This window comes from Citrus sinensis, chromosome 2 (assembly GCF_022201045.2).
Source record: "Citrus sinensis cultivar Valencia sweet orange chromosome 2, DVS_A1.0, whole genome shotgun sequence".
Taxonomy (NCBI): Eukaryota; Viridiplantae; Streptophyta; class Magnoliopsida; order Sapindales; family Rutaceae; genus Citrus; species Citrus sinensis.
In genome coordinates this window covers 7,212,911-7,354,366 of record NC_068557.1, presented here as the reverse complement: position 1 = coordinate 7,354,366, position 141,456 = coordinate 7,212,911, and the positions used below count along the sequence as shown (strand labels likewise).

Below are 141,456 nucleotides of genomic sequence, written 5' to 3'. Positions count from 1 at the left end.
AGACCAAAACCTTCAATAGAAGAACCTCTAAAACATGAGCTTAAGTCGTTGCCCTCTCATTTAAGGTATGCTTATTTAGATGATAACTTTAAGCTACCAATTATTATTTCTTCTCCCTTGACAGATCTTAAAGAGGAAAAGCTACTACGAGTTTTGAGGGATCACAAAACTGCTCTAGGATGGACTATTGCTGACATAAAAAGAATAAGCCCTTCAATCGGCATGCACAAGATTCTAATGGAGGAGAGTTATAAGCCCACAGTACAGCCACAAAAACGCCTAAATCTGAACATGAAAGAAGTGGTTAGGGCAGAGGTGCTTAAATTATTAGATGTTGGGATAATTTATCTAATATCTGATAGTTCATGGGTCAGTCCAGTGTAAGTGGTACCAAAGAAGGGAGGAATGACGGTCGTGAAGAATGACAACAATGAACTTATCCCAACAAGGACAGTCACAAGTTGGCGGGTATGCATGGATTATTGAAAACTTAATGCTGCTACTAAAAAAGACCATTTTCCACTGCCTTTTATTGATCAGATGTTGGAGAGACTTGCTGGCCATGCCTACTATTACTTTTTAGATAGATATTCAGGTTATAATCAAATCCCTATAGTACCAGAAGATCAAGAGAAAACTACCTTCACATATCCTTATGGTACATTTGCTTATAGAAGAATGTCATTCGGCTTATGCAATGCACTTGCTACCTTTCAGCGTTGCATGATGGCTATATTTTCTGATATAGTGGAGAGATTCATTGAGGTGTTTATGGATGATTTCTCAGTTTTTGGATCTTCATTTGATCATTGTCTAAACAATTTAGATCTAGTTTTGCAGCGATGTGAGGAGACAAACTTGGTTTTGAATTGGGAAAAATGTCACTTTATGGTGCAATAAGGCATTGTACTAGGTCATCGTATTTCAACTTAAGGAATTGAAGTTGATAGAGCGAAGATCGAAGTCATTGAGAAGTTACCACCACCGACTTCCGTGAAAGCAGTAAGAAGTTTTGTAGGGCATGTTGGATTTTATCGACGTTTTATTAAATATTTTTCAAAGATAATGAAACCCTTGTGCAATATTTTACTCAAGGATGTGCCTTTCAATTTTACCAATGAGTGTTTGTAGGCTTTTAATACTTTAAAAGAGAAACTGATTTCACCTCCAGTTATTATGACTCCATATTAGGATCTGCCGTTCGAGGTTATGTGTGATGCGAGTGACTATGCTATTGGAGCAATTTTGTGGCAGCAGTATAAAAACATGTTGCATGTTATTTACTATGCAAGTTGAACTCTGACAAACGCGCAATTGAATTATGCTACCGCTGAGAAAGAGTTTCTAGCCGTTGTGTTTGCACTTGAAAAATTCCGCTCATATTTGTTTTGCTTGAAGGTAATAGTTTACACTGATCATTCAGCTCTTAAGTATCTATTCACAAAGGCAAATACAAAACCAAGACTGATCCGTTGGGTGCTCTTACTACAAGAATTTGATTTAGAGATTCAGGATAAGAAGAGATCTGAAAATCTGGTGGCGGATCACTTATCTCAGTTACCGCAGGGAGAGCGAGAGGATAATGTAATGGTTTCAATCACCGAAGAATTTCCTGATGAAAAGCTTCTGGCCCTTCAAAGTTGCGACATACCATGGTATGTAGATTTTGTGAACTATTTGACGAGTGCCGTTGTTCCTTCTGATTTATCATATCAACAGAAGAAGAAATTCTTTTCAGATGTCAAGTATTATCTTTGGGAAATCCGTTCTTGTATAAGTACTGTTCAGACCAAATTATTCGACGATGTGTCCCGAAAGAAGAGATGAGAAGCATCCTACAACACTGCCATTCTCGTGAAGTTGGTGGACATTTTGGCACAACCAAAACTGTGGCAAAAGTGCTTCAATCAGGTTTTTATTGGCCCACTTTATTTAAAGATGCTTATGCTTTTGTTGCTGCTTGTGACCGGTGTTAGAGAACTGGTAACATTTCAAAGAAGAATGAAATGCCACTAACTAATATTCTTGAAGTAGAATTGTTTGATGTCTGGGGAATTGACTTTATAGGTCTGTTTCCATCTTCCTTCAGGAATAAATATATTCTGTTAGCTGTTGATTATGTTTCTAAGTGGGTTGAAGTAGTTGCTTTACTTTCTAATGATGCTCGGGTTGTTGTGAATTTTTTGAAGAAAAATATTTTCACACGGTTTGGCACTCCAAGGGCAATTATAAGTGATGGTGGCAAACATTTTTGCAATCGACAATTTGAAGCCCTTTTGAGCAAATATGGAGTCACACACAAAGTTGCCACTCCTTACCATCCACAAACTAGCGGCCAAGTTTAAGTCTCAAATCGAGAATTAAAGAGAATTTTGGAGAAAACAACAAACGCTTCACGGAAGGATTGGTCGATAAAACTAGACGATGCACTCTGCGCGTATCGAACAACTTTTAAAACACCTATTGGTATGTCTCCTTATCGTCTAATATTCGGAAAGGCATGCCATCTACCTGTTGAACTTGAGCATAGGGCATATTGGGCGATGAAGATTTTGAACTTTGGCATGCAAGCAGCAGGAGAAAAGAGATTGTTGCACCTTAATAAAACAAATGAATTTTGCAATGCAGTTTATGAGAATGCTCGAATCTATAAAGCCCGCACTAAACATTGGCATGACAAACATATACTCGGACGTGAATTTCAGGTTGGCCAAAATGTTTTATTATATAATTCCCGACTTCGACTTTTCCCAGGCAAGTTACGATCCTGTTGGTCTGGTCCCTTTACAATAACACAAGTCTTTCTTTCTGGCGTGGTAGAAGTTTCACATGATACAAATGCACATTCAAGGTTAATAGTCATCGATTGAAACCTTATCTGGATGATGCATTTGATAAGCACAAGATAGCTATTGAGCTGTCTAGTCTTGAATGACGACCAGAGACAGTCAAGCTAATGACTATAAATTAAGTGCTTCTTGGGAGGCAACCCAAGCTTTCTAAACTTTATTATTTTCATTTTTTTTCTTTTTTTTATGTTTATTTTCATTTTTATCTTTCCTTATTTTTATTTTCTTTTACTTATTTTGTTTTGTTTTAGGATTTTGCACAAGTTTGGGGGTCGATGAACATCAACTTTCCACATGCCTTTCAACGACTCAACTACAACTTTATATCTTCAAGTGCAAAACTGGGGGAGTTTCTCTTTTCCTTTTCTTTTTCTTTATATTGAGGACAATGTTTATTTCAAGTTTGGGGGTGGGAATATTTGCTTTCATTTTTTTTTTAAAAAGAGATTTTAATGCCTATGATGAGTTTATGATTGGAAATGAATATGGTTCTTAGAAACGTATGAATATTGTCTTAGTTTATACTTGATTCTTGTGTTAGTTTCGTCTTGATTGTGATTCTTTAAATATTTTGTGCACTTATATCGATTCTTTCATAATTTTGACTTGAGATTTGAGATTGATACAGCCTGAGTTGAGAATTTTAGATTGAGTAAATGACTGTTTGCCTCGATTCTACATTGCTTAAGTTTACCCATGCACCATAGTCAGAAATAGCTACCTATAACCCTTAAGAGTGAAGCTATCCTTGAGTAATTTGGGCCAATGTACCGCCAGTATGTAGAGGATAATCAACCATAAGAAAAAGATTGCCTTAAGGGGTAGAGTGAAAGCTCCTGACCATAAAAAAAAAAAAAAAAGCATGTGCTTAAAAAAATTGCAAATTTATGCCTGTGAAAAAAAAAGAAGAAGATCAAGATGATGGGGTTAGTTTGACCTACTCTATTTATTATTCAAGACAAGGGCTGTTGATATTAAAAATTTTGAGAAGAGCTTTGATTGAATTGATTCACAGACAACACAAGGATCCAGTATGAGATGAGGCTGACCATTGAATTAAAGTTAGAACTTTGCCAATATTTTTAATTTTCTTTGAGCTATATACTTTATGCAATCTTTGAGGCAATTTTTGATGATGTTTGTGGGTATCATCCCTGGAAACCCTCACGAGACTATAACTCGTCCACTAGGGCCGCCTAAAGGTTTAAAGGCTTGTTGCATAAACTAAATTCAATCGCGGTCACCTGCGAAAGTGGTTTAGTTAGAATTTTCTTTTCGTAGTTTTTATTTTAGTTTTTACTCGAGGACTACCAAATGTTCAGTTTGGGGGTATTTGATGTGCTCATAATTTATCTATTATTTTAATGCTTCCATAACTTAATTTTATGTTAAATTATATTTTATTATATTAATTTTTATCTTAATTTTTATATGTTGTCATTGTAGGAATGTTGGGAATATTCATGAGAGAGGAAGCTTAAAGAGGAAATAAATTAGGGTATAATAGAAATAATGTGGAAGCAAGAGGAAAAGAAATAAAAAGCCAAACCAAGGATGATTGAATTTAATCATCATGCATGCAACACGTGGGGGAAGCTTTGAATATTTGGTTGACAAATATGGCAAGCAAGTGGGGGAGCATTAAAGAATTAATTGGCAATTTGAATGATTCACGTGATGGGCTTTGGCTTCAATTCTTATTGGCTTAGGAATGAAACAAGTGCCTGGGCTTTTGTTTTTAATTCTTTTCATAAGAGGATTTTACAAGCCACAACATTATAAAAGGGAAAAGCCAAGCGGAAGCAAAAGAGACAAGAAGGCAGCCGCACAAATAGAGAAAAACCGAGGGCAAGAAAAGAACAAGAGAAGCCGCTGCAAATCTGGGAGCAACAATTTGGAGAAGTCAATTGCAGAGATTGGAGAGAGATAGCTTCTTGAGCTTTTCTTTCCCTCTTCTTTATTATCTTGCTTGAATGTTCCCAATTAAATTTATGGATTCCCTTTATATTCCCATTAACTAATTTATTTTACTAGGGCTACGATGTACCCTAACTATGAAGATTTAATTCCATAAATTTATGTTATTTTTAATTTATTATTCCATGGTTGAGTGTTCATTATTGTGCTTAATGCTTTTAAATATCTGGCCAATATTTGAATGATTTGAAGATACATAATGAGACTGAGAGGAGATTTATGTATTTTTTGCTCTATGTAATGGATGCCATGAATTGAACGAAAGACAGAGATGTGCCAACGTGATTCATACAGTTTTTCTAAGAATTTTCATAGAGGTTAATGAATCTTTGCATTTTTAAATTCACATAAAGATATAGTGGATTGATATGTAGAGATATTTTTCATATTACTCGAGAGAGGATATTGAATAAATTAGGGAAATTCACTGTCAACATGGGTAATAAAATTAATAACATAGATGGAGGATTAAATTGGATTGGTTATGGTGAAATCGAATGTCCTAGTGTCTTAATCTCTTGGTGATTTCTATTACTGCCTGCATCTTTATTTAATTTTTAGTTAATTTATTTTATTTTAATTTTTAATCTAAATTCGCTTATTCGATTGTTCAAATAAATTATGGTTAGAATAATTTCGGTAGCTAATAGGATATACAATTTCTGTGGGACGATACTCTACTCTTCATTATATTATTTGTGCCGACTAGTACACTTGCTAATTTACGCATCAAGAAACAAATTCATAGAAAGACTTATTAGTATCTTTCAATCTCACCACACCATCAAAATTTTCGTTTTGAACTTGCATAACAACAAGGGAGAGCAATTGAATGCCTGAGCTTTAGATACAAACTGATAAAAACAAAGAGAACATTAGATATGATAGAAAAAAAAAATCTTATTTATACCGTGCCTCAATCAATGGCAACTGATACGCTCGATAGCCAACATTAATTACAAAAAAAATATAATCCATTGGATTATTTTTTAGTGCGATCCAAAGCCTATTAATTTTTAAATAAAAAATTCACTAGTGATGCATGTGATGTAGCGTTATATTACAGGTGGAGTCCTTATTATGATTCATTAACATAATATTCAATTTACTAGGAATAATTTAACAATAAATTTAATAGAAGGGATCATAACTCTAATTTAAACTAGGGGGCATTTCAATTAAATTCAGAGAGCTAAAAACTTAAATTCTTTAACTTGTGATAACATTTTAAATTAGTATCAGTAAACGCAATAGAATTCAACATTTAAGACCCTAATTACATAAAATATTTTGTGGGTGCCATTTAATTCAATTGGTAAAATTTTTTGGTGTATATGCTCCACCTATATGAGTAAAAAGCAAATCGAATAAAATTATCATTAGGCTGTAATTGAAAAAAAAAAAAGAATACGTAACTAGAATTATCATTTACCCCTAAAAGATAAACCTTACAACTTTCTTATGCATCATTGACAATTTATTGAAAAAGTTAAAGGAAAAAAGAGCCATAAATTTTTAACAAGACACATCAAGATCCCCATTCATTATTTTCTACAATTAGTTTCCATAGAAAAACAGATGTTTCAATATTTTTGCTTTGTGTTAAATATAGAATTTCAAAGATACTGAATTGAGTTGACACATAATGTATCAATCAATGCCACGTGTTATAATTTAATTGACCAAACATTTTATTTGCAAAACATGTCACCTTTCATATTCTAATTATCTACTATTTTTCATCTTTTCCTCTACACTTTAAAGAAAAAAAAAAGTAATCCATTTTTACTAATATTTTTCTCCCGCTGCTCAACTAAAATTATAAATAAAATTCTTACCAATAAACTATATGCATCACATTCAATAGGAATGTTTTCAAATTCTCTTTATTGTCTTTTATATAAGAGACTTAGAGTATATCTAAAAGGAAAAATAATAGCTTAATGGACTAAAACTCTTCGTAGGCCTTAGTTGAGTCTGCCCATATTTAAGGATCTTATCTTTTTGTATTTATTTTTTATTTTTTACATTTGTGATTAATTTCATCCTCTGATTTTGCATACTTTTGATTGATCTATATTGTTTTAGACAGATTTTGGGGGTAGGAAAAGATAAACCTATCTAGAACAATGAATTTATATTTTTTTGAGGGAAACGAGGTATCTCTCTGGTTGTTGTGTGCGGTGTTTCTGAATTCGGAGGAGGTGAGAAGGGGAAAGGGAAGTGGCAACAATGGTGGAAGGTTTGAACTAAGAAGAATGACCTTTGAAACGAGCTGCACGCCTGCAAAACAGTGAAATAGAGGTTAGAGGTGAAGCCGGGGTACCCCGGTGTTCACACTCCGACGCTTAAGTTAGCAAACTTAAGTTTTTTAATGGTAAAGAGAGCTTGCCAGCCCTCTGTAAATCAAGGTTTAAGGTTGAAGAAAACTTATTTTTTTGGAGTGTGTGTGAATGAGAACATGATGTAGAATAAAACCTAAACACCTTTATATATGGAGTACCTCAGCTGCCACGTGGCGTATCCCTTTTGGCTATGGGTCTTTCACGTTTTTTTACCTTTTTATGATTTTTGGGCCGTTATGTGCATGTTTGGGAATCAAGAAGGCGTTCGCGGTGTATCTCATCCTTTGGAAACGTGACGCGTACTGGAGAGTGGTCCAGGGTACCTCTGTAGTGGTTGTCGGGTAGGCGGCTGAGGACCACTGTCCTTGGGACAATGTCCTTCACTTTTGGTAGGGGTGGCAAGCGGTTGTTCTCCCTTTTTCAGTACGACGTTTTGATATTTAATTCTAACAAAATCAAATATTATCCTTCAAGATATAGAGATATTTCCCATGGCGGAATTTTTCAAAGGGTTCTCCTGAATTGGATCTGTTGGGTACCTCCAGTTATATGAGGTACCTCGATCTATGCAGGGTACCTCGAATCATGTTGGGTACCTCTAATTATGCGGGGTACCTCGAATCATGTCGGGTACCTTAAATCATGCCTAGTACCTCGGATTGTACTGGAGTTATTCTGGTCGTCGACACGTAGCGTTTTGCCACCTTTCCTATTTTTTCCCTAAACAACATCCCCCTAGTTTCTTTTGGCGAAACGTACTGGAGGCAAAAGAGACATTATATAGGACGTATGAGCGATAAGTGGCAATGCAAGATTCAGCTTGGTGAGCGGTTGCACCGGGGGTACCTTGCTTAGTTTCTTCCACTGATTAGACTTTATGTACTTTCGAACTGAAAATCTTCATTTTGTCTTTTCCTTTTCCCAATTTTTTTTTTACTATAGGAATGAACAATTGTCTTCGTGTCTCTTTCCCGCTTCTCTTGGGAAGTGGCAGTCGTCTGACACACAATTTGAATTTAAAAAAAAAATTAGTCTCACACAAACATCCCTGACTTCCTTTTCTTTGTGCAGTGTGTTTGGTCAGGTTTAATTAAAAACCCCTTCCACTCCTTTTCTCTTATCATTTATTTTGAAAATCCCAAAAAATCTCACATAAAACCGATTGTTTTCAGTCACTTCTTCCTTCTAACTTTCGTCTTTTCTCATGACTTCATCAATATTGCTCACAGGTAAAAAGTCATTATTTTATCTTTACTTTTTGTTTTTTTTGCGCCCATTCGTCTCCCCTGGCTTATTCTTTTTTTTACTTCTCTTTTTTCTTTTTATTTTCTCATTTCCTTCCTCTTCCTGTGTTTTCTTTCTTTCTCATTTTCTTTTCTTTCTTCTTTTCCTTTTTTTTTTCTTTCTCTCCATCTTTTTCTTCTCCTTCTTCTTGCTCTCGGTCGGCATTTTTTCCGCGTGGTTTCCGGCGTGGGTTTCGGCGATTGCAACGATGGTTTTGGCTCTCGATCTGGTCGGTTCGAGGTGGTTTTCAAGGCTCACGGCGAGACCCTGATCCAGCGGTAGACGCAGTAACCCCCTTTCTTGTTTCTTCTTTTTCCTCTTGCTTTCTCTTTCTTCTTTCTCATTCTCTCTTTCTTTTTCTTCTCTCTTTCTTTTCTTTTTTTTTTGGCCGGCTTTCTCCTTAGCGATTTTCGGTGTCGGTTCTTGTTGGCTATGGTCGTGGCAGCTGACGTCGGATCTGGACCGTGGCCAACGACATTCTGGTCACCGTAATGCTTCCCCCCGTACTGTCTTCTTCGTTTTTCATTTTCTTTTTTTTTTATTTCGGCCAGCTTTCTCCTTAGCGATTTCCGGCGTCGGTTCTCGGTGGCTACAGCCGTGGTAGCTGGCGTCGGATCCAGACAGTGGCCAGCGGCATTCCAGTCACCGTGATGCTTCTCATCGTGCTGTCTTCTTCGTTTTTCATTTTTCATTTTTTTAAATACATATATTTATGCATGATTTTTGGTTTTCATATATGCATATTCTTACTTATTGCAGCTTTGTCACCCCGCGACCATAAGTTCTGATTCGTCAAGTTGATGAGTTACATGTATCATTTCTTGTTTTTCCTCCTTTGGTGCATTTACCGTGGCACTATTTTGCATACTCTGAGAAAAATCTTTGTTTATATATATATGTATATATATTTATTTATTTTGTGGTCGGTATTTGAAATTGATGGTTAATGTGTGGTGGGTGATGTATGATGTGGATATGTTGTTGGGGATTTGTGGCCTGGTGGTGTGTGGCAGGAAGTAAATAGGCAAGAAAAAGTCAGCAGCGAGAAGGCGTCGTTCGGTTGAGGTTAGTAGTGTTGACAGCCCTCATGTAGGACTTCCTTCCCACATTTCCATTAGTGAGGGTGATAGGTCCCCCCTAGTGCCTCTAGGAGTGGTAACTCATATTCTGAGCTCCCTCGCCCTAGGAGTGCTTCGTATCAGCCCGTGTTTTTCCAGTAAACGACCAACCCACCATTTTTGAAAAAAAGGGTGGGTCATCCAAGCCCAAGGTTCCAGCTCATTCCTTAGACCGGCCTCCCAAGTCTCATTCTACCACAATTTTAAAATCTGGTAACCTTTATTCACTAGGCACTAGAAGGGCTACTTTGGGGGACTTAGAACAGATTAGAACCAAATACAATATTCCTCTCTCCGTCCAGCTTAGGATACCCTATGTGGATGAGCGACCTGAGTGCCCTATATCTGACGAGATTGCTCTTCACATTGACCTCTTTTATCTTGGACTCCGCATGCCCCTCCAACCTTTCTATATGAGGATGTTTAGTTATTTGGGGGTGGCCCCTGGGCAACTATCCCAGTCGAGGCGAAGGACACTTACAAGCTTGCAGGTGTTATGGTTGGAGGTATTGAGGCGTGATATTTCTATTCAGGAATTGAAGGGCCTTTACCAACTCAAAAAGCCTAAGGGTCCCACTATTACTTACTTCGCTGCTTGGGGTGATCATGACAATCTCATTAGGGGGAACCCCGCCTTGAAGAAGGGTTACACAAAAGGGTGGTTTGTTGCTGAAGGTAAGTGAGGGGCAGAGACTCTAGGTGACAAGGGCAACCTTATGGAGGTTCTAAATTCCTTCAGTGTAGACTGTAAGTATCTCCCTTGTTTACTGTTCTTTATTATAATCCTTCACATAAATGTCTCGCTAATCTTGGGTTCTCCATGGTTTTGCAGGTGTGAGGTGGGCTAAAGGATCATGCCCGATTCAGGAGGTGGGGGAAGAGGTGAAGAAGTTTATGGAGAGGCTTCGAAGTGTACAAAGGGGTAGTGATGTGTTAAAGGAGAGCAAGTTGGGGAGAGCAGAGCTGATTAACCGAGGTTTTCCACCTGCTTCCGGTGGTAACTCATGTATGATTTGGGTGTTGGGGGTACCCTATTATTATCTATGGGACTGGGGTACCCCCTTATCACCGCGTTCTTTATTTGGCTTTCTTGTTTTTCGTTTCCCATTTTTTGCATTGTAGTATTTAGCGCTTGTCCGGCTAACATTACTTTTGCGAGTTGGGTGCAATTATGGAGTCAGCGGGCGATGCTTTTAACGCTTTCTTCCAAGTGGTAGTGGGTGGAGCTTTCGGATATCAGGATTCTGCGTTACTCCAGAAGAATACCTGGCCCCCTTCGAGCCCCTGGAGTGAAGGGAAAATCACAGGGTACCTCCCACATCGGATCGAATAGTACCCCTCGTTCTAAAAAGAGAAAATTTGGGTTGGTTTCCTCTTTCCCCGACGAATTGTGCGATGGTGACTTAGACCCGGCATCCAACGAGAAGGTTTCACACTTGGCGTGTTGTTTCTATTATTCTGCTGAAAAGTGTTACCCTCGAAGTTGCTGAGGAGACAGACAAGATGAGCTTGAGCGAACGCTACGGTCAAGCACTCAGGGCTACCCAAGAGGTATGCTTTACTGGGGTACCCCGGTGTACCCTTCATTCTTTACTTATTTATTCCTATTGTCATACACATATATATAACATGTCTTTAACAATCTACAGGCATCATTTCTCCTTAGCCACTGCCTTCCAGATCTCGACTCCCTCGTTGCTACCCAATTGGAGGTCGAAAAATTAAGGAGTGAGCTCCAAAGTCGACAGTCTCGCGATGACAAGCTTGCTCGAGAAGTCAAAACTTTGTAGGAACGCCTTACTGACCAATCTCAAGAGAAAGCTCGATTAGACAGGGTTTGCGATGAGTTGAGGGCCACAAACGATGATCTACTGTCCCGACAAAAGAAGATGGCGGATGAGGTATTCTCTCTTATTATAACAGAGGTATGGAGTGTGGATTCAGAATTGGAGGCACCCCGCATGGAGAAATATGTCAACAAGGCTACGATTCTGAAGACGATTGAAGAAAGGAAGAAGTATTCCCATGCACAGTCGGGTACCCTTTCTAGGTCACCTAGGGTACCGTGCGTGCTTCAGCCGTTACCTGCCTCAGATGCCCCTACTTCAGCTGCTCATATTTTAAGTACCTCAGAGTCTTCTGCTGACTGCCCTCTGGAGAAGGATGATGGGGACAATGCACCACCATCGGTGTAGCCATTTTATAATGCTGTTATTTTTCTGGATCTATCCATATTTTGCTATTTGGAAATTGTTTCTTTCTTTTTGGTTTCTTGAGTATTTTGTATTACTGAGATCTTTATTTTGTTATGATATTATTCTACCGAACCCTCTATATTTTGAGCTTGTAGTTTGCATCCTCATTATTCTGCAAATGAATACTGGGCCAAATTGTTATCTTGTAAATTTCTAGGGTACCTCTCATTATATGTGATGAATTTTTTTTTTAAATGGGGTACCTCAGGTACCTAACAAATATTCGACATCAGGCGCCTACTGGCTTATGCAGATTGATGTGCTTGGTGCATGTCCTTATCGAAAATTATGGCGGATCCTCCACAAATAGTTTATCAAATTTAAGAGCGCGCAATTGGTCCAACCAATTAATTTCTTGCTCTTTCGAAACTTTCTCCGAATTTTTAAATGGCCTACCCCCTACTTTGCTTAAGTAAGATCATACCTATGCAGAATCTCATGGCGCTAGGGTATGCCAGCTTTACTTCACCCTCGGGTCTTCTTTGACCCTCCCTCTCTATATTTAGGTAGCCTTGTCATGCTTCTGTAGGAAGGCTACCCCAAGGCTATTCATTCGCTTGCCAATCTTGGCTTTACATAGATCATCACAATCTAGGTATGTCAGGTACCCTGGCTGGTCCTGTAATAAGTTAGTCATAATTGACAAGCGTATGGCAAAAATTGCATATAACCATATGTGAGGGTATATTAATGGCGATAAACGATATAATCTGCATTTCATGATCGAAGTGGCGAAAAAATAAAGAACACACATCAATTTGTCGAGAAAGAAAATGCATTTATACATAACGAAAGCATTGATCAATACACGACTTAGCTTTGTTACCCTAAAGAGAACGGGAGACCGTAAGACCTCATATCCTTTTCATTTGGGAATTAAAGAAAGCTATTTAGTAAGTGAAAGCAGAAACATTAAAGAAAGCAGAAAACAGTAAAAGACTAAAGGTTAGGACACTGTCCTTTAGTAATATTTCCACAGCATTGTAGCATTCCAGGGGTGCCTCACGATTGTCCCATCCATGTGGAGTAGCCGATATGCAGCTGACCCAACGGGTTTATCGATGCGGTATGGTCCTCCCAATTTGCCCCGAAAGTGCCTTTGCAGGGTATCCTAGCGTTCTAAGTTACTCTCCTCAAGACTAACTCTCATTTCTTAAAGGATCGAGGGCGTACCCTTTTTTCATATAGACCCTAAATGCGCTACTGGTACAAGGCTGTCCTCAATTCCGCTCTAACCCTTTTTTCAGCCACCAAATCAAGATTTGAAGCAATCAAGGAGGTGGTCTCGGCCTCATTAAAGTATTCAACTCTGTGAGAGGGTACCCCAATTTCCGCTGGGATTACTGTGTCAACACCGAATGCGAGAGAGAAGGGGGTTTCTTCAGTAAAGGTGTTCTGAGTAGTCCGGTAGGCCTACAGCACCCCAGGCAGCTCGTTTACCCAAGCTCCATTTCTTTCTTCCAACATCTTCTTCAGGATACCTTTGATAATCTTGTTAATGGCTTCGACCTGCCCATTAGATTGGGGGTGGGCAGGTGTAGCAAACCGGTTGGCTATCCAAGCTCCGAGCAAAAACTTTAAAATTTTTCATTATCGAATTGCTTGCCGTTATCACTAACAATTGCATAAGGGATCCTAAATCTACAAATGAGGTTCTTCCAAATGAATTTCGTGGTTTTCCTTTCTGTGATGCTTGTTAGTGGCTCTATTTCCGGCCACTTTATGAAATAGTCTACCGCTACGATTGCATATTTTGCTTGCCCCTTCTTGGTAGGTAATGGGCCAATGAGGTCCACTCCCTATATAGCAAAGAGCCAAGGGGAAGATATAACTGTTAGCTTCTCTAGGGGTAGGTAGGGTACCCTGGCGAACCTTTGGCACTTGTCACAGCTTCGTACCATATTTTTAGCATCTTCCCGCATGGTAAGCTAGTAGTATCCCTGACGGAAAGCTTTTTGTGCCAGTGATTGTGCTCCATAGTGATTGCCGCAAATTCCCTCATATATCTCCCTCATGACATACTCGGCCTCGTCACTTTCCAAGCATTTAAGGTAAGGGAGAGTGAACCATCTTCTGTATAGGGTATCCTAGATCAGGCAATACCGCGCAGCTTTATATTTTAGTCTTCTTGCTTCACTTTTATCTAAGGGGAGGTCCCCGTCCTTGAGGTACCTTATGATAGGCTCCATCCAAGGTACCCCGTTGGACAGTGATCCTACTTCCAATGGCTCGAGGAGATCAATACTGGGGGCGGGTATGTGTTCTGTCGTAATGGGGCTAGCTGACTGAGCTACACCAAGGGATGCCATTTTTGCCAAATTGTCGGCTTTGCTGTTTTGCAATCGGGGTACCCTTTCCACCTTAACTTCACAAAATTGGGACATCAACTTTCTGGTTTTCCCGAGGTACCCCTTCATATTTTTCTCTTTCGCTTGATACTGTGCGGTAATTTGGCTTACCACTAACTGGGAGTCGCTCTTGATGTGTACTCTTTTTGTTCTCAAAGCCTTCGACATTCTCAACTCCGCTATGATGGCCTTGTATTCGGCTTCATTATTTGAAGCCTTGAATCAAAATTGCAAAACATAGCATATTTTCACCTTGTTCGAGTCGATTATAATTACTCCCGCACCACTTCCGTATGAATTAGAGGAATTATCTACATATATTTCCCAAACATATCCCCCTTCATCGGCGAATGGGGTATCTGATAGGTACCTCAGATCACCTTCACCATAGGAGTCATTGGCGAATTCCGCAATGAAATCAGCGATGACTTGAGCTTTGATCGTCGAACGAGGCTTGAAGTTGATGTCGAACTCGCTTAATTCGAAGGACCATCGGAGAAGCCTTCCGGACATATCTAACTTCTAGAGGATTTACCGGAGGGGAAGGTTGGCAACGACTGCAATGGTGTGAGCTTGAAAATATGGTCTAAGCTTCTTTACTGCGACAACCAGTGCCAAAACAATTTTATCAGAGGTGGGGTACCGCTTTTCGGCATCGACCATAGCCTTACTAGTGTAATAAATAGGCCGTTGTACCTCATTATCATCTTTTCGGAGTAACACAGAGCTGGTGACATGGTCGGATATAGCGAGATACAATAGAAACACCTCCCCCAACTCAGGTTTGGCAAGTAGTGGAGCATTGATGAGGCACCCCTTCAGTTCTTTGAAAGTTTCTTTGCAATCGGGGGTCCATTGGAGCTTTTTACCAGCTTTCAAGGCTTTGAAAAAGGGCTTACATTGGTCGATAGCCTTGGAGATGAAGCGACTCAGGGCAGCTACCCAGGCTGCCAAGCTTTGAACCTCCTTGATGGTGCGTGGCAACTTCATGTCAAAAATCGCGCGAATTTTATCGGGGTTGGCCTCGATCCCCCATTGTTGCACAATGAACCCAAGAAATTTACCCGAGGTAACCCCAAATGCACATTTTTTAGGGTTGAGCCATATCTTGTGTCTTCTCAAAATTGTAAAGGTATCTCTGAGTAGCCCTAGGTGTTCCCCCGCATGCACCGATTTGGTGATCATGTCGTCTATGTATACCTCCATTGTGTGCTCAATTTGTTCCCTAAAAATTTTATTCACCAGTCGCTGATAAGTAGCTCCAACATTTTTTAAACCAAACGGCATAACCTTATAATAGTATAACCCACAATTGGTGATGAAGGTCATTTTGTCTTGATCGGGTTCGTACATTGGGATTTGGTTGTAACCGGAGAAGGCGTCCATAAAACTAAGCATCTCATGTCCTGTTGTTGCATCAACCAGCTGGTCCACCCGGGGGAGCGAGAAGCTATCCTTGGGGCAGGACTTGTTCAAACCGGTGAAATCTACACACATACGGCACTTTCCATTTAATTTCTTGACTAGAACAATGTTGGATACCCAATCGGGGTACATTGCTTCCCGGATGAATCCCGTTACTAATAGATGGTCTACCTCTTGCTCAAGTGCGTCGTACCTATCTTGGTTGAATGTGCGACGCTTCTGTTTGACCGGTTTATGATGTAGGCTGACATTGAGTTTGTGATAGGAGAAGGAATATGAGATACCCGGTATATCTGAGTGGGACCAGGCAAATATATCATGGTGCTCGCGTAGAAAGTTGATGAGCCTCTCTCATTGTTCTTCCGAAAGATTGAAGCCTACTTTCACGATCTTTGTTGGGTCGGTGGCACAAATCGAGACAGAAACAATGTTTTCAACTGGGGTACCCCGTTTTTCATCTTTCAGTATTCACGAATCTAGAGGTGTCTCAAATTCGCATCTGGGCTCAACATGGTCCCCGTGGGGTACCCCTGAGTCATCCGGAGCAATTGTTTCTACACCCACTAGCGAGGTTCCCAATTGCTTTGGTGGGTTGGCTACCTGAGAAGCGTTTTTTAGCACCGTTCTCCTCTGTCTCGCAAGTGCTCGCTTCGAGGGATAAAGTGTGAGCTTGCTCCCACTGGGGTACCCCTTCATTGACAGATCGAAAGCTATTTAGTAAGTGACTTTGGAGGCCACGGAGTAACATCCACGAGCTGATTGCTGATCCCCTTTAATGGTGATAACTTATTGGGTGGCTTGAACTTTCATGGCGAGGTAGTGCATGGATACCACCGCTTTAGTTGCTACTAAGAACGACCTACCTAATATAATGTTGTAGGGGCTCGGGTGATCCACAATAAGAAAATCAATCATATAAACAACACGATGAGGTACCTTACTAAGTGTAACGAGTAGCGTAATGATGCCCTTTGGGATAACCATATCTCCAATAAACCCAATAAGAGGCGTAGCATATGGGGTGATATTTGGCGACTCAATCAATAGTTGATCCAAGGTGCTTTTGAAAATGATATCAACGGAGCTGCCGGTATCTACAAGAGTTCTTGGTACCTTACCAGTAACAACCTTCAACGTAATTACTAAGGAATCATCATGGGGGTACGAGATACCCTCAACATATTTTTTTACGAAAAAGATAGGTGGGGGATGGTGGAGTACTTGCGGTGTACCCCATCCATTAAAGTTGACTTCTCTGCCAATATTGGTGGCTAACGATAACGATCTACTATATAGTTTGATGGCCCTCCTGGAATGGCCAGCTAGAGTCGGTCCGCCCGTGATCATCCGGACATACACACATTTCTTATGTCCCGGGGGCACCTCTCGTTTAGGGCTGCCATCAATTACCTGCTTGCCCTTATCTTGCTTCATGGATTTCCGAGCCTCCCTCATGCCAGCAACAAATTCTTTGAGGTACCAACTAAGAATCAATGATTTAATTTCCTCACGGCTGTGCTGTGACCGAAGTTCTCGTGGAACTCACAATACTTTACGCTACGCTTCATGTTTCTGCTTCATTGGCTTGGGCGGATGGAGAAGTCCGCTATCCCGAATCTGGTAAAATATCTGCTCTGGGGAACGATTCAGCGGATGGTAAGACTCGTACCGAGGCCTCGTGGTGGCTCTCGTTGCTCTGGTGGTGGCGATTTTGGAGGTTGTGGCGATTTTGGAGGTTGGGGTACCCGTAAGATACCCTGAGTGTTAAACCCTCACCCCCGTAGAGGGCTCCTCGTTCGGGGTACCCTTGGTATTGGGGCTTCCGTTCTCTTGGGCTTCTCCTTATTCTTTGTGACCTCGGCCTTATCTTCTTAGTGCTTCAAATGGCATTTCTCATCCATCTCCACCTGCTGCAACGCCCGGGAACGGGCTTCCCCATATGAAAGTATGCGCTTCTTTTAAAAAGAATGTCATAGCTTGCCCAACAGTAATTTTTTCTCAAAATAGGTCAGTGTGTGTTGGTTTTCAAATGCTCATGTTCGCAACACCTCTTGGTGGAAACGACTCACATACTTTGCCAAAGGTTCGGCTTCCCCTTGCTTAATAAAGGCAAGTTTGGAAGATGCCCTATCTTGAGTAGAAGTTTAGGAAATCTCTTTAGTAAATTCAGATAACAATTAGTGTAGGGAAGATACGTTTCCTGCCTTTAAAGACCGAAACCATGACTTTACGGGGCCTGTGAGTGTGTGTGTAAACATCCTACACATGGCGTTCTCATCCACACCTTTGATAAGTATTTGGTCGCAGTATAGCTCAGCATGCTCCGAGGGATTAGTGGTACCCGAGTACTGGGGTATCTGAGGCATGGTGAACGCTTCGGGAAGAACTGTCGTCCGAATCACCATAGTGAACGGCGATTGGTAGGTCATTGGTGTTGGAGCACTTGTGATGTTTTACTTCTCGGAGAGGAGCTTCACTTGGGCTTTCAGGTTCTCTATTTTTTCCACAAGTTTGAGGGGTTACCTAAGGGGCACCTAATGATGTTGCCGCCATTTGAAAAGCCCTTTTGGCATTTAACTTTTCACGGAGATCCTCGTGGGCACGTTTTGCATGCCTCATACCCTGGCTGCTGCGGGAATTGCAAGAGGCGGTGGAACGTTCGTCTTGTGAGCCCACGGTTTGAAACTTAGAACGGGTACCCGATGGCCAATATTTTGGCTTGCTGGCCTTGAGTACCTCTTTTCTGACCATAGCTTGTTGGTTCGTTTAAGGTGGTGGAGCATCTAGCATCACTGGTGGAAGTGAACTTTCAGGTGCCCTAGATCCAACCGCCCTAAGTATTGCATGGGTAAGATCCTTGAAACGCTTGTGAGAGATATGTTCCTCATCTTGGCGAATACAAGTCGATTGCTTGATAGCCTTACCCTTGCTGAGACGAGCTAGCCTTCTTGCGGGATCACTACCTTCACCGCTGCTGTCATTTCTCATCCTTGTAGGATCCGCCATTAAACCTTTGGGAGGTACGTCGGGTGCCATATATTGGAGTATACACAACAACTAGTTTGATAACTGCAGTGGAGGCTTTTTGTGCGTCTCCCCATAGATGGCGCCAATTGTTTTAGAAAGATTTTGGGGTTATGAAAAGATAAACCTATCTAGAACAATAAATTTATATTTTTTGGGGGAAACGGGGTACCTCTCTGGTTGTTGTGTGCGGTGTTTCTAAATTCAGAGGAGGTGAAAAGGGGAAAGGGAAGTGGCAGCAATGGTGGAAGGTTTGAACCAAGAAAAATGACCTTCGAAATTAGCTTCAAGCCTGCAAAATAGTGAAATACAGGTTAGAGGTGAAGCCGGGGTACCCGGCGTTCACACTCCGACGCTCAAGTTAGCAAACTTAAGCTTTTTAATGATAAAGAGAGATTGTCAACCCTCTATAAATCAAGGTTTAAGGTTGAAGAAAACTTATTTTTGTGGAGTGTGAGTGAATGAGAACATGATGGAGAATAAAACCTAGACATCTTTATATATAAAGTACCTCAGCTGCCACGTGGCGTATCCCTTTTGGCTATGGACTATCCCTTTTTTGGCCTTTCACGTCTTTTTACCTTTTTATGATTTTTGGGCCGTTATGTGCATGCTTGGGAATCAAGAAGACGTTCGTGGCATATCTCATCCTTTGGAAACGTAGCGTGTGCTGGAGAGTGGTCCAAGGTACCTCTGCAGTGGCTGTCGGGTAGGCAGCTGAGGACCACTGTCTTTGGGACAATGTCCTTCACTTTTGGCAGGGGTGGCAGGCGGCTGTCCCTCCCTTTTCAGTATGACGTTTTGATATTTAATTCTAACAAAATCAAATATTATCCTTCAAGATATGGAGATATTTCCCATGACGGACTTTTTCAGATGGTTCTCGTGAATCGGATCTATCAGGTACCTCCAGTTATATGGGGTATTTCGATTTATGCGGGGTACCTCGAATCATGCTAGGTACCTCTAATTGTGGGGGTTACCTCGAATCATTCCGGGTACCACTAATTGTGCGGAGTACCTTAAATCATGTCTAGTACCTTGGATTGTACTGGAGTTATTTCGTTCGTCGACATGTGGCGTTTTGCTACCTTTCCTATTTTTTCCCCAAATATATATATATATAGAAAAATAAATTAAGATTTGGTGGCAGTGGTGAAATAAAATTAAAGGAAAATAAAAAGAAAACGAAGTAAATAAATTTCATTTTTTGTCAAAATTATTTTGATATAAAATATAGCTACTCCAAAAGTTATTGTGTAAATCAATTTTCCTGTGTTGAGCCACATTCACTAGATATTTAATAGGTGCATCATGGGGGTAGAAGAGGAAATTTAACATTTTTCATCCAAACAAGCTGTAAAATGTAACGTAAAAGATTTGAAGTGTCCTTTGTTGAAATTAAACTAAAAATTTTTGTGATAACTCTTTCAAACTACAGGGTGTAGCTATCCTTTTCGAGAGGCAAAACATCAAAAAAAATTCTTATTCTGGATTTTATAAATGTCTTATACATGAAAAAACACTTTAAATGCGGGCCAATCTTCCATAGAAAAAAATTTGGATTCATATGCTTATTTTTCAAAACTTTTGTGTCGCGTCTGCATTTACACAGTACAATACTATGATTTTATTACATATATCCTTTTATTCAGTATTTAGTTTCAGCACTAAATCTCTTTTAATTAAAATAAGATTTGTTTTTTCAAATTTATTTATCAGCTCAAGCCTCAATGGTCATTCCACTTGGGTGAGCACCTCGATTAAATTAACCGCAATATGAACTAGACCAATCAGCCAACACAAATCAAGCTTTATACACATGACAAGAGGAATTAATTATCCAATTAACTAGTTACAACAAGAGCAAGCGACGGGATAGATGACAAAAAGGAATTATTCCAAAGTACGTAACAGGATCATCGGTACTGGATCACTCACCGATTTGCCTCACTAAATCCTCTGAGGCCTTGGCTTAATTCTTCTCATCTTTTCGGCATCGTGTCTCTCGAACATCATCATCATCAGCCACCGTGGCTTTCCTGTTGAGAACGCAAGGTATCCCAACGACAATCCCCAAATGACTCCACATCCGTAACCCATGACAACAATTTTCCAATCAAACCAGGCCCAGCTGCTCGAAGTATCATCTTCTTCAGGCATTGGTGCTGGTGGTACCTCATAATTGCTACATTGTTGTGTCAGCGCAAATCCACATAACCCCAAGTTCCCAATAAAAGAATCATTCTGAAACGAATCGAACTGTTTCCCCTGAGGTATTGGTCCTACTAGCTGATTAAACGAAAGGTTCAATACTGAAAGAGCCGTCGGACTTGTCAACTCCACAGGAATCTCCCCTGCAAGCCAGTTCGATGAGAGGTCTAGTGATTCAAGCTGTGTCAAATTTCCCAACGACAATGGAATCTGACCTCTCAGGAATGTTGTGGGAAAGGTTGAGCAATTTGAGCGAGGAAAGTTTTCCAACTTCTTTTGGGATCATTCCTTCAAACCGGTTGTTCGACAAATCAATGGTTGTAAAAATATTTAGAACTCTCTCCATCTCAAGGTCAACTCCTTTATAGGTCAAAATCATGGAATAGTATTGATCGTAGCCAGCTGAATTCATATAATCAAGATCAATATCATCATTGTCTCCATGCATCATAGCTTTTAAACTTTGGAAATATCTTGCCGGCAGAAGGCCTGTGAATCCGTTGCGAGAGATATCAATTATTCTCAACTCAGGGAAAGGCCTTTTTATGCTGGGGACGTTGTTGTAAATGGGACCGTGGAAACTGTTTGATCGCAGGACAAGAACTTGTAACCGGGGAGGTGTTGCTGTCCAATATGGAAATGCATCGTTAATCTTGTTATTCCCCACATCTAAAACTTCCAAGTCGCCACAGTTTGCCAAAGATGGTGGTAATTTTCCCTCTAATTCATTGTCATTCAGGTTAAGGGCCACCAAGTCGTAGCACTTTGAAAATATTTGAGGAATGCTGCCGCGGAATTGGTTCTTCCGCAAATCCAACAAAGAGAGAGAATCAAAGTTTGCTAGACATTGTGGAATCATCCCGCTCAAGCTGTTATTGGACAAGTTAAGATATTCAATAGTGCTCAAATTGCAAATTGATGAAGGGAACTCTCCTGTCAATTTATTGTCTGAAACTGAAAGGAATCGTATGCGAGATGACAGAATGAATGGTAGCCTCTGGAGCAAGTTAGACTGAACGTCAAGATGCCGTAACTCCACAGATGAGATTCTCTCCACACTTGTCAGAAAATTGTGAGATAGATTCAGAAAATACAAATACGGCCACTGATCTAGTTGGAAGATCTGGCCAGTAAGTTTATTGTTAGAAAGGTCTAACTCCACCAAATTTTCTGAGGTTCTTAAGAAATCTGGAAACTGAGACACGTTACAAGAAGAGAATTTGAACACCTCAAGCTTGGATAAAGTAAAGTTTACAGTTCCGGGGGTTGTTAGTGACAGGAGATTGTTGTTTGAAAGATCAACATATTCAAGATTCTTGAGATTTGAAAACATGTCTGCTTTCACTGTGCCACTCAAGCTATTTGATGAAAAATCAAGTGAAGTGAGATCCGGAAGTTCGAATGTTAAATTTGGATTTGAACTAGACTGCTGGAACTGGCCAAAAGTACCGATGTATTTGTTGTCAAGAAAGGTCTAAATTTATTAAAGACGACAGATTGAACAACCAAGATGGAATTCTTCCATCTAGAAAATTACCTCCTAATTTCAGATGTGAAAGAGGGAGACAGCTTGCATGACAAGGAAGTTGACCCACGAATTGATTACGGGACAATTCTAGAAGAGAAAGTTGTGTCAAATTGAATGCTGATAATGGCAACTGACCAGTGAAATTTAAATGGGCAAGAGAGATTCTAGTTAGTTTGCTGAGGTTACCAAAAACATCCGGAAACTCCCCTGAAAACTGATTGTCCTCAAGATTTAACACAGTGAGCTGTTTAAGGTTAGATAGAGATGCTGGGACTTGGCCTGAGAAGAAGTTGGCTTCGAAAGCCAAGTAAGTGATTTCTGTGAGATTCCAAAATGAATTCGGAATCAAGCCGTCAAAGTAGCATGCAGAAAGATCAAGAAATTTCAAGTCCCTGAGATTGCCAATTGTGTCCGTTATTTTTCCTGAGAACTTTGTGACTGAGAGGTCCAAGATTCTAAGGGGACTGCTCCAGTTAGACTTGGGTAAATTGCCTGTAAGATGTCTATTGTCCGATAAAGTTAGTTGCCGGAGGAAAGGAAAGTGAAAAATATCAATAGGGAACTCGCCTTGGAGAAAACCACTACCAAGACTGAGAGATATCAAAGAAGCAGAAGACAGGTTCAACAATGAACTAGGGACAACTGAAAACATTTGCACATTGTCAAGAAGAAGATATCTCAACTCTGTTAGATTTTTCGCGAGATTATTAAAAGTGTGTTGCTCAAATTTCGTTCCAGGAATATCACCAGACAAATCAAGTGCAACCAGCTTTGACAGACGAGAAATTTGTGAAGGAACAATGCCAGAGAAATACGAAAAGGAAAGGTTAAGATGTGTTAGTTTTGTGAACTGACCAAAGTTGGATGAGATTTTGGTTCCGTTGAAATCATTGCAAGCAAGGTTGAGTTTCTGAAGATGATGGAGAAGGAAGAGAGTGCTGTTGGGATGAAGAGTGCCATGAACTGAGGTCAAGGCCAATTACATGGCCAGTCATCTCATCACAGGTTATGCCATCCCACGAACAACAATCACCATCTTTATTCCAGGACTTTGTCTTAGGGTAAGTAACAGCAGCATCGCAATGACTAGAAGCAGAAGCATCCATTGAAATTGTGTTCTTAAATTGGAGTAAGGCAAAGCTTTCCTCGGGAGAGCAGAGCTTCACCGATGACACAGAAAAAATAACTCGAAAATGCAATAACATGATGCAAAGTAGGCGATACCCCCACATATTTTTCTTTTTCAGGTAGGAGTTGCAAGCTAGATCACTGAGCGTTGACACCATTAGACGACCACCTTAGTCTGTAATTTATAATGATTCTGCACTTTAATCCAAACTCCCTTTTTTTTCATATATGTTATTTAATTCTTATGAATTGGTCTTTAAGTAAAAGACTATTTGCTAATTAATGGACGATATGAAAGAGTCATTGCTGTAAATTGCCGTCCGCACATCATCTCTCTGCTAATAGTTCTGATTGGAGAGACTTCTTTTTTTGGAGTTCGGCAATGGCAACAAAATTAACTACTTACGAGTGTGTATGAAATTGTGGTCACTGACAATTATGAGAGGAATCAAGTACTTGAAGTATTTACTAAGTAGCTTCAGTGCCTATAAAGTTTGGGTACTTTAATTTGTTTCAGAAAATGATTGACTTGTCTCTCGCCTTGCCGTCCACTCATGACAGCGCGAAAATTACCAATCACAGTATTATAAAAGCATTCTGAATCTCTGATAGATGGAAAATCAATTTTACAATTTTATTGGTTTATTCATTTGTTTGCTTTTTTGTTGAAGATATGTGGGAAAGTTATAAAGTTCAAGTAAGAGTCAATGGGAATATTGGATGACGGCAATTCCTACGGTCAACAAATGGGACACGTACTGTAAAATATCGCGAAAGCAACATTGTTTACTCAAAAGTTAAATGATGTAAATGCAGAGATTACTGATAATTAGTTGCCCTTGCCTTGTTGCTTCTCCTTCAAAAGTATGAAAAATTTACTTTAGCTTCAATTTTTTTTTAATTTTTAAACAAAATTTATTATGTTTAAATGATGTATCAATACATATGATTATTAATATTTAAGTAAACTAACATAATGTCTTTATTATACAATACTCATGTAAATTATCAAATCGTCAAATTTATATAATTTACCTGTAGGGTATTAAAAATTATTAGATTTCATTTAAAAATGTTACATAATAAATCATAAAATTAAATACTTAAACTATTAAATGTAAAAACATATATTTATTGGAGCAATTTGTTCATTTTATGTCATAAGGGTAAAAATATCAAATAAAACTTATGTCAAAACAACTTGAATAATAAAAAAAATTGGTCAATGAAATCTAAGTAAGAAAAAAATTATAAGAAAAATTTAATTGATTAATTATAAAAATTTTAAAATTAATTTATATTTATTAAAAATAACATGAACTTATATATATTTTTCAGGAATAGAGTGGGTTTACACCAATAGTTGGTGGAAATATCTCAACCCATATATATTTTATATAATTAATTTGATTGGAGCAAGTTTATTGAAGTTGATGTGTACATCACATTCAAACATATACAGATTACCTTAAATTAATTTAATTATATTATAACCTAAATTTTTATCTTCATTAATTTTGACGGAATATCTATTCTACCGCATTAATAAGTGGAAATAGATATCCAAACCCAATTATGTAATTGAGTGGGGAAAAAAAAAATTCAAACTTTACACTGAAGGCACAGGGGTTGCCACCGTCACCAAATATTTGGACCATGATGAGTGGACAAAAGTTGAACCTAATTTTGTATTGTACCGTATAGACAAAGAAAAGTAAAGAATGTCCTGGTTACATGGATATGGAAAGATTTTCTTCATTTTGAACAGTATGAATTATGTTAGGATTAGGTGAAGTTTAGACTTTGAAGTCTTTGACTACCACTTGTACTCCACAACACATACCGGCACATTTCTTCTAATCTTTCTACTTCCGTAGAGACCAATGACCAACACACTGGAGCGCAGTCTCAGATCTGAGTTCTGTACTTCAGAATGTCTGTGTTAGTTAACAAGATAACTGTCGAACTAGCATAAGTACCTGCTGCAGCCACGCCGAAGCTGAGTCTTTAGGCTGTCTTTGTGCTCATCTGCTACAAATCTCAATACCCATTAGCTTAAAGTTTGCATTTTTGACCTTCATTACTTGGATGCTAGCCATGGATCCTTACTTTTGGAGTTCATGTAGAAATGACAATGGTGTTGAGATTTTGACCGATGAGTTTGTCGTGAATAATGGCTTTCAAGGGCAATCAAGAAACGGGTCATCTTCGCATTCATCATTGGTTTTGGATAGTGAAAGGGGAGAGCTTGTGGAGGCTAATGTGAAACTGCAGAGGAAAGGGGTCTCAGAGGACAGAAGTGTTGCGGCTTTGAAGAATCATATTGAGGCTGAGAGGAACCGAAGAAAGAGGATTAATGGGCATCTTGATACTCTCAGGAGCTTAATACCCGGTGCTACGAAGGTAATGATGGTTGTTTGATTAGTTTCATACGAGTTTAAATTGGTCTGGTGATGTTAGTTTCTTGAAATTTTGGGATTAGGCTTTGTGATAATTGGTGTTTGGTGGTCTTTTAAAAGATTGGTGTGGTTGGTTTACTATTTTTGTGTTAATGAAGAAACATGGGTGATTGACTTGTGGTGGTATTCACTCCAGTTACCATTTTTCGGTGTTCTAGCATACAAGATCCTCTGTGATTATTTAGCTTGAGGTTAATAGAAATTGGCATGGGTTTCTCAGTTAGTTGCTGTAATTAGCTCTTTTTGAGAGTTCAAATAATTTGAGTGCTAAGAGTGGTACGATAAAAAGATCATGATCCATAACTGGACTTGTTTAAGTTGAAAGTGCTAGGTTGCAATATGCTCTCCGATTCACTATTTCTTAGTGTGGTGAGTGTTTGCCGTTGTGGATACTTACAAGCACGGTACTGGCATTATGCTGATGTTACCATATGTGTTGGACTTTGAATTTCTGGAGGCTGTAACTGAGATTGAGATTGAGTTGCATGTTATTGTCATTTAAGCCACTGGATATTGCAGATTTCCAACTATTTTATGTCAATAGATATTGGTCAGGTGAAATTGACTATTTGTACTCTCAGATGGACAAAGCAACATTGCTGACTGAAGTTATTAGTCAGTTAAAAGAGCTGGACAAGAATGCCACGGAAGCTACTGAAGGATTTCTCATACCAACAGACATTGATGAAGTAAAAGTTGAACAGCAGGAAGATGGATTGGATGGAGCTCCTTATTCAATTAAGGCATCCCTGTGTTGCAATTATAAACCAGGACTGCTGTCTGATTTAAGAAGAGTACTCGAAGCCCTCCATCTGTCAATCGTCAAGGCAGAGATTGCAACATTGGAAGGCAGGATGAAAAATATTTTTGTGATGGCCAGCTGTAAAGAACTGAACTTTGAAAATACAGAAGTATGCCAGTCTCTTGTGAGCTCTGTTCACCAGGCTATAAGGTCTGTCCTTGATAAATTTTCGGCTACAGAGGAGTTTCTTCTAGGAGCCAGACTTTCCAATAAGAGACGACGGGTTTCTTTGTTTGATTCATCCTTGTCATCTTCATCAGATTATCTCTGGTGAGCATATGATTTCTTGCTGGATGTATATATTTTATTGTCCACAAGCAATTGGGAGACGGTGGTGGTACAGTGACTGATTGCATGTATTTCTGTTGCTGTATAAACTCCAGGGATTACGTGCACAATTATCTTGTGCCTGCATCATAGATTTCTGAATATGATGTATTTCGAAATATGAATCAACAGACATTATACCAAGTAAAGCTTTCTCATTGATATAACTTGTATCAGATGTGTATCTCACTGATTGCCTGGCAGACTGGTTGATATCCAGTAAAAGACTCTTCAGTCTTTTGTTGCTCAGGATAAATTATGTAGATTTTGAAATAGAATGCTCCTTAAGGGCGTTCTCTTTTTTGTGAAGCATGTCAACTTCAATGCCAATTGATTGCTCAGGAAGCAAATTATTTTGATTTTATATCATGAGGCTACTTTTGAGATAGAAATTTCTTGACAATTCTGCTTTTATTTATGTCGCTCTGGAATAACAAATGCATGTTTACAGAGTTGCAGTTGCGCGAATTGATCTCAAAAGGGTTCAGCAATGACAGAAAAGAGGATGAGATACAAACCGACCTGTTTCCAAATCACCACTTTTGAGTTGGATAGCTGAAATCGTTCTAGCATTGGGTTCTGTAAGATCTGTAGCACAAAATTAAGAAGCAAAGAAATCTATACCCAAAAACGAAAGCCAACATTACACCTACGTTACTCCATTTTTGTGAGTCTTTTAGACCTTGTGCTGCCAGAAAGCCATCACCATACAGAAAACAGGTTCCTTCCAGAGCCTGCAGACATCTCTGCTTTCCCTTCTCTCCTCCATATTCATTTATCATAAAACACTCAAATGGGTATTTAAACAAACTCAAATAATGCATGAAAATCCAGTACTTAGGTATGTTATCCTTAGATATAAAATACCCAGAAAAGAGGAAGTACGACCCCATAATCCCAGCAATTAGACAGTTCCCCATTATGAAATTTGGAACGAGGGCACTGAAACATGCAACAAATGAATTTGACGTCAAAACTACTAGCCATACGATAAATGAAAAGTAGAGAAAGCCATCCATTTCCCTCCTCAGTCCAGTTAGCCAGTAGACTGGAATGGTGTAAAGTAGAGCGACGATCAACAGGAAAGGTAGGAACACTAGAGTATTTGATATGACATAAGAAGAAATTCTATAAGCTCCTCTTGAGGTTTCTCTCATCAGGATTTTCCTCTCCTCCAAGTAAATTGGTAGTCCTTCTGTTGTGGATGACAGCAAGAAGGTGAGGCTGAAAGCGAAAAATCCTATTTGAGTTTGCAGCTTCATTCTCCTAGGATCATTATATGCATTCATGAATATAGTTCCTAGCACAATACCAGCTACTACTGATTGTAATATTCTCGCAGCAAAGAGCTGTTTTGTTCTTCGAATATTGCTGGAGAATCTCTGAACCAGTATTATAACCTCCTTGAATGGAGGATTAGAGCAATATGTTTTAGTTTCTTCACCATTAACTAGGCGAAGATTTTTTCTGTCATGCTCATTATCCTGCGCGCTGTCTCTATCTTCGATTTCACTTTCTTCAGAATCTATGACCATTGCTACTGTCATTTCAATGGCAAACTCAAGCACATTAACTTGCCGGGGAATGGAATGACCTGCAATTCTAAGCCGATGCTCAAGGAGATCCAGGGATCCATGGTGAACGACTGTTCCCTTTGATAGTAATAGAATTTGATCAAAAAGCTCAAGGATCCGAAAACCTGGTTGGTGGATGGTCAACACAATTGTCTTACCTTGCTTCACAGCCATGTATTTCAGCAAGGAAGCTACATTTAGGGCTGATGCTGAATCCAATCCAGAGGTTGGTTCATCAATCAGAAGAACAGCAGGGTCATGAACAAGATCAACTCCAATTGAAACTCTACGCTTCTCTCCACCCGAAATGCCACGACTTGACTCGCCACCAATTCGCACATTGGCAACATGCTCCAGTCCAAGCTCCTTCAGCAGTTCACTAACCCTAGCTTTAGCCCTGTTGAGTCCAACATGCAACCTGAGTCTAGCACTGTACATAAGCGTTTCTTTGACAGTCAGCAGTGGAAACAGCACTTCGTCTTGTGTGACATAACCTGATATTCTTCGAAATTGTGTAATATTCATTGGTTGCTCATTAACAAGAACAGAACCAGAGACTCTTCTCAGGGGGATCATTCCAGCAAGTATGTCCAACAATGTGGTCTTTCCTGCCCCACTAGGACCAACAATAGCCATAATCTCCCCTGGTCTAGCTTCACAATTGACATTTTTCAGTATGCATACAGCAGGAGGCTTCTCCTTCCAGCTGCAAAACCAATTGAATTCATCAACCCCCCTAAAAGACCTGTAAGTAAGTTTCTTGGTCCTTATTCTATATTGGTTTTTGCGGTCAGTAGAATGTGGTGCTTTTATTGGTAACTGATCCATGAAAGAGACAGACAAAAAATAGAGAAGGCTTATGAAAATCGTAGGGAATGGAAAGAAGTAGAAATGGGAAGATGAGCTAACACACACCAAACTATCTCTTTGCACTACACGCTAACTAGCCGCAGAGGCACATATTATTCGTTTCATTGCATGCATGAGTGATTTATTAACCTTCCTTATATTATGCTTTTATATTCAACTTTTGATAGCCAAATGGGACAACCCATAAGGCCGGTTGGCGCAATATAATTGACAGTTTCAAATGAGTTATGCAATAACAAAATGCTGATAAAGTATAAGTTGACTGAGTGTGCTTGGTGCTTGTTTCATCACTCCCATGTGAGCAGTAAATTTTGCTGTTACAATCTTTCTGAACGGCCGTTTAATGCCCTTTTGGTAACACCAAGACATGGGGATAAGGTTGGGGCATTGCTAGTGGCCGTTCTACTTTCACTTCATACATATAAATATATATTTTTTCAGTCCTTATATTAATATAATTTACTTCTCACAAAGAAAAAATGATAATTTTTTGATTGCATATTCAACAGGCTTGGCATAAATTTCTGTTATGGTTGTCAGTTTGGCCAAGTCAATGTTAAAAAACTATTCTGACACTAAATAGACTCAACATATGCTGAGCATGGGAAGGGGGGCTGATGTTGTCAAATTGATTATGAAAACAACTGGACAGGGTAATAAAATAAGTAGTCCCATTATTTCTTTTGAGTTTGCCTGGTTGACCTTCATATTAAAACTTAATTCAGCCTTGTAAGTTGCCTTTGCAGCCGCAAATTGCAAGTCTAGAGCGGCTTGCTATGATCACCTTAAACGATAATTGTGTGCTTTGAAATTTGCATCTTGCAGCAGCGTGCGATCATTTTTAGTTAATTACTTCAAGCTTTTCTTTCTCGCGACTGCAAATATCATCTTCCAATAAAATATCAAAATGTTTAATTTCTAGAGAGCTTTCGTATTGACTTGATTATTGTAAGGTTTAGATCTATATTTTTATGTAAAATTTTAGTCCACTAAACACATTTTTTAGATTTTGGTCTTACCTGTTCTATTATTTTAAACTAAGATTTTCCACAATCCAGCTATAAGAATTAAAAAAAATAAAATGCATGCATGCATCCATAAATTCAAATCAATCTCAAAACAAGTTGTTTACGGTGCAAATCGTATAATTTAATTTCCAATTTGCCGGCTGAATGCATATGATATTATTAATTTCAACATTGGCTTCTGTAAGATCTGTACCACAGAATGAAAAAGCAAAGAAATCTATAGCCAAAAACGAAACCCAACATTAAACTTAGATTACTCCATTTCTGTGAATCTTTAAGACCTTGCTGCTTCATGAAGCCATCAGCACATTGATAAAAAAACTCCTTCAATGGCTTTGAGACATTTCCTTTTGCTCTTTTCTCCTCCATATTCATTTATAATGAAACACTCAAATGGGTACTTGAACAAACTCAAATAATGCATGAAAATCTAGTACTTAAAGTATGTCATGTTTCTTAATAAAATACCCAGAAAAGAGGAAAAAATATCCCATTAACCCAGAGATGAGAGAATTCCCCATTATGAAATTTGGCACAAATGCACCAAAACTTGCAACAAAAGAATTTGACATCAAATCACCAACCACGCACCAAGTGAAAAATAGAAAAATTCACCCATGTCCTTCCTCAAACCTACTAATCAGTACACCAGAGCGGCAAATACTAGAGCCACAATTAGGGAGAGAGGAAGGGAAACAAGAATATTTGATATGAGATGAGATGAGATGAAATTCTGAAAGCTGCTTTTGTGGCTTCTCTCGTTAAAATTTTCCTTTCCTGCAAGAAAAATGGTAGGCCTTCTGCTGTAGATGATAACAAGAAGGCAAGGCTAGCTGCAAAAAAAAATCCCATTTGGAAATGTAGCTTAAATTTACTAGGATCATTGCTTGAATTCGTAAACAAAGTCGGCTAGTGCGGATACGAATATCCTTGCAGCAAAGAGCTGTTTTGTTCTGAAAATATTTTTTGAAAATCTTTGGATTAGTATTATAACCTCCATTATTGGAGCAGTGCAATAACTTGTTTCAGGATTCGCTCTCGCATTAATGATCTCTTCTTCCATGACACTTTGTGTTTCGCTTTCTTTAGCATCTGTGACAAGGGCTTGTGCCACTTCAATGGCAAACTCCATCACATTGACATGCTGAGAAATCACTTGACCGGCAAATCTTAGGCGGTGCTCAAGAAGATTCAGAGATCCACGATGAAGAACAGTTCCCTTTAATAGCAATAAAGTTTGACCAAAAAGTTCAAGAATTTGATGACCTGCTTGATGAATAGTTTACACAATTGTCTTACCTTGGCTGACAGCCACTGATTTCAGTAACAAAGCTACATTCAAAGCTGATGCCGAGTCCAATCCTGATGTTGGTTCATCAACCAGGAGCACAGAAGGGTCGTGAATTAAATCAACCCCAATTGAAAAACTCTACTCTTCTCCCCACCTCATATGGCACGGCTTGAATCTCCTCCAATTCTGGAATTGGCAACATAGTCCAATTCAAGCTCATGCATTAGCTCTATGACTCTTGCTTTAGCCATGCTGAATCCACCATGCAACCTGAGACGAGCACTGTACATGAGAGTTTCTTCGACGGTGAGAAGTGGGAGTAGAACTTCATTATCTTGAGATACATAGCCTGATAGCCTCCGAAATTGTTGGGCATTTACTGGTCGTTCGTTTGCAAGAACAGAGCCAGAGACTCTGTTCTGAGGGATCATTCAAGCGAGTATTTCCAACAATGTGGTCTTGCCTGCGCCACTTGGACCAGCAATTGCCATGATCTCTCCTGATCTGGCTTCGCAATTCACATCTATCAAAATTTATCGATTAGCTTCAGGTCCCTTGTTCCAGCAAAAGCAATTGAATTCATCAACTTGGCCGGATAGTTTTTAAGATAGTTTCTTGGTTCTAATTCTATATTGGTCTCCCATTGAGAGATACAGAAATTAAAGGCAAGTAGTGTGAGTTAGCTAATGCCACAAATCTTTATATCAAATGCTGGTTAGTTTTAATAGTAATCGATTCATTAATCTCAATTTCTTGATGTACAGGGAAAGTCCTGGCAGTTTATATCATTTTTGGGTTTTGTTAAACAAACATGATTCTGATAGAACTTATCGGGGGGGGGGGGGGGGGGGAATTTTAAAAAAAAAACATATTACCGATAGAAGGTTGAGAGCTTAAAAAGGTTAGAAATCTATTTCAATGTGACCACGCATATGATACTGCATTTATAATGTTAATTATTTTTTTTATCAATTTAACAGCAGCAATTAATTTTTTCCAATGCGTCCAAAAAGACAACCGTACTGCAGATGTTAATTTTAAGTGTTAACAAACAAACCGTGTATAAATTAAATTATTAACCTTGGTAAAAATTTGCATGCACAGGCTCTAGAACTAATAAGCACTGACAGAGAGATTTTGTGCTATCCAACACTTTGCCTTCAAAGAGAAATTACCTATCTCTCTTTCTTTAATACAATGGGTTTTAGTGAAAAAGTTAGAAATGGTACTTTTCAAGCATTAATGAGGAGGAGACATCTAGTCATGGAAGAAATTACCTAATTTTCTTTCTCTATACAATGGCCGGTCGGTCATGGACCTAAACGGACTTAGCGGATGTATTTTGGAAACTTCTAGCTTATTTTGCGTTTACACTAAAAATTAAGGACTCCAGTGTATATTATCCTAAAATACAGCGACGTAAACAAAATCCTACTGTTCCACGTGTTTGAAAGCTATTGGCTGACATAAGATACGAAAATGACGTGGCAATATGTTCTGTTCTGTTCTGTACTTCACAATCCCTGCCTGAACTCTAAAATTCTGTTGTTCGTGTCAGCTTGCATCTCTCCCTCACTTTCTCTAAACCATTGATTCAGTTTCTTCCTCTCGAGCTGCAATGGCGCTCTGTGCACCAACCCAGAAGCTGTCTCTTGCCTTCTACGCAGAAACAAGAAGTACAAGAACAAAACAGTCGACGACTGTACGGATGGCTGCGTCATCTGACGTGGCTACGTACGAGGAGGGACAGCTGGAACGACCCAAGTGGGCCGGAGAGACACCTCTGTCTCGTCTTGTCGGAGCTCTCATTTCCTTCAAGCCCATCTCCGCTGTCCTCAAGTTTGGTGCAAGACAAGTCCTCATCAGGTCTCCTCTTTTAACTATAAATCTATGATCGTATTTTATTTGTTTTTGTGTTTATTAACGTAATTATGCTTTCATTAGAACAAGAACCATTACTGGTAGTGTTAAGAGTGGCTTAGTTGCTCTGATTCTATTAATCTTGCTGTTGAATAATTATTAACATTAATGTTTAATCATAGGCAAAATGTTCTTTTGAAAGTAAATTTTGCTGCTCATGTTACGTACATATTAAACTAATCCAATGGTGTAAAACTTATGTTTATTCGTGTTATCTGATAGTCAATTACTATTGCGCATTAACTAAGCTGATCACATTCAATCTTAATGGGCAAAAGTGCTTGAATTTGAGAGTGAAAAGTGCATGCGGTTTTTCTAAAGGTAAGAAGCTAATAATGTCTTGCGTGTGTGTGTGTGTGTGTTCTAAGCGTGATGAATTAAGGTTGAATAGTTTGGGTTTATTAAAGTGGAAGATGATTGACATTCATGATGTTGTGGAGCAGTACTGCTGAAAAGAATGACATTCCATGGCGGGCAATGACAAAGGAAATTCTGGAGTCGGATGTTTATAAGGAGATGGAGAGCATTCAAAACCGCTCCATTGTTTACCCAGACTGTAATTCTACTAATTTCTTTGTTTCTTTTTTATCGGTTATCTCCTATATGCATGTTCTTCTATATTTGTTTAACAATTAAAAGAGTTAGGATAATAAAAATGGCATCATTCTCTCAACCAAGCCAGCTGATAGCAGTGTTTCAGAATCCTTTTAAGAAACTTTACATCAATGTCATTTGTTTCCTGATCTTCGCTAGAAAAATATGAATAAATAAATAAACTGACTAGATGTTTGATTCCAGAGCTTACCATTTTTCTTTTCTACTAGTTAAGTATCTATATTGCTTCACATAAGACTAATACTGGTTTCCGTTTCTTGGATAATATTATGATACTGTGAGAGGGTATATTTGTCGTCTTCTCAGATACTTTGGCAATGTGATAGGACATTCTAATGATTAATTGCAGCTTGAAATGGAATGCATTGGCATACTTCAAGTATTCAGTTTTGTTGATAAGTAACACATATTGGGGTCTGTTGCTTTCGGAGCTATTTGAAAGATAAATGAACAACAAATTTGATTCTTTTTTATTGTGAGATATTCAGAAGCACTACTATTTTTCTTTTTTCCCTTTTTTATCTTTTGGTGTTTTAATTTTTGCTCAACTCACATCTTGTCATCTAAAACTTTGAATTGTGATCAAATAAAAATTAATAAGCAAGCTCATTTTTAACAGATTATCTTAATCCCTTTCATGCATATGATGATGGTAACCTTTCATGGCTGGTAAGTATTCTTTCTTCCCCTTAAACTTGAAGATATGTTTGTTCTTCTGTATTATTTTAGCCATGAAGGACACGAGCACACACATGCGTACAACCCTTTTTGTTGGTCATGCTCGAACCCCTGCCCATGTCATATGTGTTGTAACATCATTCATAACTCCATCGTCTGCTCTCTTGAACCACCTTATGATAGGACTTAGAGCTAAATTAGCGCTGATTTTTATTGATTAAATCAAAAGAAAGAATAATCCCGACCTACAATTCGAGAGGTAGGTCAATCTCTCTCAAAACTCCTAATTACTCCCAACATTAGACAAAACTCAACATAAACCCTAAATAACTCCTTAATCTCTTATTTATTTTTGAACCTTAATTAATAAAATTACTAAATTGCCCCTGCCCCTAAAATTGCTAAACTATCCCTGCCCCTTTATATTTGCGCCTAACATAAGTTTTATTGGCCTAACATTACTCCCCTCCCAAAAAGACACCTTGTCCTCAAGGTGAAATCTATGAAACTGCTGCCTCTTCTTCCTCGGCTTCTTCCCCTCCTTCCTCCTCATCACACACATTCAGGACTGGTAGTGATTTATCCTTACATCGATGCCCCGGTGAAAATTTCTCATCGCATCGAAAACACAACCCCTTCGCCCTCTTATTCTGAATCTCTGTCTCCGTGAGGCATTTAAAATTCACCCCTGGTCGTGCCGCACTAACCCGATCCCTTTGGGAATCTCTCTGTACCCCCATCATTTGCATTTTCTGGCCTCTCGGTGGTGTGCTTTGCAACTCTCGCTGAAACCCTAAAGTCTAGGTTTTCTGTCCTACCAATGGTGTTCTGTTTCGGTATGAAAAACCAACTGAACTGCTCCTATTAACTCGTTCTACTGTGTTCTTATCCTCAATCATCTATGCCAACTCTATTGACTCCCCTCACTCTCTCAGCCTTAGCAAGCATAGCGAGGCTCGGATTTTTGGCTTTAGTCCCTTCATAAAATTCCCTTCCAATACCGGCTCTAGAATTCCCCAAAGACGCCCTAATAGCAACTCAAACTTCTCCCTATACTCCATAACCGTTCTCTCCTGGGTCAGAGCAAATAACTGTTCATGCAAATCTCCCTTTTGAGTGGCCCGAAACCTCTCCAACAGCCGATCCTTAAATTCACCCCACAACCTCAATGGTTGTCGTTGTTCTCGCCATTGAAAACACGCAAGGGCCTTTCCCTCCAAAGATAACGCCGCCACCATTAGTTTTTCCCTTTCTAAGAGTCCATTGATGGCGAAATAGCGCTCTACCCTAAACACCCATCCATAGGCATCCTCACCTTTGAAAATAGACATTTTCAGTTTCCTTACCCTAGAATCTGTCCCATTTAATTATGCGCCATTAGAGGTCTCCAACCTCCCAAATCTACTCCAGTTTCCACCAATCCCGAAGACCCAGCCTGTCCAGACTTAAATCTGCCCTACTCGGGCCCAAATCCAGCTTGCCCAGGTCGTGCCTCATCCCCAAACGCCCCCGAGTCGCCCGGCCCGATCACCTCGATTCATGCGCCGTCGCCCACCACGGGTTCTGTACCATGGGATCCTTCTCCTGCCACACCACCATGGCCTATTGATGCTGCTGGAGGTGGGTTGAGGTGGAGTTTCGTCAATTTCAACAACATGGCTTCAAGGGATGAAAATTGTTGTTGAACAGTGTTGAATCGCTTATCAATGGTGGCCTTAAGCGATCTGACCTCTGCTTCCAATTTTTCTTCAAGTGCATCCACCTTCTTCGCCACCATTGTCCCAAGATTTTTGCTCTAATACCACTTTGATCGGACTTAGGGCTAATTTTATTGATTAAATCAAAAGAAAAAACAATCCTAACTTACAATTTGAAAGGTAGGTCAATCTCTTCCAAAACTCCTAATTACTCCTAACACTAGACAAAACTCAACATAAACTCTAAATGACTCCTTAATCTCTTATTTATATCTGAACCCTAGTTAATAAAATTACTAAACTACCTCTGCCCCTAAAATTACTAAACTGTCTCTGCCCCTTTATATTTGCGCCTAACATAAGTTTTATTGGCCTAACACCTTATTGAGTTTTTAAACTGACTTGTTGTGGTACTTATAAAGAAGCTTTTTCTATTTTTGCAATAATTCAGGTACATTTTAGGGTTTTTTGTGCAGAAGTGTAACTTACTAATTCTTGTAAATCTGTAATTGCTTAGATGACACTTTTGAATAAGGAAAATTACTCAAATCAACTTAAGTAATGCTTAATAGTTGGTTGAATACTATAATCGATTTTACTTTCGATTGCATGTCTAATGGCAGGCTGCAGCTGAAGCAGAAGCAGCAAACATGTCAATGACAAGACGAGCAATACCTTATGCTTCTTCAGTAGACAAAGCAAATGATGTTATGCGGGGAAATTGGCTTCAAGCAATTGAGAAACATCACCAACAATACGCTGGAGAGACTAGAGACATTTTGGATATTGGATGCTCTGTTGGTGTGAGCACAAAATGTCTTGCTGACAAATTCCCTTCCGCTAAAGTTACCGTGAGTTAGAAAATTTTATGATCCCACCAAAATTACATTTGGATATGGAGTGAAGTTTGTTTAGTGTTTGATTTGCAATATCTCACTTCTTGTTGTCCCAATGCAATTCTAGGGGTTGGATCTGTCGCCTTACTTTCTTGCTGTAGCTCAACTTAAAGAAAAGAAAGGAGGCCCAAGAAAGAATCCAATTAGTTGGGTGCATGCAATTGGAGAAGACTCAGGCTTACCTTCCAAGTCATTTGACGTTGTCTCTCTTAGCTATGTGGTATGTTTATTGTCCAACTCAGAACACTTGTCAGTGGAAAGATGCTTGTAGACCTCAGCTTGTGTATGTGAAATGAGAGGGAGAATTTTGGATGCATTGGACATTTGCAAAGCATCCCAATTTTGCTTCTTTCATGACGTCATGCCAATGAGTTCTAAAATTAGTGACTGCAGTCTGCAAATATTATTTTATTCAGAACCTTGATGATAACTCATTACAGTATTCTACTAGATTTCTCTTTCCCGTCTTCATCAAGGATCCTTCCACCAGAACTCTGATAGCTTGTTGCTTTCTAAGATTTATAGGGAATTTTGAAAATCACTTAGAAGGATAGAAGGATGCGGTCTTGGCATTTTATGTTAATCCTAAAGTCCTGTGACTCACAGGACTCTGTTAAAGCTTGCACTATGAGGATTTACCACCTGACTCTAATTTTAAGTGCATGCCGAGTTCAGCAGATGAAAATGCAGATCATTTGGCTTGAACTCTTCCAAGTTTGTAACTTTGAATTCTCATAATGTGTACTATCTTTATTGTTTCTCTAGCTTCTTATATGCTCTGTTATTCTGCTTCCCAATAAAACTTCTCAGTCTTTTCTTTCTACTTGCCCTCAACAAGAGTTATGTCCTATGAAGTATTTGACTCCTTAAGTGCTTACAGCTCCATGAATGTCCTGAAAGAACAATAATTGCCTTATTGAAGGAAGCATTTCGCCTGCTTCGACCTGGAGGCACAATTGCTTTGAATGATATCGCGGTAAATTATTAGGACCCTTTTTTTCTTCTTAATATGGTACCATCCATGTTTTACTTACTGCAGCGGCTAAAACTAATGTTATTCTTGTTCTCTTTCTCAGCCAAAGTCGAAGATCCTTCAGGTATATACTGTGCTTCTGGTATTCAGCTGTTGATCTGTCTTCCTTATCATGACTTTTTTCCCCGAAGACCTTTATCTAGTTTTATTTGTATTTGATCTTTCTGCAGGAATTGTCTCCAGTGCTGTTTACACTGATGAAGAGTACCGAACCATTTCTAGATGAATATTGCCTTACTGATCTTGAAGGAAGAACAAGAGAAGCTGGCTTTGTGAATGTAACATCAGTCCTCACAGACCCAAGACACAGGACAGTCACTGGAACCGTGCCTCATTAACATCAAACTGAATAATCACATGTAAAATTAAATTAAATTTCTACTTCGCTTCACTTCACTTTCTCATTGTCTCTTGATTAAGAGTGAGTATCTGTCCCCCTTTTTATTAAAAATTCAATTTTATAGAAAAAAAAAAAAAAACATCGTTTGATGGTTGGGTTGGTTAAGGAATCGCTCGTTTAGTAGTGACAGTGTAACACGTGTCTCTTCCTTAAGAATCAAGCAACAGCCCGCTGGTAACTCTACTGCGCCATCAAAGCCGTTCATCTCATTGACTAAAAAATGATCTCAGGCAATCATAGCCGTCGCAATCAATCTCTTACAAACCAATCCAACGGCGACAAGACCACTTTCAGTAAACGTCGCGAAATTTTGGTCTTCGAGCGAGAAACTGAGGAGGGACATTCCAATTGTATTCCAATCTCACACCCACCTCTTCTCTTAATAGACCATTGTAATTATACTAAATTACCGTCATGTCCTTACCCGACTGAACTGAAAAGTGAAAACTGAAATCCTCTTAATCTGTCTAAAAATTGGAAAAAAAAAAGTGTATAGATTTTCTCTCTTTAGATCATGATGGCGAAGGAAGAAGAGAAGAAAGTAAGAGAAATAGAGGATCAAAACGACGTCGAGAGCGAGAACGAAGAAACTGAAGCTATAGAGTTTGTTCTCTTTCAAGTCTCGGAATGTTACGTTTATTTGGTAAGTCTTCTCTTTAATTATTTGTGTCCATGCATCAAATTCTGTTGAAGATTTTGATTTTAAATATTAATTCTCCTTCGAGTTGGATTTGAGATCTCTGATCTAAGTTCAAATTTCTGTATGCATGTATTAAAATACTTTTATTTTCTAAAATATATTCTTATCGCTGTGGTGTATATTGTGCCTTTTTGGAGGAATTATTGAGGATGAAGTGTTATATTGTTTTAAAAAGTTCTGTAAATGTGAAGGCATTGTAGTAACGCTGAGTAGCTGATGCTAAAACTTAATGAAAGAGTTCAGAAGTTCAGTACTGACTTTGAGAATCGGTTCTTAATTGTCGGAAAGATCAATTTCCATGCAGAAGCTTTTTTTTTTTTTTAATTTTAATGCTTCTTAACTGTCTTTGTAATATTGTTTATGAATTGCTGAATTCAATATTTTGAGATGTGGTTTTTCCTAATTTTGCTTGTTATTTCTGCAGATACCCCCGAGGAAAAGTGCAGCTTCATACAGGTTGTCACTGAACTTGAGTAATTATCTCAATTGTTTGTTAATATGATTTTTGATTTAATGTTGAATTCTGTAATTACTTAAGCTATTTCTGCTGCTGATTGAGTCCATCCACTTGTCTATGCAAAATATCGTTTGATGTAACTTTATACAAATAGATAAACAATATAGAGGATTCTGGGGCCTCGGCACAGGCTTGTTTAGTTGAAGATAAATGTGAAAGTAGTTCATTCGACAAGGTTATGAGGTGGGCAAAGTCACTTTAATTTTTTGGTATTTCCTGAAAGTTCTTGTATAACTGATGAAGAACATTTCTGGAAAATGATTAGGCATCTGTCTAGTAGGTTCCTAATGAGAATTGCTGTTAAAAAGTTGCTGATAAAGCAGGAGCTATGGTCTTCAATCCCATTGCCCCATTCAATATTCTTTTGATATTTGTTTCTACTGGCTTGGAAACAGTGATTGGTCTGGCAGGATGATAAATATTGTTTCATAATTTCTGGGTTTAGCATTTGAAACTGTTCATCAAACTCACATCATGCTAGGAGTTGAAATGAGATGAATAAGCAATTCGAAAGTGACAGTTCCCCACTAGAAAATTTGTTACAGGTAGATATCAATGATTAACGTGGTTTCAATTAGTGGTCACATAGTTGATAACACCGACACCCTTGCCTGCATTCTCCATCGGATGCTTTACCGGAATTTTAGCAAGACAGGTTAGAACAATGGAATATCTTTCTATAAATGATTCATAATTCTTGAATTTGGAAAATAGGTTTATCTTTCTTTTATTCTAAGGTTCCTGTTATTTTATTTGTAATTAGTACTAAATGATGAATGCCGACCTACTAGAGTTGGCATTTTTTGAAAGAAACATTACAATAAAATAAACATGAAACAATGCATATTTTATGACTAAGACTGAGATTGATTGTCACAAAGCAAGAAACTTAACAAGTACCTTTTGGAAGCCAACATGTCAACATATCAAAAATAGATACTTTTCCAGTATTAGCCTTTTGCAGAATTTTGTGTGCCATAGTTCTTGATATAATCAGATCCATTCACAATCTTATTGCTGTAACCTTATATTCTGGGAATTGAAGATGGATATTTATTATTGAAGTTCATTGTAGGGCTGATGAATGGAATGTTAACAAATGGGCATGGGAGGGAATGCTAAAAGTTGTCAGCAAGGGAGAAGAGTGCATTATCAAACTTGAAGATAAGTCCACAGGTAAGCTTGATTTTGTGTTGTCTTAACTCAAGTATATGCAAAACCTTTTTACTACCCTATAATATGTTTCTGCAATAATTTTTATATAGGTGAGTTATATGCTCGGGCATTTTTGAGAAAGGGTGAACTGCATCCAGTGGAACCTGTGATTGATAGCAGCAGGTTTAGAACATTTCAAACTGAAATTTTGGCTTATATTCATTTGATTATTTGTATTAAAAATCATACCATAATGCGTACAAGCAACTTGGGAGTAATCTTGATCTAACCATGTTCTGCTTAAGACTGTTAGCTTCTATTATTACCATATACTATCCTCTAATCCAGCAAGTATCTGAATGGAAAACCTTCTGCAGGTACTTTGTTCTTCGGATAGAGGAAAACATAGGTCAGTAACTGTTCCTTCTTTTAGATTTCTTTTATCACATTTTAATTTTCATTTCTATTTAACAATTATACCATTATCAACTAAATGATAGTCTGGTTTCCAAAAAAAAATGAATGATGTTTTAGTTGGATTTCCTCTATCTCTTGCCGATTATTTAGTTAGATTCTCCCTACCTATTCCCTCTAGCTTTCCTCCTCTTATTTTTCTTGAAGTGTTCCTCTATGTAATATTAAATCATGATTTGCGGTCCATTTATTGCAATTTCAAAATATTTTCCCCTTTTTATGATAACAGGTACCCATTCCATATTCTTCTTCTTTTCTTTTTTCTTTTTTCTTTTTTCTTTTTTTTCTCCCTGGGGTCCAGGGAACCCTAATATTTAGTTTGCATCTTTAATGTTAGCCTCTCTTGATGTACTATTTAACATTTTGGATGTTGCATAGGTGGTCGCCTTAGGCATGCTTTCATTGGCATCGGATTCCGGGAAAGGACAGAAGCTTATGATTTCCAAGCAGCCCTTCATGATCACATGAAGTAACATCCCATCTATCTATGTGCATTTTTTTTTTTTAGTCTTTTGTCAGTTTTTTTAGCTGCAAGTTTTAGGTAGTTTATGCAGCTAATTTTAGTGACAATAACTCCAATGCACTTTATAAAATTGTTCTGAAGATATTTGGACAAAAAGAAAACTGCAGAAGAGATGGAACAGCAATTCCAGAGCACATCAGCTGTTGATTACAGTTTAAAAGAGGGGGAGACCCTTCACCTCCATCTAAAGAACGTAAGCTAATTCATATCTCCATGTCAAGGATGTCAAATAGCTCAGGCTATATATTTTAGTCTCTCATGGAATGTTTCTCCTATTGGTGTCATCAGAAAAGCAGTGGCCGAGTGAAATCCAAGTTTTTTGAGCAGGGTCTGAATGATCTCTCATTGGACGACAAGGGTAACCGTAAAGAACCCGTGATTTGTCTCAAACCACTGCCACCTCCCCCAGCACCTCTTTCACCTGCTACAGCTGCTCGGATGTCTCCCTCAAACTCACCACAAAAATTCAGTCTTGAAGGAAGTTCTAAGGATGCGTCTCCAGACTCAACCAAAGAAGACTCAAAAGAACAACATTCCCCCGAAAGCCCAAATACTGAGGATATACCAGATGATGATTTTGGGGATTTTCAAGCTGCAGGATGAAATGTTCTATGAGATTGACCGATCATACTGGAATAGTGGGGAGTCTCTTGTTTTATGATTGGCACAGCTAAAAGTATTTCTGTGATGTGGTAAATATTTGGTAAATACTACATAACCAAGTTACCTTGTTGTTGTTTTATTTTTATTTTTTTTCAACATGTGAAATTTTTTGAACACCAGTCTTGTTGATTCTGGACTATCTGTAATTAGTCTTTGTGGATAATAGTTTATCAGAATTTTCTGAGAATGTTACCTTGTTACGTTTGTTCTTTATTCCTCTTGCCCACGGAAATATGGAATGATTGCAGCTTTTACTGTTTTTTTCTTAAAAAGGACTCATGACTCATATGCCTGCCCTTGAAGTCTGGGGTGAGCTCGAACCTTGAGGTAGCTCTTAGCTTCAAATACTTTTTGCAAAGCCATGTTAATTGTTACATCTTTTTGGCCTTGTAATAGAATAAATTCTTAAATATGCGCACCTAATCTAAATATTAAACAAATTTGATGAATGCAAAACTGTAGATGTGAATGGCAAATTCAATGAATGACTAAAGATTCAAAGAAATATGAGTATTATAAATCTGAATAAATTCATATGGAATTTGAAGATGGGAATAAAACAACAATATTATTATTTTAATTAACCATTTGTCTATAATTATAATTTATATTATAGATATTTTAATAATAATTAACTTTATTAAAAAATAAATTTAATAAGTAATCTAGTGGGTTCAAATAACCCTTACCTTATTTTTAAACATAAAAACAATAATAGAAAATATTTCTAAATTGCCCCTAAATAGTAGGGATGGCAAAAATTCCCACGGGAACGGGTACTCTCAGGGATTTTCCCCATTCGGGGAGGGTATGTGGATAATTTCATACCCAATTTCTTATTTGGGGAAGGAACGGAGAAATTTTTTTATCCAATTTCTTATTCGGAGAGGGGACGGGGATGAGGTGGAATCTCCATCCCCTACCAATTTCCCCATTTTTATTTTTAATTTAATTTTTATTTTTTAAAATTACTAGTAAATAAATTATAAATATTAGTAAAAATAACAAATATCAAAATATTTATATTATTAAACTTTTAGTCCTAATTAACTAATTAACGTCGTAAATTTTTATTTAAGACATTAAAAAGACCAGATGGATTCTATTAGCCCAAAAATTTTATTTTAATTTTAATATTCATTAAATATTTTAAATTTAAATCTTTTTTTTTTATTTTTAGATGTTATAATTGCCCACGGCGAATCACAATTTTAAAATCTAATCTAATCTAATATTTGCTCTTAATTTGCTCCGATTTAACTATTGTGTTATAAAGGGAATAGTCCTCATTTATAAAGTGCCCACGAAACTATTGAAAAAGTTAATTTTGAATTTAAATACGATTTTATTTGTAACAATTTTATATTAAACTATTAATTTGTTCACGATAGTTTGTAAAAGAAGTTTGTATCCCTTGCATGTTGCGATACTTACTAATTTAATGTATGTGACTTTTGTAATGGATATTAATGTAAGATATATTATGAACTTTACTTTTATTTGAATTTTTTTATTTTAATATGATTAACTCAAAATCTAAAATAAAAAAATATATTAGTTATTCTGGGATCGGGAACCCTAAAAAATCCATTATTATTATTCGAAAAGGATATAAGAAATCTTTCAAGTAATTCTGACGGGAACAGAGAGGAGACATGAACATACACAAAATATCGGAAATAAGGGGAGGGGACCAATCTCCCCTCCCCTCCCCTCCCCTCCCCATTGTCATCCCTACTAAATAGCAATATTCGGATACGGGTGCGGGTTCGGGGACTGCTACCAGTTTCAGGGCCCCAAACCCGCAATCAAAGGAGGTTTCCAATTCAATTAAAAATTATTTCTTGTCTTATGGTGACAGTGAAACAAAATGTTGGGCACATATTCGATTCTGTTTCAAAGCTCAATATTAAAGCCCAATCAAAGGCCCAAAAAATAAAGAATAAAATTCCGTAACTAAGGGACCCACACCCACCCAAAACGAGGAAAACGAAACGCGGGACCCACCATCCACAAAAGAACCCCAGCGTGGAGCCAACAAGTGAACTGAACACGTGTCGAAACGACAAGGACCAGAGGAGGATGTCATGTCAGTCAACCGAGTCGCTACGGCGCCACATAGCCTGAATAATTGTAAATTTTCAATTTTCTTTTTATTTGCTTTTACCGTCGTGCGTGTGGCTTCATATTTATTTCAGTTGTTGGTCTTAAAAGCTGAAGACTGAATTGGGCTTTTCTCAAAAACCATAATTATAACTTGCCTCAAAGTTCGTATATCTTTTAGCTTCTCAGTTTATGTCATCTCTTGTTACACGTAAATTGTTTCAGCTTCCAATTCGATTGCTTTAAATATTCCTCCTGGAGGCTCTCTTTTTTTTTTCTTGTTATTATTTACACTAGTAATTGTCAAGTAAGTTCCTTTTTTTTTTTTTAATTTTTGGGTGTGTAATTATGTCTTTTAATTCGTTAATTATATTTTGATTAGCGTGCTATTTATGGCAATATATCTTTTTGGTGGGTGATGAAGTTGTTTTTGCTTTGTTTCTGTTTGTTCCTGATTGTCATATGCTATGTCAGCTGAAAATCACATGAAAATTTATATTTTTCAGAATTTTTTAATTTAATTTTGGTATTATTTTTTATTAATTTATTTATTTTGATGGGTGGTGGGTTTGGTGAATTTTGTTTGTGGAAGCTGTGTCTGGGAAATTTGTTCCGCTGTGATATTTATATTTTTATTTTCCAACATAGTAGCAAAACAAAATAATAATAATAAAAACAAGAGATAACGGTTGAAGTCTATTTTTTGTCTTAATGAAACCCAGAATCAGTTTAAGAAAATGGAGGTTATAACTTTGTTAATGGCCTAGTGGAAGGTGTCTGGATTCTGGTGTTTTGTTAGCAGAACTAGCCTTGCTCAGTTCTTTGGGCTTGGCACTGATCAACCAAATTTAGGTTTCAATGAGGCATCCTTCTGCAGTGTGTACTTTACTAGGTCTATACCCACTTGTTTGTTTTCCTTTTGACAGACAAGGAAAACGGTTGAAGTCTATTTTTTGTCTTAATGAAACCCAGAATCAGTTTAAGAAAATGGAGGTTATAACTTTGTTAATGGCCTAGTGGAAGGTGTATGGATTCTGGTGTTTTGTTAGCAGAACTAGCCTTGCTCAGTTCTTTGGGCTTGGCAATGATCAACCAGATTTAGGTTTCAATGAGGCATCCTTCTGCAGTGTGTACTTCACTAGGTCTATACCCACTTGTTTGTTTTCCTGGTGACAGACAATGCAGTTGTTGCCAAAAGAGTACAAATATGTGTATGTAATTTTATTTTGTTAAAAAAGTACTCATTTGGGTTATTGGTGCTTTTCTAGACCATGTTTAATTGAAACTTTCGGGTAGGTTCTGCTGAAATTGTAATTTTTGATATAACAATGCTTGAGACAGTTTTTGAGTGTCACGTCAAGACGTAGAAAGCATTGTAAGTGTCGTCTCTCAGTGTATATTAAAAGGTATGGGAGATTAGATTCAACTTTTTAGAGGAGACATGACAAATGGATTGAATATATGTACTTTTCTTATTCTTGTTTAGCAGTCAATATATGCATGCGTACATTGGAGTAACATATTTTTTTGTTATCTATGCTTTACTCAGCTGGTTGCCCTGAAAGCGTGTCTGATACTTGCATTATAACACTTTATAGATGCAGTCTGTGATGACCATGAATGTTTAATTTTATGCTATCGTTGTCTGGAAATGATAAGGCTGGAGTAGAACGATAAATACTAAGCCAGAGAAATTTCTGCATGCTTATTGTTTCACAAATTAAAAGAAGATCATTTAGATACTCTCGAACTATCTCAATGATATATGATTTAAAGTTTTCATCAGAATGCATACATATCATGAAGAGTTGTTAATTTGTTAATACACTGCTTTTGAATATTCCTTTAATGGTCCTGAGGATTTTTATTTCTTTTCTTCTTTAAATTAGACAATTTTAGCATTGCACTAATATGTAGATACATTTTCAGGGATTTCCTAATTTGAGTTCCTGGCTTTACCTATCTGCTAAAGTTTGACATAAAATCTGAAGCATTATCTAGTAGTTTTGATATTATTATTGTCTTCTGAAATCTAGATAAGTTCTCTGGCTTTGTCGACATTATGTAGTTGCCTTTTGAAAGAGATTTTTGATGTTTTCGTAGTGTTAAGTGATTAAATGGAAATACACCTGGTCGCTGCTGAATTTTAATATAATTTGGTGCAAATGAGAGTGCTATCTTTGAATAAGAACTGAACGGTTTGCAGGTTTCTTTATCCAGAAAAAATTTGGAAATCAAACAGTTTATTCCACTGAGGTTAATTCGAGGTCATCATGGATCTGAAGGGTATAACCTGGGTTGGGCATGTATACCAGAAGTTTGAAGCTATGTGCTTGGAGGTGGAAGAAATTATGTACCAGGTATGCTCTTCTGGTTGTTCCATCTTAAACCACCCCCAACTTAGTTGAGCTCCTAAGGGGACAATTTCTTGAACTTCCTTAATTGGTGGCAGCTGAATCCCTGAGGATTCAGAATCAATTCCAGTGTCTGTTCCTTCTATATATTTATTTATTTTTTTTGGGGGGGTACTGGCCCAATTCAAGTTTGAATTTGGTAGGTTTTTCTGAGTTTTAGTGGTTAGAACTATGAAGCCTAGTACAATTCATTTCTTTCCTGATCATTCAACCTCACTGAAGTTGGTAGCACTCCATTAATTTATGATTTAATTATTTTATTCTTTTACAGGATACTGTTAAGTATGTCGAGAATCAGGTGCAGACAGTTGGTTCAACTGTGAAAAAATTCTATTCGGATGTGATTGAAGATTTGCTTCCTCCACCTTCTGTGGATCTTGTGAAAGGGGCAGTAGCCTCCAACTTGCCTTTGGAACAAAATGCTGATGTTGGGATCTATAAAAAGCCAAAAATAGGTATCAAGGAAGAGGCTATGAAGGTCAACAATGAGCAATTGAGTGAGAGTTCACTAGCTACTACTGATTTGGATAAAGGTGCAGGCGGTGGACAGTCTTTCTGCAGGTTTCACATTGAAGATACCTCATTCCAACCATCCTTGGGGGATACTCTCAAAGGAGTATTCTCTGATGCGTACTCAAAAGAATATGACATAAGGAGTGGACATAATCAATCAAGTATTTGCATGCAAAAAATCTCTAAAGAGGATAATTTGCCACCAAGTGAAATGTCTGGGGCTGGCCCTCATATGGAAAGAGGTCTGCGCAGAGCATCATCATCCTGTGAACTGTTGGATAAAATTCAAGAAGTATCTGATGACCAGGTAGTTGTAGATCCAACCCCTGTTACAACTGAAGTGGCTAGCTGCAAGTCCTTTGAAGAAATTTATGATGAGTTAGAAAAGGCAAGCAAGGGTGCATCAGGTGCTTTAACTAGTAGCCCAGCAGCTAAAAATTGTGATGAGAGTGAAAGTGCTCATTCCTCTTGTAGCAGCCTTTCAGCAGAACTTAATGGTGACTATGCTCTATACCCTGATATATTGTTTTCCTCATATTGCCACTGGCCTTTGTTGATTTCTAATGTGGCTCTGCAGGCATTTGTACAAACGATGGGGTTGTTTCTCTGGTTGGGTCCTTTGTGAATGAAGATGTACAGCCAAGTGAATTTCCTGATCCTGGTATCAATAAGTCTCATTTAGATGCATTATATATATGAATCTTTTGTCTTTCAACCAATCATAGATCTCTCCCTTTAAATCTGCTCCTTTGTGTTTTATATTGTTGATTTTGTGTTATGTTGGTATTGTTCATTTTATGTAGTAACTGGACTGAGTGAAATTTTGCAGGACGATCAGATTACTCGACTGTGGATGCAACTGAGAGTAATATTGATGTTGAACAGGGATATGAAACTGTTCAACGAGTTGATAATATCCAAGTTGAGGAAACTTGTGTTCTGGTGAACGGAGATGAACTTTGTTTTGTTCCTTGCAGGGAAGGCAAACACAGGCCTTACAAGGTACTTTCTCTTCTCTGTCTCTCTTTCTCTCTTATTCTCATTGTCTCTGTCTGTCTCTCCCTCTTTTAATTTCTCTTGATTGAACTTGCTTGTTCAGAAAAAGATTCAAGATGCTATTTCATCAAGAATGAGATCTACAAGAAAGCATGAATATAAACAGCTTGCTGTATGGTATAATGAGGATGAAAAATCCAAGCAACAAAATGCTGAAACGAAGGGAAAACCATCTCATGGTTACTGTGAGTTGGAATGGGAGCTTCTTTAGACGTGAGAATGCCAACTATGTGTAAATAATTTCTTCAAAGTCACTTTTGCGGCCAATCCTTGCTGACGAAGGTAATCAAGACGCAGAACGGGATATTAAAAATAGCAACGAAACATCCACCCCTGTAGAATATTGAGCGAAGTGGATAAAAACAAACAAAATTCAAAAATATAAATAATTTAATAGCTATAGTCCCCATCAGGGTTGACACGTTCTTACTAATATGCCATTCGGAATTTATCAGTTGACACTTCCTTTAAGTTCATTAAGTAATTTTACCACCATTCGATCTACTTTCTTGCTCTGCAATGCTGCTTCTGGGTCGTTGAAAGTTTACTTTGTTTTCCATTTTTCAATGTGAGAACAATGCAAGTGTTAATTCTTGAGAAAAGACATTTGTGAATGATGAGCTTCTGAATATCTTTCGTGCTTGTGCTGCGTGTTTGATATAGAATGGTTGTTTTGTATTGTCTTTTGCCTGATCACTGCATGAACTTGCTTATTTTATCACATTGTTGATAGAAGAAAATTAAGTTTGTCCCAATAAGCTTTCTTATTGTCTTCGATGTTCCCATGCATTTATGTTATGGGCACGTCAATAGTGCTTGTCCTCATATTGGCTTTTGCCAATGCCCTGTAGTTTATACATGTGAAGAAACTGCTTTCCCCAATTCCCCTGTTGGACAAACAGGGCGTGTGTCAGAAAGCTAAAAGGTACCATGAAATTGGGAACCTGGGTCGTTGTGGAAATAAACTTCTTCAAGCTACTGCTTCGCGTGGGTTGTCACTTACAGCTCATTGCTTTCTCCAATTAATGCAGGGAGTGATAATTTCAGTAAAAACAGTCATCAAATGGAATTCCTAGATGATTCTGTGTATATTTGGTATCAGAAATCAATTTGATCCTATGACTGCTTGATGTACCTATCTGGAATGCTGGCCATATGTTGCCATTAGAGATGGGTGGTTTCCTTACATCAAGCCAAACATAAATTATTTTAAAAAAGCAAAAGACTGCAAAAATAACGAAAAGAACTAATTCTTGATTTGATTTCAAGTCCTAGTTTTGGATTCTTTTCTCCCGGAACAGGAAGGTACAATCAGTTAAAAGGAAACATCAAACAACAAATGGGAAGAATTAGAAATGTCTCTGGAGTTGGATAAAACCATGGATGCGTACACTAGCGTGTTCCAAGTATCAGGCAGTCCAGGCAAGCACCAATGACTGCAATCAGCGTAAGTCTCCAGTTGCATTTGTTGCTTCGCTATCAAGAACTCTCGCTTTTTTGTATAAATCGTTGGATGTGCATCAACTCGATACTGAGAGAGCTTTGTGATGTTTAGGTACTTCACCGGAGTACTCATGCCTCGAATTGTTCTCTTAACAATTTCTACCATTGACTTTGGAAATTTAGCTACATAAGACTCATCCGTTATGGGCTCAGTTGTGTTGTAGCACCATTGCTCCCCTTTGTGTTCAGGGGATATGCTTCTGAAAAAGACAATTGTTTTGGTTGCGTCAACATTTTCGTCTATCCAGTGCGCCCAAGTTTCCATGGCAATCTCAAATGCTTCGTCTACATTCAAGTTCTCCATTAGTTTACCATCATGTTCAAATAATTCCCACCTGCAAAAATTCTCATCATCGTACATAACTTTTTGGCCTCCTCGTTCCAAAATCATAAGTTTATGAATCTATCATTATAATTTACTTTAGACTTACGCTTTGATTTTCCCTCGATGCACCCACCAGTGACCAGTGTTGAATACCATAACATCGGCACCTTTCCACTTCTGGGCAGAGGCAGAGAGTTCATCAAGCCTCAGAATCCTAGAGCCAAGTGCATTGCTTGCATCTAGTTGAACAAGAAATGGACTCCAATAGAATTCAACAGAGCAGTCATAGTCCTGTAGTAGGCAAATCTGCATTCTTGTATTCATCTAACACAAAATGAGCAAAGAAGTACAAGATGATGAAACTTTTCTTACCAGTGCTCTCAAAACCTTATAGACGCCATTTTGAACGTCGACATGGACTCGAGAAGGAGGTATGGCAGTATAAAGGAGACAAGCAAGAGACTCCCATTGGTTTCTGTTGAGTGAGTCTCCTACAATAATCACTCTCTTGTTCTTAAGCCTCTCCAACATGTCTGTTGCATTGAACCTTCAAACCAGAAACTTGTCAACAGATAACAAGACTGATTTATTCATGCATATAGAGTTAAAGAAGCATTTCAGCTTACCTTGGAATCTCACACCCTTCAGCTTTCCAAGTCCACTTCTCATACTCAACATCCGGTCTGCCATTCCTTTGGCAGCTTACTTGATCACTAAGAAAAGGACATTGTGCTTCATTATATAATGGACTGGCCTCTCCATTATAAACCCATTTTCCATTGAAAATGTTGCATAATTTTTCTTCCTCAACTGGGTTATCACTCTTGATCAAAGTGGCGAACCCAGTGGAGGGTGTTACGGATATAGCTACGCTTCGAACAGTGAAAAGGCTTATGTTGCTGCGGCCAGAGTTGAGAGAAAGAACAAAGATAATGCAGCCTAGAAAAAAGCTTACTGATATGCAGATTTTCCATATTCCATTGATGGTGAAGCTGGTTTCCATCAAATAGACGAAGGTTCAATACATGTGAAGTTGGTTCAAAATGAGATTAAGAATTACAAGTCATTTAAGTTTACAGAGTTAGTAAGTTGATATAAAATGTTAGGCCAAGGGTTGGATTTGCATTACAAAGTGGTTGGAATAAAAGTAAGTGTGAGACTGGCACTTGTAAAATTAGTTGAGGAGCAGTTGTCATTGGATGTTTTTAAAATTTGACTCCTATAACTTTACTTTTAGTTACTTGACAGCATATCAGGCTCCTGATAAAAATTAATCACTCTTTCGTTCCCAATATCACAAGTGCTTTGGAAAATTTTCGAACTATGCATTAATGTTATAACTCATGCCTATATGTAGAAAAATGATTCAAAATTTTATTTTAATTTTTGAAAAAGGAGAAGATAATTGGGTTTCATTTTTTTTTTTTTTTGAGTAACTTAATTGTTATATTGTATGTGCTAGAAAAATTTAGCTACTTACATCGTCACATGGCACTGTATGTCCAGTAAAAATCATTAATTCAAAAAATGGATGTTTTTTATATTGGTTCTGGATTAAAGACCAATATAAACGCAAATCATATTGATTCCAAATTATAAATCAATGTCGGATTTAAATTATGTGCAACCCTGAATTTAAGGTACTGGTAATTATTGAGCCAATAGCAGGTACAAAAATGGTTTAGGCGACCATATTACTTTAGTTTTATCATAGTTGGTGTGTGATTAGATATAACAAATAAACTCTCAACACTCGGCGGCTTCAATCTTTTTTCATTTTACTGCAATTGCTTAAACTCTAATCACAGCAGGCCGATATTAATGCATTAAAAGACAGGAAGATAAGACCAAACTAAAACTTCGTGGGGTTACAAGTTACTGCACATTTTGGGCTGATGGGTCTGCAAGCATTTGATTTACTTGACCTATAGTTTTCAATCATTTATTTGACATTTTTTCTTTTTTTGGCTTATCATAATGCTATTATTTTTGGTAGAAAACAGATAATGTTGACATCATTAGCTATTATTTTGATCTCATTGATGTTTTCTATAAGATATTATGTTAACAAACTAGAAGTTACTCAGAGGCAGAATAATGTACGGCTTAACATATCCAATAGCATAAACGTTTTGTCAAGCATATTAATCAAGGATCCTCCATTATTAAGCGCTTTAAACTATAATGGAAGAGCTCAGTTTACGAAATTTTGTAGAGCTATTCCGCTGAGAATTCATCAGTTAACTCCTGCTTCAATTTCAATAAGTAATTTTACCACCGTTAGATCTACTTTCTTCCTCTGAAGTGAGAGGTTGCTGGGGAAGAAATTTTTGAATGATGATCTTCTGTCTATGGTTTGTGGTTGTGCTTTGCGGTTGAGATGCAATGCTTCATATTGTATCGTCCTTTGCCTGATCACCCCATGAACTTGCTTACTGTATCACATTGTTGCCAGAAGAAAATAAAGTTCGTCATCAGTTCGAGCCTGATTATCCCTAAACCCAATAGGAGTTGTGAGTTTTTCTATTTTGACTTGCCCCCCCCCGCCGTGATCGAATAAGAATGGGAATGGATAAGAGGCTCGTGGGATTGACGTGAGGGGGTAGGGCTGGCTGCTTATAGCTCATTTCACCAATTAATGCAGGGAGGATGACTTAAGATGATAATAGAGTCATCAAATGGAATGCCTGGATGAAGGTACTTTTGTGTCTGAATCGATTTGATCCTATGAAAGCTTGATGTACTTGTTGATGCGAGATTCTGGTTGCCCTCTTTACTACGACCAGGATCTCTGCTCGATCAATTCCACCACGATCATGATCTCTCCTCGTAAGGCTTCTTCTCCAGAAGTTCCTGCGTACACAAAAGCAGGTCAGAGTACGCCGGTTGTTTCCCCAGCGTAAACCCTCCGACGCTCAAGTCAGAAATGAAGGTTCTGGGAACGCTAGCCACCAATCTTATGGCTTTTCTTTAGTCTCAGTTCTTTAGAGCTTTCTTTATCTCTGTTATAATGTCAAAAATTCTAACCATTTTACCTTCGTTGGCTACCTTTTTATAGGCCTCTCCTGAATTCAGACCTTCCCTCCATTCGCGCCTGTTATCCTCTCACCTCTCGAAAGTGGATGTTCCACTTCTGTAATCGTGGGTGATTGTATGGCCTTCGTGCCTTGATTATCGGGTTGGAGAGCACGTCTCACCAACTATCGTTGACCGAGTCTCCTCGACTCAAGCCTTAGCTGGAATGGCTTTATGCTTTTAACAGAAGATCGGCCTCGCGGATGGTGCATTCATGGACGAACAGAATATTCCTGCTTCTGCTCCCATGCTACCAGATTCTTACAGTATATACTTGCTCGCGAGACCCTGCTACTAGATGTCTGCTCATCACTGCTGGTCTTCGCCGAAGCACACTCTGTTACCAGGTATCTGCTCGTCACGGCTGGTCTGGTCGAAGTATATCCCCCAAACACCGGTCCCCCAGTTTCTGGTGTTGGGTAACATAGTGAGCTGACAGTAGAAACTCAACGGTTCTGGCTTGCGTAGGGTAGGAAAAGGCTGCCAAGAGTCGTGTCGCATTTAATTACGGATGAGGTGATGTGGCAAAAATCTATGCCTCCATTTGAATTTCAAACCGAGGGTTACGAAACCCTTGGGATTTGGTGCCGTTAAATGCTGGCAGCTCATGGGGTTGTTCCTCATTAGGAAAACTCAAAACCCCCAAACGAGAAACTCGTCGTTTACTCCATTTCTGTTTCTCCTGCGAACGAGTTTCGACATAAAGGCTTCCATCCATGTCTCCCTCCGACTGAGCCACTCTCTCCGACTGAGCCACTACTTCAGGTATTACTTCTATTTCCTCAGTCTTGGATAGTTGTTGATATCTCTTTTCTCTCTGTTTTGCTTGGGTAATAGTTGGTGGTGGTGCTCGGGTTATAGCTTAGGGAATGTCGAAAGGTAAAGAGAAAATCATTGAGGTTGATGACAACGAGTTAGACTTCCTACCTAGTCTGCTCGCCGATGCTGCCTTTGACTCCGAGATCCCTTTAGAACCTATTAGATCTAGTGTTAGGACTAGTGCTAGGAGAATGTCCCCCCAAACAACCTCCTCGAGCCGAAATAGCGGTGACGATAGATCATCTGGCTCGGAAGACACCCTGAGTGAGGACCAAGGAGGTGATTATGGTGAGATGCCCTCACCAAAAACATCGCGACCAGAAGGGCAGAGTACAGTAGGAGGTAGAGCCTTATCACAGGATTACGCCATTGATTTCATCACGTGTATGACCACATTTGACGAGCTCCATGACCTCCAGGTTAGGTATGATATTCCTGATGAAATACTTCTTAAGGTCCGAGGAAAAAAAGATACTCCTAGCCGGCCTCCTAGGGGATATGTCACCATTTTTCTGGAGAGTTTTAAGTATGGGCTGAGGTGTCCCCTGCAACCCTATTTTGCCCGAATACTTAACGGGTTGAATTTAGCTCCTAGTCAGCTAAACCTCAACGGGTGGAGAGTACTCTCTGGTCTGTTCATATTGTGGGATAGATGTTGCCAAAGCGAGCCCACAGTTGATGAGGTGAAGCACCTGTACCAGCTAAAGAGCAGCCCCAAAGATGCCGGCTGGTACTACTTCCAATCTAGTACCAAGAGTAGGAAGCTCATAACTGATCTTCCAACTGGTGGTGGTGGGACTTGGAAGAAAAAATTATTTTTTGCTGGGGGTCCCTGGAGTCAAATTGCACAGATTGACGGGAAGGATTATCGCGTCCCACCCCGTTTCGTGGTCCCAGGTTGCCTGCTCGCTTTAGATGTCTTGTCTCCATAGTTGTTCTCACTTTACTGGTTTGACTCTAACCAGATGTCTGTTCGTATTGCAGGTCTTGGGGTGTTCACTTCCCGCTTAAACCCGACTAGCTCAAGCGAGTCGAGGCTGTACTGGTTAATTCCTGCTCGAACCGAGAGCTGCTAACTACTTATAACCTGGTCGAATCTGGTTTGGTGTCCACCGGCTATAAGATAGAGGATGCTGTGATTGGAGCTCTGACTCGGAAACGTCCTCGACCTCAAGCTGCCAAGCGAGACCAGAATAAGGACGCTCCCACTGCAAAGCGGGCGAACGTTGTGCAGCAGGTTCCTCCCCTGAAGACTCCACCACCTCCTCCTACCAAAGTCGGAGAAACTAGCGGAGTAGCCATTGATCCTGCTTCATCTTCTCCTCCCGTTGGGCCAAGATCTCGTTTATCTGACAATTGAGGAGAACATTTGGTCCCCTATATGAACGAGCTTTCTAAACTCGTGAGCAAGAAGGACTTAGAGGACTTTGACGGCTGCACCCTAGGTGAACTGGTGGGGGCCATGCAGTATAACACCTTCCACCTCAGCTGCATGGCCACTTACTACAAGGCCAAGGTTGGCCGTTACGACCTAAAGATGAAGGAGGACATTCAATCGGCGATGACTAGAGCCGACGCTGCCGAGAAGAAAGAAGGGGACTTGAATCTCGAGAATCTGAAGCTGATAGAACGATAATCTCTTGCTCAAGCAAAGACCATTACTCTCAAGGAAGAGCTGACTAAGGTCAAGAAAGATCTTCAAAGGCAGAAGGCTATGTACGAGGCTTAGCTCACATCTCTCCGTGGTTCCCACCGGGTTCAGGTCGAGAACTTTGAGAAGGAAGCTGACAACCAATACGACCAGGGACTTCGACATTCCTATCGTTGCATCATGGCCGTCCTTGGGAAGCAGCACCCTGATCTGAAGATGGATGACCTTACAGCTGATGTTGCTCAACACATGGACGAGGAGGCAGCAAAAGAGGATGTCGAAGAGGTGGAACCAATTGTGGTTGAGGAAAACTCTCCTCCTCGTACAGTCTCTACTGATGTTGGTAAGGCGAGTACCCCCCCGAATGCAATTGGTGATACCCCCCTACACCTGAGGTGGAACAGCCAACTGAGGCTGCTCGGCTTACTGACCCGCCGTCTTCTTAAGCTTGTCTTGTGTTGTAATTACTTTTTGAACATTGTATATAACAACTTTGCAGACTATTAGAAGCTTAATAAAATTGTTCTTGTTTGCCTTTTAGTATTAGAGTTTTGGTTTATTTATTTATTTAGCTTCTGGTCTCGTCACAGAATAGGCTTCGAGACTTAACCTTTGCGTGCCTTAGCAACATTTTAATGCCTGGGAGTCTGCTCGGCTTTGCTTGGTCGAGCAGATCCTGGCACTCTTAGCTTCTGGTCTCACCATAAAACAAGCTTTGAGACTTGGTGAGCATTTTCATGCCTTAGAAAATTTTTCAATGCTTAGGAGTCTGCTCGCCTTCGCTTGGTCGTGCAGATCCTGGCACGCTTGACTTCTGGCCTCGCCATAAGACAAGTTTTGAGACTTGGTGAGCCTTTGCATGCCTTAGAAAATTTTCAATGCTTGGGAGTCTGCTGGTCTTCGCTTGGTCGAGCAGATCCTGGCACGCTTGGCTTCTGATCTCGCCATAAGACAGGTTTTGAGATTTGATGAGCCTTTACATGCCTTAGAAAATTTTTCAATACTTGGGAGTCTGCTCGCCTTCGCTTGGTCGAGCAAATTCTAGCACGCTTGGCTTCTGGTCTCGCCATAAGACAGGCTTTGAGACTTGGTGAGCCTTTGCATGCCTTCGAAAATTTTTCAATGCTTGGGAGTCTACTCGCCTTCGCTTGGTCGAGCAGATCCTGACACGCTTGGCTTCTGATTTCGCCATAAGACAAGCTTTGAGACTTCGTGAGCCTTTGCATGCCTTAGAAAATTTTTCAATGCTTGGAAGTCTGCTCGCCTTCGCTTGGTTGAGCAGATCCTGGTATGCTTGGCTTCTGGTCTCGCCATAAGACAGGCTTTGAGACTTGGTGAGCCTTTGCATGCCTTAACAAATTTTTCAACTATCCAGTGCGTGGTAGTTCTTATCTCGGCTGGTACGACCATTTCGTGTCCGAAGGCCAAGGCGAACGGAGTTTCCCTAGTTGCTGTTTTGTGGGTTGTCATGTATGTCCATAATACACCTGATAACTCATCAACCCAAGCACATTTTTTTACTCCAAGCCTGATTTTCAAAAGCCTCTTGATCGTCTTGTTGGCTGCTTCTACTTGTCTGTTAGACTGAGGGTGAGCAGATGAGCAATACTTTAACTCTATCCCGAGGTTCTAGCAGAAATCCCTGAAGCTTTGATTATCGAACTGCCTGCCATTATCCGTTATCAATGCATAAGGGATCCCGTACCGACAGACCAGGTTTCTCCATACGAAATCTGTTGTCTTCTTCTCTGTGATCCTACTTCTACCTCAATCCACTTCGTGAAGTAATCTATCGCTACTATTGCATGTGTTGCTGCTCTTCGTCCCTTTGGCAACGGCCCGATCAGATCAATTCCCCATTGAGCAAATGGTCAAGGGGAGACCATAGAGGTGAGCTTCTCTGGTGGTTGGTTAGAGAAACTTGTAAAACTCTGGCAGCTCACGCAGCTCCAGGTCTTCTCCTGCGCATCCCGGTGCATTGTCGGCCAGAAATATCCCTGCCTTAGAACCTTGTGGGTTAGGGACCTCCCATCAGAATGGTTTCTGCAAATTCCTTCATGTACTTCTCTCAGTACGTAGTCCGCGTCGTCTTCATTCAAACACCGAAGGAATGGTAGCGTATACCCTCGCCGATATAGCACCCCAACAATCATCGTGTATCTCGAGGCCTGGGCTCTAATCTTTCAAGCTCGCAGCTTATCTGGTGGTAATACCCAATCTCTTAGGTATGAAATTATTAGATCCATCCACGAACATTTTTGTTCTATCTATAGCACTTCCAGATTCTGCTCGATACTTGGGCTGGACTTCACCTACAGAGGGATCAACTTTGGCATTTTTGGGTCTGCTACCGCTGTTATCCTGACCAGAATATCTGCTCGTCTATTCTGCTCCCTGGAGATTTGTATCACCTCAACCACTTCGAACTTCCCCATCATCTACCTGACTTTCTTTAGGTACTGCTTCATCTTCTCCTCTCTCGGTTGAAATCTTTCACTGACATAATTTACAACCAGCTGGAAATCAATTCTGATCTTCACCCTATCTGCTTTCACTGCCTTAGCCAATTCCAAACCTGCTATCAGGGCTTCGTATTCTGTCTGATTATTTGTGGCTGTGAACTCTAACTTCACAGCATAAGAGATCTCCTCCCTCTCTGGGCATTCCAAGACAATCTCTGCTCCTGATCCCTGCTCCCCTGATGACCCATCTACAGGCAACTGCCACACTCGAGCTTCGCTGCTGTCTGTAGCCATATCCAGCTGGTCCAAACATACTTCGGACTCTGCGAATTCTGCTACGAAATCGGCCATTGCTTGAGCCTTTATTGCTGCTCGGGATTTGTAATCAATGTCGAACTCGCTCATCTCTATAGCCCACTTCACGAGCCGACCAGAAGCATCCGGCGTGTGCAGGGTTTGACGCAACGGCTGATTCGTTATTACCGAGACGGGGGATGCTTGAAAGTACGACTTTAGCTTCCGAGCAGCAACAACAAGGGCGAGTGCTCATTTCTTCAATGGTGGGTATCTAGTCTCGGCATCGAGTAAGGCTTTACTGGTGTAGTATATCAGGTACTGAATCCCTTCTTCCTCTCTCACCATAACAGAACTTGTGGCACGATCTGATACCGCCAAATACAGAAATAACTTGTCCCCATCCCTCGGTATGGACAGCAGAGGTGCTTACTGCAAGTATCGTTTCAAGTTCTGGAAGGCTTCTTCGCATTCTGGGGTCAATTCTGTTTTCTTTCCTCTCCTTATCACCTAAAAGAATGGCTAACACTTATCCGTAGCCTTGGATATGAATCGGCTCAATACCGCCAATCTCCCCGTAAGGCTTTGCATCTCCTTCAGGTTGCGAGGAGACCTCATCTGCATGATTGCCTGGATCTTCTCGGGATTTGCCTCGATCCCCCTATGACTCATTATGAATCCGAGGAATTTCCCTGACTCGACCTCAAAAGCACAATTTTCCGGGTTGAGCTTCATCTTGTACTTCCTCAAAAGTCCGAATGTCTCATCGAGGTGCTCGACATGTTCCTCCGGGATTTTAGACTTGGTTATCATGTCATCCACGTACACCTCCATTGTTTTCCCAATCAACGGTTTAAAGATTCTATTCACCAGTCTCTGGTACGTGGCCCCAGTATTTTTGAGACCGAAGGGCATTACCCTGTAACAGAACAAACCCTGGTTAGTAATAAATGTCGTGCTCTCTTTATCCTGCTAGTGCATGAAGATTTGGTTATATCCCGAAAACGCGTCCATGAAGCTGAGCAGGCCATGTCCAGCTATTGAGTCTACAAGCTGGTCGATCTTTGGTAAGGGAAAGTTGTCTTTCGGGCATACCTTATTGAGATCCGTGAAATCTACACACATCCTCCACTTGCCATTAGTCTATTTTACTAGCACCACATTCGATATCCACTCAGGATAATTGACTTCTCGAATGAACCCTACTTTCAAGAGCTTCTCTACCTCGTCATTTATAGCCTCATACCTCTCCTGGTTGAAGCACCTCATTTTTTGCCTTAATGCCCGAGCACCTTTCTTTATTGCCAGCTTATGACATGCGACCTCATGGTCAATCCCTGGCATGTCTTCATGTGTCCAAGCGAACACATCTACATGAGCTTGTAGGCATTGCATCAACTCATGCTTCTGCTCTTCTCTAAGTCTCGACCCAATTCGGATCGTTTTTCTCGGATCCTCTTGTCCCAAGCTTACTGTCTCCAGCTCCTCTACAGGTTCCTGTCTGCCATTCTTGGCTTCCACTCGGGTATCAAGGGATGTTATCTGCATTGCTTCCCTTGCTGCCGAGGAGTAACAGCTGCGTGCGATTCTCTGGTCTCCTCGTACCACTCTAACTATCTCATTCACCCGGTACTTGAGAGCAAGATAATAATTGGACAGTACTACTTTGTTCATCCTCAGAAACGGCCGACCTAGGATCATCTGGTAAGGACTCTCTTCATCAACCACCACAAAATCCAATATCATAGTCCTTTCTGTCGGGGAGCTTCCGATCGTGATAGGCAGCTCGACCACATCCAGAGGGATCAGCTTTCCTCCTCCAAATCCCTTCAAGGAGGTGTTGGTGTGCTCCAATCTCAGGTCTGCTATTCCTATCTCCTCCAGAGTGGACTTAAACAATACATCAACTGAGCTCCCTATGTCGACCAGTATCCGGTCAAACTTCTTGCTAGCAACAGTGGCCTTGATGACTAAGGCATCCTCGTGTGGGTATAAAATCCATTATTCATCCTCATCTGTCCACATGATTGGCACTTGCCTGACTCTTGCTCGTTTGGCTGTTGGGGTGTTAAAGAATACTTTTTTACTAGTCATGGCATATCTAGCATAGTTCTTCCTCGATCTGTTGGAATCTCCAGCCAATGTTGGGCCCCCAGCAATCACCCTTACTGTAGGCTGCTCGTGCCTTAAGTTTCTGTCACTCTGCTTCCCTTCACATGTCGAGGCCATCATCAGGAAAGTTTAATCTATGAAGTCGTCCAGGTATCGATTTCTCACAAAATCTTCTACCTGGGTTTTGAGATCTCTGCATTTGGTTGTGGTATGGCCATGAGTGCCGTGAAACTTGCAATAACGTCATCTATCCCTCCTGCCAGGCAGCTTGGTTATTGGGGCAGGAAGGTATAGTAATCCCCGATCCTTTATGGTCTCGTATACCCCGTCTAGGGGCATCTTCAAGGAAGTGTACCGCCCATAGTCCTGGTTCTGGTCGATCATGTGCACTGCCCTTTCCCTATTTGTTCCGTTCTGAGTTGGAGGCGGTGGCAGCGTTTCTGGTCCGCTCCCTCTACTACCATGGGGGTGTGGGTGAAAATGATCATATGCCGCGTCATGCCTTCTCCAAGGCTTCCTAGCTGGTGAGCGAGGAAGTTGCGCCCTGCTGCGCTGATACTGTGGTGGCCTCTGATGAGGCTGGTAAGCAGTTACCCGACCTCTTGTACCACTACCTGAGGCATGGTGGTCCCTCATCTTAATCGGTCCATTTCCTAGTACGGCTCTCTTCTCTTTCTTCTTTAATCCTTCCAGCTGGTTTGTCTTAATCCGTGCTGCCTTTTCCTCCTCGATTTCTATGTCTCTCTTAGCCTTCTCGTAAGCAGCTGAATATGTCTGAATAGCTGGGTTTCTCAAGTTATACCACAGCCGCCTTATCTTAACTCTTTCTTTCAACCCCCTTAATGCCTAAGGATGGTTGAAGGCTCCCAAGTCGAGGACAGCACGGTGGAACCTTTTGATGAATTCCTGAAGGGTTTCCTCCTCTCTCTGCTTCTGTAAATTCTTGGCACATCTGCTCGAAGGTTTTAATACTCCCCCAAGGAAGTTTTCTGTACCACTCACATGCTCGTCCCTCTAGAGATAGTGGGAACACCTTGCATCTTTGGGCTTGAGACAGTCCTTGCACCCCGGTTATGTCGTTGAAGCGCTCTATGTGCACCAACGGATCAGTTCGCTCCGAATATCTGAGGTCTGGGAGGAGAAAATCTCTTAAAATGACTGCCCTCATAATCTCTGCCGAGAGCGGGGATTCTCTGTCCAGCATTATCCTCTAACCAGGTGCTCTACTCCTTCCTTGCATATCATCAATTACCTGCGCTAGTTTGTGCACTTTCTCCTCCAACTGCACTGTACGACCAGGGTCACGTGCTGCAACTTGATCCCGCTCTTGCTCTACATCATGTAAATATTGCCTGAGCTCCGTTTCCTCTACATTCACCACCCCGTCATCCTCATCAAAAATTTTTCTTCCTAGGAATTGCACTTCTTCTCTATGAATTCCTCCCTGCAGAGATAAGTTACCTCTCTCAATACCAAATCTCCTGGTGGTCTGACTTCTCATCATACCGTCGTGCCCTGGTGCCACTCCGCCACCTCTCACCCTTTCCTCATGGTTGTCAGGGTCTCCATATGCTTTTCCATCCATTCCATTCGGTCATGCATGGCTTTTTCCCGTGCTTCAATGGCTATCTCCCTCAACGTCACGGATTCGTTAAGCCTCATATCACCTCATTGTGCACTACTTCCTCTTACATCCATTGTTTCTTCTCTTACTTTGTTTTTCCTCTCTCTATCAACAGAAGCTTTTTTATCAGTTCCCCACAGACGGCGCTAAAATGTTGATGCGAGAATCTGGTTGCCCTCTTTACTACGACCAGGATCTCTGCTCGATCAACTCCACCACGATCAGGATCTCTCCTCGTAAGCCTTCTTCTCCAGAAGTTCATGCGTACACAGAAGCAGGTCGGAGTACGCTGGTTGTTTCCCCGGCGTAAACCCTCCGACGCTCAAGTCAGAAATAAAGGTTCTGAGAACGCTAGCCACTAATCTTATGGCTTTTCTTTAGTCTCAGTTCTTTAGAGCTTTCTTTATCTCTGTTATAATGTCAAAAATTCTATCCCTTTTACCTTCGTTGGCTACCTTTTTATATGCCTCTCCTGAATTCAGACCTTCCCTCCATTCACGCCTGTTATCCTCCCACCTCTCGAAAGTGGATATTCCACTTCTGTAATCGTGGGTGGTTGTATGGCCTTCGTGCTTTGATTCTCGGGTTGGAGAGCACGTCTCGCCAACTGTCGTTGACCGAGTCTTCTCGACTCAAGCCTTAGCTGGAATGGCTTTATGCTTCTAACAGAAGATCGGCCTCGCGGATGGTGCATTCGTGGACAAGCATAATATTCCTACTTCTGCTCCCCTGCTACTAGATTCTTACAGTATATACTTGATCGCGAGACCCTGCTACCAGATGTCTGCTCATCACTGCTGGTCTTCGCCGAAGCACACTCTGTTACCAGGTATCTGCTCGTCACGGCTGGTCTCGTTGAAGTATATCCCCCAAACAGTACCTATCTGAATTGCTGGGATGAATCATTTGTTGCGATTTAAACGTCAAGTAAAAAGAATCTAAAGGCATTTAATTGTTGATATGGTTTCAATTCCTACTTTTGTATTCTTTTTTCCCCAAAAAAAAAAGTACAAATTATGTAGCGGAATAAATGGGCGTTGGATCATGTCACAAGTCGGAAAGAAATCACAAGCGGAAATCTTCATCAAGTCACAATATATTTGCCTTTTCCGGATTGTTCAAGGATTTTTTGTTTAATCTTTTCTTTCACCCACACACACACACTCTGCTGCTTTTTCTTTTTCGAATTGAATCGTTAAATTGCGTTCATCTTACAGCATCAGTTTTGATAAACATATATACAGCAGTTGAGAGTGGTTGGGAAGATGATTTGTGTTCAACTTCCCTCTCCCAAACGTGCATGGTAACCAACAAGTGGTTATCGTGTGTGGGTCGGGTCGGGTCGGGTCGGCCCATCTTGGGCCCCCACCCGTTCAACACTAAGTAACCAACCCAAAAGACTAGCCTATTGGGTAGAGTGACTCATCCTCCTTATAAATCTAAGTATCTCCCCTTTACTAGTTAATGTGGAACATAACTCAACAATCCCTCCCCTCGAACGAAACCATCGTCAGACTCCGGTCCTTTCGTCCGACACACCTGAGTTGTTCCACTACTACATTCCAGCTATTAGGATCTAGCTCTGATACCACTTATTGAGGAGCTGAACCTAGGATTTCTAGATATCCAATCTAAAAAACTAACATATTGGATGGAGTGACATATTCTCCTTATAAACCAAAGTATCTCTCATTTACTAACCAATGTGAGACACAATTCAACAATAATTTTGCATATCATAAAGCAATAAAAATTGATTTAAAATAAATGATTTTTTAGTAAAATTAATACATATATTTGACCTTAAATTTTTTGAAAGGTCTAATTCAAACAATTCGCCTAAAGCCCCAAAATTGGTTGAGCCACCCTTGTTCAAATCATGGACAAAAATGAAGCAATCCAAGATTCCTAGCAAGTAGGTTCCTACCAAAAGTGGAGAATGATTGCTTCACTTGAAAATGAGGTCAGTGCCGGAGGGAATACTGGCAGCGACGCTCTCGCTTTCAAGTTAGATTATATCTTAAGGTAGAGGAGGAAGAAGAGGAAGAAAAATAGAAAAACGTATGAATTAAATTTGTTTTATCTCTTATAGTTTGCCCTTTTTGTACACTTGTCAATGACCCATTGGACGTTCCTTGTGGGAGCAAAGTAATGGAGAGGACGACCTCCAAAGTTTTTGGCCGATTCCCTCCGCTGATATCCTTTCGGGAATTTATGGTGTGTTTACTTCACGGAATGAGAATGAGGTGGAATGAGAATAGACTGAGAATAAGAATGAGCTGGAATGGGAATGAGATATCAATGTTTACTCGACAAAAATAAATGGGAATGAGAATGTGCTAGAATGTCATTGATGTGTTTACTTAGCAAAATAAATGAGAATGATAATCAATTTACCAAAATATCCACAGTATTAAATAATGTAATTTTCATTAGCTAGATACATGTATAAATATTATTATAAAAATGATATTAATTAAAAAAATAAAATTAATAATAATAATAATAAATGTTAATAATATTATTATTAATAAAAATAAAATTAACAATAATTAATAATAACTAAACTAATAAAATTAATAACAATAATAATAATATTTAAAATAATAAAATTAATTTACGAGGGTAACTCGAAAAATATGAAAAAAAAAATTAGAGGGATACAAAAATCAGCTTAGGGAATTGGAATCCTCATTCCCATCCCCCCATAGAAATGAGATTCTCATTCGTTATTCCCAAATTATATGGAACTCACATTTTATTATCATTCATAAATTACATTTTGCCAAGTAAACACGTGTTTCATTCTCATTCCTTAAACCCTCAAGTAAACACACTATTATATTCATATTTAGTAAAACTAATATTAGATCTTATTATTATTTCTAAGCTACAAAGCTGTCTGGATCTAAAGAGAGAGAGAAAAAAAAATATCCAAAGTTTGTCTTTTTGTAATTTGTTAGCTATTTCAATCAATGATAAAAAAGTAATTGAAAATTTTGTAGAAGTGGTATTTAATATTTGATATTAGATCGATGATTGAAAAAAGGTAATGAAAGTTCTGTAGACATGGAATTAATATTGGCTGTGTTTGTAGAGTTTTTAAATATTAAAAGTAAAATAAAAATGACAATTTTAAGTAATAAAGTAATGAAAATTAAAAAATTGTCAGAAGTGGGATTTGAACCCACGCCCTCTCACGAGGACCAGAACTTGAGTCTGGCGCCTTGGACCACTCGGCCATCCTGACGTTTGCTTTGAAAGATTCATCTTTTATAAGGAATTATTGAGAACTTGGCATATCAGAAGAAACAAGTCATGCATCAAGGCCTAGCTTCTGTTTCATCTTTATTACCATTTTGACCGAGGAAACTGCTAAGTTTATATAATTCAATTTTGCCATCAGAAGAGCAGCTCATACGGAAAATAACTTACCCTTCAAAATCAGTTCCAATTTGCCGGGCACTCCAGGCTCCAATGTGAATTTTATACCAAATAAACTTGCAATTAAGCGCATGTTTCCTCTATATATAAACCAAGCTAACAAAGGTTTTTAATACATAGCAACTCGGTTCATTTCGAACATACAGACAGATTATTTTTAATTCAAAACTAATTATGGCTTTAAGGTGCCAAAGTCTATGTAAATTAGCATTAATCTTCCTCATTTTTGCAACTGCGACTTCCCAAGTTACATCCCGGAAGCTGCAAGAGGCCTCATTGTCCGAGAAACATGAGCAATGGATGTCGAAATACGGGAAGGTTTACAAGAATCCTGAGGAGAAAGAGAAACGTTTCAGGATTTTCAAGGACAATGTTGAGTTCATTGAATCGTTAAATGCAGCTGGAAATAAACCCTACAAGCTAAGCGTTAACGAATTCGCGGATCAAACCAATCAAGAGTTTAAGGCTTTCCGTAATGGATACAGGCGGCCTAATGGACTTGCTTCAAGAAAAGGAACTTCTTTCAAGTATGAAAACGTGATTGATGTGCCTGCTACCATGGACTGGAGAAAAAATGGAGCTGTCACTCCCATCAAAAACCAAGGCCCATGTGGTAATCAAATAATTAAAAAGAAAACATTTATGTATACAACAGCTAAAGCAGTGTTTTACTCGATCATTAACTAATTGCACCAATAATTACTTGACACAGGAAGTTGCTGGGCTTTTTCGGCTGTGGCGGCAACCGAGGGAATAACACAACTAACTACAGGCAAATTGATCTCATTGTCCGAGCAAGAACTTGTCTCATGCGACACTAGTGGCGTGGATCATGGTTGCGAAGGCGGTGAAATGGAAGATGCATTTAAGTTTATAATTCACAACGATGGCATCACTACTGAAGCTAATTACCCTTACCAAGCAGCTGATGGGACTTGTAACAAGACGAAGGAGGCATCCCATGTGGCCAAGATCAAAGGCTATGAAACTGTCCCGGCTAACAGCGAGGAAGCACTATTGAAGGCTGTTGCAAATCAGCCAGTGGCGGTCTCTATTGATGCTAGCGGGTCTGCATTTCAGTTCTATTCCAGCGGAGTGTTCACCGGTGATTGTGGGACTGAGCTGGATCACGGGGTGACAGCCGTTGGCTATGGCGCGACTGCTAATGGAACCAAGTATTGGCTTGTGAAGAATTCATGGGGAACCAGCTGGGGTGAAGAAGGGTACATAAGGATGAAGCGTGACATTGATGCTAAGGAAGGTCTGTGTGGTATTGCCATGGATTCCTCCTATCCCACTGCTTAATTAAAAGTGCTTTCCCATTGTGTTTACATTTATAGCACGGCTTCTTGTGCTACTTAATTTCTCAGCTTGCTAGTGCAAATGATGTAATAGTGGTTGTATACTTGTATCAGACCTTATTTGTGTAAATTATGCATATGATATTATGATTTCACCAATATCCGACTTTTAATTGTGCAACTTTTATTTCAACTCTTGAGGCTTGATCACATATGGCATTTTTATTTTTAATTGCTTGATTATGCAAGTGACAAACTAAATTTTTCAAATTATTATCGATGGCGAAACTAGAATTCTGGTTCATTGGTTCCATGCATAATAAAAGAGCTATAAATATCAGTAGGTTATAACATAAAATCTGAAAAATTCAGGAGATATGAATTATAAAATTAAGGATGGTTGTCTAAAATATGTAAATATTAGAGCTAATTGCGCATATATAGAGCGTGATACAATTTCAGTTCTTCAAATGTTCTAAACTTAAGGTGGTCTAATGACCTCATTTTAATATCGTAAATATTATTAGCGAGTGAGTTTATTGAGAACTTAAATTAGTTTATAAACGCTTAGACCTCCTAACTAAATAGATGTATTTTGGATTATAAAGTCGAAATATAAAAACCTTATGATGAATTTCATTATTTTGTATGATATAAGAATAAAATAATATATGGAACAATATATCCATACGCCAAAGTGTTCTACATACAGTCATACATCATGTTTCTTGGACAACTCAACCTGACGGGCTAACAGCCCAATGGACTCAAAGGCTACAATCAGAACTAAGACAATCACATGCATAAGAAGAATAAACATTGTATAATCTAAGAGTAATAATACAACCACAAACTCTTATATAAACTTATTTTATACAAACGGACGTGTCATTAATTCATTAGTTGAATGAAAATATAAAATAATAAAAATAAATCATGTGGGCCAAGTGATATTTAATTCAACCAATCTTATCGTGCCACATCAGTTTGTACAAAATAAATTTGTATAAAGGTTTGTAACTATATCATTACTCATAATCTAATACTGGTCATTGCTTGTTCCCCATTTTGATAAGTCCAACGAATGGGAATTTCTCAATATAAAATTGAATTCAAAATTTAATAAATTTGGCAGTGACCTGCTTTGACTGCAAACCAATGTTAATATTCTTTGATATGAAGTTGTGCAAAATAGTCCAAACTAAGTGAGCTGGAGGCAATTTTATTTATTTTAGCGTGCAAAACACTTTTTATATGAAAACAGATTAGAAGTCAAGGATGCAAATTGCGGCACCAAACAATTCATACTTCATAATGAATATTCAACCTAAAGCAATATGCCGAATTCAATGGACAATACTTTAATTATTTCATAAATATATTCCAAACAGAGATATTGTAAAGGCAATAAATATGATATTTACTCACCCAACAAGCAACTACTGCGAGATTTCATTGAAGTGGGCCAGACTTTTGATGGAGCCCACGTAGCCCAATTCAATAGAATTATCTTGCGTTTCAACTTTCAATGTTTCACTTTCTTTGTTGTCCTTTTTTAATTAAGCCTAATGGATTTGCTAAAAAAACAAGCACAAAGCACTTGATTTAGCAGTAACTTGGCTCATTATCATTATGTCTGTTCGAAAGAAGATAGCACCCCCGATCAAAGAAGAAAAGCCTTGAGTTAACAATCAAGTCAATTTGGATCCAAACGTTTCAAATGTTATTATTTTCAATCAAGCAATTTTTTTTTAACATCACAACAGAGTATAATTCACGATTTTATAGTATCAATCAAGAGATTTCATAAACTACCAAATAATTGAATCATAAAACACCTCATTTCTAGCTCGTGTGGAAAAAGATTCGAGTCCCCTTATGTGAATTAGTGAATCATTTGATCGATTCTAAATCTCAATTAATTTCTATGTACATCGCATAATTGTTCTGATACACTGAATAACTGATATCAACTAACTGAAAATTGAGTAGTCTATTCAACCCAAAAAGTTATAAAATTAACATTATCTTATATTTAACAAAGTAAATCACATGTCGTATTGTGAAAAAGTTTGTTGATAACTACATTATCATTTTGCTTAAATCTTATACCAAAAGAACTCAATTGCCCAATTTGAAAGATGCTGACACACTATTCCATTGATGTGAACAACCATGTGATTATCAGAATTTAGCCAAGAGACCAATGAAAACGAAATCAGTCCTTTATGCAATGGCCAATGGGGTCATCAACAAAAAAAAAAAATCAAGCCGCCTCGGCCCGGCAATTTAATTAATTGTTCTTGATCAATTTGTGTGGAGCAAGTTCTTAAGAATCTTGATTATTGGGAGTGCAGGACAAGCTTAAAACAAAAGCAGCTGCTATTGACTTGCTTTCAGCAAAAATTGATTCCATCTGCAGGCCCTACACTAACCCTTTTGCCAAGGCTAGCCTAAAAGACATGGAATATTTTGCATTTCCCGATTGGCAAGTTGCATTGCTTTGTTGTTGTGGGCATCGATCAAAAGAGACTTTTTAGTCTGCTTTTCCCTTATCAAGACAAGTATTTTAACTGGATAATTTATCACCCTCAAAGAGTTTAATACAAAGAAAGTATTCCTCTCAAATTGAAAATGATATTTTCGTTTGTGCGCTCGCGTTGATGGAGTCATGAATATTTTATCTGTTTTCATTGTCGTTGTACCGATCAAAGCTGATAGCTTCAAAAAAATTTAGTATATTATTAGAAAAAAAATTGAATTAATTAAAGATATTAGATTTTTTTCTGAATCATCTATTCAAGTATTTGGAGATAACATGAGTATCTCATTATTGATAGCGGATTGATGGAAGCAAAAGAAAGTCGAATAAAACACACCATGTGGATTGCAAAATAACATGTCTAAGTTTAACGTAGTGGCTGGAGTGGTGGCTATCATTCTATCAACGAGATAATACATCATTACAATCCAAACGACTTGAAAAGAAGGATAATTAATCCCAGAAGACAAAATAAAAAGATTTTTATTAAATGAAGGAGTTGGTATAATTAACTATTAGAGCTACAACACTAAACAACAATACTCAAACAAGGCAAATCCTAAACAGTAAACTTAAAATATATAACAAAAATAATTCAAATAAGAGAAACGATTAAGACAAACTAAAACAAATTAAAAAGTCTTCCTAAATTGGCCTACATCATCACTTATGCACACATACCTTTGTTCTTAGACCAGCAAGACCTTAGGTCCCAGTCAGTCACCAGTAAATTGGTATCACTGTAGAGCAGGTTGCTTTGTTGTGTACCATCTCAATTCTCAAACTTAGCCTTAGCCTGTTGTCTTTGTTTCCATGAACTTTAATTACCTCATTGTCGTATAGCTTGTACATCGGTCCATTTATAAAAGGAAAACTATCAGTTATATACATTAAGTCTATCATGATATCAAATAATATAAAAGTTTCAATGTGTTTAATTTTTTACCCTAAGTTCATAATTTGTATCGATTGTCTACCAAAACTTTAACACTGTTAAAGTTTTTAAAAGAATCTAAGTAAAATGATCATTTTAAGCTTAAATTTAAATAATATTGTCAATCATCCACTTAAATTTATCAAGTTATAAAAAATACTACAAAAATTTAGATTTGTGAAATTTTCCGCCTAAATATACATTTTGTATGGACCTCCTGTCAAAACATTAACATTGTTAGGATATTACAAAATCCAAATAAGATGACCGTTTTACCCTAGATTCTAAGGGTATTTTGACTCTTTACCATAAATAATAAAATAAAATATTAAAACCTAGCAAATCCAGCAAACTCTTTGTTTCAAAACAAAATCCACCAACGATTTTGATTCCTAGCTAACTACAAATTTGCATCAAAATCCTTCATCGACCACATAAAACCAAAAAAAAAAATAAAGTACATCTCACTATCTTTTTCCTTATCTTCTCTCACCATAAATTTTTAAGGTTCACAAAATCAACACTAAATTTACATCAAATCCTTCATTACCAACATCCTCCATCACTAAATCATTCAACCATCTGTAGTAATTGACAAAAACATGCATTGGACTATAAAGACTAGCCATTGAAGAGTTTTGTGGTGATTGCAGCTATCCACTGGCAAAAGTGGCAATAGCAATGGCAATGATGATCAGTGGTAATGGTGACTAACACATTACAAATTAGGTTTGATTGTGTGTTTATAAAATCAAACTTAAGGATTGGATTGATTGATGTTTATGAATTGGGGTTTAGAATAATTAGTGGATTTATTGAGTGTCTTGGTGCACGGTTGATACAATTGAAAACTTAGGGTAGAAAATTGAAAAAAAAATTAAATTTTTGTAGTGTTTTTTATAACAAAGTAAACTTAAGGTGGATGACGGATAATTTCTTAATATTTTGTACGTTAAATGTCTAAATTATCCTTATAACTAAACAACAGTTAACGTTTTGGTAGATAATTAATACAAATTGCAAACTTAAAACAAAAAATTAAATAAATTCAAATTTTTATAATATTTTTAATAATATGGTAAAATTAGAGTATACGACTAATAATTTTCCATTATAAAACGAAACACATGTGTACATTTGTCTAATTAATTGTCTATATTCTTTTTTGAAGAGAGAATTTGGTGGAGCTTTGGCATTTGAGCACATGGAGATTTTGGTCACTTGCTAGCATCGTCCCACATGTTGTCGGCCATCTCATCCCACGCTCACTGCTAAAACATGGCTGAAAGGGCCTCTCTTTGATTTCCCAATTTTTCAGGGCCATGTTGTTGTATTAATAGTTAATTAGCTGACCTCCAAATATATACAATAATACGATACATCTTGCTTATCACGACTCTCGCATCATATCGTTTTGCTGTAGTATTTAACAAATGATTGATTCCCTTGTGCAAATATCCGCAAGTTTAAAGCGTAGTAGCAAAGCAATAGACTGTTATCTTGTTGCAAAAGAAAGCAAAATAGCACAGAGGAAGAAAACGGCTGCTTATGAAAATTTTCTATTAAACAATTTATTTTTTCTACCATTTAGTTTCTTAGTCTTTTAGTTACTCATTACACCTTTGATATTAAAATTACAATAGAAGAAATATAATTTTATGATTCTTTTATTATTATTATAACCTTATTGTTAGTCTAATATGATTTATGAGGTAATTAACGAGGGTCATTTTCTCTTCATTTTAATGCTAGTTTGCTTACCTCAATATGGGTTGATTGATACGTCACTAGTTAGCATGACCCATTAATTGATAACTACATTTGTTTTCTTATGCTTGTCATTTTGGAATTTCTTTTCTTTTATGATTGATATAAATTCAAAAGTGTAGGGATCCGATCACTGGCTGCCAGGCAATGAGCATAATTGTGTACGTGTTAGTGGTGGGGGCAAAACCTTTGTTGCTATCCGGGTAACGTCGATGGTCGATCAACTGGAAGGAGCCCCAGAAATTGCGTACCGACTTTGGCAAACTCAAAAGTCACTTTTATCATTACAAGACTTATGTTAACCTCTAAAAAATTTTGAAAATTGGAACAACCCTATGCTAATTTAAAGTACTGACTAGCTATTTGATTTTATTTTTTAACTTTGTATTTAAATACTATAACAAATCTTAAAATACAATATTCATGATAATGCCTATTTCTCATTATGATTCTAAACCCGACATGGATCCTATATCTTAGTTTCCAAGTGAATATATTACTAAATATGTGTACAGTTATTTTCATCATTGGATTATTATTTGCTTGATCTTTAAGACAATATAAGTTAAGATAATAATAATATTTGTTACATTATCCTTTAGAAGTTTGTTATTCTTATGTTATGTATTATATATATGAAGCAAAAACTAATTGATTGATTATGACAACCAAATCAACCCAACTATGTCTTGAATTCTTAATCTTTTTTTTCCATATTAGACCATGTTATCTTCTGTCTGGGTCTCCATTAAAATAAAATGGAAATGGACTTGCTAATGTTTACTTTAGGTTTAGCCTCCACCAGGTGGCACTTGCCCGCATAACGCGTACGTGTGTATTTATAGGTCTGCGTGACACTTCAAAATCATAGCAAACGTTAGCATGGATAAGTGTTAATCTGAAGGACAAATATCCACCAACCGCATCATGTTTCACACTTTACAAAAAATATGCTAAAATTTTATTCTTTTACAGTTATCCACCTAAAGTTTGTAAAGTGCATCACTTTTTTTTTTTTATTAATACCGCTAGAAAATTTAACATAATATTGAAAAAATAATTATTTTACTCCTACACGTAAAAAGGATAATTTAATCACAGCTAAATGAATATATATATATATATATATATATATATATAGAGAGAGAGAGAGCTGTTCGAACCAATAATGGCTAAAAATTTAGTTATATAAACTCATCAAAATTTCCTAGTTTAAAGATACAGAATTAGTAAATTTGTCGCATCCTAACTAATTTGTAGCTTGTTTACAACAAAAATTAAGAGCCCTTGCTTATATAATCCATAATAAATAACATTTCTTTGATAATAAATAGCAAATCTTCAAAAATAATAAATCACCAACAAAAATAATCATTGCTATTCAAGATACATTCAAAATAATAAAAAAAAAAAGGGAAAACTTTGCACATTATATTTTGTTCCTATCAAAAAAAGAAGATAACATAAAATCAATTATGACAAACTTAAAGTTCATAGTTTGTTCATATTAATCATTCCAAAATAACAATTCATTCCAAAAGTATCTAAAATAACAATCAATAAATGGTCTTTTTACATTTAGGGGTAAATATAGTTATCTTTAATATTTGCTAAATCCTCTAACAATATTAATGGAAAAGTGAAAAATGTGATACACTTTGTAAACTTTGGGAGGAAAGTTGTAATAAAAAAAATTTTGGTGTGTTTTTGATAAAGTACAAAACATTATGCCACCAGTGGATATCTGTCCTTGTAAGAATTGAGAAAAGTCATACATGCAACTCAAAGTAGTTTGAGAAAATATTTAGTTATATTTATAAAAAAAAAATTATTACAAGAAAGATTTTAAAACAATAATATTCAAAATCTTCGAAGATTGGAATGAAGATTGAGTAACAACTCACTGCCTCCAAAGCTTTCTTATTCAATTAGTTTAAGCAACAATCAAAAACAAGAGATTTGGTCTCCGCACACTAGTTAGCTATCAAAGCGTTGGCCCCCTCATGAACTTCTTTACACGTTTGTAGCGTTGGATAAGATCCATGAATTTCTTCTCCATTTCTCACTTTTGCGCAACATAAATTAGAAAAGAGAGAGAGAGAGAGAGAGAGAGAGAGAGAATCAACATTGGCAAATAAGCTAAAACCAAGTAATGTACATTTTTCTATATATTTTTGGTTTTCTGAATATCTGTTTATATTAGGTAAAATGCACTTTTCATATGGGTCCGGTATAAGTGCATAAAATAAACGAATTGCGATTTCAATTGGTTGAACTACTGTTGTGTATTTTGGCTCTTCTTATTCATTTTACTAAAAAAGTAGGCAGCTAGGACACCTTTGTTGTTTGTCTTGTTCTATTCCGCAACATTTTCCTTTTCCTTTTTGTTTTTTTTCTTTGTTTTTTTACCTTCCATAATTAAACGGAAAAAATATTAATTTTAACTAATAGCATCACCAAAAAACTCTTCAAAAAAGATTTTATTACTTATTTGAATATTTATATTAATATTTAAAACTCCAAAAGACACTTCAATTAAAATTTTTCAAATAAAAAATAATTCTCTCTCTTCAAATTTGGAGAGTTGCTTTCTCGCTCTTCAATTTATATTTTATTACTTTTTACTAGAGAAAGAGAGAGAAGTGATTTAATTGCTATTAACTTTTCTTTTTAAAAAATAATTATTTGATTAAAATAATATTAACTTATTTATATTTGAAGAGTCTTTTAGAGAATAACATATTCTTTTATTCTTTTATTTGCCACATAAGTAAGCAAATAAATATTTGAAGAATGAAATTTATAGAGACTTTTGGAGATACTCTAATACTAGACATCTCAATTCTCAAATAATGTTACAATTTTTTTTTTCATTATTCTAAGAATTGATGTGACACAATATATATATATATATTAGTTTTCCAATCAAGAATCCCTGACTTTAACAAAGTCAGGGATTAGTTAAAAGAAAAAAATTAGATTTTAATACACTACATGACAAAATACAATGCATTAGAGTTGTATTTATTTTATCTTTTAACTAATCTCTGACTTTAATAAAATCAGAGATCCTTAATTAGAATATATATATATATATATATATATATATATATATATTAACATAATTACTTTCATATAGAGCATATAAGATTACTTATTAAATTGTCTCACCATACCATCCGATCAATTAATATCATTTTAATCAAAAACAGAAAAATTGAAATACTATTTATGACGGTGTACAGCATTCTTGACCTTAGTCAATAAATCATCACCCAACTTTAGGATAAATATTATTTTTATCCCCCTCCTGAAAGTCATTAAAAAGAAGACGGCAATGCATAGTTAGAAAAAATGAAAGTTTGAATCACCAACCAGGTGAAGAAAGAACCTTTAAATGTAGCATGTTATTAATTTTTTAACTTTGTTGGTAGGGAAAGAAAGTGTTTCCATTATTTTTTAGAATCAAACCATCATGATTCCTAATTTTCAAAATAAGGATTGGATCCAACCCCACATGCATGCCCACAGTTTTTAAATAATAATAATAATAATAAAAAGAGTAAAGTAAAGAAGAATCGATCCAAAGATTTCACATTTCTTGTTGGTAAACACAAAATCAAACAATAATAAAAAAAAAAAATTGCATTATAGTGATCTCTTTACCGAGAAAAATCTTCTGATATATTATTTCTTATTCATTCACTATTTATTATGTAATTATACGTATTATTATAATTAATTGAAGTCTACGTATAATTAAAAAAAAATGAATGAAAAAATAGCAGTATTCAGAGACATCCAAAAATTTTCCCACTTTACCTCATGCTCTTGGTCTTGGATTATATAAACAGTTAAACACAGGGCAGCTTTAGTCGGCCTGGCACCTCGTCCTTTTGTTCAGCAAAAACAAATTTCACTTCCGGGATCGAAACCCGAGATGGGGTTTCTTCAATTCAATGCTGCAGCCGCTACCATACTGTTCTCATTGTTGCTCCCTTTGTTGCTGTTAAATCTCCACTCTGCAAAAGCTGATACCTTCACTAATAATATTAATGCCACCACCACCACCACCGAGAATGGCAACGATTTTTTTCCTGAGAGAAAATCACTTGGCGGAGGGAAGTGTAACATTTTCCAGGGAAAATGGGTCTACGACGCTTCCTATCCTCTCTACTCCCACTGTCCCTTCGTAGATCCCGAATTCGACTGCCAGAAATACGGCCGCCCGGATGACATTTACCTAAAATACAGGTGGCAGCCCTTCTCCTGCAGCATTCCCAGGTATATCTATATATTTTTATATATATATTGGTTAAAACGTCGATATTATTTTTTATTAAATCCGCTCAGCAAGCTTACGGAAGTCCAATTATGCTGGCCGGGATGCAGGTTTAATGGCCTGTATTTCCTGGAGAAATTTAGAGGGAAGAAGATCATGTTCGTCGGCGACTCCCTGAGCTTGAATCAATGGCAATCGCTGGCTTGTATGATTCACTCCTGGGTTCCGAAGACTAAGTATTCAGTCGTAAGAACAGCGGTGCTTTCTTCGATCACGTTTCAGGTAATTAATTAATTAAATAATTAATTTAATTAATTGCTCTTAATCTTGATGTCTCTGTCTCACTTTTTCTTTTTTTTTAAGCACTAATAATGTTATCACTATTCCACAACTCAAATAATCATTGCTTTTAACGGTGCAAGCACGCCCTGTCTGTCTGTCCGTCCCCCTTTTTTTTTTCTCCTGTTTTTTGAAATTTAATTCTTTAATTAATTTTTTTTTCAAAAACCGGTTGGGTTAGCGGTTAGATTAATTACTTGCATTGAATTGCTTGCTAGCTGTTTTACTTCTGTCTGATGAGTGATTAATTTTTGCTCAACGAGAGAGAGAGAGCTGAGGCTTGAGTGAGCGCTCCTAAAAAAATGTAGAGCATTAAAAGCAGAGCGTGATTGGTGGTCAAGCTTTTCTTTTTCGCCGGGGGGGTTACGTTCATGTCAGGCTTCTATTTTTATTTTATTATTTATTTTATGCAGTAATAATAGATCAGATCGGTTTTTGAAATTTAAACCGATAGAAAAACAGAACACGTTTACTTTTGTTTTATGACTCTTGTCTGGTTCTGGAAAACGTAAGTTACGTGGCAAATCCAGTACCAGGTGAGTGATAGACGGTAATGCAAATTTGTTTCCAAATTTCCAGGGCCTTTGTACTATTTTCCAAAAATTCCTTATCAGAAGATTGAGGGATATTGAGAGATTATTTGAACAGTTTGGTGTTCTTAATTTTTCAAGATATCTTTTTTTTTTTTTGGGAGCAGTAAAAATAGATATAAAAAGCAAGTGAGGATATTAAATCTCCGAAGAAAAATTCATATACTATACATATATATAAAATGAAACCACTTTCTAAACGAAAAAGATCTGAATTTTTAATTTTTTATTTTGTTGGAGCACACTATGAATGTTTTCTGGAATGTCATGGACGTAAAAGTCTAATTTTATGAACTCATTAAAAGCCGTTGTATAAATTTTGATTAAAATTGGGGTTCAGTTATGGTGTAATTGTAGTATCATACTACAGATGTTTTTAATTATTGTATTCAGGTGAGAACAAATGATTGAATTCAATGACTGGATGCAACTATAATACCATACTACAGTTGCACCATAGCTAAGTTCTCAAAATTGACTCTTTCATGTTTTATCTTTTTTTTTTTTAAATTAACTGATTCATATTTATTATATTTTAAAATTTTTGAGTGGATACAACTGTCAACCCCGCAAATTTTAAAGACATTTTAATTGCTTTTTTCCTTTTTTTCCCCCTTGAAGAACACCTTTTTTTCTTCTTAAAAATACACTTTAGTTACCAAATTAATGATTTGATCTCACCAGAACGTTATCTATGGGCTGGCCGCTTTCGCGGTTTCTTCTAGTCAGCTGCCATATTTGACCATAGAGTCGAGCTTTTAACACTCCTAAAATTCTTATAACATTTATTATTTCTTAAAATACCACCATCTTAATCAATAAAATTTATTTACATATTAAAATTAATCATCTTTCTATAAGATTTTACTTAAAAATTAATTTTTCTTAAATTGCTTGAATATCTTAAAATATTAAATTTATCTTAAATTTTTCCTTATTATTACATAATTTCTATCTTAATGACTGTCTTTCATAATTTTAATTAAAAACATTTTTTAATTAAAATTTAAAATATAAATAAATATTATGAAATGGGTTGGGTGTAAAAAGTTTGTCAAAAGAATGATTTATATTAGTGTTTAATTGAATTTTCCTTCAAAACAATAAATGAATCAAATTGTCGTAGTGGTATTTAAGTAAATTTAATTAAATGATATTTTATAAGGAGTTTCGGAAGGGTGTGGATGGTCCTACTCTTCTCAATACCGGCTTCTCATTCTAGAGTGGTCTGGCCCAGTGGGCCCAAAATGGGCCCTGTAACTATAGAAAATGGATTTTTGGGTGAAACAAGTGTCCCTAGTTTGAAATTATTTCCGAATCATTGTACAATTCAAGCACGCCATCTGGTCCATTTCATAATTTCCTTGATTTATCGGTGTAATCAACTGTACATTAGAACACGAGAGGAAAGATCAGTTGACCAATTGTTAAATTGAACGGTTCTCATAACACCATGCTAAAAATTTCGCTTTTGTTGAGCAGGAATTTGGACTGCAGATACTGCTATACCGAACAACATATCTAGTAGACCTTGTTAGGGAGCCCGCGGGCACTGTTTTGAGGCTTGATTCAATTAAGGGTGGCAATGCATGGAGAGGCATGGACATGCTCATTTTCAACACTTGGCATTGGTGGACGCACACCGGAAGAAGCCAACCGTAAGCTTACATCTTATCCCGCATCATTATTTTGCGAGAAAATTTACAGGACATTTTTGTATGTGGAATCTTATCACGCAAAATTATGTTACAGATTTGATTATATAAGAGAGGGAAGGAAGTTGTACAAAGATATGAACCGTTTGGTCGCATTTTACAAGGGCCTAACAACTTGGGCAAGATGGGTTAATTTCAATGTTGATCCTACCAAAACCAAGGTCTTTTTCCAGGGAATTTCTCCAACCCATTACGAGTAAGCATACCCTTCTTCTATATATTTATTGATAGAACCATCAAAATTAGGCTGAAGCACAACAGTTATAAACAGGCTTTGCATTGTATAATCCTGTAACATATAGGATGATGAATGACAGTGTGTTTATATGTGGTTTTGGCGATTCTGAAAAACAGGGGAAGGGATTGGAACGAGCCATCAAAATCATGTTCCGGGCAGACAAAGCCGTATTTCGGATACAAATATCCGGCCGGGACACCAATGCCCTGGGTGGTTTTGCAAAAAGTATTCAGCAGGCTTCGGAAACCTGTGTATTTACTCGATATTACAAGGCTTTCGCAGTACCGGAAGGATGCTCACCCGTCGGAGTACGGCGGCCACAGCGATGATTGTAGCCATTGGTGTCTTCCTGGTTTGCCAGATACTTGGAACCAGCTTATGTATGCAGCTTTGTTTAGTTGACTTCAGGTTTAGGACAGCTATCGTCGGTCTTGTTTTCCAGAGCTCCTGGAAATATTTATTACCATTTTTTGTTTCTTGTGAAAGTGGGTAATAAGAGGGACGATGCTTCGATTTGTGTATTTAGATTAATCATTTGGGCCTAAAATTCGCCCTGAACTGAAGAACATTCCCTCGAAATTGTCTCATGAATTGTAATTGTTTGATTAATACAGTCCAGTTCATCTCATTCTGCTCGCTTTGAGAAAAGCTGGCGCGTTTTTTTATTTCAAAGAAAGACTTCAAAATGCACATTTGTAATTGTAACCGCGAATTACACAATGCCCATGTGGAGGACATACAAAAACTTGCAACCCAAGCCTTTTTTAGTAACTTGGCGTAGGCATATATCATTCACTCTATTGCAATTATTACAATTATTGAAATCATCTATCATTGAAGCAGATAGTTCATGATATGATTGATTATATGTATTTTCTCTCGCTCTAAATGATTGTTCATGATGATAGATCATGATATGATTGATTGTATGTATTTTCTCTTGCTCCAAATGGTTTTTCTCCGCGTTCCATGATAAAAATTGCGGTGTTCTGTGCACCTTTGTTCCAATAAATCAGAAAGAGTAACAAGATCTGAAATCACAAATATGAAAGAGTAAAACTCGTATCGAAATGTTATGAGTAAGAGAAAATATCTCCTTCCAATTTAGGAGCTCTAGACGAAGCTTCTCCCATATGTTTATCTAGTTAAAGCGTAATGTTTGGGTGATAAAGGTGATAAAATATGGCGATAATAATCAGGTTTTTATTGAAAATGTTATTATGCTCGCCTCGCTATATAATACAACTAAATAAAAGTCGCCGAGCAGGGCTTAGATTTCATTTGGTACAATTTTTCAAGTAGAGTTTATTTAAATAGAGTTATTGTTAGTAGATATCTTTTATAAAGAGAGCTTTTACTATAAAAAAAAAATTAATTATTTAGTTGTCAATAAGAGATTTTATTAAAAATTTATGAAATTATTTTAGAGGCAAGCTTTTTAAAATTTTGTTATGAAAAGAATAAAATAAAATTGTCAAATAAGTAGATGATATTTTAGATATTTTAACATTTAAAAAAAACTTTTCAACCTCTACTCTTAAAATCTCAAAATTTGAGTTTTTGCTAGTAGAGGCAAAATAACTTATTTAAACTTAAAAAACTTTATTAGAAAAACAACCAAACAGCAATAAAAATTATGATAAGAGCTTATGATATTAAATAAAAACTTATGACTATTAAATAAATCATACCAAACAAACACTTAGACGAGGGGATGGTTAAACTGAAAATAGGCTCAGTTAAAACTACTCCCTTTATCCTCTCCAAAAAATTAGTGATTATAGACTATTCATAAACTCGTCATGCTGTGATTCATTGTTTTTGGATTTTAAGCCCTATAAAATCCCCAAGAGTTCAAACGGTAAGGGATTCTTTCATCTTATCCACTCTCACACTCTACATTATGCATGTGATTTAATTCAAATTCTTCATCTTTTTTATCCTTCTTATCTCTCTTCATTTTTTCTTAATTAAAAACGGAATGGTTCTTTTATTGTTTTTTTTGTTCGTTTTTACACAAAATCAAACATTATAGTTTTTAAGTAAACTATAAAACTAACTTGAGCGTAAAAGGATTAACCCTAAAAAAACTTCCAACGCCCTTAACCATTTATATTTTCTGGTTGCAGGTGCTCACCCATGCACAATTGGTGGTCGCTAATTCCTACTCGAACAATGAGACAAATGTAAAATTGTTTCCCTACACAAATAAATCCAAATGCTGGCTATGGATCTTGTTGGTAGCCCACAAACCAACACAGCAAGATTTTGGTGTCAATAAGTAAGATATGAATTTATATTATCTCCTTCATATATAACTTATTATCTTCTCTATGCATATTGACCTTGAATTTAAGCTTCTAGTATGTGTTGATTGTATTCTTGATTATACATAGTCAAGATTTCCATACATTTATATAAGCTATAAAATTTAGCTTAACACATGGTAAAAATAAGAGTTGGGCTACTGGCATCTCCTCATGAAACCCTCTTTTCAATTATTTTTATTTTAATTTCAAAGATGTATTTCAAAAAATAAAACATTTCTATTTTTTAACTTTATTTTTTTATTGTTAAAATTCAAAGTAGTATTTTGTTATTTTTCTTTTCTTTTGCAACCTTGTTGTTATCCTACACATAAATTAAAAAGTTTTTATGAGTGATAAATTTTTGAATGTGAATCGTTAACTTAAATTATACATATTTTTAATAATAATGTGAAAGTAATCTTAAATACAAATTTAATAAGTAAGAAATAGAAAAAGAATAATAAATTATTTTAAATTTGTGCAATTTAATTTTAGTTAGATGGGAAGTGACAAGTTAAAAGAAAAAGAATAAAAAAAATTAATTACATTACACGTAATTTGTATGGAAAAGAAAACTAAGTGTGTTTAATTAAATTCATATTTATTTTTAAATGTAATTTTATCAAAAGTGGGGTTTTGTACGGCAATAAAGTGGTGCAAATAGATTACTCTGAAAGTAGATTTATTTAAAAAGAAAAAAATTGGGGTTACAAGGAAATGATTATAGTTTTATTCAGTAATACTTTTGTTTTCCACGTAATTTCTTTTGAAGCCCAATCAACGTTTAGGGTTCATTGAGGGCTGGATGGATATGAATACGATGCCCATAGTGTCGCATCCTCGACTCTGAGGAACTGCCAAGTGTCATAGTGTCTATCGCCTACCGGTGTATACGGCCTTTCAGTGATGCGTCAATAAACAATCTTACACGTGTGCACACGAAACATGCTAACAGCTGACTCATCTCTTTGCATCCCAATCTCCATTACACGTGTCGTCAGTTCAGTCAATACATGCTAACGCCATGCACACACGTCCGTTTTCTCAAACCGCTATGGCTTGTATTTTAAAATCCATCATCTTCTCTTCACACCACCATCAGAAAAGAATTCAACAAACAGCATCATCAAAGAAAATAACCGCGAGTGAGCGAGCAATCAAAATCAAGAATCAAGAAGAGGGCAAGAATGGCTTCTGATCAAGCTCGAAGAGAAACGACAACCACTAAGAAAGAAGTTGTCATTGAGAAGGACAGAGTCCCGAAAATGACGACTCATTTTGAGTCTTTGACTGGGAGAGCCAAGGATTCAGATACTAGTGGTGGCAAAGAAACTTCCCATAGGAGTGGGAAAGCGAGAGAGTCTCATGAGGTGGGCACTCATGAATTTGAGTCTCTTTCTGATCAAATGAAAGATAAACAGAGAGGGACAGGGACGTATGCGGATAAAGCAAGGGATGCAAATATGGTTCGTGAGAAAGAAGCGGAAGGTATGAGAGGAAAAGAGGAGCATGAAGCGAAAAGGAGTACTGAGCCTTATAGTGTTGGGAATTTTGAGGTGGGCGGTGAAGGTAGAGGAGAAATGGAGGGCCGTCAGGAGAAAGAAAGAAGCAGAGGAATGCATCAGCGCGAAGAAGAGAGACATGTGGAGAAAGGGGGACGCAGAGGAAAGCAGCAGGGCAAAGAGGAGGGGGGACAAGAGCAAAAACAAGAGCAACATTCTCTTGAAGAAATTTCCCAGCTCAGAGGACAGGCTCAGCAGCGGTCTATGGAGGCTTTAAAAGCTGCGGAGGAGCGGTATAATCAAGCCAAAGAAGAGGCCGGGCGCAGACTTGGCTCCGTCACTGAGTACGCCGCTGAAAAGGGTTCTCAGGCGAAGGACACCGTGCTTCAGGGTGCTCAACAGACTTCACAGTACATATCCGAGAAAGGCAGCCAGGCCAAGGACATCCTTTACAGTGCAAGCCAGACTGCCAAGGAATACACTGTGCCGAAAGCAGAACAAGCTAAAGAATATGCAGTAGAGAAAGCGACTGAGGCAAAAGAAGCTGCTGCTGATACTACCAAGAAGGCTGGGGAGAAAGCTGCGGCCGCGAAGGACGTGACAGTGCAGAGTGGCAAAGGAGCCACTGAGTACGCAGGGAGAGTGGCTGCGGATGTGAAGGACAAGGCCGTGGTTGCGGGATGGAGCACAGCGCACTATACAGCTGAGAAAGCTGTGGGAGGCACGGCTGCTGTCGCCAAGGCGGCACAATATACCACAGGGAAAGTGGTTGAGGGGACAATGGCAGCGGTGAGGGCGGTTGAAGGAGCGGCTGAGTATGCTGGTCATAAGGCCGCGGAGATTGTCTCGAAGCCGTTGGTTGCTGCTAAGGATGCTGCAGTGTCTACTGGTGAGACCATGAAGGAATATACTGTTAGGAAGAAGGAAGAGGCACAGAGAGAGGTAGAGGCCAAGAGAGGTGAAAGACAGGTATCTGCTTTTACATTGTTAATATTTTACTTCTACAATGCTCGTAAAATATAATTGTCATGCGGAATATTTCTTTAATGTCTCTAATCAATGTATGATATATAGTTGCAATTTTGTCACGAATGATACTGGTGTTGTGATCTTTTGACGCTGATGTTGTTATAATCTTATTGTTTGAGGGCACGGAGAGGAGTCACACCGGAGGGGATGAACGGTCACTCACAACAGAAGTCCACGAGAAAGTTGAACATGTCTCCATGCCAATCCAGGAAACATTCCAAGGAGGCCAAGAACGACAAGGAGGAAGAACCACCGAATACAGAGAAGATAAAGGCCGGGAAGGCGGAGTGCTTCAGGCCATCGGCGAAACTGTAGTTGAAATTGCCCAGCAAACCAAAGACCTTGTCATTGGAGAAGGCGAAACAGAGGAGAAGATACTTGGTTACCGCTCAAGCCAAGTTGAAGAAGGCAGTAAACAAAGAGAGGCTGGATATGGACAGGGAAATGGGACACACAAATCTACCGAAAATGAATAAAGCGCTCATTTCACACACACACACACACACACACACACACATATATTATGTTTGATGTGCATAAGCGGATGATAAATGTTTTGCATAGGCTGGTTGTCTGTATTTTTGTTTTGACAAATAAATTGAAACCCCTAACGCTCGGTTAGCGTCCTGTTGTTGTACTTTGCAAATCTTTTGATGTCTCAGTTAGAAGAGAGAATTGAAAATTTTGTAAAATCCATCTTTTGGAATCTCATATTGGATTATCATGAGAAGGATGAAGTTGTGCTCTAGTAACTGCAAAAATTAGATGCTTTTCAGTCCATCTGCTTTCATTATTGTCGTATATAAATTGCTCTCATCTTAGATAATGTGCAGTGATCTTTAATCTTATGCATGTTAAACTACTGCTAATTAGAAAACGATCACTTCATTAATAGAAAATTTCAACTTTTCCTATGTGGCTCTCTCTTGAATCCGCTAGCAGTCTTTATTTGTGATTAAAAGGTTGAACGTAACTACGCATCATCTCTTATCCTAAAGAGTCGTTGCATGGTTCTCAATTTCTCAACGTCGAATTATTTTCGTTTGCGAGTGAACGTGACACACAGCCCTTTTTCTGAATTTTTTGCTGATAGCTACGAGGCACCTTATTTCTGTAGCACGAGGGCTTCAAACAGTTGATAGTTTTTGTGCAAGAAGCGATCGTCTCCTCGCAGTTCACGTGATGTAACCAACACTAACGAGGTTGCTTACCCGTTTTGTGTTTCACAGAGTTTCATCTGAATGATCGGGTATGTTCGCAGAAGAAAAGAATAACAATAGACGCGATGGTAAATGAGAATTTGGCATCACAAGAAGGACACGGGCGCTTAAAAGTGTTCTCTAACGAGCTCAGTTACTCCAAATTCAAATATAAATTCAAATTCCCGACGGCTGACGCTATTCTTGTTATCTACGAGTGCCCCGGAAACATTTTCGTCCTTCAGCAAATGATAAGCAGCATAAAGGAAAAAAGGAGGGTTCTTAGCGGCAACGATAACTGGAAAGACCTCTTGGATCCTAGACATTGACCTCCGCTGCTACATCATCCACTACGGCGAGCGGGCTCAGCAACCTAAGATGCATTCAATCGAGATAGGGCAATCCATTTAAGTATGCTGGGGACAGTCAATTTGGAAGGAAAAATTTCTTCTCCAGAGTGGGTTTATACAAAGGCAATCCATTTAAGTACGAGGTCACCAAGTTCCTTTACGCGACGTCTAGTTCTCCACTTCCCGCCGCATTTATTTTCAAGTCATTATCCAGCGAGTGTTGGCACAAGGAATCAAACTGGATCGGGTACATTGCTGTTGCTTGCGATGAAGGAAAGGCTGCACTGGGCAGGAGGGACATACTGACAGCATGGCTGAGGAACGGTACAAACAAATGAATGGGCTAGTGGAGAACTAGTGTCAAGGTTCACAAGGGCTGGCTCTCGGTATACTGTTCAAGTGGTGAGAAATGTGCTAGAGAGCAGGTAATTGCATTGGCTTGTGCATATGATAAAAAGAATTTCAAATGACGGTACTAAGTTTACATGCTGATACCACTAGGTTCTTGATGAGGTGGAGCGACTTCTGGGAGTATATGATGCTGAGGACGAGGAAGCCAGTAAAACAATAACTAGTCACACCATAGGCGTAGCGCTTTCACTTCTAAACGCAGCAGACATTGTTGTCAATGGGTTTCAACAAGCTGAAGGATTCAGCCAGTAATTGCGGTTACTGTCTTCAGCTTCGGCTCTCCGTATGTCGGAGATATTGAATTCAAGAAATTGTGTGATTCTATGGAACATCTTCACATGTTACGTGTGCGTAATCTTCAAGATCAAATACCTAGTTATCCATTGCTGGTGAGGATACTGTGGAGTCGATGCAGAGCTAGTGATTAACACCCAGAAGTCAGAATACTTGAAATCCCAGGAGAGCTAAGGAGTTGGCATTGCATGGAGGTATATTTTCATGGAATTGCCGGAACTCAAGCGAAGTAAAGGAGGGTTTAAATTGGAAGTTAAACAAGACATTGCGCTAGTGAACAAGAGGATGGATGTTCTCAAGGAAGACTATTTGGTGCCTGGCAAATGGTTGTGTTTGGAAAATACAGGGATGGTTCAAGGGGAAGATGGCAATTGGAAGTTGGAAGATCATGAGATAGAAGATGGCGATGGGATTTGAGCATCCGTAAAGCCTCATAGTTGTCTTATCTGAAAACAAGATCATTTATACCTTTCTCAATTAGATTGCTCCCATCTACATGCTTTCATTATTAACAAGCAAAGACTAGTAATTTCTTTGCATATAAAATCAAAGCCGATGCAAAACTGCAAAACTATATACAAGAACAGTAAGTGGCTAAATGTTGGGCTTTAGACATATAATATTATATTAGCTTCCAAAGAGCGGGTCCAAACCCTTGACTAATCTATTCCAGTCTTATGCTTAATAAAAAACAACAATACCTAGAGCTTGATCCTTTCTCTCTCTCTCTCTCTCTCTCTCTATATATATATATACATAGAACTTGATGATTTAGTCAACAATTTACAGAACTCGAGATTTAATATTTCAATCAAATAGAAGAAATTCAAACGTAGTTCTGTTATCTGATTGGGGGGGTTCAAAGTAACCAAAAAAGAAACCTTTCTGCACCATAATGAAGAAAACAAACAGATGAATGGATTTCTCAGGTGTTTGTAGATAATAATTTTTTATTACCTTATAATCTACCCGAATACTGCCTTAATAATCATCCAAGAAATACATAAAAGAGAGATAAGCCAAGCTTTACAAGCAGGTGAGAAACCGGTGGAAACAAAAACATAGGAGAATAAAGTCAAATTTAGCAAGGGATCTGAGAAGTGAACCATTCCATGACATGAATAGGAGCTTTAATCAATTCCAGAGCCAATTCCACTATTACGGTCAAGCACAAACAACAAGGGCATATGCAAGTCAACAACAGCCTGCACCCACAATCACCAATATTCGCATTAACTAAAAGACTTCAATCAGATTCTAATCCTGCCAAGATTCTATGTTTATGCTAGAAAAACGAAAAAACTATCAACGACCCCAGCAGAGCTTTAACGAAAAGTTACAACTAGTGAGAAGTCAAGAAACCCAGAAGAGAAAAGCAATGCATTCACTAAACTTGTCGCGCACATAATTTTAGAGACAAATTCTAGCGTCAAACGGAGAAATTTTAGACACCCAGAAGAAGATTAAACTACTATCAACTAATAGGGGGATGATCTTTGATAATTGAAAAGCCAAAAAAATAAAAAAATAAAAAAATAAAGAAAAATATTGGATGCCTTTGACAGAGACAGTTGAAGTGACAAATTCCGCTAGAAACTTAACTTTGGGCAGAAAAATAGAAATGAACAGAAGAGTGAAAATTAACCGACCCGACGATCCACACGACGACACCGACGATGGAGACGAGGAGGGAGAGAAAGGCGAAGGGAAGGCCCAAGAGAAAGCCCAATGGCCTGCAATCTCCATCTGCGTTGCACATGATTATGAATTTCCTCTTTTTCTTTTTCAGTCTCTCTCTTTTGTTTTCTTGAAATGAAGAAGATTTTGTTAATTTGTTGCTTCAGTGAATAATATGTTTTGAACTTTTGATGACAAAAAGATATGGATGATTGATTGACGAGTAGTTATGAGTTAATGTGTTCGTTTCTGTTTCGTTTTGCTAATTGATTATCGATTTGGCAAATTGTTTAACGAAAGTAAAAGAGAGAGAGCGCGATACGACACGTTTTTTAACTTTTTTGTAGTAAGCAGCAACAGGGAGAAGCCTTAGTAGCCCACGATCACGATGAGTAGTCAATCGGCTTTTTATGTGCTGACGGCTGCTTTAAAACAAACTTCGAATTAAAGCAGAAGCCAAAAGTTTCCGGATCAAAGAAAGAAGAGATATTCATCAAATAAATGCATTCCTTTTTGCCCCCTTTATCTATTATTTATTATAATATAATAATTCATGCGCCTTGTTTTTACCTGTAGCTTTCGAGATGATTCTTCTAATGTATTTGTTGGTCAATTATGATATGCTCTGTTTTCTCTGTATTAAGTAAAACTAATATGGCTGCTTTAAATTTGTTTTATTTTAGTGGCAATATTTGATATGCGTGTTGTGAAACACAATTTTCCTTCTTGACATTATTACTTAGACACAATATGTCTGCTGTTGGTATCACCATTTGATAGTTGAATTTCAATTAAATTCGGCCTAATCTTTTACAAAAAAGGATTAGATTGAAACTAACGATTCTCTTGTAAATGTTTTGGATAGCTAATTATTTCTCTAGATATCTAAGATCTTAAATATGAAGTATAAGACCAACCTCAACTCTCTCTATTATTGCATTGGATTCACAATTAGTCCAGACTCTTAGGGTTAGTGCAATCTCTTATATTTCACAGTTTTTGTCCCAAATATCACTAGCCCCAAAAGGATTAACACCAAGTTGAATGTGCCTTAATAAATGGGATAAATTAATATTTCCACAATTTTGGGGGTAAAATAAAAATTATCATTTTAAGAAAGTTTGATTGAAGTTTAACTTCAAAATTTAATTGAAATAAAGAAGAGAGAAGGGGGGAATCACATGGGTTGTCAAAACACTACTTACACCTCTACACAATAAATTAGGTTTTAAGGTTCAAAACGCACATGCATGGTTATTGCACTTGGAGATGCTGCAATTATTTATTTCCCCATATGCTTTCTAAAAAGTAATACATAAAGTAGCAGTAGCACATGATTTGGGTAACTGATGGCATTATTTACAATCGAATCTAATGTTAACAAAATATGCTGCCGCCCACATGACAATTGACCGCTCTCTAAGCTTTCTAGAGATTCATACTTATCTCCTTCAATTTTATAGCATCCACCATGCAAGAGTCGTGGCGGCCTGATCATTTGTTGAAGATACATGAATCACATACATCAATAATTCATTGTGGAATTACTAAACTGACCTACTGCAAATTCTAGTCTTCATTAACTTCCTACATGAATCACTAAAATCCGTGTAGAGGTATAACAGAAGTCCATATTCGAGGAAAAATGAATCTTTTTTTCCCTTCTTTTTTGGGGTATTTTGTTTATGAACATTGTTAGTATTATGCAAACTATTTTACAGTAAAATAGTTAACCTCACTTTGAAAGAAGCTGCTGTGACAAACCCCGCAAAAGTTTGAACAGCAAACAGATGAGGTGCCACAAAAGGTTCTTGGCTTCATCTGGCATCAACAACTTCCAAGCAACGGGGGCCATCGCAAGACAAGCAATCACATTTAGCAGTGTCCCTACTCAACACTTTCGAAACAGGCGACCAAACAATTGGGGCTGATTGGGTTAATAAGCATTACCCTGAAGTCCTTTTTAAATTTGAGTTTTCACTCTCCATGGAGATGATGGAAGCAAGCCTCTCATAAACCTGTAACAAAAGTATTTGATTAGAATCTCTTTTGCCCTAACATAGTTTCTCTAAGTTGCATAGGAAGTGCAATATCACATATCATATACCACTGAAAGCTTGTTATTAGCATCATGTTTCTGATTCTTGTCCTGTTCATGTGCAGCTGATGGGTCATACCTGGACAGAAGTTCAGGCAAGAAACTTGTCAAAGGCAACTATTACTTATTCATGCAAATTAATAAAACTAAGCCCCAATATATATATATATATAGCCATACAAACAAGAAAATCCAATGCAACTATCAAAATCACAACATTTCAGCCCAAAACCTTCAGGTTCTCAACAACCAAACCATAACGCAATGTTCTCACCAATCACGGGGTATGCCAGCTTCGTCCCGAGCTGAATAATTGAAGGGGCCTTTCAACTCCACATCATATTCTTTCAACAGATCTGCATACCCATAAACAGGATTTATATTTTGTGTGCTCTGTATAAAGCTAATATTACCAGTTAAGTGACTAATAAGGGCTGCCAAACCTTTAAAGGTGGAGCAAGGAGCACGCTTCATTTTCTGACAGACTGAGAGAAACCAGTGAACACCAACAGCGACATGTGCGACTTCCTCGTCCGCAATTCTGGCCACTATGTTGGAGGTTCTATGATCTCCAAAGCCGATCAATTTTTGGGTCAACCGTGGTCCAGCATCAAGTCCTCTAGCCTCCTTCACACAGAATAATAGTAAACAATAAGTATCACTGCACAAGGTTTAAACTATAAAAAGAATGAATGCTTAAAAATCCCCAACTAGTATCTCAAGCTTTGGTGGCATTAATAATACCAAGGGCAGCTGAAATATATATTTTAGGATTGAAGAAGAATTGTTTGATAATTTCTTGAGCTAATTCCCCAGACAACAAAATATACAGTCCTATTTTCCATTTTCTGAAAAACATGATTTCCACTGGAGAAGATAAAAACTTTCATTAGAAGCCCTACTTCCCTCTTTCTGACCTCATCACTTATGTGTAGTACATAGGTAACTTCAGTGACGACAAACCCCGATGAAGAATCTGGCATCAATTACACTAACATAAAGCTTTTGGTTTAAGTTCGATGAGCAAGCTTATCGCATGGTTGCATTCGTTTGAATCTAGCAACAGATTAAACCAAATATGGTTGCATAACACTATACTTGTATACTTGTACAAAAATCTTTACACCATCTAATACCAGGAAGGATGAATCATCATTTCCAGACAAACCAAGGGCCTAAGAAAACCTCTCTTCCATCAATGAGAAAAAATTAATTTTGATGCCTATAGATACAAAGAAATTGCAAAGAGTTCTACCAATGTTTGCACTCCTCTCTTTGCCTGCGAGTAAACAAACAATCAGCTGAACAAACATAAGCAGGCGTCTTCTTTCTGACGATAAAGAATATCAAAGGAATGGCTTACAGCCTCTTTCTTATCTTTAATCTTTTTAGCCGCTTGAGAGGATTTATAGCTTGCCGAAAAAGCTATTGATATCTACATTTTCTGGCTTCCACTAAACCAGTCAAGAAACCTCCAAATGCTGCTTATCGCATGACCCAACTATTTTAGGTAAAGAAGGAAGATAGATCTATTTTCATTGCCTACTAAAAGTTTAACAGAACACAAATTTCTCAGAGCTCTAAAGACCATTTGCAACAAGACTTTAATTTGCTTAGTGTTTGCAAGAGCTGCAATTCATCCGAATGTCTTAAAGTTTATTTCGAATGTAATCCAAGCTAAAGCAAGGCTACAAGGAGAAGAGATTTTTTTGTAGAATGAATAACTATCCATTTTCGATGCCTGAGAAGCCCTTCTGGCTTCTGCCAAAACAGTCAAGTAACCTCCAAATACTGCTTATAGCATGACCCAACTGTTTTAGGGAAAGAAGAAGGTGTATCCACTTTTCAGTGTTCACAAGAAATTTAACAGAATCCAAATTTCCAAGTGCACTACTCTTGTTATGGAGTGGAGACCACTTACAACGTCCCTATTATTCTCAGTATTCAGAAAAGCTGCAACTCATATTAAAGACTATTGGCTGTATTGATCCAAGCTGAAGCAAAGCCACAAGAGAAGAGATTCTTTTGTAAAATGAATTCATATTCATTTTTTATCACCTGACAGGCCTTCCATGAACCAAATAAATAAAAATACAAATGTATAATTCATAACATACATAAGATTCTCTACCCGCTAGAAAAAATAGCATAAAATTCTCTAATTTTATGCATTTAATTTACGTTTGAAAGAGAGTCACCTTGGTAAATAAATACTGGTTAAGAGAGAGATTATTGCAATCAATTACTGAAATGCAAGAGAATTCTGGATTAAGCTAAATGAAGCTAGTTGGAGAGACAAAGTATAAATACAGGTATACAGCACGTGTAGAGAAACTAATGACTTTGCTAACTACAGATAAACCTTCTGAAAACTTCTCCAATACAAAAACATTTGGAAGTTCAACAGCACATACACCAGATGATCCCACACGTAAAATGGTTTATTTTATTCAATATGCATAAACAATTATACGCTTGAGTTCTCATTTTTGGATGGCCAATCATTAGAGGCAACATAAAGTGAGAAAGGCAAAGGGCCTAATCTTCACAAGATAACTATCTTATTTTATCAGGTGATACACATTAGCTATCAATAGCATATGCCAAAGTGCAAATCAATTACCTGGACTAAAGGGATCACTGCCAACCGTGCAGCCACATTGTCAGATGATTTTTTACATTGATTCCAAAGTACATCATGAGCAGGCATATCTCCATATCTAATCATGGAAAAATTTTCAAATTTTGAATGCCAATATCCTAACAGGAACCAATAAAATAATAACAACAACAGTCCTCACTTGAAACCAAGCTCAGCAAGTCTCTGCGAGCACCAAGCAAAATGGCGGCTCTCATCATCAGCAACATGGGCAAAATCAGCAAAGAAGCCATCTTCAAGAATGTCAGTAAAGGGGGAAAACCGAACAACGGTATCCCATGCCAAATCAATAGCGTTTAGCTCCACATGTGCAAGATTATGCAGCATATAAGCATTAAGGGGCAGACCTGAGTTCTTGGGAGCAGGAATTTCCTTTGCTGAAACCTGAAGTTAACTACTTAAAATCATGTTAAGAAGTGGGGTTTGTTGAAAATTGATCATAAAATATTCAGGAAAATAAAACGAAAACAAACCAGTTTGGGTTTGGGAGGGCGAGCAGGTCGAGAAGGCGGGACAGAGACGCCGATAGGCAAATTGAGAATGCGCCACCTGGAGAAAGCCAAATGGGAAAGCTTCGATTTTGACAGAGGATCACTGGTGGAGAGAACAAGAGAACCAAGCTCAGCAAGAGAGGAAGCAGAGTCGATTTTATCATTATCATCAGCTGACGGAGACGGTGGTGAGTCTTGAAGAGGTTCTGGGCCGTTGGGCCCCCAGTAGCGGTTCCCGTTGAGGGGGCCGTCCCTCCATTTTTGGAGACCCGACCATGTCGACGCTTGCAAAGACGAAGGAGATGAAGAAGAAGAGAAGGATTTGGCTTTCAAGAATTGAGGACGGACACACGAGGAGAAGCAAGCGTATTTTAGTGTGGGACAAAGCATAGCCTTTCAGTTAGAGCTTGAGTGTGAGGTGCATTTCGGTTTGTGGTTTGGCTATTCCGTAAGGCTTCTCTACAGCCTCCTCCCTCCACCTTGACATGTGCTCCTCAAGTTCTCATTACAAAAACTAAGTTCAATGGAACATATATACTTTTTCCAATTTTTTTTTTTAAGAAATAACAATATTGTAATTTCAGTTGAATTTAATTTTATGTAGTAATATAATAATAATAATTTCCATTGAATTTAGCCGTGGATGAATTTTAAGTGAGATTTTGCCTTTTCACGCCAATATCATCATCATGCACGCTTGCATGATAAAAACAACTAACTGTACAAGAGATTGCAAGTTCAGTCCCCTTCCGACCACTATTACGCTTACCAATAAACAACATTATTATACATGCAAAATCAAGAACTGCAACCAAACACTGATGACTTTCCAGTTCTCCACAAATTCAGACCCTGCCCCATTACATTTACTCTGACATTCTCACTCATAGGAAGCTGGAAGTAACATGGCAGCACAGCTGCACAAGCTTGGCCTCCACAGGATTACAGGTTAGAACAATATCACCACCTCCCTAGCCATATATAGAAACTAAAAAAGTTGAATGTTTACAAAATGTTAAGAAATTCAAAATATATAAGAACGACAACTGATTACTGTCTTCCGGTGACGATAATAACAGATGAGCTGCCAAACAACCAAAATATAATAATATCTACATAACCCTGCAGAGAGAATCATTGCATGTTAAGCCATTTAACTTCATCGACTTGAATTACAGACTATCTTTTGTATAACCTCAAAAGAATTCTGAATTTGCAGCAAAAGCTAAACAACACTAAGACCAGTAGCAGTCGTTAGAAATGTACACATGCTACGTAGACAAACCAGCTGTTTCTATTCATCACAACATTCTACCATATTATACAAATTTGGGACAGGACGGATAAGCCACGCCTATGTCTGACAGCGGCACCCCCCACTATGCAGTGGTCAAATGGTTGCTGGCCTCAGGAGCTTTTCCACTGTACACCCAATGCAGATTCAAAATCTAATCACAATCTGAATAGATTCTGCCCAGCAAATAGCAAATCATCTATGCTAAAGTCTGAAATCTGCCATAAAAAGAAAAGTGTAAACAGCAAGATTAGTAATTGGGGACACGGTATCTAACTGATTTGAGATTTGTAATTTATCAAGCACAGAATCAAAAGCAGCATTGTCGATGGCAGAATGAGCAAGCTAATGGACAATGACAAATCAATATAACTTCCCCAGAAGGCCACAATATCAAAACTCAACATGCTTAATTCTTAATTGACACCACTCACAAGAAGTTCAAGAAAACTTGTATAAACAAATCAAATCTACTATTCTTCGGAGACAGTCTATGATGTAAATATGCAACATCTATGAGAATATTAAAAAAAAACTAATTTTTTCACAAGTCTAAGCAAAATCATGATGGATTTTATACTTTGCAGTGCCTTAATTTTGAAAGGTATTCATTCTTGAACTAACTACAACACAATGTCATATCCAAACACAAATGTTAATCGATACTTTCCATTTTTTCCAGCTAAAACAATAATAATAATAATAATGATAATAAATTATAAAATAAGAAGAAGAAGAAAGAAAGAAAGAAACTCCAAATGAAGACTAAAAAACTTATTACTGGCAACATAACAAGCCAGCAAATACCAAAAATAACTTGTCATTGTTAAAATAAAATAACATTCATAATTTTTACCACATACAACAATTTATCTGCTCTTCTCACGTTAAAGAACTACCAGCCAAGCCACTAACAAAACATCATAGGTCCTAATCTCGATTCTTCCAGAAACAAAAAAATATTCAGGTTTTTCAAGATGGGATTGTTTTTATGCAAAATGAACAAGACAGTTTAGAGCAACGGTCAAATGTCTATCACATCTAACCCCATGACCCAAGTTATCTTACAGAAGGACCATGACTGCTATTACCAAACCATTATAAGAAAAGATTGCTATCCCATCTTGAGATTATATAAGGAGTTACAAATTGCTATTATTTCAATAGAAGAGCAACAACTGTCTCAGTAACACTAATAAACAGCTTAGAGCATAACATATGACTGGCAAATCTCATATAGTTTCTGGTCACTCTCTTTTAGAGCTCAAAATGGAGAAGATTTCTCAATAAACAGAAGGGATGGCATATCACAGAGGGGTTTACAATTCCATGCAGGGCATTTCTTCCTCTACATATCATAAAAATAAATTCCAAACAATAATTTAGTTGACAAACTTGATACAAATGGTTACAAAATGTCAGTGCTAGAAAATGAAGGAAAAGGTCACCACAAAGTCAACTGGATGCAGGTATGCATAAAAAGAGGTGAATAAAATATGGTATCTTAGTTAAGTATTCTTTAACCTTCATTTACAAAAAGAACAATTTCAGAAAAAGATCCTGACAGAAGCTCCTAAAATTACATCTAACATACCCCCATCATAGAATATAACCATCAGAAAAGGTAAAACTTAAATTTCACTAATGATAAAAATCCCAAAATATTTGGCTTACATGTTAAATTTCCACACCAAAAAACCTACAGATACAGATACACACACACTTAAAGAACACCAAACTTCTATGCCATAAATCAACATGTGGTTAGGAAAAACAGTCTGCAGTTATTCACCTACATATCCCCTACCAAAGTTCATACAAGCTGGTTTTCACAACAGTCTCATACTGGTGATCATCCTATACTGTCCATCATTACCATCAACTGTCACCATAAGTGCTCAAAAGGAGGGGGCGGGGGGAATTGCTATCGGTCAAACTGCAGTCATAGTGGAAATCATCACTAAGAGTATAAACTTTACAAAACCATGTGCATTCACTCATGACCGCTTCACTAAAGATACATTTATAAATCAAGAAAATGAAGAAAAAAGCTGAATCATTACATTAATAAATCAAGAAAATGAACAAAAAAGATGAATCAGCGAAGGCCAAGGAAAAACAAAACTCAGACCATGCAACAAAAGGCAGGCGGTATGACCTTACCTGAATAGAATTTGTCAAGTCCTTGGTGAATTCCCCCCTTCAGATCCAGATGAAGAAGTCTCACTATCTGAATCTGCAACAAACTTTTGCAAATGAGAAAAAGAACCAATAAAACTCCAGCAAATCATTGCATTTACCACTACATTGTATGCAGCTAAGTTAGAGACACATCACAGTACCACTTGAAGAAGATCCAGAATCACTGCTAGAGCTGCTTGAACTACTTGACCTACTTCCATTGTCCACCTGTTTTTCCACCTGAACCGGTGATGATGTTGAACCAATCCTGTCATCTATTCTCAAAAGGGAAAAAGCAAATCAACAAACTTCAATTTACCAATTGAATCAATAACCATCAACTGAAATTACACATCACCTAGTAACCCTTACCTGTTCTGATTTCTTTCCGCACCTCTGTCACAACAGGTGCTGGAGTCTGCAAGTAAAAGAAAATAATCATGTATTCAGCAACTTGATTCCCATTAAAAATTGGAGAACAGAGATATCATTGAATGCTTTACCTGCTGTTGGACATTTTGCTGCGCTACTGCTCTGGCTTGATTTGCAAGCTCGGCCTTTCTCTTGTTCTTGCTCAAACTCTTCTTGTAGTTGGTTACAAACCTATCGAGCTCCCATAGAGTCTCTGCATCAACACTATCAATGTCTACCTCAATTTCGTCATCATGTTGGAAAAGTGATGAATTCCTTTTCTTTATAATCTGTACAATGTTGTCCAACTTCTCTGAAGGTAAACTTTGTAGGTTTGTGCTTAGCTTCTGCTTCTCATCATATGTCATGTCCCTTTTATGTGGATCCTTCGCCTTCGGCTTCTTTGGAGCAGGGGTCCTACTTGAAGGAGTGGTACTAATAGGTTTCAGTCTCGAATCCATAGGATGTGTAATTGATTCTGATCTATCCAAAATTCGTCTCATATCAAGAGGCGGTGGCAGTGGAGGAGCCTTTCTTGATGTGGGTGTATGAAAGCCCATCTCATAGTCTGCACCAATCCTCATCTCACGATTATATTCCGACTCTATAACCACCCACTTGTCCTCAAATATCTTCAACAACTGCTCTGCCATAATATGAACATCTTGGCCTTTTGGGTTATATGTCATAGCATTGTGAAAGGTAAGTCTGACATCCTCTGCAAATTCTTTCGGAGACTTGTACCAGTTCTTGTTTAGCCTTGTCTTCACGGTCCCCAAATCCATTGGATGCCTAATAATGGTAAAATAATCATGCAAACCAAGATTCTTCACATCAACTGGAGCATTAAACACCCAACCATGCTTGTGCTTCATCAACTTCTCAAGCAAAGCACTACAACTCTTGAAAATTTTGCTCCCTGTTCCAAACCCATGTGCCAATTCATTTCCTGCTTGCTTCTTTCCATTCAATTTAGACTTCTTGTTACTCTCAGCAGGAGGAAACTTATCTTTTGCAAGTAGAAACTCTGAATTCCTATAAAACTGATTGGCTTTTGGAGTTCTCTTCTCTTTCTCCACATTTTCACTGAGCCCCAGACTATTCTCCACAGTCGATATACTCAACTGATTCAAAGGTCTAGACGGCCTAGTAATACCCACACGAGTAACCGGAACTCCAACCGAAGCCACCTCTGAATGACCTCTCTTAATGCCATTATCAACCACATCACTCACAGGCAATACCCCCGAATTACTAACTCCGCCACTTATCTGCACCTCCTTCGCCTCAATCCTTTTCACCAAGCTCCTTACCGTATCAAGCTCAATTTCCAGCTTCTTCCTAATCTCACGCATCTCCCGCTTCGTGCTTGACCCCAAACTTATCTTAACCCTACCATCCCCTGACTTCACTGCCACCACCCCATTCTCTGAAGGAGCCTCCCTCGTGGTGGCGGCCACCACCACACCACCTTGTTGTCTATTAAGACTTGAAGAGTCATCTGAGGCAGCATCTAAATGCGAAACAACAGGTTGCTGGTCCAAATTTGTGTCTGCTACAGTTAAGGTTTGTGTGGGCTGCTCTGGGATAGAACTCTTCTCGTTGTCGTTCTCATTCCTATTATTTTCTATACCGTTGTTCTGGTTCATGAAACTTTTGGTACCGTTGTACTCGTTCTTGCTATTTTCAGTGGCGTCGTTCTCGTTCTTGTTGCCTTCGCTGCCGTTGTTCCCGTCCTTGTCAATTTCGACATCGTTGTTCTCGTCCCTGTTGTTTTCATTGGCGGTCACGTCCGTGGTGATGGTGGTGGTGGTGGTTGCCGTTGTAGTAGTAACGGCGGACACATTATTGGCCGCGGCGGCAGGAGCGTTAGTGTTGTCCGCAGCGGCGGTGGCGGTGGCGTTTGTGTTTTGTTTCTTCGGACCCTTAAAAGCTTTTCTCGTATATACCTTGCTCTCAGAATATCTCTGCTTCTCTCTATTAGCTCCATCATTCCCTTCTACTATTGGCCCCGAAGCCATGCACACATCTATCTACTCTCCAAAAACCCTAATTTTTTTTTCGTACACAGAAATTCCTCCACAAAAACCCTAACTTTCCACAGAGAACGCAACAAAAAATAGGGCTTTTCTCAACAACCGCACGATCTAATCTACCATAAGCTAATAATACAGGTAACTAGGGCAATAATTACACAGAAGCAAAAATCAGAAATTAGGGTTTCGAGCTTTTTACCTTTCGTTTTGATGAGATCTTCTCGACACTTTCTCTCTCTAGAAACTTGGTGTTTTTTTCTCTCTCTCTCTTACAGAATCCTTATCTTACAGGTGTACGGTGCCGCAGGCGTTCGTGAATCGCAATTGATCTGCAAGAAGCGTGTGGGTGCACTAAAAGAGCCGTGCTTGAAAAGTATCAGAGCGCAATTGTGGAGAGTTGGACTCACGTGCTATAGTGACGCGTCGATTGCACCGTCCAAAGAGAGTACAGGAAGCTGGTCGCGTGGTCTGAAAGCGGTTGTGGAATAAGTGGGTAGGTTGTGGCGGGTATTTTTGAGTGCGGTGTGAAGAGGGAGTAATGTCATTCTATAGTTTGGCGCGTGGCGTTCAGTTCCCGATTTTGAGTGGAAGTTCTGTGCTCTGTCCAGGAGAGTGATCGGCGGAGTTTTACACGCGCCGATGGGTCGGTTCTTCTGCTAGCAGTTTTTTGAGGCCTTAACCTGGGTAAAGGGAGATTCCAAGCCCAACAAAATTTTGGAAATTATCCACAAGTCAACCCAGTAGAAATTGTGATAAAAAAAATTAATTAATTATATAAATTAATTATTGGGTTGATGTGATTCAATATAGATTATTTATCATGTCATGTCGTGTTGTGTCAACTCATTTATTAATCGTATCAATATTTGTCAACTAAAATATAAGAAAATCATATCGTATCCGTATCATATAATCACATCATAACTTATTTTACCACCTCTAATCATCCCAATTTTTATTGTTAAAGTGGCGGTTGGCAAAATACAAATTGATTTTTTATGTCTTTAATTTTTTTATTGTTTGAAATATATGTAACTAGTCAACTAAAGTTACTTGAATACCGCTAAATTAGTAGATGAGCCATATTCATATTTGTTTAAATTTGACATGACACGAATATGATACGATTTAATACCTCAATGTTGGATTATATACCTATCATATGCAATTGAGTAGGGCCTTTACACCCCTTGAAATTCATGATAAACCCCCACCACACAACAACCCCCCCCCCACCCCAAGCAAAACCTTTTTTTCCCCTTAAATTACATATTTTGTAAAAAATAAATTAATTTCTTTTTGTTTTGAATGAAAATTTAATTAAACACTTAATAAAAATTTCTTTTAATAAAATTTTTATCATCCATCCTATTTTATAATTTATATTTTAATTTATAATTTTTTTAAAGATATTACAAGAGTTTATAGTGATGGAAATATAAATAATATAATAAGAAAAAATAATTAAAGATTTTAGGATTTTCCTGTATTTTATTGTAAAAAATCAAAAGAAATAATTTTTTTTTCTTGGGTGAAATTTTATGGGAAATTTTATTACATGAGTTTGTATTTTATAAATTAAAGAGGATTGTTATAAGAAATAAAATTAAAAAGGGTGTTATAAAAATTCTAGAGGGGTGTTAAAAGCTCCAATCTATGCAACTTATGTATATTTCGGGGGCTTGCTGGATTTTGGCCTAGCCAAGTCCACAAGTAGTTTCGATGGTTGTATTTTACCTGTTGGGCCTCAACTATGTATATTTTACTTAAAAGTGGTAATAAATATTTGTTGATAAATTCTTAGCATCAGTCGCCACATTCTAATTTTAATTTTTGACTACTAAACTGTATTAAATTAAAAGATGAGAATTTATTTTTTAATTTAAGTAAAAAAGAAAATACTTTTAGTCAATTTAAAATTTAAATTTGAAATATTTATAGAACACATAATGATCATTTTTCAGCAATGTTAGAATTTCATCATAGGGTTAAGTTCCTATCCGTAAATTATATAATTAATTGGCAAATTTGGCATCATTAGCATATAAGGGAGCATCATTATAATTTGAAACAATTAATACACAATCACACCTCATTTTTTATGCAACTACAGAAAAAGTACTGGATTCTCATGGATTTTTTTTACCATTTGAGCAAATGCAATTATTTTCTTGAAAAAAAAAAAAACTAAGCTTCATTATTTTGGATTGTCGTTACCTATTATAGTCTTTGGCATGTGTATATAAATATCATGGCGTACATTCTTCATACATATAATCATAATACATTACATTTTGAAAAATGGTGAAAGCATCAACATTGAAGCTTGGGTTTCTGGTTGCACTCTTGATTACTGCATCTGGTAATTCTCTTTTAAAAAAATGGTGAAAACATCATTTGATATATATTTCAGTAGCGCTTGTTTCATTAGCAATCTTCTTAAATCTATTTTTCACTTTTTTAAAAAAACATGAAATATCAAAGTATATGCATTATTTTATATGTTGGTGATTTAGATTAACAAATATATAGCGGGTACTGGCAGGTACATGGACAGGAACTGAGGCCAGGGTCGATCCAAGTAAATGCCAACGTGATCAAGATTGCGTGGGTGCTTGTGATCCTCGATGCCAGCAATGCTTATGCGTCCCAAAACCAGGCCCTGGTTGTACTTGCGGAAACTTTCAAAAAAACTTTATACCCAAATCTATCAATGAATGAATGTGAAATTTTCATCACTTTGCTGATTCTCTATTAATAAATTTCCCGATTCTTATCATTTGTTCTATCAATCGATTCTCTGTTGTTGAAAAACTAAAGTTAAGGCTTCTGTCGTTGACTCAGCCTTTGCAGTATCCATTGTCCAAGGAGCGCTAACGCATATACTCATTATACTGGACCAGGCCTCTAAAGACATATATACTCTAAATCAACGATTAAAAGAAGCAAAGAAATTAATATTCAGAGACAGAGATACAAGTTAATTACTTGCATCTCTTCAAAAGGCTTGGTTACCCTTTATTAAGTTATTACATGTTTGTTTTATATATATGCACGTACAAATGCATAATGTAAATAAGCAACTAGCCGATCTTCAAAAATAAATGTATTATTTACTTCACATATATAAAATCTTTATTAATTAGTATTAGCGATATGATGCTAGCTTGAAAAGCATCTAAGATATAAGCAATTAGTTATATCTACATAGAACCGCTATGAACCAATATAAACTATCAATTTCAACATAATCATGCTGCTCTTAAGAATTCCTAAATTAGAAAATTTTTGGGTTTTAGTGTAAAAAATATTTAATATCGTTCATCAGCGAAACAAAGTAAACCTTATAGTGACAATCAACGATTAAAAAAAGCAAAGAAATTAATATTCAGAGATAGAGATACAGGTTGATTGCTCATATATCGTCAAAAGGCTTGGTTACCTTTTATTAAGTTATTACATGTCTATTTTATATACGTGCATAATGTAAATAAGCAACTAGCTAATCTTTAAAAATAAATGTATTATTTACTTCACATATATAAAATCTTTATTAAATAGTATTAGCAATATGATGCTAGCTTGAAAAGCATCTAAGATATATCGGGTGACTCCAAAGGATTTGGTCCACTAGGTACGAGTCTATCAGTTCCTACAGCACATGCATTAGGCATAACGGGTGGCTCCAAAGGATCTGGTCCACTGGGTACGAGTCTATCAGTTCCTACAGCAGATGCATTAGGTATATCCGGTGACTCCAAATGATTTGGTCCACCGGGTACGAGTCTATCAGTTCCTACAGCAAATGCATTTGGTATATCGGGTGACTCCATGCCATTTGGTCCACTCGGTACGAGCCTATCAGTCCCTTTACCAAATGTGGACGGCTTATGATAATCCTTATTATAATGTTCTGCTGAGGGATCAAAAAACCCTAACTCATGCAAGAGACGATGATTGTCAATATTTTTTTGGGTAGCATGGTGGTTGAGAGGAATACGTGCCTGGCATGTACTGATTATTAGGAGTAAGGTAAACGCACTCAAGAAAATCATCGACAATATTGGGAGAATATTTGATGAATTTTTTGCCATGGTTATTATTAAAATAAGAAAAGATGGCTTTACAATCCGAGTTGCTTGCACATATATAGTGACAAGTTTTGCTATTTATAAATATAATACAAAACTAAAATGAAGCAAGTAACTAAATATTGTTTTTTTTTTTATCAATGAACAGAGATCTAGTAAGAAATATTGTTATTTGTTAATGGACATAAGATGTAACCAATCAAAACCCTTCCAAATTCAATGTTGTTGTAACAAAGATTTTTTCTTTGCTTTAATTCTCCCTGGTTGTTGCATGCCAAACTTGCACAAAGCTTTACAAAATTGCATATCAATACGATTTCACAAACTTTTCAAGGAGACTAGCTATTTGGTCCGGACATTTTTCTTTTGATAAAGAGCTATTAAAGTCTAAAAAAATAAAAACCAAAAACAACTTTACTTCCAAGCGAGAATTATAGTGTTAATTGAAAAATTTTGAATATTTTTCAGTTGATACTATAATTCCGGCTGGTGTAATGTTGTTTTTATCACCAATGTGTCAAATTCTTCTATTTGAATGTCAGTACGTTTTATCTTTTAAGACCTTGCTTAAATAAGTGATTTCTAGATACACTCCATTAATTATTTATGTCCCAAAAAATAATGTTAAATCATAGTTCGTTCTTCCTTTACATTCATATAGACATAATGCTCAGGCAATAATGCTCACTACTAGAAAAATAGTCTTTATTGACATTAGAATAATATCAGTAATTACTTTCAGTAAAACTTGTTAATTGCGTCAATAATCTGACAGTTAGAAAAATAGTGACACTTATTTGTGGTGTCACGAATATAGTGTCAGTGATTACTATCACTATAGTATCACCAATATTATGACACCATTGTGTTAGTAGCTGCTGATATTTGTTAGTGTCTATGATTATTGTTACCATGGTATCACTGTTTAATTTATTTAAAAAAATGAAAAAATTGAATTGGATCATTGCGTATTGATTTATTCGCAAAATTAAAAGGCACCACAAAATAACCAAAAAAATCAATTTATATTACAAAATCTTTCATTTCATATTTAAATATTATTAGTATATATTACAAATCCTAAATACTTCAATAAATTAGATACGAGATATCCTACTCTCATTACTGAATAATCTAAATTAAGTACATAAAAATTAAACATAGGTAGTGCAACTGCGGTATCACACCAGGAGCTTCTCCATTCAATAGAGTAGATGTGTTAGGATACAAGTTAAGTTGAGGAAGAAACATTTCAAACACATTGATCAAATTTACATATGAATACATGGAAAAGGGGGAAAAAATTGGCTGCCAATTCCCAACCATTAGAGAAACAATGGTTAATAGAAATAAATCTATTTTGTTCCAAAGAAAAAAATATCCATACGCTATTTATAAGTAAACTCAGTTATTTCAGAGGAAAATTAGTGAACAAGAAAGTTGTAGTTTATTTCTTTAAAAATGCCAAAGATATACAGTGTATTCAACTATAGATATAAATAAGAAAAAAAGGGAGTTAATGATTATTCTCTTTTGGTAAAGGTTATTTATAATAAGTTAATGACTCTACATAGAGTAAGAACGACATCTAGATGAACGTACAATTGCTTGTTGAAAATTAGTCACTGGATTCCCAGTAATTGCATCATAATGTTGAGCAATTAATTGCTAAGGCATCAACCAAGTAGTTAGTGTAGGGACTGACTTCATTCCTTCCATTAAAGAAATCCAATAACCTTGCTGCCTACTTATTTATTTAACCAGGGGAGCACCATACATCTAAAATTTGTGTCTAAGTCAAAATTGTCTATGAAAGACTATAGTAGCAATTGGTACTTAAATACATATTTATAAAATTTAAGATACTTAATACATTGGAATGATATTTTCCATTTTTTAACTACACATATGAATGAACATCATATTAAAATTTGAGGTTGATTGCTCATATCTCGTCAAAAGGCTTGGTTACCTTTTATTAAGTTATTACATGTCTATTTTATATACGTGCATAATGTAAATAAGCAACTAGCTAATCTTTAAAAATAAATGTATTATTTACTTCACATATATAAAATCTTTATTAAATAGTATTAGCAATATGATGCTAGCTTGAAAAGCATCTAAGATATATCGGGTGACTCCAAAGGATTTGGTCCACTAGGTACGAGTCTATCAGTTCCTACAGCACATGCATTAGGCATAACGGGTGGCTCCAAAGGATCTGGTCCACTGGGTACGAGTCTATCAGTTCCTACAGCAGATGCATTAGGTATATCCGGTGACTCCAAATGATTTGGTCCACCGGGTACGAGTCTATCAGTTCCTACAGCAAATGCATTTGGTATATCGGGTGACTCCATGCCATTTGGTCCACTCGGTACGAGCCTATCAGTCCCTTTACCAAATGTGGACGGCTTATGATAATCCTTATTATAATGTTCTGCTGAGGGATCAAAAAACCCTAACTCATGCAAGAGACGATGATTGTCAATATTTTTTTGGGTAGCATGGTGGTTGAGAGGAATACGTGCCTGGCATGTACTGATTATTAGGAGTAAGGTAAACGCACTCAAGAAAATCATCGACAATATTGGGAGAATATTTGATGAATTTTTTGCCATGGTTATTATTAAAATAAGAAAAGATGGCTTTACAATCCGAGTTGCTTGCACATATATAGTGACAAGTTTTGCTATTTATAAATATAATACAAAACTAAAATGAAGCAAGTAACTAAATATTGTTTTTTTTTTTATCAATGAACAGAGATCTAGTAAGAAATATTGTTATTTGTTAATGGACATAAGATGTAACCAATCAAAACCCTTCCAAATTCAATGTTGTTGTAACAAAGATTTTTTCTTTGCTTTAATTCTCCCTGGTTGTTGCATGCCAAACTTGCACAAAGCTTTACAAAATTGCATATCAATACGATTTCACAAACTTTTCAAGGAGACTAGCTATTTGGTCCGGACATTTTTCTTTTGATAAAGAGCTATTAAAGTCTAAAAAAATAAAAACCAAAAACAACTTTACTTCCAAGCGAGAATTATAGTGTTAATTGAAAAATTTTGAATATTTTTCAGTTGATACTATAATTCCGGCTGGTGTAATGTTGTTTTTATCACCAATGTGTCAAATTCTTCTATTTGAATGTCAGTACGTTTTATCTTTTAAGACCTTGCTTAAATAAGTGATTTCTAGATACACTCCATTAATTATTTATGTCCCAAAAAATAATGTTAAATCATAGTTCGTTCTTCCTTTACATTCATATAGACATAATGCTCAGGCAATAATGCTCACTACTAGAAAAATAGTCTTTATTGACATTAGAATAATATCAGTAATTACTTTCAGTAAAACTTGTTAATTGCGTCAATAATCTGACAGTTAGAAAAATAGTGACACTTATTTGTGGTGTCACGAATATAGTGTCAGTGATTACTATCACTATAGTATCACCAATATTATGACACCATTGTGTTAGTAGCTGCTGATATTTGTTAGTGTCTATGATTATTGTTACCATGGTATCACTGTTTAATTTATTTAAAAAAATGAAAAAATTGAATTGGATCATTGCGTATTGATTTATTCGCAAAATTAAAAGGCACCACAAAATAACCAAAAAAATCAATTTATATTACAAAATCTTTCATTTCATATTTAAATATTATTAGTATATATTACAAATCCTAAATACTTCAATAAATTAGATACGAGATATCCTACTCTCATTACTGAATAATCTAAATTAAGTACATAAAAATTAAACATAGGTAGTGCAACTGCGGTATCACACCAGGAGCTTCTCCATTCAATAGAGTAGATGTGTTAGGATACAAGTTAAGTTGAGGAAGAAACATTTCAAACACATTGATCAAATTTACATATGAATACATGGAAAAGGGGGAAAAAATTGGCTGCCAATTCCCAACCATTAGAGAAACAATGGTTAATAGAAATAAATCTATTTTGTTCCAAAGAAAAAAATATCCATACGCTATTTATAAGTAAACTCAGTTATTTCAGAGGAAAATTAGTGAACAAGAAAGTTGTAGTTTATTTCTTTAAAAATGCCAAAGATATACAGTGTATTCAACTATAGATATAAATAAGAAAAAAAGGGAGTTAATGATTATTCTCTTTTGGTAAAGGTTATTTATAATAAGTTAATGACTCTACATAGAGTAAGAACGACATCTAGATGAACGTACAATTGCTTGTTGAAAATTAGTCACTGGATTCCCAGTAATTGCATCATAATGTTGAGCAATTAATTGCTAAGGCATCAACCAAGTAGTTAGTGTAGGGACTGACTTCATTCCTTCCATTAAAGAAATCCAATAACCTTGCTGCCTACTTATTTATTTAACCAGGGGAGCACCATACATCTAAAATTTGTGTCTAAGTCAAAATTGTCTATGAAAGACTATAGTAGCAATTGGTACTTAAATACATATTTATAAAATTTAAGATACTTAATACATTGGAATGATATTTTCCATTTTTTAACTACACATATGAATGAACATCATATTAAAATTTGAGGTTGATTGCTCATATCTCGTCAAAAGGCTTGGTTACCTTTTATTAAGTTATTACATGTCTATTTTATATACGTGCATAATGTAAATAAGCAACTAGCTAATCTTTAAAAATAAATGTATTATTTACTTCACATATATAAAATCTTTATTAAATAGTATTAGCAATATGATGCTAGCTTGAAAAGCATCTAAGATATATCGGGTGACTCCAAAGGATTTGGTCCACTAGGTACGAGTCTATCAGTTCCTACAGCACATGCATTAGGCATAACGGGTGGCTCCAAAGGATCTGGTCCACTGGGTACGAGTCTATCAGTTCCTACAGCAGATGCATTAGGTATATCCGGTGACTCCAAATGATTTGGTCCACCGGGTACGAGTCTATCAGTTCCTACAGCAAATGCATTTGGTATATCGGGTGACTCCATGCCATTTGGTCCACTCGGTACGAGCCTATCAGTCCCTTTACCAAATGTGGACGGCTTATGATAATCCTTATTATAATGTTCTGCTGAGGGATCAAAAAACCCTAACTCATGCAAGAGACGATGATTGTCAATATTTTTTTGGGTAGCATGGTGGTTGAGAGGAATACGTGCCTGGCATGTACTGATTATTAGGAGTAAGGTAAACGCACTCAAGAAAATCATCGACAATATTGGGAGAATATTTGATGAATTTTTTGCCATGGTTATTATTAAAATAAGAAAAGATGGCTTTACAATCCGAGTTGCTTGCACATATATAGTGACAAGTTTTGCTATTTATAAATATAATACAAAACTAAAATGAAGCAAGTAACTAAATATTGTTTTTTTTTTTATCAATGAACAGAGATCTAGTAAGAAATATTGTTATTTGTTAATGGACATAAGATGTAACCAATCAAAACCCTTCCAAATTCAATGTTGTTGTAACAAAGATTTTTTCTTTGCTTTAATTCTCCCTGGTTGTTGCATGCCAAACTTGCACAAAGCTTTACAAAATTGCATATCAATACGATTTCACAAACTTTTCAAGGAGACTAGCTATTTGGTCCGGACATTTTTCTTTTGATAAAGAGCTATTAAAGTCTAAAAAAATAAAAACCAAAAACAACTTTACTTCCAAGCGAGAATTATAGTGTTAATTGAAAAATTTTGAATATTTTTCAGTTGATACTATAATTCCGGCTGGTGTAATGTTGTTTTTATCACCAATGTGTCAAATTCTTCTATTTGAATGTCAGTACGTTTTATCTTTTAAGACCTTGCTTAAATAAGTGATTTCTAGATACACTCCATTAATTATTTATGTCCCAAAAAATAATGTTAAATCATAGTTCGTTCTTCCTTTACATTCATATAGACATAATGCTCAGGCAATAATGCTCACTACTAGAAAAATAGTCTTTATTGACATTAGAATAATATCAGTAATTACTTTCAGTAAAACTTGTTAATTGCGTCAATAATCTGACAGTTAGAAAAATAGTGACACTTATTTGTGGTGTCACGAATATAGTGTCAGTGATTACTATCACTATAGTATCACCAATATTATGACACCATTGTGTTAGTAGCTGCTGATATTTGTTAGTGTCTATGATTATTGTTACCATGGTATCACTGTTTAATTTATTTAAAAAAATGAAAAAATTGAATTGGATCATTGCGTATTGATTTATTCGCAAAATTAAAAGGCACCACAAAATAACCAAAAAAATCAATTTATATTACAAAATCTTTCATTTCATATTTAAATATTATTAGTATATATTACAAATCCTAAATACTTCAATAAATTAGATACGAGATATCCTACTCTCATTACTGAATAATCTAAATTAAGTACATAAAAATTAAACATAGGTAGTGCAACTGCGGTATCACACCAGGAGCTTCTCCATTCAATAGAGTAGATGTGTTAGGATACAAGTTAAGTTGAGGAAGAAACATTTCAAACACATTGATCAAATTTACATATGAATACATGGAAAAGGGGGAAAAAATTGGCTGCCAATTCCCAACCATTAGAGAAACAATGGTTAATAGAAATAAATCTATTTTGTTCCAAAGAAAAAAATATCCATACGCTATTTATAAGTAAACTCAGTTATTTCAGAGGAAAATTAGTGAACAAGAAAGTTGTAGTTTATTTCTTTAAAAATGCCAAAGATATACAGTGTATTCAACTATAGATATAAATAAGAAAAAAAGGGAGTTAATGATTATTCTCTTTTGGTAAAGGTTATTTATAATAAGTTAATGACTCTACATAGAGTAAGAACGACATCTAGATGAACGTACAATTGCTTGTTGAAAATTAGTCACTGGATTCCCAGTAATTGCATCATAATGTTGAGCAATTAATTGCTAAGGCATCAACCAAGTAGTTAGTGTAGGGACTGACTTCATTCCTTCCATTAAAGAAATCCAATAACCTTGCTGCCTACTTATTTATTTAACCAGGGGAGCACCATACATCTAAAATTTGTGTCTAAGTCAAAATTGTCTATGAAAGACTATAGTAGCAATTGGTACTTAAATACATATTTATAAAATTTAAGATACTTAATACATTGGAATGATATTTTCCATTTTTTAACTACACATATGAATGAACATCATATTAAAATTTGAGGTTGATTGCTCATATCTCGTCAAAAGGCTTGGTTACCTTTTATTAAGTTATTACATGTCTATTTTATATACGTGCATAATGTAAATAAGCAACTAGCTAATCTTTAAAAATAAATGTATTATTTACTTCACATATATAAAATCTTTATTAAATAGTATTAGCAATATGATGCTAGCTTGAAAAGCATCTAAGATATATCGGGTGACTCCAAAGGATTTGGTCCACTAGGTACGAGTCTATCAGTTCCTACAGCACATGCATTAGGCATAACGGGTGGCTCCAAAGGATCTGGTCCACTGGGTACGAGTCTATCAGTTCCTACAGCAGATGCATTAGGTATATCCGGTGACTCCAAATGATTTGGTCCACCGGGTACGAGTCTATCAGTTCCTACAGCAAATGCATTTGGTATATCGGGTGACTCCATGCCATTTGGTCCACTCGGTACGAGCCTATCAGTCCCTTTACCAAATGTGGACGGCTTATGATAATCCTTATTATAATGTTCTGCTGAGGGATCAAAAAACCCTAACTCATGCAAGAGACGATGATTGTCAATATTTTTTTGGGTAGCATGGTGGTTGAGAGGAATACGTGCCTGGCATGTACTGATTATTAGGAGTAAGGTAAACGCACTCAAGAAAATCATCGACAATATTGGGAGAATATTTGATGAATTTTTTGCCATGGTTATTATTAAAATAAGAAAAGATGGCTTTACAATCCGAGTTGCTTGCACATATATAGTGACAAGTTTTGCTATTTATAAATATAATACAAAACTAAAATGAAGCAAGTAACTAAATATTGTTTTTTTTTTTATCAATGAACAGAGATCTAGTAAGAAATATTGTTATTTGTTAATGGACATAAGATGTAACCAATCAAAACCCTTCCAAATTCAATGTTGTTGTAACAAAGATTTTTTCTTTGCTTTAATTCTCCCTGGTTGTTGCATGCCAAACTTGCACAAAGCTTTACAAAATTGCATATCAATACGATTTCACAAACTTTTCAAGGAGACTAGCTATTTGGTCCGGACATTTTTCTTTTGATAAAGAGCTATTAAAGTCTAAAAAAATAAAAACCAAAAACAACTTTACTTCCAAGCGAGAATTATAGTGTTAATTGAAAAATTTTGAATATTTTTCAGTTGATACTATAATTCCGGCTGGTGTAATGTTGTTTTTATCACCAATGTGTCAAATTCTTCTATTTGAATGTCAGTACGTTTTATCTTTTAAGACCTTGCTTAAATAAGTGATTTCTAGATACACTCCATTAATTATTTATGTCCCAAAAAATAATGTTAAATCATAGTTCGTTCTTCCTTTACATTCATATAGACATAATGCTCAGGCAATAATGCTCACTACTAGAAAAATAGTCTTTATTGACATTAGAATAATATCAGTAGTTACTTTCAGTAAAACTTGTTAATTGCGTCAATAATCTGACAGTCAGAAAAATAGTGACACTTATTTGTGGTGTCACGAATATAGTGTCAGTGATTACTATCACTATAGTATCACCAATATTATGACACCATTGTGTTAGTAGCTGCTGATATTTGTTAGTGTCTATGATTATTGTTACCATGGTATCACTGTTTAATTTATTTTAAAAAATGAAAAAATTGAATTGGATCATTGCGTATTGATTTATTCGCAAAATTAAAAGGCACCACAAAATAACCAAAAAAATCAATTTATATTACAAAATCTTTCATTTCATATTTAAATATTATTAGTATATATTACAAATCCTAAATACTTCAATAAATTAGATACGAGATATCCTACTCTCATTACTGAATAATCTAAATTAAGTACATAAAAATTAAACATAGGTAGTGCAACTGCGGTATCACACCAGGAGCTTCTCCATTCAATAGAGTAGATGTGTTAGGATACAAGTTAAGTTGAGGAAGAAACATTTCAAACACATTGATCAAATTTACATATGAATACATGGAAAAGGGGGAAAAAATTGGCTGCCAATTCCCAACCATTAGAGAAACAATGGTTAATAGAAATAAATCTATTTTGTTCCAAAGAAAAAAATATCCATACGCTATTTATAAGTAAACTCAGTTATTTCAGAGGAAAATTAGTGAACAAGAAAGTTGTAGTTTATTTCTTTAAAAATGCCAAAGATATACAGTGTATTCAACTATAGATATAAATAAGAAAAAAAGGGAGTTAATGATTATTCTCTTTTGGTAAAGGTTATTTATAATAAGTTAATGACTCTACATAGAGTAAGAACGACATCTAGATGAACGTACAATTGCTTGTTGAAAATTAGTCACTGGATTCCCAGTAATTGCATCATAATGTTGAGCAATTAATTGCTAAGGCATCAACCAAGTAGTTAGTGTAGGGACTGACTTCATTCCTTCCATTAAAGAAATCCAATAACCTTGCTGCCTACTTATTTATTTAACCAGGGGAGCACCATACATCTAAAATTTGTGTCTAAGTCAAAATTGTCTATGAAAGACTATAGTAGCAATTGGTACTTAAATACATATTTATAAAATTTAAGATACTTAATACATTGGAATGATATTTTCCATTTTTTAACTACACATATGAATGAACATCATATTAAAATTTGAGGTTGATTGCTCATATCTCGTCAAAAGGCTTGGTTACCTTTTATTAAGTTATTACATGTCTATTTTATATACGTGCATAATGTAAATAAGCAACTAGCTAATCTTTAAAAATAAATGTATTATTTACTTCACATATATAAAATCTTTATTAAATAGTATTAGCAATATGATGCTAGCTTGAAAAGCATCTAAGATATATCGGGTGACTCCAAAGGATTTGGTCCACTAGGTACGAGTCTATCAGTTCCTACAGCACATGCATTAGGCATAACGGGTGGCTCCAAAGGATCTGGTCCACTGGGTACGAGTCTATCAGTTCCTACAGCAGATGCATTAGGTATATCCGGTGACTCCAAATGATTTGGTCCACCGGGTACGAGTCTATCAGTTCCTACAGCAAATGCATTTGGTATATCGGGTGACTCCATGCCATTTGGTCCACTCGGTACGAGCCTATCAGTCCCTTTACCAAATGTGGACGGCTTATGATAATCCTTATTATAATGTTCTGCTGAGGGATCAAAAAACCCTAACTCATGCAAGAGACGATGATTGTCAATATTTTTTTGGGTAGCATGGTGGTTGAGAGGAATACGTGCCTGGCATGTACTGATTATTAGGAGTAAGGTAAACGCACTCAAGAAAATCATCGACAATATTGGGAGAATATTTGATGAATTTTTTGCCATGGTTATTATTAAAATAAGAAAAGATGGCTTTACAATCCGAGTTGCTTGCACATATATAGTGACAAGTTTTGCTATTTATAAATATAATACAAAACTAAAATGAAGCAAGTAACTAAATATTGTTTTTTTTTTTATCAATGAACAGAGATCTAGTAAGAAATATTGTTATTTGTTAATGGACATAAGATGTAACCAATCAAAACCCTTCCAAATTCAATGTTGTTGTAACAAAGATTTTTTCTTTGCTTTAATTCTCCCTGGTTGTTGCATGCCAAACTTGCACAAAGCTTTACAAAATTGCATATCAATACGATTTCACAAACTTTTCAAGGAGACTAGCTATTTGGTCCGGACATTTTTCTTTTGATAAAGAGCTATTAAAGTCTAAAAAAATAAAAACCAAAAACAACTTTACTTCCAAGCGAGAATTATAGTGTTAATTGAAAAATTTTGAATATTTTTCAGTTGATACTATAATTCCGGCTGGTGTAATGTTGTTTTTATCACCAATGTGTCAAATTCTTCTATTTGAATGTCAGTACGTTTTATCTTTTAAGACCTTGCTTAAATAAGTGATTTCTAGATACACTCCATTAATTATTTATGTCCCAAAAAATAATGTTAAATCATAGTTCGTTCTTCCTTTACATTCATATAGACATAATGCTCAGGCAATAATGCTCACTACTAGAAAAATAGTCTTTATTGACATTAGAATAATATCAGTAGTTACTTTCAGTAAAACTTGTTAATTGCGTCAATAATCTGACAGTCAGAAAAATAGTGACACTTATTTGTGGTGTCACGAATATAGTGTCAGTGATTACTATCACTATAGTATCACCAATATTATGACACCATTGTGTTAGTAACTGCTGATATTTGTTAGTGTCTATGATTATTGTTACCATGGTATCACTGTTTAATTTATTTTAAAAAATGAAAAAATTGAATTGGATCATTGCGTATTGATTTATTCGCAAAATTAAAAGGCACCACAAAATAACCAAAAAAATCAATTTATATTACAAAATCTTTCATTTCATATTTAAATATTATTAGTATATATTACAAATCCTAAATACTTCAATAAATTAGATACGAGATATCCTACTCTCATTACTGAATAATCTAAATTAAGTACATAAAAATTAAACATAGGTAGTGCAACTGCGGTATCACACCAGGAGCTTCTCCATTCAATAGAGTAGATGTGTTAGGATACAAGTTAAGTTGAGGAAGAAACATTTCAAACACATTGATCAAATTTACATATGAATACATGGAAAAGGGGGAAAAAATTGGCTGCCAATTCCCAACCATTAGAGAAACAATGGTTAATAGAAATAAATCTATTTTGTTCCAAAGAAAAAAATATCCATACGCTATTTATAAGTAAACTCAGTTATTTCAGAGGAAAATTAGTGAACAAGAAAGTTGTAGTTTATTTCTTTAAAAATGCCAAAGATATACAGTGTATTCAACTATAGATATAAATAAGAAAAAAAGGGAGTTAATGATTATTCTCTTTTGGTAAAGGTTATTTATAATAAGTTAATGACTCTACATAGAGTAAGAACGACATCTAGATGAACGTACAATTGCTTGTTGAAAATTAGTCACTGGATTCCCAGTAATTGCATCATAATGTTGAGCAATTAATTGCTAAGGCATCAACCAAGTAGTTAGTGTAGGGACTGACTTCATTCCTTCCATTAAAGAAATCCAATAACCTTGCTGCCTACTTATTTATTTAACCAGGGGAGCACCATACATCTAAAATTTGTGTCTAAGTCAAAATTGTCTATGAAAGACTATAGTAGCAATTGGTACTTAAATACATATTTATAAAATTTAAGATACTTAATACATTGGAATGATATTTTCCATTTTTTAACTACACATATGAATGAACATCATATTAAAATTTGAGGTTGATTGCTCATATCTCGTCAAAAGGCTTGGTTACCTTTTATTAAGTTATTACATGTCTATTTTATATACGTGCATAATGTAAATAAGCAACTAGCTAATCTTTAAAAATAAATGTATTATTTACTTCACATATATAAAATCTTTATTAAATAGTATTAGCAATATGATGCTAGCTTGAAAAGCATCTAAGATATATCGGGTGACTCCAAAGGATTTGGTCCACTAGGTACGAGTCTATCAGTTCCTACAGCAGATGCATTAGGCATAACGGGTGGCTCCAAAGGATCTGGTCCACTGGGTACGAGTCTATCAGTTCCTACAGCAGATGCATTAGGTATATCCGGTGACTCCAAATGATTTGGTCCACCGGGTACGAGTCTATCAGTTCCTACAACAAATGCATTTGGTATATCGGGTGACTCCATGCCATTTGGTCCACTCGGTACGAGCCTATCAGTCCCTTTACCAAATGTGGACGGCTTATGATAATCCTTATTATAATGTTCTGCTGAGGGATCAAAAAACCCTAACTCATGCAAGAGACGATGATTGTCAATATTTTTTTGGGTAGCATGGTGGTTGAGAGGAATACGTGCCTGGCATGTACTGATTATTAGGAGTAAGGTAAACGCACTCAAGAAAATCATCGACAATATTGGGAGAATATTTGATGAATTTTTTGCCATGGTTATTATTAAAATAAGAAAAGATGGCTTTACAATCCGAGTTGCTTGCACATATATAGTGACAAGTTTTGCTATTTATAAATATAATACAAAACTAAAATGAAGCAAGTAACTAAATATTGTTTTTTTTTTTATCAATGAACAGAGATCTAGTAAGAAATATTGTTATTTGTTAATGGACATAAGATGTAACCAATCAAAACCCTTCCAAATTCAATGTTGTTGTAACAAAGATTTTTTCTTTGCTTTAATTCTCCCTGGTTGTTGCATGCCAAACTTGCACAAAGCTTTACAAAATTGCATATCAATACGATTTCACAAACTTTTCAAGGAGACTAGCTATTTGGTCCGGACATTTTTCTTTTGATAAAGAGCTATTAAAGTCTAAAAAAATAAAAACCAAAAACAACTTTACTTCCAAGCGAGAATTATAGTGTTAATTGAAAAATTTTGAATATTTTTCAGTTGATACTATAATTCCGGCTGGTGTAATGTTGTTTTTATCACCAATGTGTCAAATTCTTCTATTTGAATGTCAGTACGTTTTATCACCAATACTAATCGTATAAGCTCGGCTTTGCTGTCATTATTGAAATGCATTTATAACCAATTCATTCCATCAATTATATCAACATAGGATCAAAATAGCCTTTATTATAACTATCGTAACTTAACCTAGCAATGGTCACTACTTTAATATGATTGAATGACATGGATCATGATCTGGTTATGTAGCATGAAAATTTCATGCAATGTGATCTTAACTTTCTTATTTTCAACTGAGATAAATCCATATTGAAATTAGAGTATGAATAAACTAAATCTTTATTTTTGCAAAAAATAATTTTAAATATCTATAAACTGAAACAATTGAAAAATATATATGTCATAAAAGTACCTAAAATACAAACTCCCACTAAAATTGAATATCTTTTAATATACGACACTCATACGAGTAGTGTGCTCATGAAACATTTTCGGTGGTAATCCCTTAATAAGTGGAACTTGATGTCTATATGCTTCAAGCTCCTGTTGTTATTGGAACACAACATTGTTGATTTATTGTTACAAATACCTTAAGTGGTTTATAAATACCATTTATTATACATAGCCCTGTGACAAAATTCCCCAGTTATATTCTTTGATTGGATGTCTCATATCATGTTATGAACTCTATTGCCATAATAAAAGAGGCTACAAGAGACTATTTAGCATTCTTCTAGAAGATAGTGCCCCAGTTAGTAGATAAATGTAATCCTACGTGGATTTCATACTATTTGACATCCAACAAAATCAGAGGTAATATACCCAACGATCTTAAACTGATTTGACCTCTGATACGTGAACATATAGTCTTTTGTTCTCTATAAGTATCGTAAGACCTATTTAGCTGTTTTCTAATAATCTACTCTAGGATTGCTTGAATATCTGTCCAACTTTCCAGTAACGTATACAATATTTAGTTACATACAAACCTGAGCATACACCATACTTTTTATTGCTGATGTATAAAGAATTTTCTACATTTTCTTTTCCTTAGAATTATTCCTAGGGTATTGACTGAGACTAAACTTGTCTCTCTTAGCCACAAAAATATCATCTGGTTTGCAATCTTACATGTCACATTTCTTGAGAACTTTTTGATATAACTTTTTTATGATAATCCTAAAATACCCCAAGAGCGATCCAAGTGTATATGTATGCCTAATACAAAATAAGTATCATTAAGATCTTTCATCTTAATATCTGATAACTCTATGAAATGAGAGTTATTACGGCAATTCTAATTTAAATTAATACCACTTAGAGAGTAAATGATGTGTTTTTATTATATTTTGGTTATATTTTGCATGAACATCCATTTTAGTTGAGTCTTAATAAGTTTGCTTGATTTAAAGTAATTTGTGCTCAAAACATGTGCATAATTGTAGGTTTTCAAAAGTTCAGAATTCATGAAGGGATGCTAAGATATTATGCTAGCAAGAAGAAGAAAGAATATGGTCACAGAAGAAGTGAAACACAACCGGGAACAGGGCAGTGTTATAGCTTTTGCTGGAGCAATCATTGCTGCAGCAATCCTGGAGCACTAAGGAAGAAAACTTAGCACGGGTCAGCTGGAAAATTACAATCTGCAGTTTTCTAATTTAGCTCATGCACGCCCGAGGCTTTTGTTTACCCTAGTTTTGAGTTATAAAAAGAGGCGCGCACCACATAAAACAGCAGAAATGAATGAACATTGGAAAAATCGAGAGGAAGAGAAGAAAACAATCCGAATTCAAGGGAACCAATTCTGCATCAGTGAAGAATCCAACAGAGTTATTTGGATTCAATCTTCATCGTTCTCTACTTGTTCTTTTCCTTACTCTTTGATTGAACCGATGTATTTCATGATCAATATTTTGATGTTTGTTTTTCTCTTTCAGAATATTAACTAAATTTGCTTGTACTTGAGTGACAAACAATCTAATGGGTTATTGACTGTTCTTATGAGTTGCTATGCCATTGCTGTAGCATTTTACTCTAAGTAGCTATAATTATAACTGTTATTTTGGTTAACCACCCATTTAATAGTTCAAGTTAAGATAGAGCCGCAAAAGAGCATGTCTTAGTGGATATTATTAGAGTAATATTTTATCTTAATTTTAGTTTTCTGAATTAAGTTTATCTTGAATCCCATAAGGCCTATACGTGAAGGTAAGATTTGTGACAAACTAGACATAAGTACTAATCTTGTAGGGTGAAGAGAATAGAGATTCATAAAGTCATGCCGTAGGTAGAATAACAACTGGTCATTGCTAATATACTTAAGGGTGTGAGAATTTTAACATGTGACAGCTGAGGATGCAAAATAATTCTGCCCAGTATTGTAGCAATTGCTGTAACAACTGGTGTTAACTTGAGGAAAAGCAGTCAGTCCATAAAGAGAGTTTGATCATTCAACTACCTTACTCTCAATTGATTCTTCGACACATTTTATTTCATTACAGCATTGTCTTATTTTATTCTATCACAATTCTCAATTTCAATAGAACCAACTTTACATTTCTTAATTTCGGGATTAAGGTAGATTGCACTATTGTGATTGCTGTAACATTTCTAATAATATCAATCCATGTGGAGACGATCTTGAATATTCATCACTTTATTACTTGTTGTGTATAAGGTAAGTACTTAGGGTGATTATTATAATCAAATGCTATCGATTGTACACAACCAAGTGTTTACTTTGCAAACTGGAGTCAGGAATCTAATTTCTAATAATCTTAGGGTGCGTTTGCTTGATGAATTAGGGAATCAAAATCCAAAATCGGAATCATTGATAGTATTTACTTTGCAAACTGGAGTCAAGAATCATAATCAAAATCGGTGGGCCCACCCAAATTTAAGAATAAGAAATGAGATTGATTAAGGAAGGAGGTGGGAATCAATCTCTCATTCCTTACAGTCCCCATCTACCCTAATTAGTATTTCAATATTCCCAAATGCCCCCTTTAAATGAAAAATATAAAAACAAAAAAAAAGCTAAATCTTTAAGTCATGATGATGATGATGATAAAAGTAGTAATAGTAGTAGTAATAATATATTACTACTACTACTATTATTAATTAAAATAGATAATAATTCTACTAATGATAATAATAATAATAGTTATTAATGATAAAAATGTATTATAATTAATTAGCATATTAACGTTAATAATAATAATAATATTTTGAATAAATAATCACAATAATTAAAATACTAAATAATAATTATGACAATAGTTAATTAAAGATCTTTTAGTAATTTGAATCAATCTAACTCATTTTGATTCTGATTCTTATAGTTCAAATAAATAATTTATTCTGATTCTCATTTCACATTCCAATTCCAGCCCATTCTCATTTCTACCCATTTTAATTCCAATCCATTCTGATTCTTATTTAGTAAACGCACCACTGGTGTCGTGCAATAAGCCTATATTTAAGGGTGGGCAAAATATCAGACCCAACCTAATCCGATCTGATCCGATTAAAAAAAAATCGGGTTTAGATCAGATCGGATTGAGGGCTATATTCGATCGAATGCAATATTACCAACCCGATCGGATCGTGGTCGGATCGGGTCAAACTCGATCCGATCTAAAAAATCGATCAGGTTGGCTTAAAAAAAAAGGAAAACACTTAACACACACACACACACACACAAAAATTACAATTCACTCGAACACACACCACACTATATGCACACAAATCACAATTCACACAAACAAATACTACAATATCCACACATGTATACACACCACACGACACACCTACCACATACAAAGAGCAATTGCAGCCTCCTTCACTGACTCACCCTCAAGCCTTAACCTCAAGTCAACTCTTAACACTTAACTGTCTCAATAAAAGAGCAAAACACACACACTCACATAGATGCAATGTAGCCACCGTCGATCATCATTTGCAAAAGCGGCCACTAGATCTGATGCTCCGTGCTTGCACAATCACTAATTCCCTTTAAGTCCAAGATCCACTCCATCCCAGCAACTTGAATTGTCCAACCCCGCAAGATGAATTTTTTCCTTTGAAATTTTGATGGTATATACTAACTTTAATGTAAATTGCTAAAGTTTATTTATGCTCAACAGTTGTTTAAGCTTCGGGGAATATTTGTTCATATTATTATATATGTTTTTTTAAATTTTTTTTCAAAAGACAGTGGGTTTACAATTAACATTATGTTTTTCTTTCGACTAATTAACGGATCTATATTTTTTGAATTTGTAACATCCAACTTAAATGTTAATCCAAGGAATATTTTCAATCACTTATATTGTTAAATTTTTTGTTATATATGAATTGAAATTAAGTATTATGTTCTAATCCAAACCCGATCCGAACCGAATTCAACTTGATTTTTTAACCCGATTCGAATATATTTGGATCAGATCGAATCAGGTTATAAGTTCGAGTTCGGATGAAATTTTGCTTAATCTGATTATCCCAAAACCCGATTGGACTGATCCGAATCCGATTTTGCCTAGCCCTACCTATATCATTGCTGGCAAGCAAAATGTCATTGACATGTAAAACTAGAAAAATATTATTACTCCCAACGAACGTGTGGTATTTGCAATCATCTACTTTATTTATCTCAAAACTAAAAGAGATGATCACTTGATAAAACTTGAAATACCATTACTGAGGTGGTTGCTTGAGCCCAAGATGGATTTCTTAACTTTGCAAACCATACTTTTTAGATTTCCAGACACAATATTTTGGCAACACTATATAGATTGTCCCATCAATGTTACTATTAAGAAACATTGTCTTCACATCCATCTGATGTAACTTAAGATTGAAACGCATCACCAATGTTATTATGATACTGAAAAAGTCTTTCAGAAAAACCAGAGAAAATATTTTTTTATAATCGATGCCTCGTTTTTGTATAATGCCCTTTGCGATAAGATGTGCCTTATACCTCTTTACATCACCTTTAAAATCTTTCTTGGTCTTAAATATCCATTTGCAATTGATAGGTTTCACACTTTCTGGTAATAGGACAATATCACATATGTCATTGTCCTTTTATAGATTTTATCTCCTCATTCATGGCATTAATCCACTTCTGAGAGTCAAAACTTTACGTGGCTTGACAGAAATTAATTAGATCATCTTCCATTACTCTAATGTCGACCTCATTTTCTTGGAGAAATTTTCTTAGAAAAATACAATGTAGTCATTTGGTATTAAAATTCTCATTTTCTCTAATAGATCTCCTTAATAGCATAAGTTTTTCGGTGCTACAATTTATTCTTCACGAGTAATTTTCTATATGGAGGGTTCTCCAAGATCATCTTGACCTGTTGTGTCTTGAACAAGCGCAATAATAAAATCTCGATCAATGCTAATAACACCCATGGGAATATCAGCATATTCTTCTTTAAAGACAATGTCTGTAATTATATTTCCCTCAATAAACTCAACATCCTTAAAGAGTCGAGCATTTCCCAACTCAAAAATTGGCTTAATAGTGGGGTAATAAAACTTGTACCCCTTATATCTTTCTGAGTATCTAATAAAATAGTAATTTACCATCCTTTAGTCCAATTTTTTTTTTAATTAGGCCTATAAGGTATTGCTTTAGCTAGATATCCTAAAACATGAATATGCTTTAGACTAGATTTCTTGCATGTCCAAAGTATGTAATAGGTCTTGACAGTTGCTTTAATTGGAACTCTATTAAGGATATATGCTGTAATCTTAAGTGCTTCTCCCCACAGTGATTATGGTAAAAGTGAATGACAAATCATACTCTTTACTATGTCTTTAAGCGTGTTGTTTCGTTTTTCTGCAACACCATTCATAGTGAGTGAACGCAACATAGTGTACTGCGAGACGATACTACATTCTTTTAGGAACTTAGCAAATGGCTCGGGATGCTAGTCACCTGAACCGTCATATCTACCATAGTACTCATCATCACAATTATAGTTGATGCTTTTGATTCTTTTGCTGAATTGGTCATCAACTCCAGTTTTAAATTTTTTAACACATCCAACGACTGTGACTTTTTATAGAGGAGATAAATGTAGCCACATCGAGACAAACATCTATGAATGTCATAAAATATTATTGACCATTTTAAGCTACTGTAAAAATGGCTCATATATATCTTCATGTATGAGCTTTAAGATCTCTGATGTTCTGTTGGCTTCAAATATCATTTTATTGGTTTGTTTTCCTTTTATAAAGTTAACACAAATATCAAAATTTGTAAAATTTAAGGAGTTGAGAATTTCATCTGACATGAGTCTCTTAATTCTCTATCTGGAGATATGATCCAATCTCTTGTACTATTGATTAACACTTAAAAGTGTACATGTAATAAGGATAAAATTATTAGTTTTTCACTTAAAGTATTGATTAAGGAGTTGAGAATTTCATCTAACATGAGTCTCTTAATTCTCTGTTTGGAGATATGATCCAATCTCTTGTACTATTGATTAACACTTAAAAGTGTACATGTAATAAGGATAAAATTATTAGTTTTTCACTTAAACTATTAATTAATGTGCTTATTATTCTTAAATTATCTTCACACTCCCCAAATATATTTTTATGTTAAATTAATTAACATGTTATTTTTATCTTGTAAATCTTTTTAGAAATAAAGATGGAATTGGAATTGAAAGCGGGAACAAAAAAGAACTGTTAGAGCACAATTGAGGAGATGTAATTAATAAAATAAAATAATAATTAAAAAAATGGTGAGCAACCATGCTCGTGATGGTCAAGTGGCCATCTTGCCACCCGACCATCACACCTCTCAATGTATATATATATTATAAAAATAAAATAAAATAAATATTAAAAAATAAAAAAGAGGATGGATCTCTTGCCTATAAAAGGCAAAGGGATGCAAGCGGGAGGGGGAGCCGGGAGAGAACAGAGTGAAGCTGAGGAAATCTTTTTTCTTTTCTTGTTTTCTAGTGTAATCAATTTCATTATAATATATTTCAAAAGTTTGTAAAATAAGAAAGAGTGTTTTGTTTTCTTTCAATATAAGCGGCTAATTTTACTAAACTGAGGTGAAGGGTGAAGCTCAAGATTTCAAATTATAAAATTAATTACTTTCTCAAGTAAGTTTTAAGTTTATTCTATTCTTTTTTTGTTATTTTTATGTCATGTTAATTTATAGATTTCCTTGGATTTGTATAGTATTTTGACATAATGTCGACATATTAATATAGTTGTGACACATTAGGTACTTGATTTCATATTTATCTACACACATAGTTAATTAAAAATTAAATGACATAATTATTAACTAGTAAAAGTGAGGGAAAATATAAAAATGAGAAAGTATTTAAACTATAGTTTGAAAACTGAGAGTGGATATCATAACCTTAGCATATTTTTAAATTGATTCCTAGTGATTTCTTTTCCTGCAATTAATTTTCTTTATTTAATAAATTGGCTATTAGATTTTAAATTCTTTGTGGTTCGACCCCGGACTCACCGGGTTATATTATAACTAGATACTCTTATACTTAGGAGTAATAACAATTTTGAGTTGTGTCAGCTATAATGCAGCCGAATTCTCAGCGATTAACTTTCTCTTTATACCTCATGTACTTAATTGCAATGATTCATTAAATGAAATAATTGTATCAATCAAATAAAGATTATCATGACCTGATAAAGAATTAGAACTAACTAATTCTGAATCATAAAATAAACTGAATTTTCCATTCCAAAATGAACAAAAAATCCTGATTTGTCCAAAGTAGAAATAGAAATCAAATTACATCTAAAAGACGAAACAATAAATATTTCATCAAGATTCAAATAAAATTCAATTTATAATAATAATTTAAAATTTTCAATTGTACAGCCTCAACCTTCTTGCCATTGCCCATAAAGATGTATCTGTCACCACCACTAGGCTTCCATCTATTCAGGCAACCCTCTTTTGGCATATCATACATGATAGTTGGTGCAATGCTTCTCTTATGCCCTTCAGCTCCATAAAAGAAATAAATAGTACTTTTTGGATGTTTCTTTTGTTGCTTCTTTTGAAATGATGTATTTACAGCTTCTTTATCTTTCTTTCTTTTCATGCCTTTGCCCTTGCCTTTAGAGGTAAAGGCTAGGTGAGCACTTTTTGTTTTATCTTTCTTCAGTCTTTTCTCTTCCTGAATACAATGTGATATGAGCTCATTCAAAGACAAAGTCTCTTTTTGACAGTTGTAGCTCACCTTAAGCTGCTTAAACTATGTTGGTAAGGTTATAAAAAACAAATGCACTAGTAAGTCCTCAGAAAGTTCAAACTTAAGTGCTTTCAACTTAGAAGTAAGATAAGACATCTCCATGATGTACTCTTTAATATTGCCTTTGCCCGTTAAACTCATTGAAATTAGACTCTTCAAGAGCGTACATGTTTCAGCCTTTTTGTTTTTTACAAATCCATTTTTAATGTCCGTAAGGAACCTCTTAGCCGTAATTATCTTTTCAGTTATTGAGCTCGTAAATGCTTTTGGAATGGCCTTTTTCATGATCATCATATACATGTGATTTGATTTCTCCCACATTTCTAAATTTTATTTTGTCATCAGAAGTAATCTCATCTATAAGAGATGAGGGACAATCAACCTTTAACATAAGGTTAAGATCAATGACTGCAAAAATTGTTAAGTGATTTTCTTACCATGATTTGAAATTAGAGCCATTTAGCATAAGAATAGAATTAATGTCGGTGATAATATTAGTAGGAGTCATCACTGAATAAAGAATAACAAATAAATAAAACAAGCATATATAAGTCTCAAAACAAAAATAAATTCAAATAAAGATAAACCCCATCTAGGGTTGGCAAATATGAGCTTGGGCCTAGGCTTGGATAGCCCTATGCTTTTCCATTAAATATTAAGTCATTTTTAATAAAGTAAAAAAAATTAAATTAAAGATAATTTTTCAATACATAATAGAATAATAGCCTAATACACAAAATATTAGTAACACAACATAATAAATCACAAATACTAATATAAGAAAACATATTAATTTAATATTTGAGTTTTTTCTTTTTTATTTATAAATAAAAAAGTTTAGGCTCTTTTTTCCTAGACCCTTATCTAAGCCCAATCTGTCAGACTTTGAATTTCTTGACCCATATCCAGGCCCATCCTATGTGGGCCAGGTTTTAGGCCCGCGGGCCTCAGTTGGGCCAATCTAAGCTTTTTTGCCAACCCTAACCCCATTTCAAGAGACTAGACACTCCATTAGCATTTCATCTTTGGATAAAATATTAACTTGTAATTGATATCTTGGTGGAGTAATCAAACAATGATAATAAATATATGTCAAATAATAAATCTACCTTTGGGTTGATTTATTATTGTCTTATAAAACAGAATAATTATCACGTGTTTATTATAATAAGTGCACATACAATTTTGTCAGAAATTTATTCACACGACCATTTATGTTCTAAACAAATTAATTTGCACAAGAAATGTCACTTTAGCGACATGTTGTTTCGATTAAGTTATATATATATATATATATATATATATATATATATATATAAACATACCAATATTTGAATTTAAATTTGTACCGATGGTCAACTATTGACCAATCAACCATTGATGGGGTTAGGAGTGGACCGAGTCTTGTCAAACTGACCTAGATCCTAAACTAGCAGCAACCCCACTATTTTTTATATCCTACTTTTTTTTGGGTTTTATCTTCATGCGACTTTACTTGATGGCTGCCGCTTCTAGCTGATCTGCCGTGGCTTGCTGCCTTGTCCCAGTCTAAAATCACTAGCTACCATTTTTTTGGTATATGGCACAGCTGGTTGTTTTTGTCTACCGTCGCGTGCAGCGGTAGCTATTTTCTTTCGTCACGAGTTGGGCAACCTAGGCCAATGATAATGTCGCTGGTGGTGGCAGTGGCTGCCAATGGCATAAACCCCTTTTATAAAAAAAAAATTTGAATTTCAAAAAATATTTTATTTAATAACATAAAACAACCACCAATTGTTCTCAGTTATTCAACATAAAGAGGCTCTAACACCACTTGCTAGAATAATAAACTTTTAGTGAAAACCATCACATAAATTCTAGGAACATAGATGCGGTATCACTAAGAATTAATTATTAAATATGTCGAAGCATACTTGAATCTATCATGTTTTATTACTCTTTAAAATTGTGTGGTTAGCCTTCTAGATAAACATATTATCCTAGAGAATCCTTTAACTTTCTCTATGTACTCTCTCTGAAAATGGATGTCAGAAAAGAATCGAATGTTACATGTGACACGTGGACTATAATCACTTATATAAATAACTTTTTATATTGTCTTTAGGTATTCCCATCGCAACCTATCATAGGAATATAAATTGGGAAATTATCAGTCATATACCCTTAAATGACACCAGTATTAAACGTGCTACAACACTTTTCAAGTGTATCACTCGTATACCCTAAGTTGACAAAACACTTCTGCCGTCCACCAATCTGTTAACTGCCGTTTGCGAGCGCTGACATCATAAGGGTAATCTAGTCTTTTTTAAAAAATGACATGTCATCCTATTTACCTAGTACAAAACGACATGTCATCCTATTTACCTAGTACAAAAGACATGTCATATGATATATTTTGATAAAAATGACATGTCATCCCATTTATCGGATAATTGTTAATAATTGCTAAAGAAAAGAAGTTACTTTACAACCGAACCTACTCCTCCAAAATTTAACCTAAATTATTGAAGATCTACTCCTCCAACCTCCAACTTGAATTTTTTATGGTATAATATGTATAATTGTAAATAATATGTTGTTAATCATTTTTTATGATATAAGATGGATATTTTTTATGGATAATTGTTAATAATATGTACCATTAATAATTCATATTTTTAAATAAAAAAAATGTATTGTTAATTACAAAATAAAAAAAATTGTATATTGAAAACTTACATTAATTTTCAAGGCAAATTTGTCTTTTTACCTCATTTTGAGTTTAAAGGGTAAAATAGTCATTTTGCTCAAATTCTGTTAAGTTCTTAACGGTAGTAAACGAAAAGGTGGACGCCAGAACTCTTTTGTCAACTTAGGGTATACGAGTGATATAAGCGAAAAGTGTTGTAACACATTTGATACTGGTGTCATTTAAGGGTATATGGCTGATAATTTCCTATATAAATTATCCTTAAGTATCTACACATTAAGGCCCACACCGTATCGGATATATTAAATCTCAAATTACTGAAAACTTAATAGATAACTTTTAATTGGACTTAAACTTAAATGACAACTAGAAAATAGAACCGCGTTTCACGCGGCTTTGAAAAAATAATTTAGTATTATCTTTTTTTCTTACTTTACACTTGATGAAACTGATAAAAAAATATGAATTGATTTTTTTTTAAGATGAGGCAGCCTTATAAAAAATAAAAAATAAAAGCTATTAGCTAGCAATACAAATAAAGAAGAAATGCAAGATAAAGAATAAAATGAGAGAATATATTATATGAGTGATTTTATTCATTCCAATTGTGTGTGTACAAAACAAAAAGATGAGCTATCCTTTTATAGTTACATAATCACTCCATGAAATTAATGAAAAATTATGAATCATAATTCCTTGTGAGATAGTGGGAGTTATAGGGAAGGTAAAGGTTGCTAATGGGAGATAGTGAAGAGATTAAGAGATATATGTTATGAACATCTACATTTATTTTAATAAATTCATAACACTCCCCCTTGGATGTTTATTACAAAGAATATGCTTCATTAAAATCTTTACATAATTGTTATTGTGTAATAACAATCAAATTAATTATGAGAAGATGAAAAGCCAAATTTAAAAGAAAATTTCTCTATTTATTAGATAATAGAGAATATACAAAGATGAGAAATGATGATGCCACATCACCTCTTCAAGTCCAAGCTTTATATATATATATAGATAGATAGATAGATTCGAAACACCCAATTATTCACATATAAGTCTAACGTTGAATTAATGATCAAACAACATTGGATTAAGGATGTAACACTGAATATTAAAGCCCACATTTATTCTTTCCTAGTTAAATTCTAATATTACGTTATAACAGCGGACTTGTTCGACCAGCTTGGCAAAGCGCGGTACTTCACCAAACTTGACTTGCGCTCCGGGTATTATCAAGTGCGCATCGCCAAGGGAGATGAACCGAAGACAGCGTGCACAACAAGGTACGGGTCTTTCGAATTCCTTGTGATGCCTTTTGGCCTTACTAATGCACCCTCGTGGCACTCCTTGATTACTTCCTTCCGCAAGTTTCCCCACCTTGGCACGAACAGCCGATCTCCCTTGGTGAGGAGGATGCCTTCCTCTTGCCAAAACCGCCTTGTCTTTCCCTCGAGCACCTTCTCCAGCAAATCCTTTGCTAAGTATTGATGAGCTATTAAAAAAAAAAAAATAGAACACTTAGTGTCAAAAATTAGATATTAATAATATTAGGGGCCTAAGGGTTATCCTCCCTTTCTAAAGCTTCCAAATTAATGACAAAATTTTGAACGTCAGTTGAAGAGATGTAGGATTCACGACCACCCCATGAAATTTAGACTCGTGTATTCGCGTTTTTATATGGAGTGAGTGAGTTTATTTTATAGTTGTTCTGCTTTTGCTACCCTGCTGAGTCATGAAGTGTTGGACAAATCCTGACGTTGAAGAAAAGCCGTAATCACTAAAAAGAAAAAATAAAAAGATAAAAAAAGGAGAGAGAGTATTCATTTTATTGCCATGCAACTCCAGCTATTACAAGTTCGTTCTCCTAAACGCAAACAAGTCCTTCAATTCTCTCATACATGCAAATTTGCCTGCGATAAAAATGCGATAATATTTCAGCTTTTACCATGCATGCCTGTAAACAAACATGCATAACGAATTAGCTGATCTTCAAATATATAAATAATCATTAATGATGCTGAGGATCTGGTCCTCCCGGTGAGACTCTGTCAGACTCTCTATGAATCGTACTGGAAAGCCTCTGATAATGCTTAAGTTTTGTGAGATCAAACCCTAGCTCACGCAGCAGAAGTTGGCTATCAATATTGCTTTGCATGGCATTGGCCTGCTGTTCATCATGAAGAATACGTGCCTGAAAACTCATGAAAAGCAAAGAAAAAACGATAAAGAAAAGCATCAACATTGGGGCAATATTTGATGATTTACCCATGATAACTAATAAATAAGGCTATTTATGCAGTACTACTGAGGAGGAAGATGGCTTATAACTATCAATCAGTTCCTTGAGATATATTTCAATGGAAGATGATGCAAATAACTTGCATATATATAATATAACAAGCATTCTTTTTCACATAACAATAACCCGAAAAAAAAAGTATAAATTGTTATTTCTCAGTGGAGAGAACATGTTGACCGACAGAACCCTCCCAAATTAGATTCTGTACACTCAGCACCGCCGCAGAGTTTTTTTTTTTTTTTTTGGTTTGTTGGGGTGGGGTGTGTTTTTATGATATAGGATATGTATATCATGTCTGCAAAGATTCTCCCTCCATAAGAGTATGGAGTTGCCTTCATATCTCAATTTTAAATTTTTATCTATTGTGTTTTTATAATGGTATTTCATAATTATAACAATCATGCATGATCAGCAACATAAATTTCAATAAACATCTCTGGATATGTCTCTAGAATAATTCTCAACTGCCAAGGGTTTTGATTTGTCACTTTTCAACGTCTGAATCATATGGTTATAGTCTCCACATGGGTTTGTAGTTGGATGAGTCAATCCACATTCTTATGGAAAAGAAGAGAAGAATATCCAAACAATATAGTTTTTTTTTTTAAGTTTCTTTTGGGTTGGAAATATTAATTAATACCTTTTTTTTAAACCAAACAGATATGTGCCAAATTGATTTTCCCAATAACATTTAGCCGACTTTCATTACTTTAGTATGAATCAGTTTATTAAGAATGGTTTGTTTCTTGTGGCTGATAATGGAAGAGGATTAAATAAAAAAGTTAGGAAATCTGATGACAAAGACATCTTCAAATGTTTTTTGTTCATAGATTCTTGAGTTGCTTATATTCTTTCAGCTCATGATGAATCATGAAGTGGTCGACAGAGAGCAGTGTAATTTTTTCTTTGTTTTTGACCGAAAATGATAAGCAAAGTGGCCAAGTAATAAGAAGCTTATTGGAAGTCCTATGCAAAGTCTACTAAAAGTTGACCAAGTCCTATCGCAGGTGGCTATCCTATCTGATCCAATAAGTAGTTGCATTGCAAATGGACAGATTTACTTTTTGATAATGAAGAGAACCAATTCGCTTTTAAATTTTTGTTCCTTTATTTTTTTTCCCTCTTTTATTCTTTTGTTTCTATCGCTAAAGCCAGACTCATATAAAATAGCTAAACAGAGAGCTTGTAATATGTATATATGTATTGTATATATCCCTTTTGATCATCAAGCTTAACGGGGCGCCACCATACCTGGTTTTGTTTCACCAAAAAAGTAAAAAAAAATAAAAATACACACACACACACATTAGTTTAATGACAAATAACAAGATATTTTATAATGCTGCTGGCGGCGGGCAATTTCTGTCATTCTGACAATGAATGGATCCATGGATGAACTTTGTTGCAGCAATTTTTTAATAGTGAAGAAGTCGTGGCTCCACGCAGGACATTTATCCAGAGTTGATCTAGTCAGATTCATGTTGAAATAAAATAAGAAACGGATAAGAAAGAAACAACATTAACAATAATAATGTTGGGAATGTAAATTATTGTAACAATTTCTTTTAACAAACTGATATGTCAAAACACAATGTTTTTCATTTCCGTTTTTTAAAATGAAAAATATAAAGTCGAACATCAAATTGATGTGTCAATATACTATATTTTTTGAATGAATTTTTTTGTATTATTGAGGTCCTATTTAGTATTGAGATTACAATACTAAATTATTTGGTGAATACTTGTTGTACAATTTGAAAGTTAAAATAATTTGATCTCACACTTGTATGATTAAAAAAATTTACTTTCTTTGTCAAAATTATTATTTAAAAATCATATTTACTGTGCATTATCATTTTTTATTTCATAGTTATTGTTTCTTTAAAAATAAATATAGTTTAAAAGTTATAACACTTCAATACTAATTAGACCTGAATTTTCTAGTTGGGCAGTGGACACATTAGTGATTTGAGGTGGGTTGTTTTGGGAACATTTCACCCTTTAGCAACATTACCTAGAAAAAGAAGAGACAAAAGCCAATCTTGCTTAAATTTTTATCATAGCAATCTTTACCATTAACCCTGTTGGATTAATTCTTGTGTTCAATATTTTGAAATTCTAATATTTTGGTTCTTTGTCTCTTGCTCCCTTCTTAGGGTTCAAATTCTTCCCTTTTCAATTGTTCATTATGTCAATATATTTATATCAAAATTATTGTAAATCTCAATTTACCTTTATATTGTAAAGAAGATTAAACAAAAATTAACTCACCCCCATTTTTTTTTATAATCTTTTGAACAAAATGAGGGTAAGTTAAAGTTTACAAAAGTTTGAAGTATTTTGAAAATGATCATTTTACATTCAGAATAATTTGACACACACACACATACACACAAAGAGAGAAATTTTTCAATTAGTGTTATGACGTTTTGATAAAGTGCGAAAAAATCATTACGCCATACAGTATAATACATAAAAATGTGGAACTCTCGTTAGAAACTTTGTATATATACTGATTTGAAACTTTATTAAGGAAAAATTTGTAATCATTCCCACGTTCTGCTGTTGATAATAATATCAAAAGCTACTGATTTCTGCACATCTAGGAGTTGGAATACAGATCTTAAACCCAAAATTGTAGAATATGACCATCAGTTTTTAAATCCTGGAAAAAATCATGACGTGCTTCATCACAAAATACCATAATTCTAACGTTAAAATTGAAAGTAGAATTTTTTTATTTAATATATACCAATACAAGTCAGTCAGGACATGCCTAGATGAAGGCTAGCTAGTTAAAAACTTTTATCCCAAGAAATGAAGGGTCTACTCTTAAATGAGTAGAAATTTCTACTGTTACCACACATATAAGTAAAACTCGAACCCTCAACCTAAAAAAAAAAAAAAACTTGAACCCTCGATCTCAATGATGAGATGAAAATGTGTTGCCGTTAGCTGCCGAAGAAGGAAACAAAATTACCCTGGGCCTAGCTAATGCATGAGCAAGATCGCAGGGTAGCCTTCAAAACCAAAACTATGTTAAAAATATCTTTGTCTGGACAAATAAACCGGCTGTTAGGAAGATCTTTTCGTCCGTTTCAAATATGAAATTTGTTTCAGGCATATATAATCCTGGAATGACTTAAGAATTCTTCCAATTTTCTGATTGAAAAATCCATCTGAAGCAGCATATCCATTCTTCTCTCGGAGATTACTCAGATCTTGATATATATTCTTAATCAGGTGATCGATTTAATGTGAGAATTAAACAAGATCTGTGATTGTATTAATTGTTGAATTATAATGTTCAACGTATATAATTAACTAAGCTTCTTTTGCCGACCATATTGTCGTGCACAAGTGCCTCTTTGACACGCAGTTCGTTACTTTCCATATAATAGAGTGAGAAATCATCCTCATAGATTCAATTATTCATTTGTCCAAACCCTTTGATTGACCCCATAAAAAGGGAAAGAAGACAGAAAAAAATACACAACAAAACATTGTCAGAAAAAAAAAAAAGAAAGAAAGAAACCTCCTGTTCTAAGATTAGGGCATGATATACAATTAAACCCTAGCCACTTTTAGTGAGTCTACTGGTCCATTGTATGAATCCTCGATCTCATACTTTTTAAGTTTGTTCGTCATTAAACTATCATTCAGATTAATAATTTTTAAGCTGTTTTTCTCCAGAAGATGGTTCATCTGCTTTAGTTGCGTTCAACATGTCCTTCTCAGACTTAAACATCAGGAATTATTTATCCAGAAGGCTTTTACAGTCGTAAAAGTTTTGGAGTGATAAGAGAAAACAAACAAGCTTTTTCATTTTATAATATATTTTTAACCCAAAAAAAAATATAAGAAAAAGCAACATAATACAACAGAAATTGATCGGTAGCATTTGTTCGAAACAACCTCATGAGTGGAGCAATGCTTAAGGCATTGTCGGAGAATATCAGTTATGATTGGGATCTGGTCCTCCAGGTGACACTCTCCTGGTTCCTGAATCAAAGATGGATTCGTGTCGAAAGTACTCCAGTTTGTACTTGTCATAGCCTAAATCATTCAAAAGAAGGCGACTGTCGATCCTCGTCTGTTTAAGGGATCTTGCCTCTGACCTCAGGATAAGTAGTAGTATCAGCAAGACAACAAAGAATAGCATCAAAACTCGACTAGCAGTTTGAGAAGCCATCCAATGCTACAAAAGATGATTTCTAAAGGGAGATTATTAGCTAAGGTCTGAAACAAACCTATTAGTTTTGACAATCAGCTCCTTAGATGAATGAAGTTCGCTAATGAACCATCCTATTTATACTTGAAGGCAGTGGCGGACCTACAGCTGTAGCCCGGTCTAGTCCAGAAAAAATCATTGAAACCCTTTGTCTTTTGATTAATCTTAATAAGAATAGAATTTTTATTTTATTTTTATACAAGTCCCCAATTCAGTTACAATTATGTTTTCATCAAATTTCATAAAATAATAGAGTTTTTATTTTATTTTCAAATATGTCCTTAATTCAATTATATTTTTTTTCCAACTGAAATTAATGACTTTTTTTATAAATGATTAAATTATATATTTATTGAATAGATTGAAAACATTAGGGGTTTAAAATGTTATTACTACTTTAATTTTTTTTTAAATATTTTAATTTAATAAAGTATGTGAATGTAATATAACATCGTCACTATTATTAAAAAATACTAAAAACATATATAATAAAAATTATTAACAATTTCATAAATTTTTTATGTAAATGTTGAGATTTTATTTATTAGTTACATTAACTTAGAGGATAAGTTAGAAATTAAAATTTAAGTATTTTGATCTGATTTTTTAAAGAGAGTCAGAGTGTTTGGTAAAGAAATAACGGCACGCAAATACCTTTTTGCTAGGTTAGAGTTTAATTTATTATAGAAACTCTTAACGACTAATATTTTTATAGTTTAAAAAGATGAATAGATTTTAATTATTTAATTTATTTAACCATGGTAACTAAGTACTTTTCAAACATAAAGTTCTACTTGCACTTTTTAAATGATTATAATTACATGTATTGATTTATTCTAATTTAAATTTCTTAATTGATTTATTAATTCTTATATAATTAGATGTTATTATAGGTTGCAATGTTAGATTCCATAATTAAAAAATAGTGTTTTTATATTTGAATTATCTTTTGTTTTCTAATTTTTTTGTACAATTATTTTTGTTTAGAGTACATATTCGTAAACTTTTTTTTACTTATGAATATTTATATTCAATTCAAAATATAAAATTTTAAATTTAGCCCGGGGTAATATAAATTTTTAGGTCCGCCCTTGCTTCAAGGTGGATGCAAACATGACAAAAAAGTAAAGCTAGTGGAGATAAAATGGGTCAGTATTTTTTTTTCCCTCGATGCTTTTTGTTTATAATCATATCTAACATTATGAAAGTTTCACGGAGAAGACAAATATGAATCCCATGAACAAATGTCCTCTTGTCTTCTGAATGTTTGTGGATCTTCCATTACCTCAAACTACAAATATACATAAATTGGCAATCATTACTTCCATTTCTGTAGGGGAGCCTGATGTGTGCTAAATTTGTATTGTAATGTTCGGTTTTTTTTTTTTTACAGTTTATTGTAGTTTGAATGTTGTAGTTTTATTGTAGTAGTGGTTTGTTGTGGTTACATTGTAACTGGTATTGAAGAGTTATTTTATTAGTTGGATTTAAATGGACGATGAAATGAAAAGAGGTAGAAAAAAAATCTATTATCAATGGACTATGTTTCTTATCTTGAGAGTGGTTCTCTCAAATCAACATTCTTTCTTTAATTTTCTCTCGTGTCTCTAAGATTTACGTAATATTTGGTATCAGAGCAGGTTACTCATGGCTGATGCAACCAGCCCAAAAAAAAGAGACTGATTTCAAAACCTTTGTTACTATAAAATTTGAGAATCAAGATGTAGTCATACAAGAGATTCTTAGCAAACTTTAGAGACTAAACACCAAGTATGACCAAATAAGTTCCCAATATTCCCAAGCCGGTGCAGGTGTCATCCAAAGTCCAAAGCTAGGAGAATCTAGTTCATCCATTAGAACAACAAATTTATCCTTTGGCCGAACACTAAAATTAAAATTCCCAAATTTCAATGGTGAACACCCAAATAGTTGGATTTACAGGGCTGAACAATACTTTGAATATCAGAAGATTATGGAGGAACACCAAGTGCAATTGGCATCTTTCCACTTAAAAGAACCGCACTACAGTGGTTTCGTTGGCTAATGAAAACAAAAGGACCAGCTTCATGGGCTGAGTTTACACGAGCCCTTCTTAAAAGATTTAGACCAACAGAGCTGGATGATGCTTCAAAAGCTTGGCTCCAATCAAAGCAAAAAAAACCACCATATTGGCTTACCAAGAAGAATTTGAGAGATTGTCTCAGATGGTGCAGGATGTACCAGAAAACTTCTTAGTTGGTAGTTTTGTTGGAGGATTCAAAGATAAAACTCGCTTAGAGTTACAGATTCAGAAGCCTCGGTCATTATCAACAGCCATTGGACTTGTTAGACTTATTGAGAAAAAATGTAACCTTTGTAACCAACCCTCTAAAATCCAATCTAGAACCCCCCAAGGTTTGTTAGGATCCCAGCCACGCTATTCAACTCCATCAACATTTAAACGTTTGATACCAAGTGAGGTAAAAGAGCGTAAAGACTGTGGCCTTTGCTACTATTGTGACGGAAAATATTCTCCTGGTCAATCAAGGTGCAAAACATGATTAATGTCCAAGTAGTTCCTTGAGGACAAGGATTTTTTTTAAGAGAGGACGAATGATGTGTGCTGATTATGTATTGTAATGTCTGGTTATTATTTTTTATGGTTTATTGTAGTTTAAATGTTGTAGTTGTATTGTATTAGTGGTTTGTGGTAGCTATATTACATTTGGTATTGTGTAGTTATCTTATTAGTTGTATTTAAATAAATGATGAAAAGAAAAGAGGCAAAGAAAAATTATATTATCAATAGACTGTGTTTCTTATCTGAAGAGTGGTTCTCTTAAATCAACCTTCTTTCTTTAATTTTCTCTAGTGCCTTTAAAATTTAGATAACAAGCCCTCTTTCTCTTCCCCGAGATACCTGCCAGGCATGATATACACCCAATGACAAACACATTTCAGTTAAAATGAGGCAAAAACATCTTCACATGCGGTTGAGTATCTTAAGTATGTTTTTCACCCAATTCCCCACGTAATTAAAATTGACTTCTTACCATAATTTAATCAAAGAGACTTTTCATGTGGTCCAGTGAGGGTGGAATGAAACAAAAATTAATAATATATAATTCTTGGTTCATGAATTACAATAATAATAATAATAATAATAATAATAATAATAATGAAAAAGAACAATCATGAATGTCAACTTTCTGTTGTATACTTGTATGGCTGGGGAATCTCGACAAAGTCCAGTCAGACACATGGTTGGTTTGGGCGTGGTACCAGGTTATGCTAGCTAATGGAGATTGGACTTCACATGGCACCTCAAAATTGAGCCGGTGTGTGGAACAAGTTTAGACGAGAGTGTTAACCGAGATGCCACAAATGAAGATGGAAGTCAAAGTCTAGTGGTAAAAGCCTTATCTGGAGTCTAGACAGTGGTATAGTTCTTTAACAAAGCTTGATGACATGGCCCTGAGTTTCTTATTATTATTCTCCATTCACTTAAAGCTTCTTTCTGCCACCAGTTCGCCACATACACTATCCATAGGATTATTCAAAGAGTCACTTTCATAAATGGCCCTAAGATTATCTCTAGGAATTAGAAATAGAGAATCTTGACCTCCATCTCGCACTTTTGGGCAATAGAAAATCTGTTTCAAGGACAAAATAAAGTAGCAGCAGTTTAGGTAGTGCTAGTGGACGAAAGAAACATAGCTTTACACAACAACCACCACCAAATACAATTAGCTGTCCATTAACGGTCAGGAAGTATTATTATTTTGATGAGGCAGAGTGCTCCCATATGAAGTTGAAAAAGAAAAGTTACTTTTCCGGCTTGGAAAATTTTAATTTCATCACAGCAGATAGAATCTTCATATTGTTATCTTGTCTTTTCTTATTTGTACGTTGTCTTCTCAAACATCAGTAGTCCTCCTTAACTTAAAATCAAGCTATTATGAAGCAGGACAAACTCACCAAATAGAAAGCAATACGGCCTTGGTTGCAGCGAAGAGTGTTAAATATTTCATAGGTACTGCAAGAGTAACGAAATTTGTTATATCAGGAAATGAGAGGTGTGACAGAAACAGTAATGTTCAACGTGAATAAATAATCTTATAACTCATTTGAACAAACTGATTTTGAAGACTGTTTCTTAGCCAGCTACCTCATCTAAAACTACATCCTTAAACAACTGGATGATCGAGTGTTGTCTTGCCCAAGTTTTTGATTGAAGGCAAGCGGAGGACTAAAAAAGTTAGCCGTTGCAGCTACAAGGGGCTAGTCTTTGGTCATTATAATAAACAGGTTAGCTTTTGCCCAGGTGATTTACATTCTCTAAATGAAATGGAAATAATGATACCTTCAGAGAAAGAAGCAAGGGATCAAGGTTTTCAAATACTCCATCACTGTATGGCATATTATCCTGAAAGCTTAAACAGACCTCTGCCAAACAGAATCTTAAACCGAACTTGGCCAATCTATCTTGTGGAACCTACTTATAACTGTAGCAAGCATAACTGGTAGGAATAAGGAATCTGTGCAACCAAGATAAGCAGCATGGAGTCAAGTGCTCATTTGAAATTAACACTTAGTTGAGTTGAGTGTATCATATTTTGCAATTCTACGCCTCTGGCAGCCTTCAAGGAAAGTACGCCATATAAGAGTATTTGGTGGGAAAGGCATTGTAGTAATAATTTTTTCTGCTTCCTTAAGATGTCCATATCTTACCAGTAAGTCCACAACGCAATGATAATGATCCATTTCTGGTTCAACCCCATAACTCCTATTCATTCTCTCAAACAATTCCATCCCTTCTCTCACTAGCCCACCATGCCTGCAAGCTGTAAGCACTGCAATCAAAGCAACCCTATCAGGTTTAAATCCAAGAAATTCCATCTCTCTGAACTTTTCTAGTGCCCTTTGAGCAAAACCATTTAGTCCAAGAGCAGAAATTAGAGCAGTCCATGTAATAACGTTTCTATCTGTCATTTCGTTGAATATTTTCACAGAACTTCCAATGCTCCCACATTTTCCATACATGTCTATTAACATATTGCAAACAAATGTGTCCGAAGAAATGATTTCTGTCTTTTTGATGAGACCATGAAGAGAACTGCCCAAGGCAAGGTTGCAAAGTTTGGAGCATGCGCTCAAAAGGCTGACAAATGTATAATTGTCTGGATAAATTCGAGCTGCACGCATGTATTTAAAAAGTTCCAACACTTCTTTGTAATCACCATTGTGAGCACAAGCTGCAATGACAATATTCCAAGATACTATGTCAGGTCTTTCAAGCTGAGAAAGCAACTTTACTGTTTCATTATACTGGCCAGTTCTGTTGTAAATTCCAGCAATGATGTTAGCAGGGACAACAGCTCTTGGTATGTTCAAAGCTGTGACAAAAGCCAGGGCATCAGATATGAGACCACTCTTGGCATATGACGTCATGAGTGAGCCTAGCACATACTCATAATTCTCATATCCTATTCGAATAATCAGACAATGAAGCTGCAACAGCTGGAAGGCTAATGATGATCTAAGAACGTGAGAAAATGTGAACTCATTAGGTCGGTAACCTAGCTGAAGCAACTCTATCAGTAAAAAAATAGAAGTAGGAGAGCTTTTACTTGCATAACCCAAAATCAAAGCATTCCACGAAACGATATTCTTATTAGATATTTCACTGAAACAGAGATGAGCACCCTCCAAATTATCACATTTAGCATAGAAGTCAACCAATGCACTACCTACAAAAACATCACATTCTAAAGCATTCTTGATTACTTTGGCATGGATTGATTTTCCCAAGATTGAGTTCTGCAGACCAGCACAAGAATTAATAACATATACGAATGTCGTCTGGTTGGGAAACACTATATCCACAGACATTCTTAAATAGAGTTCAAGTGCTTTTCCAAAATTTTCACTCTCTGCTAATGCACCAATAATTGTATTCCATGATACAACATCCCTAATTTCCACATCCTTGAACATTTTCTCTGCAGACCATATGCCTGCACATTGAAAGTACATATTAACTAAAGAATTTGCAACCAAAAGTTCATAATCAAACCCATTCTTGATCACTAAACCATGTATCTGCTCTCCAAATTCCAAATCTTGTTCA

At 36.3% G+C, this 141,456-nt stretch overlaps 15 protein-coding genes, 1 long non-coding RNA gene, 1 other non-coding gene and 2 pseudogenes across 26 annotated transcripts in view; 8 read left to right on the top strand and 11 right to left on the bottom strand.

Moving 5' to 3' along the window:
• Positions 1–20,404: 20,404 nt before the first annotated feature.
• LOC102615767 (receptor-like protein 7) lies at positions 20,405–22,226 on the bottom strand (annotated as a pseudogene).
• Positions 22,227–22,302: 76 nt separating this feature from the next.
• Positions 22,303–23,653, bottom strand: LOC127900266 (receptor-like protein Cf-9). Its single transcript, XM_052434871.1, has 2 exons — positions 23,351–23,653; positions 22,303–23,277 (listed from the first exon to the last, which is right to left on the bottom strand). Exons 1-2 carry the CDS (start codon positions 23,651–23,653, stop codon positions 22,303–22,305), a joined length of 1,278 nt encoding a protein of 425 aa, XP_052290831.1.
• Positions 23,654–25,258: 1,605 nt separating this feature from the next.
• LOC102610740 (transcription factor bHLH30) lies at positions 25,259–27,856 on the top strand. Of its 2 annotated transcripts, XM_006468967.4 has the most exons (3): positions 25,259–25,898; positions 26,536–27,026; positions 27,535–27,856. In XM_006468967.4, coding segments are annotated over exons 1-3 (807 nt in total). In that variant the 5' UTR covers positions 25,259–25,583; the 3' UTR covers positions 27,536–27,856. The 2 variants fall into 2 exon arrangements, with proteins under 2 accessions (XP_006469030.2, XP_006469029.2); XM_006468966.4 differs by lacking the exon at positions 27,535–27,856 and having other exon boundaries at positions 25,261–25,898; positions 26,536–27,475.
• Positions 27,538–29,870, bottom strand: LOC102616068 (ABC transporter G family member 10-like). The gene has a single exon (XM_006469063.4). The coding sequence runs from the start codon at positions 29,483–29,485 to the stop codon at positions 27,650–27,652; it is 1,836 nt and encodes a 611-aa protein (XP_006469126.2). The 5' UTR covers positions 29,486–29,870; the 3' UTR covers positions 27,538–27,649.
• Positions 29,871–30,709: 839 nt separating this feature from the next.
• LOC102616351 (ABC transporter G family member 10-like) lies at positions 30,710–32,373 on the bottom strand (annotated as a pseudogene).
• Positions 32,374–33,382: 1,009 nt separating this feature from the next.
• Positions 33,383–43,330, top strand: LOC102611255 (uncharacterized). Its single transcript, XM_006468968.4, has 15 exons — positions 33,383–33,712; positions 34,210–34,322; positions 35,001–35,050; positions 37,380–37,607; positions 37,720–37,872; positions 38,533–38,628; positions 38,729–38,760; positions 39,632–39,728; positions 40,210–40,241; positions 41,378–41,478; positions 41,568–41,640; positions 41,835–41,866; positions 42,310–42,400; positions 42,536–42,647; positions 42,743–43,330. The coding sequence occupies exons 1-15, from the start codon at positions 33,465–33,467 to the stop codon at positions 43,055–43,057; spliced, it is 1,773 nt and encodes a 590-aa protein (XP_006469031.2). The 5' UTR covers positions 33,383–33,464; the 3' UTR covers positions 43,058–43,330.
• Positions 43,331–45,228: 1,898 nt separating this feature from the next.
• LOC102611541 (uncharacterized) lies at positions 45,229–49,845 on the top strand. 4 transcript variants are annotated; one of them, XM_006468970.4, is made up of 6 exons: positions 45,229–45,384; positions 47,427–47,580; positions 47,906–48,644; positions 48,725–48,808; positions 48,977–49,149; positions 49,247–49,845. In XM_006468970.4, exons 2-6 carry the CDS (start codon positions 47,494–47,496, stop codon positions 49,412–49,414), a joined length of 1,251 nt encoding a protein of 416 aa, XP_006469033.2. In that variant the 5' UTR covers positions 45,229–45,384; positions 47,427–47,493; the 3' UTR covers positions 49,415–49,845. The 4 variants fall into 4 exon arrangements, with proteins under 4 accessions (XP_006469033.2, XP_024950940.2, XP_006469032.2 ...); XM_025095172.2 differs by having other exon boundaries at positions 45,291–45,527; positions 47,441–47,580; XM_006468969.4 differs by having other exon boundaries at positions 45,291–45,527.
• Positions 49,846–50,518: 673 nt separating this feature from the next.
• Positions 50,519–54,824, bottom strand: LOC102616641 (protein trichome birefringence-like 42). Its single transcript, XM_052434870.1, has 5 exons — positions 54,664–54,824; positions 51,658–51,930; positions 51,404–51,578; positions 51,138–51,322; positions 50,519–51,041 (listed from the first exon to the last, which is right to left on the bottom strand). Exons 1-5 carry the CDS (start codon positions 54,822–54,824, stop codon positions 50,519–50,521), a joined length of 1,317 nt encoding a protein of 438 aa, XP_052290830.1.
• Positions 54,825–54,975: 151 nt separating this feature from the next.
• Positions 54,976–56,285, top strand: LOC127900265 (uncharacterized). The gene is made up of 2 exons (XM_052434869.1): positions 54,976–55,545; positions 55,947–56,285. Exons 1-2 carry the CDS (start codon positions 54,976–54,978, stop codon positions 56,283–56,285), a joined length of 909 nt encoding a protein of 302 aa, XP_052290829.1.
• A 9,949-nt stretch (positions 56,286–66,234) lies between these two features.
• Positions 66,235–66,318, bottom strand: TRNAL-CAA (transfer RNA leucine (anticodon CAA)). Its single transcript has one exon. It is a non-coding gene; the product is annotated as a tRNA-Leu (tRNA).
• Positions 66,319–66,618: 300 nt separating this feature from the next.
• On the top strand, positions 66,619–67,972 carry LOC102616938 (senescence-specific cysteine protease SAG39-like). The gene is made up of 2 exons (XM_006469065.3): positions 66,619–67,125; positions 67,225–67,972. Exons 1-2 carry the CDS (start codon positions 66,687–66,689, stop codon positions 67,815–67,817), a joined length of 1,032 nt encoding a protein of 343 aa, XP_006469128.2. The 5' UTR covers positions 66,619–66,686; the 3' UTR covers positions 67,818–67,972.
• Positions 67,973–76,780: 8,808 nt separating this feature from the next.
• Positions 76,781–80,848, top strand: LOC102612417 (protein trichome birefringence-like 39). The gene is made up of 5 exons (XM_006468973.4): positions 76,781–77,340; positions 77,449–77,620; positions 79,750–79,925; positions 80,020–80,178; positions 80,337–80,848. The coding sequence occupies exons 1-5, from the start codon at positions 76,997–76,999 to the stop codon at positions 80,620–80,622; spliced, it is 1,137 nt and encodes a 378-aa protein (XP_006469036.2). The 5' UTR covers positions 76,781–76,996; the 3' UTR covers positions 80,623–80,848.
• A 2,768-nt stretch (positions 80,849–83,616) lies between these two features.
• LOC102617247 (seed biotin-containing protein SBP65) lies at positions 83,617–85,697 on the top strand. 2 transcript variants are annotated; one of them, XM_025094902.2, is made up of 2 exons: positions 83,617–85,000; positions 85,189–85,697. In XM_025094902.2, the coding sequence occupies exons 1-2, from the start codon at positions 83,717–83,719 to the stop codon at positions 85,534–85,536; spliced, it is 1,632 nt and encodes a 543-aa protein (XP_024950670.2). In that variant the 5' UTR covers positions 83,617–83,716; the 3' UTR covers positions 85,537–85,697. The 2 variants fall into 2 exon arrangements, with proteins under 2 accessions (XP_024950670.2, XP_006469129.2); XM_006469066.4 differs by having other exon boundaries at positions 83,619–85,000; positions 85,180–85,697.
• A 2,513-nt stretch (positions 85,698–88,210) lies between these two features.
• On the bottom strand, positions 88,211–89,395 carry LOC102612716 (hypothetical protein). Its single transcript, XM_006468974.4, has 2 exons — positions 88,964–89,395; positions 88,211–88,519 (listed from the first exon to the last, which is right to left on the bottom strand). The coding sequence occupies exons 1-2, from the start codon at positions 89,071–89,073 to the stop codon at positions 88,396–88,398; spliced, it is 234 nt and encodes a 77-aa protein (XP_006469037.2). The 5' UTR covers positions 89,074–89,395; the 3' UTR covers positions 88,211–88,395.
• A 1,031-nt stretch (positions 89,396–90,426) lies between these two features.
• Positions 90,427–94,748, bottom strand: LOC102613322 (uncharacterized). The gene is made up of 7 exons (XM_006468976.4): positions 94,222–94,748; positions 93,891–94,132; positions 93,713–93,809; positions 91,533–91,716; positions 91,364–91,445; positions 91,099–91,168; positions 90,427–91,009 (listed from the first exon to the last, which is right to left on the bottom strand). Exons 1-7 carry the CDS (start codon positions 94,627–94,629, stop codon positions 90,938–90,940), a joined length of 1,155 nt encoding a protein of 384 aa, XP_006469039.2. The 5' UTR covers positions 94,630–94,748; the 3' UTR covers positions 90,427–90,937.
• Positions 94,749–95,321: 573 nt separating this feature from the next.
• On the bottom strand, positions 95,322–100,492 carry LOC102613613 (transcription factor GTE4). Of its 4 annotated transcripts, none has more exons than XM_052434264.1 (5): positions 98,218–100,491; positions 98,087–98,132; positions 97,876–97,989; positions 97,697–97,763; positions 95,322–95,751 (listed from the first exon to the last, which is right to left on the bottom strand). In XM_052434264.1, the coding sequence occupies exons 1-4, from the start codon at positions 100,144–100,146 to the stop codon at positions 97,711–97,713; spliced, it is 2,142 nt and encodes a 713-aa protein (XP_052290224.1). In that variant the 5' UTR covers positions 100,147–100,491; the 3' UTR covers positions 95,322–95,751; positions 97,697–97,710. The 4 variants fall into 4 exon arrangements, with proteins under 4 accessions (XP_052290224.1, XP_006469040.2, XP_052290226.1 ...); XM_006468977.4 differs by having other exon boundaries at positions 97,697–97,769; positions 98,218–100,489; XM_052434266.1 differs by lacking the exon at positions 95,322–95,751 and adding an exon at positions 95,773–97,469 and having other exon boundaries at positions 98,218–100,492.
• A 3,356-nt stretch (positions 100,493–103,848) lies between these two features.
• LOC127900434 (uncharacterized) lies at positions 103,849–114,728 on the top strand. The gene is made up of 5 exons (XR_008052587.1): positions 103,849–103,903; positions 106,453–106,524; positions 109,074–109,145; positions 111,695–111,766; positions 114,316–114,728. It is a non-coding gene; the product is annotated as an uncharacterized LOC127900434 (long non-coding RNA).
• A 15,984-nt stretch (positions 114,729–130,712) lies between these two features.
• On the bottom strand, positions 130,713–131,141 carry LOC102624834 (CLAVATA3/ESR (CLE)-related protein 5-like). Its single transcript, XM_006469018.3, has one exon. It carries the CDS (start codon positions 131,084–131,086, stop codon positions 130,826–130,828), a length of 261 nt encoding a protein of 86 aa, XP_006469081.2. The 5' UTR covers positions 131,087–131,141; the 3' UTR covers positions 130,713–130,825.
• A 7,356-nt stretch (positions 131,142–138,497) lies between these two features.
• The window catches only part of LOC102614011 (pentatricopeptide repeat-containing protein At3g58590), a 3,791-nt gene continuing 832 nt past the window's right edge, over positions 138,498–141,456 (bottom strand). Inside the window, exons 1-3 of one of the 2 annotated variants that reach the window (XM_006468979.4) lie at positions 139,690–141,456; positions 139,305–139,362; positions 138,498–138,979 (exon numbers count right to left, since the gene is read on the bottom strand). The exon at positions 139,690–141,456 is cut by the window's right edge and continues 832 nt beyond it. In XM_006468979.4, the coding sequence (XP_006469042.2) occupies positions 139,911–141,456 (1,546 nt within the window). In that variant the 3' untranslated portion in view covers positions 138,498–138,979; positions 139,305–139,362; positions 139,690–139,910. Of the gene's footprint in view, positions 138,980–139,025; positions 139,363–139,689 lie in introns of those variants that run through there. The other variant, XM_025094573.2, reaches the window with a different exon arrangement.

Excerpts from the sequence above, each read along its gene's own strand:
- LOC127900266 (XM_052434871.1), bottom strand. The coding sequence starts at position 23,653 with ATGGTGTCAACGCTCAGTGATCTAGCTTGCAACTCCTACCTGAAAAAG. Across the intron at positions 23,278-23,350 it reads GTGATGAGATGACTGGCCAT|AAACTCAACCTTGCTTGCAA; the intron begins GTAATTGGCCTT and ends CATCATCTTCAG.
- LOC102610740 (XM_006468966.4), top strand. The coding sequence starts at position 25,584 with ATGCTAGCCATGGATCCTTACTTTTGGAGTTCATGTAGAAATGACAAT. Across the intron at positions 25,899-26,535 it reads TAATACCCGGTGCTACGAAG|ATGGACAAAGCAACATTGCT; the intron begins GTAATGATGGTT and ends TTGTACTCTCAG.
- LOC102616068 (XM_006469063.4), bottom strand. The coding sequence starts at position 29,485 with ATGGATCAGTTACCAATAAAAGCACCACATTCTACTGACCGCAAAAAC.
- LOC102611255 (XM_006468968.4), top strand. The coding sequence starts at position 33,465 with ATGGCGCTCTGTGCACCAACCCAGAAGCTGTCTCTTGCCTTCTACGCA. Across the intron at positions 41,641-41,834 it reads CCTGTGATTGATAGCAGCAG|GTACTTTGTTCTTCGGATAG; the intron begins GTTTAGAACATT and ends AACCTTCTGCAG. Across the intron at positions 42,401-42,535 it reads GCCCTTCATGATCACATGAA|ATATTTGGACAAAAAGAAAA; the intron begins GTAACATCCCAT and ends ATTGTTCTGAAG.
- LOC102611541 (XM_006468970.4), top strand. The coding sequence starts at position 47,494 with ATGGATCTGAAGGGTATAACCTGGGTTGGGCATGTATACCAGAAGTTT. Across the intron at positions 47,581-47,905 it reads TGGAAGAAATTATGTACCAG|GATACTGTTAAGTATGTCGA; the intron begins GTATGCTCTTCT and ends ATTCTTTTACAG. Across the intron at positions 48,809-48,976 it reads AAGTGAATTTCCTGATCCTG|GACGATCAGATTACTCGACT; the intron begins GTATCAATAAGT and ends GAAATTTTGCAG.
- LOC102616641 (XM_052434870.1), bottom strand. The coding sequence starts at position 54,824 with ATGGATGGAAGCCTTTATGTCGAAACTCGTTCGCAGGAGAAACAGAAA. Across the intron at positions 51,579-51,657 it reads GAAGGGTGTGAGATTCCAAG|GTTCAATGCAACAGACATGT; the intron begins GTAAGCTGAAAT and ends TCTGGTTTGAAG. Across the intron at positions 51,323-51,403 it reads ATAAGGTTTTGAGAGCACTG|GACTATGACTGCTCTGTTGA; the intron begins GTAAGAAAAGTT and ends TGCCTACTACAG.
- LOC127900265 (XM_052434869.1), top strand. The coding sequence starts at position 54,976 with ATGTCGAAAGGTAAAGAGAAAATCATTGAGGTTGATGACAACGAGTTA. Across the intron at positions 55,546-55,946 it reads TAAACCTCAACGGGTGGAGA|CTCAAGCGAGTCGAGGCTGT; the intron begins GTACTCTCTGGT and ends AAACCCGACTAG.
- LOC102616938 (XM_006469065.3), top strand. The coding sequence starts at position 66,687 with ATGGCTTTAAGGTGCCAAAGTCTATGTAAATTAGCATTAATCTTCCTC. Across the intron at positions 67,126-67,224 it reads CAAAAACCAAGGCCCATGTG|GAAGTTGCTGGGCTTTTTCG; the intron begins GTAATCAAATAA and ends TACTTGACACAG.
- LOC102612417 (XM_006468973.4), top strand. The coding sequence starts at position 76,997 with ATGGGGTTTCTTCAATTCAATGCTGCAGCCGCTACCATACTGTTCTCA. Across the intron at positions 77,621-79,749 it reads TTTCTTCGATCACGTTTCAG|GAATTTGGACTGCAGATACT; the intron begins GTAATTAATTAA and ends TTTGTTGAGCAG. Across the intron at positions 79,926-80,019 it reads CACACCGGAAGAAGCCAACC|ATTTGATTATATAAGAGAGG; the intron begins GTAAGCTTACAT and ends ATTATGTTACAG.
- LOC102617247 (XM_006469066.4), top strand. The coding sequence starts at position 83,717 with ATGGCTTCTGATCAAGCTCGAAGAGAAACGACAACCACTAAGAAAGAA. Across the intron at positions 85,001-85,179 it reads CCAAGAGAGGTGAAAGACAG|GGCACGGAGAGGAGTCACAC; the intron begins GTATCTGCTTTT and ends TTATTGTTTGAG.
- LOC102612716 (XM_006468974.4), bottom strand. The coding sequence starts at position 89,073 with ATGTGCAACGCAGATGGAGATTGCAGGCCATTGGGCTTTCTCTTGGGC. Across the intron at positions 88,520-88,963 it reads GTCGTCGTGTGGATCGTCGG|GCTGTTGTTGACTTGCATAT; the intron begins GTCGGTTAATTT and ends TTGTGGGTGCAG.
- LOC102613322 (XM_006468976.4), bottom strand. The coding sequence starts at position 94,629 with ATGCTTTGTCCCACACTAAAATACGCTTGCTTCTCCTCGTGTGTCCGT. Across the intron at positions 91,717-93,712 it reads CAGTGATCCCTTTAGTCCAG|GAGGCTAGAGGACTTGATGC; the intron begins GTAATTGATTTG and ends TTCTGTGTGAAG. Across the intron at positions 91,010-91,098 it reads CTAATAACAAGCTTTCAGTG|GTTTATGAGAGGCTTGCTTC; the intron begins GTATATGATATG and ends CTTTTGTTACAG.
- LOC102613613 (XM_052434262.1), bottom strand. The coding sequence starts at position 100,146 with ATGGCTTCGGGGCCAATAGTAGAAGGGAATGATGGAGCTAATAGAGAG. Across the intron at positions 97,990-98,086 it reads GCGGAAAGAAATCAGAACAG|ATGACAGGATTGGTTCAACA; the intron begins GTAAGGGTTACT and ends TTTTGAGAATAG. Across the intron at positions 97,770-97,875 it reads TTCTGGATCTTCTTCAAGTG|ATTCAGATAGTGAGACTTCT; the intron begins GTACTGTGATGT and ends AGTTTGTTGCAG.
- LOC102624834 (XM_006469018.3), bottom strand. The coding sequence starts at position 131,086 with ATGGGTAAATCATCAAATATTGCCCCAATGTTGATGCTTTTCTTTATC.